We start from the raw sequence: 127,436 nt of genomic DNA, 5'->3' as shown, positions 1-127,436 counted from the left end.
GGAGAAAAGCAAAAAAAAAAAAAAAAAAAAAAAAAAAAAAAAAATTCGAAGTTTGCGTGCGTCGGCTAGTGACACTTCAACTAGGACTTCGTTCTCCATTTGATCACTTCTTTTGTCTCAATATTCCAACGATTTTATCCGCGTATATCAAAACCTTTTGCTACTCTTCATGCGTAACATTATGTGATCTAATTGAATAATCTTATAATGTATAATAATTTAATAAAGAAAAATAATACTCATTAAGACAAATGAAAGATGAAATGAAATGTAATAAAATGAAATGTGATGAAATGAAAAGAAAAGAAATGAAATGAAATTAATTTGAAAATAGTATGTTAGGTGCATAATATGACAAAAATAAGAATAAAATTGACGCATAAAAGTCACAGCATGTGATTCCATTTCCTCTAACAATATTTATTATATGAAATGAGCTACATTGATTTCGTATAAATATGACTGTATAAATAAAATGGTATGCTTTAATTGTATTTCATTGGAAATGACGTAAATGAAATGGAATGAAATGAAATTAACAGAAACCAAAACTTTTGATTATCACCTGGTTTTTTTTTTTCTGTGTCATGTACATTTCCATTCACATAATTCATGTCAACCGAACAGCTATAATGGCATATCGAAACTAAAAGGGTATACGACCCGGCCCTAAAATTTGCTTGCCTTAACAAAGGATTTAAAACCTATCAAAAACCAATATCGAAAGTTTTGACACGGTGGTTACAGCTCTTTTACGGAAAATGTTGCGTGGAAATCATAAATCGAATGTGAAATATAGGCTACATGAACGATAATGATACCCGACCAGTAAGGATTTTGATTTGTTTTTCTCCTTTTAGTTTGGACCCTGAACAACGCCCAAAAGCAAACAATTTAGGGGGACTTGAACATATACAGCTGAAATAAAGCAGATATGAGACTGAATGCATTCAAAGACCTCCAAAACAACACCGCAAACAATACAAAAAAGAGGGGAAAATAATTATAAAGCTCCATGAAGACAGACGAAATGAGAAGAAGCAACTAACAGTGAAATCACACTTTCAACTTCTATAATTTGTAAATATTTTCTTCAGTATTATTATATAGGTTTGGAAGCACCATTGTCTCTTTGATCAATCTGAAAATGGGGCGTGGAAGCTTCCACAACCCCCCCCCCCCCCATACACACACAAGCGTTCTGCCGTCCCTGCTAAAGACCGCAGATTGCTATCTGGAGGTCCTTCAAAATGCAGTTATGATCAATGTTTCCTGATAATCACACCAGCACATCCTTTTTTATGTCGTTCAATGTTTCTTTAAAAAAGAATTGCAAAAAAAAAAGAAGAAGAAAGAAACCCTTTCGCAGATGCACTGCTGTGGATTCGCATCTATTTTCCAAACAACCCTCTCCTTGCGGAGAATAATCCATTAGTCGATTACGTCGGATGAACACCATGATATTGTCATTGTGGTTCAAATCAAACGACCGCCAATGAAGTCATGTTTGGCACAAGAAAAGAAAAGAAACCTTGGGCAATACTTAATTGGGGTGAATAAATATTAAATCCAGGGCGGGACACAAATACGGTATCCTTGTGCTATAGCCTAATTCACAAAAACACAATTTTTGACAGTGAAAGCATTTTCGCACTTCCACATTTTGGGTCTCTAGTAGGGCCTATGTACTCAGTCATTTACTTTTAACAACCATTTTGTGCTTCTCTTTCCTATGTATCTAAGTAACTGTGGGAGTGGGTAGTGTGTGGAGTGTGACTTATGACTGATTTGCAGATGAGGATGATGGTGGTGATGATGATGATGATAAAAAGCATTTATATACTAGTAATAGCGCCATTTATCTGTAAAGAACATTCAAAGGCGCCTATTATTGCAGTGATATCCCTTCTATTTAGCTCATCGGAGCTCAGCTTATTAACATTTTTCGTCTGCATCGTATGCTACGCCCACAGATAACCGTATTCATTAAATTAAGTTCGAAGGGCTTACGGTCGGTCTGGCTTGAATTGATTCCGCTTTCAGGCGAGAAAACAACTGTAGAGCTCACCAAGCTGCCTGCATTTTAGCAAGTTTGTAGCAAATCATCTTGCGTCTTGTTACCGATAGGAATTCAATTGTTAGACCAGTGGCTGTAATTCGTGGTTTCAAGGGGAGGGTAGCGTTGTATTCTAGATGTGATTCTTGTACATTACTTTGCTTTAAATAAGGAAGACATTAGGTTCGATGTAAAAATGTCAGAAGTAAAAATGTCAGGGGTCAAAATGTCAGCGGCAAAAATTTCAGGGGTCAAAATGTCAGAGGTAAAAATTTCAGGGGTCAAAATGTCAGAGGTAAAAATGTCAGAGGTAATAATGTCGGAGGTAAAAATGTCAGGGGTTAAAATGTCAGTGGTAAGAATGTCGGAGGTAAAAATGTCAGGGGTTGAAATGTCACAGGTAAAATTGTCAGGGGTAAAAATATCAGAGGTAAAAATAACAGGGTTAAAAATGTCAGAGGCAAAAATGTTAGGGGTAAAACGGTCAGGGACAAGAATGTGAAAGGTAAAAAAAAAAAAAAAAAAGATATCAGAGCTAAGACTGTCAGGGGTTAAAATGTCAGAAGTGAAAATGTCAGACGTTAAATGTCAGGGGTAATAATGTCAGAACAAAAAAATGTCACTATCAAAAATGTCAGAGGCAAATACGTCAGAGGTAAATGAACTAGGCCCAATTGTATTCAGTGATTTATTGAAACTAAATTGCAAATTTTAATATTCAAGGAACATTGTACTTCTCTCTATATTCTGATGTTTTGTTTTAAAATGACACACACACACGTCCACGACATAAGGACATGCACAAAAACTACATATTTTTTTATTATACATACATGTTTATATCAGCTGGGTGTGTAGTTTGGAAAATCAATTCCTGTTGGAGGGAGGGATGGTGACACAATGTTGCATGCCCTACGTACAGTAGATAATCCTCCGTTGCTATGCCCACCATATCACACACCCACACCCACATACGTACACACTCACTTTATTTCAACCTCTACACAGGTATACAGTATGTAAAAACTATATTTGTATACTAGTATTAAACTCAGACTCACATGAACCATAAACACGCACAAACACACGCATGCACACACATTACATTACATGTATTCAGTATACTTGTTCCAACAACAACAACAACAACAACCAAAAAAAAAAAAAAATCGATTTTTTTTTTTTTTCACTTTTTCATCTGTGAAGATGGCTGGATAGCCCATATTCAGCTACACTAAGCTGGTCTTCCATGGGGTCCAGTTGGATGTGAGGTTACTCACTATAAGTATTCATGCTAAGCTCCCAATGATGACAGTGCACAATCAGTGAGTCTCAGAAAGGTCTTTAGGATATTAAATTTCTCTAAATGTTAATGAAAATGAGAGTGGAAACCTCCCGCTCACGTCCATGTGTTTGGTTCTAAAGTATATATATGGGGTTTTAACTGTTAAAAAAACTCAATCTGTCAAAGTCTAAAAAGGACACTTGTTAAATTTCCACCTGCCATGTTCAACTATATTTTCTCAAATTCAGTTTTCGTATTCACCATGCAAGGCCAGTTTCGAGAATAATATCAAAATATAATACAATCATGACAGTGTACACAGACATGGTACATTCTTGCAAACATTTCCTTACAAGGTTCCATATCACGTGGCGCAAAACAATGTTCAAGTAACACTCTATCACAGCCAGCTAGTTGACAGACCTTCGCATTATTGAAACAGGAGACAAAGAATAACAAAACTGCTCTTGCATAACAACAACTTAAAAACAACGATAGAATCTGGTACATGTATAGTTTGGCAGTGCTTTGTGTTGTAACGCAATTGACGTTGAACGGCAAAAGATGTAGGGCCTACTTTTTGGTAAGCTGTATGTTTATGTAATTTTCGAAATAAATCTACAAACACTATATATTCCAAAAAAATAAATCACGATTTCACTTTAGAAAATGATACCATCCTTTAACATTTCAATGAATTGTTGATTTCCTAGTGCATTTGACCTGTTACATTTCACTAGCATTCTTAGCTCTGACACTTTTTGCCTGTAACATTTCACCTCCGACAGTTTTACCTGGCACCAGAAATCATACTCCTCCATACCCCCGAGCCTCGACTGTTATCTGTGACTGTCGTTCAAACTGTCCTATATTCATCGACATGCCACACACAACAGACTTTTCAGACAGGAATAGCGCAGTATAAAGAAAAACTAAACTAAACTAAAAAGGTAATACGAAAACCAAGCCACTGTGACCCCTCAAAAATGCCTCTAACATGCTTGTGGAAAAAAAGAAGATATTTTCAATGTCAAATCTTTGATGTCGAATGCATTATTTATCCGTTTTGTGGTAATTGCACATCTGAAAGATCCTGTTTTAGACTATTGCCGGACCCTAATTATCCCTTTTATGATAATCATACTTCTATTAGATCCGGTTCTGCACTACTTCCCCACGTGGCTTTGCATATTATTGCAGCGACAGATGTGCTTTTTTAGGTCAATAATGCCCTATTAAAAATCCATCCGACTAGTCAATTTGATAAACCACGCTATTGACGAGTCATCACCTTCTTCCGCTGTTTAAGTACACTATCAGGCGTAGTATGATATAGTACATCGTACCTCCAAATTCACCATCAAAGTAGTTTACTGGAAGTGGTTGAAAGATGTTGCCGTATAATCTTCCTCAATTATCAGTGTGATTATCACGATTTTTCTTGTCGCGGATGGACTTTTTGCCAATCATGCAACTATAAGTAGGCCCTGTATCTGACGAATCATTATTTTGAACTTATTCCGCCATTAATAATGTAATAACGTTTTGTTTGACACTTTTATGGCAAAGAAATATTGTGAGGTGATGACATCATTAGCTTACTCATATGTGTATTCATAATTATAGACATTTTGAAATATTTCGTGCCCTCCCTAATTTCTGTCCGATTTTGATAAAATTGTCACTGTCACGCTGATGGTTATTGTAACCTTTCTTTCAAACTAATTTTCAACTGGTCAGGAATCCCCCTTTAATGACATCAACATCCTAGGTGTAACAAAAACCATTTCCCACTTTTGATCCTTAATAGTTCAAAAACTATATATTAGATAACACTGACATTAATATGAACAATAATTGAATAGTTTACAATTTTGTCGGAGGTTTGACCGAACTCTGGGACTTAAAGGGATTGTATATTTTGGTTGAGACTTAATTTCAGGTTTCTAACATTTTTTGGTGAGATAATGAGAAACCTCTTATGAAATATGAAAGAGCATGTAATTCTATGAGGAATTCAACATTTATTTGATGAAAATTAGTTTTGAAATGGCTAAGATATCCAAAAGAGAGCAATTCTAGTAAAGTGTGGGACCCACACTTTGTTACGATGGCTTTGCTTTACTTTGTTTTTGGATGTTTCAGTGATTCCAAACCCGATTTTCATCAAAAATCTTTGAATTCCTCTAAAAATGGTATGCTCTGTGCTATATCATAAGTATTTTCTTGGTATTCCGCAAAAAGTTAAAAGCCCAATTCTCATCTCCACCAATACTGTACCATCCCTTTAACTTAATTAATCATGGATTAACGAAACTGATTTATGCTCTCATATTCAAATCACCTCCAACTAAATTGTACACTATTCAGCTATTACTCATATCAATGACAGTGTTATCTGATGTATAGCTTTCGAACTATTAAGGATCAAAAGTGGGAAATGTTTTTGTAACACCTATTATAATATGTATATACTGTATAATTATACAACTGTATATTGAAACAAAGAGAGGGAAAACTGACTTTCTTTGCTCAAAGTTTTCACTATATATATATATATATATATATATATATATATATATATATATATATATATATATATATTGTAAAACAATGTATATATGTCCTGTAAGGATATCTTAAAAAAAAAAAAGTTGTGGTAAGAGCGCCATCTCTTGATGCTCTTTCGATTAGAAATATGAACTTTTTCTTTTAAATTCTGGTGCCTCTGTAAGATTAACCCTAAACCTGCCATTGCCAACGAGCAGCCAGCGGGTCATAGATAAAGTCTATTTATCTTCCTATTAAAATCACATTGTCCTGTTCTTAGGCTATAAAATCAATGTAGTATATCCCCTCAAGGCTATTCCATGTCTCTCGGATTTCATGTTTCTTTTGCTTTCTTTTGTGTTTTTGATTTCACAAGTAATGTGATGGTGTTCCAGTTGAACCACTTTGTCCCCCTATAAAACTAGTACACGACACATGTGAATACACGAGAGAATAAAATAATGGAATATTGATGACTAACGAAATGTAAGGTGTAATGAAGAAAGAACAGAAAGTTCTGTTGTTCATCATTAGCAGAATGCTATGTTCTACCGTTTTAGGTTAAAAAACAAGAAGAGGTCTAATCGCGCACATTGTCTTTCTCTGTCCTTCTAATCCACCCCCCCCCCCCCGTGCATGTCCTTAAGTTTAATGAACTCTTCCTGGGTAAAAAAAATTGAAAGGCACACTTCCATTCTTACCCGTCATAACACACATACACACAAATTTCCAGGACATTTTTTTATAGATATGATAATCTCATCCGCTCTTGTGAAATGACTTTGTTGCTGCACAGAGTCTCTCTCGGTCGGTGCCTCTACACCTTAAAGAGCTGATAGTATAATTATAATGTGAACATTGTGCTGACCTTCATGGTATTGTGTATTCGAATTTTTCTTTCTTTTCTTTTCATTTTCTCCTTGTTTTTGTGCACGTAGAAAGGTTATCAGTTACGAAGTTTCCCACTCATCACGTTGTTACCGCGCGATTCAACTTTGCCATCGGCTCATTTCCCTATTCAGCTTTAAGTCATAAACTGTCGGTGCCTCTCCATCTAAACATTGCTGCGCGTGACGAGAGAAAAAAAAAAAGAAGGTATTCACAATCATTTTATTGCCATATTTTTTCTTTGTGCAGCGTTACTTATGCCATCCTGTATGATCGTCGGAATGCCGCGTTCATCACCACAGAGATATCGGATAGAATATTAACCGTATAGCAGGACAAAGATGACGGAAGACGATGAAAGCAAGGTGCGGTTTGTCTCCCTGGATAAGATTGGAAGTACAAAAAAGACTGTACTCTTTAAATTCTTCCTTTCTTATTTTTCATCGTCTCAGGGTACGGGGTAGTTGAACCCCCGGGTACGCTGTTCGCTGAAACGTGTTAAAGTCAAAGATAATAATCCTTTTTTTTATTGATACTTGCAAGTAAATAAACGGAGCAACAAAATGAATACATTATTCGAAACTAATGCCCTATATAAAAACAAGAGATATTGATTTTCATTCGTGGATCCGTATTTGAACAGATTTTCCAGAAGGCCTATTTCCTCCAATGCCTTTTTGGGTTGCCTTCCACTCCTGTGGCGGCCTCCATTGTTCAATAACAAGTGTGGCCTCAAATTGGACAAACAAATTCCACATGTGGGCCGTCCTCATATCGCACGAATGACGGAAGTTGTTATTGACGAGTTTGTGCATGATCGCGCCTTAAAGAAGTGCATGGTTTGATTTTCGCTAAATCTGGTTTGAAGAACATTGCTTTTCTTTTGAAAAATCAAATGAATCATCTGGGAAGCAGAGCAAGGAACTTGCAGGGATGAAGTAGGGAAGAAGATTCTTATTGTCTTAGATGCAGGATTAACCTTGTTTTCAGTGGAGGGAGGGAGGGGGTGATTAATGTTTATAACCTGTTTGCAAATGTTTTCCTCATCGAATGTGACCACTATTTCCCCTGATTCCTTCGGCTTCTCTTTGATCGAGGATAGTTATAGACAAGAAGTCATGATCGAGGCTGCTCGGAGACAATGAAAAATTCAAACATTGCTCCGAGTCACGTAGCGCCTCATAAGCAAATTGATTATTGCAGTGACATATCGCAATGACATCAAAATAAATACAAGGTTTCATGTAATGTCATCATAATACCGAAAACTTTTAGAAGTTCTCGTTCTCCAATTCTCCTCCCCTTTCCTCTCTCTCTCTCTCTCTCTACCCCTCTCCCCCTGTCTCTCCCTCTCTCTCTCTCTCTCTCCCAATATCATTCTCTTCTCCGTCTTTGTTATCTTGCATCATCATTATGTTTGTCTCATATTTTCTGGATTTTTTGTTCTTTTCGATTCTCTGGAGGGATTTTATTTTTGTACCATCTATCTCTTCCTGCTTGCATCGCCCTTCTCTCATATGCTTTCACAGTTTCTGAATAGTATACCATGCATCAAAACTAAATAGTCTAAGCCTACCCCCTTTGCATGACCCCGTCCACCTGCAGGATGAGTAAGGAATTGATAGCTGGTAGAGACGCAGTTTACCAGTATTCTAGCCGAGGCAAACATTTCTGCTCTTCGTAAAGAAAATTTCAATGACATGAAAATAGAATAAAGAGAGACTTCTTCGAACTGTACAAAATGGATGCTTTTGCCTTTAATGCTTCAGTGCCAGGTATGCACTACCGTCAAAACACGTTAATGATGGTTGAGAATGAATATAACTATACTCGACAGCCAACTGCACTATTGTGTCATTTTCCCCCTTGTTTGGAGCACCTCAAATCGAAGACAGTGGTATTTGGGTCCCATAGAAAGAGTAAATGAAGACAGCACCTTCGACCCACGAGACTGAAGAAGACACGGGTTATTGGTCGCAAAGAAACGGTTGTTTTCGATGGGTGCAGCGAAACGTGAGCTGCACCCAAGTCGAGAAATCGAACGAAATCAAAGGATTATTAAAAGCGCTTCAACCTCATAAAATTTCAGCAGGTAATAATCGTGTCTAGAAAGGTCATGTAACCGTCAGTATATATTTGTATACTGCTCGCTTTCCTAGTATGTTGTGCTCTCTTTTTCACATAGACATCAGAAGTCACATCTTTCCGCTTATTAAAGGACAAGTTCACGTTCATTAACATAGGGATTGAGAGAATGTAACAATATTAGTAGAACACATCATTGAAAGTTTGAGGAAAATCGGACAATCCGTTCAAAAGTTATGAATTTTTGAAGTTTTTGTGCAGTCACCGCTGGATGAAAAGAGAATTTCACAAAATCTCATCTGTTGAAAAAAGTACACATTCCCTTGACTCGTTATTGACATATGTTATGGGTAATATTATTCCCATTGCCTTTAGAAAGAGGCAAGTCAAGTGCTCTTTTATTATGCGAAAAAAAGTGAAAATATGTTGAATTTTCTTTACATTTTCTTTATACTGTTGTACTCATATGAAATCATGAGCCTAAGTAGTCTCCTCATCCAGCGGTTCCAACACAAAAGTTTTAAGAATTCATAACTTTTGCATCGATTGTCCAATTTTCCTCAAACTTTCACTGATGTGTTCTGCTAACATTGCTGCATTCTCTCAATCCTTATGTTAATGAAGGTGAACTTGTCCTTTAAATTCTGACAAGAAATGTAGTCATTTTACGAAGCCAGACATGAGCCTATAAAATGTCATTTAGTCATTTTCGTGCCTGGAACGGCACATCACCTTCGTCTCTCAACGAAGGCAGAAATCATGAGAGTATAGCCTACTGGACGCCATGGAATATGCCGGCTAAAGCCACAACGTCCTTACAACCATTACAGTCAAAGTGCCCTATTTTGGCCAAGGTCTCAAAACCAGTATGGAATCAGCCCGGGGCCAACGTAACATTTTTTTTTTCTAACCAAAGCAACATAATTATAAATCTGGGGGAAAATAAATAAATGAGCCATTCTACAAGCCTTAGTTCAACAAAAAAGAAAGATATTCACTCTCATTTGGAGGATACACACCGACATCAGAAGGCATCAATAGATATTCTACTCTTCAAACATGTCGGTTACATTTCGTTATTCCGAAAGTTCGTTGTTGCGAAGGTTCGTTATTCCGAAAATGAAGTAGGATTCGTTATTCCGAAGATGATAAAAGGTTCGTAATTCCGAAGATTTGTAAGTAGGTTTTACGCACTTGTCCCCCTCCATTTTCGGATTAATAATATCAATGATTTTTCAAACATTAGCATTTTTTTGCAAACATTAGCATTTTTATGAAAATTAATTATACTTCCGTCGAGATATTTTCTTATTGCAAACGATTGACAAGTTGTCCTTCAAAGGCATAGATACATATCCAGTATATCAAGTAGTGTGGGTTCCAGTCATATACTCCAATATATAGGGCCTAGATGCCCATGATCATGACAATAAATTAATCAGACACTGAATGATAGATGTTTATTTACGCCGACGAAGGGTAATCTGTCAATCAGTCGTTTTGTCGTGAAGAACCTGGTTGCATTTCAGATAAAATGCCCCATAAAAAACCATGCTTCTATTATCAATCATTCCGGTTGAATTTGAAGCTAGAGGTGATTTTTGTTTTCAAGTACACGGGTATAAACATCATAATTATGATAAATCTGTACCGTTTCTTGCCATCAGCTCGTACACTTTTAACTGGTCGTCACAATGTTCATTACTCCCGTCGGTGTGTGTGTGTGATTTTTGTTTTACAATCATGAGTACAAGTATGATATATCACTCACATACACATACAATACAGTACAGGCACACACACACATGTTTGTATATAATATATGTATATATATATATATATATATATATATATATATATATATATATATATGTGTGTGTATGTGTGTGTGTGTGTGTGTGTGTGTGTGTTTGTATATAATGTATGTATACAACGACTTGCAGGCATCGACTCTCTGTGACATGTTACTTCGATAACAAAAATCGAATTCACTCAAAAACTGCTTTCCAAATAAGGTAATTTTCCGTTGGATAAAAAACGCATTGCATGGTCATACCTGGTATTCTTGTCAAACAAACAGTATGCACTTTCTAAAGGACAAGCGTACACAATTCTTCGAACAATGTCAGAAGTCGGGGTCATTTTGCGTGTTTAAACATGTCAACGCTTTTTTTTTTTTAATCATTCAAGTATCACCATAATATATACCGTGCGGAATATCTATGAAGCTTCTCCTTTTTGGCTCATAGATTACTGCGAATTCATCTCGACCATCGACTGCTACGCCAGGCCTTAGCACACGTGATGGTGAACTTTAATGATATAACATATAGCAACCTGTATACAACTGAGACTAAAACGCTTGGATAAATGTTGTGGTGATTTCATTTATTCCCATTTACATTTGATATAATATGACATTGGAAATGGCAATACTGATACTCATATTTGTTATAACAATTTTTCATAATTTTGCCATCAAAAGAGCAGTAACATCACTTGCAATAGTCACAAATTTTCATATTTAACATGAAAAAGACTCATACTTGTAGGTACACATTGCATGGTAACACCAGAATAAAAGCAAATCCTACAATTTGTCAATGAAAGCCGAAGTTTGTAAACATAATTGAAATGTACTATTTACACTGGGACATTTATAGGTATATTACCATAATAAGTTAGGCCCATAATGTATAAAGTCCGTTCTTTTACAAGCACTCATTTACTTCACCTCAAATAACGTAAATACATAGAAATGGATATCATTATACACTGCCACTGTTTACTACACGCGTATGTGTATATATATTAATCATTCACGTATAAGTGTTACACTTTTTTTTTCTGTAAGTGTGCACAAGTTTACAAGCACACGTATACGATCTTTCAGGAGACAATTCTAATTATAATCATGAAATTGGCAATAGTCTGATACGATTGCATACAAACACGCAAACTGACAAGTGTTTTAGCGGTATAAAATAAGGATATGTTATCCTACCATTAAGCCAGTGTGCGGTATATCTACAGAAGCCCCTGCTATAAGACGCAAGTTGAGCATAACAGCTTAAACTGATACTTCATTATATCATTCCCGTCTTGGAATGCATTAAAAGAGAGATAGATAGGGGGAGGGGGGAGGGAAAGAGAGAATATGGGAGAAACAACAGTGTAATTACAAGTAAAATGATTTCAATACGGACTCAGGCAAACGCACGGTGTGTATGTCGTTGGTCTGTCGACAGAGCATAGGTATACTTCTTTCCAGTGCATCAACCGTAGCCAATCACAATCACGAACACACGACTAAAAAGTTGTCGGTGTGTACATTACAGTACATTGTTCGTCGTTATAAGAACAAAGACCGATCTGTTAAAACCAGCAACAACGACAATCATTAAAGTTGCACAAACAAAACCAAAGAACAAGAAATTTGTACATACTTCAACTCACATTTACATACATGTATTGTATGCTTGTCAGCACACATTAAAACTATAGTATTATTTCAGAAAATATGAAATCGCCGTGGGATCACGTCATTACTTGGGATGGTTACACATTCACAAATGCAATTTTGCTCTGCAATACCATTTTATACATCACAAAAGGTTATAGAATGCAGCTATGAATCCCTTTAAGGAAAACTACTCCTTCAGCTAACTCCAGTGAAAAGAGTGGATTCCAATAATTAGAATTCTGGAAGACAAAAAAAAGAAAGAAAGAATGTAGACAATAATTGTACGATGTATAACGAAATATCCACAACCGTCGACATCAAATTCTTTGAAGTTCAGTAATTTCTGTATCTACCATTGATTTGAACAAATTATTCAAAGTTGAGTTTATTTGATTTTACTCAACTTAGCAAAGTCAAATTGAAGACAAGAGTACTATACAGCGATTAATGGATTGATATACTATAAGCAATCTTTCAATTCAATTAATGAATGTTCCCACATGGACGCCGATATCAAGCACAGTTCATGAACATAAGTGAACATCCAAGCACAGTCAAAAGGGACCGTTTGACGATATCACTACGATTCAATCTGTCATCACTTTAATGTCGTCATGGACTGGTCCATGTCGTCCGCAATTCCGAACGTGCATAACAGACCAAGAAATATGAAATATCCCACGGTTTGAATAAGACAATTGTACGTGGAACTTTATTAACTGCGTTAGATTCCAAAATTTGGTCAATACGGTTGCGAATAAACACATTTATTGTGATTTCAGAAATATATATTTTTCTTATTTTTCAAAAAAAGATGGCAGGCATAGTGCATAAATTTTAATTTGATTAAATAATTATTAGTCGCACGGAAGGGAAAACTGTCTTTTTATACATACAGTCAGCCTTTCGTGATAATTTCTTGTTTCTTCCGCAGAGATTGTTTTTGTTTGTTTGTTCATTTCCATCAGAAGATGGCTGGATAGCCCATATTCAGCTACGTTAAGCTGGTCTTCCATGGGGTCCAGTTGGATGTGAGGTGTGACCACTTCACCGGGTTAAGCACCCTGCTCTTTGCGATGAATGAATGAAGCGGGATCTTTTACGTGCATGAGTTGTTACTCTCTCATACACGGGACCTCCATTTTATGTCCTATCCGAGGGACAGACTGTTTTGCCTCTTGCTGAAGGGGACGGTATGATTACACACAACATTGCTCAGTCCAGACTCGGGTTCGAACCCGGGCCCTTAGGATCGTGAGGCAGACGCTCTACCGACTGAGCCAACTCACCGTCCTGGTGATTCAAGAGATTCAAGAGAATGGAGTCACAACTGTCTTACCTCCTTTGAACCCATGTTCGATGCCGCCACTCTAAGATATCTGAAACAATCATGTGCCAAACTCGATCTGCCTGCAGATAGGAAGATAATTGACTCGTGTCTCATTGCATAATCACTAGCCACTTTCTGAGGAAGATATGTTTTTGTGATGGAACTACTTTTTGCCATCCCTACTTATAAAAGATAGTTGATATACAAGACACAGGGATTACTGGAGTGGGCATGCCCGGGCACTAATCTGATATATCTATTGATAAAGAATTATACTTATAATATTATACTTATCATACTTATAATTATAAGGTTATTCCATATTAGTTTTATTTGTCGGAATTATACGGAAAAGTTATACAGTCAGCTTTCCGGGAGGGTACAGTTTCAAACACTTTCACGTGATACAGCTCTGATTTACACTTTTGCACATGTTCCTGGACGGGGTTGGCCTTTGTTCTATATGCCTTATCATTAAGTGAGATTTCATTTCATTTAATGAATAAAAAACCAAATTATGCCAACATTATGTCAACATTAAAATGAATCTTCAGATGTTATATATAAGCAAGACGGCGGCATCGAACATCAAAGGCACAAGTGCACCTGTGGAATTCTTTTGTACATCACTTATTATTATCATTATTATTATCACTTATTTGTTTATTTATTTGGCATTTCTACATAAAATACAAAAAAAAAAGATAAATGTTTGAAGAATAACAGCCAGTTGGAACTCCATCTCATAAACATCCTTGGTTCTTCCTACTGCCAATATTAGTATAAGGTTGTGGGGCGTTATTGAAAGGCATGCTATTCATGTGTGTTTGTGGGCTTTTTGTGTGTGGGTGTTGTCGTTGTTGCAACGTCCGCGTTGAGGGTGTTGCTTGCATCACACTTTTTGTTTGCAACTAGTAATGTGACATCAATACTAGCGCGTTGAGTATCGATCACCATACCATCGCAAAAAAAAAGAATAAATAAATGAATGAATAAAAACAGCCTCGCCACACGCGTATTGCCTGATTTGTCGAATCAAAATAATGTGATGCTCTCGCTTTATGTGAGCATACCAAACGCATTTATGCATTACAACAGTACAATTTACAAAGCAACATAAGTTTACATGTGTCCGTTCCCGTTTTGGCAAAACGGTAGCAAATTGGCTTATGCTAATCATACGAGATTGTCAATCTAGGCCATGAAGTGACCACACGGAAATCAGTTCTGACTGTTATTCACGGCTGTCAGTCCGTCAAGTGTTCAGGGTAATCAACCTCACTCTATACGGTCAGAAAAAGTGCTAACATAAACTTCGTCGCTTGAAAAGCTGCGCTGAGTGGGGAAAGAGCTTGGAATTGGGATTACAAATCCGAAGGCTTACTCATCTGTAGGGTACAAACCACTTCCGCTTCAAAGAGCTGGAGGGGTGTGGAGGCGTTAGGGGTAAGAAAAAAGGTGGGTCACGTTAATATAAGGACGCCACCAACCATGCGATCATTATCCGAAATGCCCCATGGAGCAGCCGTTGTTACGGCTAAATGTATGCACCGCCTCCGACACAGTCTAAATTCGTCACGGTATCTTAGCATTCTGATTTAACCCCGGAAGTCTGCCCAACGACTGCATGAAGAAGCTATCATTGTGACTACCATAAACTATGAATTTTTTTCTCTATAATCTTTCACCATCATAAGTAACAATGCTGACTTAAAGTAATTGACAACTGTGTGGAAGAATCCATGTGTTTAAGAAGCAGAGTCTGTACTTTCTGTTGTTGTTTTTTATTATCATTAACAATGTTGGATTTTAAATGGAAATGAGACCCAAATATATAATGGTGTATGGACTGAGAGAATGCAGACATAATTAGCAGAACTCATCAGTGAAATCGGAGAAAAATCGGAAGATGCGTTCAAAAGTTATGAGCTTTCATAGTTCGGTAAAGCCATCGCTGGATAAGACTATGACAATTCTAATGATGTCACACGCGGAGAATGATACATAGAAAATATAAAGGGAATGCTACACAGTTTCCTTCTTTTAGCATAAAGAAAAAAAAACCCACTTGCTTAGCTCTTTTAAAAGGCAGGGGGGGATGATATTACTCACAAATAATATGTGTTATAAAATATTAAGGTTTGGGGAATTTTATTTTCATTTTCTTTATATCTCTGTCTATGTGTGACATCACAAATAGTAGTTGTCTTCTTATCCAGCAATTACGGTACCTAAACTTAAAAAAAAAAATCATAAGTAATGTCGATTCACGATGAACTGAGCTTGTTTTACGTGACTTCTTAAGGAAACATTGAACGCTTATAAGCGAGCACGGGACCCTGCCACGGGATACAACCGAAGCAGTCAGGGCACTCAAAACCAGGGACATCGTGAACATAATCCGAAGAGTTTTATCGCAAAACGAGCAAACTCCATTCTTGTTACGTTGACAAATTGTGATTAAAGCTGCTGAAAAACAAAGAAAATAATAAGAAAATACAGAACATTCTTAATCAAAACTTCTAGAATACAATCTGTTATGTCACAAGTGGGGTATTACTGGAAAGGTTTAATTTTGCTCTATCTGATGATGGACTTATACATTGAAATGTTTAAAAATTATTGCGCTTAGCTCAATTTGCAATAAATCTTATCCACTTAAACTACATCTCTTAACTTTTGAACAGATCATCTGATTTTTCCTAAACGCTTACTGATGTGTTCTACTAATATTTTTGCATTCACGCAATCCATGAATTAATATTTGAAGTGTTGGCAGTGGAAGAAGACGACGTAAGTGTCTACACACCAATCTACATCTACAGATGCACAACTTATTTTCAAGGAAAAACAACAACAACAACCCAATAGAAACTGCTTCAAATAAGTGCGCACGAAACGAACAAAGTGTAAATTCCTGTAGAACGACTGTTAGCACCAAAGGCAATGTTTACATAGTGAATTAGACCATATGGAACAAGAGAAAAATTCGAGATTACTCATCATTCTAATGACAGCTGATGAGTATCATCAATGTACATAAGAAGCAGAATGGACCCCGTCGGGTTATTTCTGCGTCACAATAGACGGTGTCTGCATTCTCCGCGGTGTAATGAACAAAGAGCAGGACCGCTCGTCTGCGCCATGTTTGCCAGAAAAAAAATATATATATAATTTTATATATACCGTGTGAACATCATACAACTGCGCCCATACCAACATAGTGGAAGACATGCATTAGCGAGTACGGTATGTCGTCGCGTTTGAGTAAATGGCTCATACACACGTAATACACAATAAGACTTAAAACTCCTCTTTATCGAAGTACTGTTATTTGGCGTTCATAAGATACTTGCATTCGGTATATGATAGCTACGGTGTGAGTTCTCTTCAACTGTCCATTAAAGTACTTTCGACGTCTTCGCCAAATGTAGTCATCGTTACGACATCATCTCGAACAAGTTCCAGGCGTCTAGTCCGCTCTCATATACTGTAGCTGTCGACATCTTAACTGCAGTAGACGTCCATGGTATTCCAAGTGGCAGACCTGAGCGGGTCCAGGAACGTATTAAACAAACGCCGTCTGACACATTGCGTCACTTTCACGACAACGGCACAGGAAACGTCAAATCCTGTGTGTCGGTCCACATAATACACACCATCCCAGTCATACGACAATAATTATATGAAAGATAAAAACACCTACAATAACATCACGCACCCTTTCAAGTAAAAATAGATACACTTTAGGGTTGCGTTCTGCGCATGCTCCCTCATTTCTCGCTATCGGGAATGGTATGAATGTCTTTCTTTTTTTTTTAACTCAAGAACAATCCCTCTCATAATATATTGCGCTATGTGTGTCACACGGGTGCGTAGGTGGACATTATCAAGCATTCTCTATGCGCAGCCATAGTCCAGGCATGGAGATACTTAGCTCCATGGTCCTAAAAGCGCTCCATCGTAGTTACCGGATTCGGATCATCTCTCCGAGTCGTCACTTAGGTCGATTATTCGCGGGTCTGTCGTGACGGTGACCCCATTCGACGCCAGGGACAATTCTTCGGCCGTCCCGTAGTTCCCCGGACCATCTGGATCTGCCGTCGGTACCGGCTCCTTCCCACCGACGCCCTTAGCCCTCATCTTGCAATAGCGAACGACCAGTATGACAAGTACCTGATAGGAGTGTTAAGAAGGGAGAAAAAGAATATTGACCATTAGCATAATATTGAAAGTGATAATAGAACAGCGATATACGCGCAGGGGGGGGGGGGCGTGAAGCTTAAAGAAATACAAACCTGTTATTTGAGTAAAAAAATAAATTATAGCAAGACATTGGATGCTGTTATCAACAAAAAGACTTGTGAAAAGAAAAATAGAATGAGCGCACTGCCAAGAATAGTACATTGACGTATGTCAATCGTTTTCACGTTCTCAGGCGATATCCAAATCAGAGATACAGTGACACCAATTGGAGCGAATATGATGAAAGTTGTAACAGCAGCTGAAACAGCTGTAATAGACTGATGTTGAAGACAATGGTTTCAGAAATACATGCATTATAAGGGATTAGAAGTGTTGATAGGACAGTGATGGAATCATGGCTGTAAAAGTTGGGACATTTGAATCTGCAAAAAATAACACGTGCAAAGCCTTTTTTTTTTTTCAGTGGACCAATCTTTTCCATACTTTCTTTTCGGTCAACCTTGCAAAGTATTTTTCATGTACCGTCGGTACATATTATTGTTCTTTTCTCGTAATGTGTTTGTACATTGTCACTCTTTGTTGAAAATGAAATAAACGAAACGAAGTATGTATTGCTGTCAATTCTTGGTTATAAAAATGTTTATTATATTTCAGTATATACTTTACACACATCTACACATACTTCTACACACTGCATTATGTATTTCTGGGATGGGAAAATATAATTGAATTGAATTTTGAAAAAAAAAAAAATCCGTCTAGACTCTGCCAAAGACCCTCTCACTGTATACAGCATAATTGCAAGCAAAACGAGCAGAGCATTGTCAAGCGAGTTGGAGTCTTGCCACCGGCGAGAGCCAAGTTCCCGCGAGCTGAGGCGACCGGCTCGCTTCGCTCGAGATTTTCGGCGCAAAGATATGTCGGAGCATATGATAGTCAATTGCAATTGATCTGACGCGTGCCAAAATCTATGGACAATATATAAGAACATTGTGGCAACAAAGACAAAAAGACAGTTAACTAATGTAAAGATAAAAAAGAGAAAACTTATGAAAGGGGAGAAGGCCGAATATAAGAGCGTAAAGGGAACCTTAAACTATAAGCTTTATCCTATAAACACACATTGAAGGGGTAGTCTTGATGTCATATGATACATTATGCTAAAGTTTTGAACCATTAAAGAAGAAATCCAACCCAAAAATGAATAAACTTCAAAAGAAAGAGAAAATATTGCCTACAGAATGATACAAGAAATGAAAAAAAATCGGATAAGAAATAAGGAAGATATGACATTTTTGAAATTTCACATTTTCCGGAAACATTTCTTGACCAGTCTTTATGAATATTCAAATGATGTCATACCCTTACAATCTGTATGTTGCATATTAAATTCTGATCTTTTTTATTTTTTTTTATAGCTAATGCAAGTAAAGGCATGTTTCCATACCACGATATAATTGAGTTAACATTTGTTGTTGTTGTTTTTTTTTTGGGTGGTTTTAAGAGAAGTTTTATATTTATACAGCTGAAATATGAGATTTTTTTATCATTTCTATATATGAAATAAATAAGAAATTGTAAGAGCATGTCATTGTCAACTTGCTGATTTGAATATTCACAAGAACTGGTTAATCTCCGAAAAAAAAAGTGAGATTTCAAAATCTCGTATCTTTCTCTTTTCTTATCCGATTTTTGTCATTTTTTGTATCATTCTGTAGGAAATATTTGAAGAGTTTGTTTGCAAAAACCGATAAGTCCATATTTGCCAAATGGAGATACGGGTTCTTTTGAAGTTTATGGGGCGGATTCCTCTTCACATGTAAATAAATTATTTTGTTTGTGGAAGGGGAGGGGTTTATCTTTGCTGTAAAATACCGCGTTCGTTGTAGCCTACTGTCAGGAATAGTGGCTTAGGTCTATCAGGGAGGGCCACCTCCCTGGGTCTATATTCCACACCGCCAGACGTACTCTAGACTATAGTGGCTCGTATATGTACGGTGGAGAAAGAGGGCGCAACGGGTATAGTGGGTGGCATTTCGCAGGCGCCACTGTCTTTATCTCACAGCTGTGTGAAAACCATCGTGTTGACGTACCAAAGGTATAATATATACCTAAATTAATGGGGGGGGGGGGGGAGGAAGGGATTTATCGAATGAAAAAAAAAAATCTATACCAGCCAGCTCAGAATTTTGCGAATCCCTCTATAAAATACACCTCGGGGATTTTGAAGTTGGACACATAAGATTTAGGGGACCACATTTGCTTTGGCGTGTTAATAGTTTCGGAATACACGAAGCTTTTTGCCAAGGCCCTGTCGGTGTAAGGTGGTGAGCGAATGGGGGCGAACGAAGCGAGCTCAGCTGAGTTGGAGGGCTTGCGCTCGGCTGGGCTCGCTTCGCTCGCCCGTAATAGCCATCATATAGCGAGAGAGCCTTGACAAAAGGCTAGAATGCAAACGACATTTATGAGTGTGAAACAGTAGTTTTTGCTTGTTTGTTTGTTTGTCTTTTTGGGGGAAGTTAGGGCATCTCACGGGAATCGAAGCGAACCCCCATCCTTTGCAAATTTTTGGACTGGATTGATATTAGTTGGTTTAAGTATTGGTCTATAGATGTAAAACAAAAATTAAATCTTTCGTACATTTTATTAAAAATTCAACAACCAAAAAACAAATCCAAGTTGTAGTATTCTATGGCGTGCGTGTGGGACCTCTTTCACTCCTAGCCTCTTTGCTGGTCTAGCTTCGAATACGATGCACGGCGTGGAATACAAATCTACGCCACTGGACCTTTATTAGGCCTACTAAAAAAAAAAAAAAAAAAAAAATACATTCGTTCGTTCAGTGTCCTGTATTTTGAGGAAAATATTTTTTCTGATGTTGGTTTTTTTCACTGTCTCTCTCATTATGGTGGTAATGCGATGCTACTGGCTACATGAATGGTCAACTACAGAATCCGAAGACGATACAAAATTGCTTCATAAGGTGCAATCACAGCGATCTAATCTGCAAGAGATAAAAGTTTTTCCTTTATTCCGACAATACACACGCGCATACACACACATTCATGCACACAACTTCATACGCCCGCATTACTTTCCGCAGAAGCTTCGTATACTATGCTGCCCTACTTTGGCAAAAGGAAGCAAGTGACATACCATCCGAATTTGAGTTATTGATGTTTTCATAATTCACATAATGAGCTCTTCTTCCAGGCCAAATTTTATGCAGAAACACTCATCCTACTAAGAGATATGTTAGATAAGACATCATGATAGTCCAATGACTTCAGTGTAAATGACAGACACATTTTGCTCTTTTACGAGAAATGTCACTTTTGTCACTTGCTTCCTTTTGCCAAAGTAGGGCAGTATGAACTGCACCTCCAATAGCACTTTTCTCGCAGTCGGCGTCTTTTCTTTAATACAGAATTATCCTGCTACGCTCTACCCAGGGAGGTGGAACCATTCTAATTTATACTATATAAGTGTACACTGAAGTGAGTTCATTTGGCCGTACTTTATTACACGCATCACACTTTTTTTTTTCTCATGCAGCTTACACAAACAGTATTGTTTCGCAAGCCCTCTGACATGCATTCATGACATTGTGCGTGTTAAATCTAGAAAACTTCACAACACAACAATGATGTCATTTGCACATTACATTCTTTGTTCAACTCGTACACCCAGCACCTTATGTTGTGGTCATTGAACTTATCTGCTTTCAACAAAATCGCTTTAAGCGTGTGGAATTACTGATGAATAGAATAGAATAGAATTGAATTGAATGATAAGGAAAAATAAATGTTCGCATATTTTCTTTCTTTTCATTAATACTCTGCATGACTTTACAATGAATATAGAAAATACAAACCAAGAAAGCAAATAGATGTCTTGAGAATTTTCAGGGCGTAATGTAATGATCTCTTAGGTGGTGGTGCTCGCCAGCGCTCTTACAATTTTTGTATCGCACTGCCTGAGGCAGGAATTCGTATTACCAGAGCATGAAAGGCAATTTTAGCCTGTAGGCTACCAGCCGTAATTTAAGCAATTCAATGACAAAATGAATGTATAACGAGAAGTTCTCCGAATATTCATGGCTGCGTTACTTTCTCTACTTAGCTTTAAGCTGTATGGATCACCTCTAATAATCATGGAAATAAACATTTTTTTTTTCGGGCATACCATGCTCGGAAGAATCTCTCACATGGGGTTTAGCATTCTGGACTATACGATTAAAGGGATGGTATTTACAGCTTCAGTTGAGATGGGGCTTCAGGTTTCCAAAGTTCTTAGCTGAAAATTTTTGAGATAATGCAGAAACATCTTATGAAATATGAAAGAGCATATAATTCTAAGAGGAATTCAAAGTTTATTTGGTAAAAATTGGATTTGAAATGGCTGAGATATCCAAAATAAAGTCATCCTAACACAGGTAAACGGTGGGACCCACCTTTTACTGAGGTCACTTTGTTTTATTTTGTTTTTTGGATATCTCAGCCATTTCGAAACCTATTTTGATGGAATGAACTTTGAATTCCTCTTAAAATTGTATGCTGTGTAACATTTAATAAAGCGGTTTCTAAATATCTCACAAAAAGTTAAAAGCTGAATTCCCACCTCAACCAATACTATACCGACCCTTTAACTTAATCCTCCTCAAAATGCCTCCTTTCCAAATTGGGCTTTGGAAGAAAGAGATGTAAAGACCCTAGAGGTGATAAAGAGTTCGCCTCGGGGAAAAAGATCTGACATCTGATAACATTCATGCTGCAAGTAAATTCATTTGAGAATAATGGCGTTTATGACGTATCTTTCTCGTGTAATGAACAATCTATTTATGAAAATTATTTTGTTGTAATATCCAATGTACCAAAATATTTCCATTGCGTACAATGAAACCCATCAATCAAACATTCACACACTCAGTCAATCAATCATTCTAGATATTCCCTTTGTTGCACTGTTTACAACAACCATAATGTACTAATACAAACTATTTTTCCCGGCCTTTCAAAGACGCATCTCTTCAATACAACTTAATTGCGTCTACTAACAAACAGAATAAACCACTATAGTGCATGGTCCTTATATTGTTTATTTCATTTCTTACATATTCAGAGATCGAAAACATGAGGTGTTTTGAAGGCTCGCTCTTATCTCCTTTTCACACGGTTCTTTTTCGTGTATGTATGTGTGATTAAATGTGGGAGGCAATGATAACATTGCGATAACACATATACAGCGTTATTTGGTACCTGGGAGTCAACATGTGTCTAAACAGATCGTCATTTGACACGCGTTATTACATTATTGATTATCGATACGAAAATGTCCCGGCTGATTGTCCTGCAATAGAAAACGCCCTTGGAATTTTTCTAACCTTTTTATTATTTTTTTTTTTTTGTAGACCACCTGGCGTTTTTAATTCTCTCTCCTTTTCTTGTCAAATTGTTTGTCTTTCAGTCTGTTTTGTCTACCTCCCTCTGTCTGTCTGCTCAAGTCTGACTTTCTCTCATCTCTCTCCTGAATGTCCACCGCAGGACTTGCTGTACAGCGACAGGACTGCGTATAGTAGTAGTTATCATGGTTCCATGAATATGATTCTACAGTTATGGGAAGGTGGGAAGGGTTGGAAGGGTGTGGGTTAGCCATAAGAATTTAGTGACCAGTGGTAACATTGAGAGATCTGGGACAGCTGGTGAGACGACGAAAATGACAAAGTTTCCGCGGCTCCGCGTTCTTTCCCATCGCAGCATTAATATCCCAAAAGCATGAGCACTATTCCTCGCGAGTGCCCTTGTAGAGGTACTAGACGAGCCCATATAGTACTTCCTTGGTGAATCTAGAGCAGGCCCTACTAGTAGTACGCTGATCCCTTTAAAGAGGAAATCCAGTCCATTTAATGTAAGTTAGTCTTATAAAAAAAGAGTAAAATCTTACGAGTTCAACTGTAATAATTTGACTGAAATCAGATTAAAAATAAGGAAGTTATGACATTTTGAAGTTTTGCTGAATTTCTGTAAAACAGTTCTTGTACAGTGGATGTGAATATGCAAATGAGTGAGCTAACCGTGTCATACCCTCACATTTTTCCCTGATTGTGTACACACACACACACAAAAAAAGAAATGATGAAAATTCAATTTTTCTGTCATCGAAGTCTGAAACATGATTCCTGGTTGAATAACTTCAGAATAGTGATCAGTTAGATATGCAAGGATTTGAGCCTCTGGCATAATTGCGTTTGAATGGAAAACTGGAAATTTCATAATTTTATGTGCAAACTATAAGGTAAGTTGTGAGGGAATGACATGCTCATTTTATCATTTGCATATTCATATTGACTGTTCAAGAACTGTTTCCCCCCATAATAGCAAAACTTCCAAATGTCATAACTTCCTTATTTTTTTCATCCGATTTCGATTAAAATTATACCGTTGAACTCGTAATATTTTATACTCTTTCTTATCAGACTAACTTATATTTGGACTGGATTTCCCCTCTAATTGAACACGTGGGCCACTCAGTTCCCTAAGTAGGAGGTTAACCCCGGCGCCAGCAGATGCCCGTGGAGGTACAGCTCCATGAGATATACCCAACTGAACGCATCGCACGGTGCAAAGGGGACAAAGTAAGTGTATAGCTCATGTCTTAAGAACGACTGCATACAACGAGGCAGCTGATAGGGCTCGAACCCATGACATGACGAGTCCAGTCCAAATCAGTCTCTGCTACATCACAGTGTTTCCACCCATGTAGGCCCTAATCAGTCAGACCAGCGCAGAGCGGACGTTGCCCGACCGGCGGACGGCAAACGGAAAGGCTCAAAGAGGGAGGCATTTCTCGCGGAAAGGTCTGCAGACAAGGGCATTGACAGGAAATTCCACCGGGAAGAAAAAGTTGCAAAGGAGCGTGGGTAGGTAATTCAGTACGAGAAATTGCTATCGCCCTCCTCTTTCTCTGTATGTCTCTATGTATGTATGTATGTATGTATGTATGTATGTATGTATGTGCGTGAATGTGTGTATATATGTATGTAGGCTTATACATATATATATATATATATATATATATATATATATATATATATATATATATATATATAGATAGATATACATATTCATCGTATACAAACAGTGAAACAGTATGAAACAAAATTATTATCTATCAGAAAGTCATCGCTGGGTATGAACAGATAGACAGACAGAGATTTAACTTGCAAAAAAAGCACGTGGAGCTTTTACAGAAAAGAGAACATTACTACTTTGTACTTCATTTGTATCACTGCTACTACTACAGGGTATTTTCCATTATGGGAAAATACGGAATCCTACTTTTGAGTTGTAATAATAGCTTTCTGCAAACCAAGTGCGCTGGAAACAGACTGGTGTGGCATGTTTGACGTGCTCTTCCCTTCTAGATGGGAAAATCATTGATGTTCGGTAATTCGGCCTGTCAAAATAAGCACATTGTAGTCTAATGTCTGGTTTTCCCCGTATGTACCATAATAAGCCAGGTCGTACTTAGCTCATGTGCACATTTATACGATTGACCTTCTTTTTTTTATGCACCTCACTCGTCAACGCATGGATACCTAATGTCCTTGCCCAACGTAACGATATGGAACTCGTGTTCAAACAAAGAATAAACCTGCGTATACCACGTGACTAGAATGGCCCGTCAGTTTATACTTGGGGCAGCACCCATTGTTTTGTGTATTTTACAGACTTCTTCTATTGATAGGCCTATTACTAAATACCAGGAAGATCATGGCGCTGGCGAGCACCATAAATACGGATTATATAAATAATCATAACACCACGGATAGGTATCTCAGTCAAGTTAAAAACCCACTGGCATGCGCCTGTTATCTGGACTTTACTTTTTCTTTTCTGCTCATGCGCAAAGTGGAATTGCGAACTGGCTTATTATGGGCAGTACCTTACAATTCCTGTCTCTCAATAGACGTTAAGTTTGAGAAAGGCTCTCCATCACCGAGGATGGCTTCTGACAGACCTCAAGTATCATGACTTTGAGTTAGTTATCAATGATTACATTCCAACAGTAACTCATTACAGCAACTCACTCTACAAAAAACCTAACGTTACATGCACTCAAAATGTACCTACTTGTACCTATTTGTAGTTCTACACTCCTCAATCCTTATCTATACATGTAGTCAAAAACAGACCAAGCGCATTTAATTAGTCCTACGTGATTGATTGACCAATTACATTCATTGAATTTAAATGAACAAGATAGAAATGATATCACATCCGTCACCCAATGTGAGTGAAATTCCTCGGAATGTACCGTTTGCCGTTGGATCGTCACGGGGGTATAATAGAGGTTGCACCCCCCATCCTCAAACTTACACAAAATCATCGCAAACAAAACGCACACATTCCCACAGACAAAGAAAGCAAACCACAATGACAGCAACATACCATTTTATTGTGATTCAAAATTCTCTCCCCCCCCCCCCCCCAATTCTCTCTCCCATCGGAGGATGAATTGACACGTGACGCTGTCGATGTCAATAGTGAGCATATTTTTTTCTCTCTCTCTCCCGGACAAGTGTCCTCCGCACTATTGTGATTTTGATACGGCTATTACTTCGCTGACCCTCTTCTCTTTAGAAAAAGGTTTTACCAGCTGTAGCCCTCTGGTTACCACACAATTCTCTATTATCTGGATAATTACAGCGTGGTGGATGACGACCAATCAGACCACATACCTTTCACATCAGAAAAGCACTTCCGAGTATTTACTCGTGGTCGGGCTGGAACTATTACTATTAGAGTATTACCAGGGAGATCTTCCACCTCCCTGGTATTACTATGGCAGCTTCATGTCTTTTGACAATCAACCGTGTTGATCATTGAACAGGAATTCCAGTCCATTTATAAGTCAGACTGATACGAAATAGTCAAGTCTAAGGAGTATAACAGTGGACATTTAATCAAAATCGGATAAAAATCAAGGAAGTTATGACATTGTGAAGTTTTGCTAATTTGTGCAGAACAGTTCTCGTAAAGTTAATATGAATAACGTGAAAGAGCTGATGATGTCATAACCTCACACTTTTCCAATGATCGTGTACAAGAAAATGATGAAAATTCTATGTTTCTGTTATTAAAGTGTAAAACATGATGTTATTCCTGGTTGAATAAATTCAGAACAATGATCAGTTATAGACAAATCAGGATGGCAAGCTGTGAGGAGATGACGTCATCACTTCTCTATTTTCATATATAGGGCCTATTCATATTGACTGTCCAAGAACTATTTCCTGAAAAATCAGCGAAACTTCAAAATGTCACATGGACTTTTTTTAATCCAATTTCGATCTAATTTTCATTGCTGTGCTTAGAAAAGTTTACTCCTTCGTTCAGCCTAATTTTTATCTGCACTAGGATTATATTTACGCTGGCTGGTACTGGTGAAACATTCCTCAGCCCACGGCATCTTTGGACCACAACTTCTGAAATGTCATTGGCACTGTAAGCAGACAAATCACCGGTGGCATAGTATAATAACAGAGCTTAAACTAGGATTGCCCCATGGATATGCCCCCCCCCCCCACACACACTTACAAAGGAATTTATCGAAATATTTTTTTTTCAAAAGTAGGCCCTCTTGAAATATTCCAAAGTTCAGTCTCTATAGTATAACAATGATAAGATTAGACACTGTTGCTTTTCATTCCACATTTTGACTCCAGTGTACTTAGATTTTTCTCACTACCACTCATTATAAGCTCTTTAGCTTCACCCCTCCGTATACTAGATCAGTTAAGTTGGTATCGATCATTAATTTGTGTGGTAATAAATAACGAAGGTGAAATACTATGTGAAACATGAACAGAGCGAAGTCGTACGATGATCTATCCATACATACCAACATGACAAGGGATCATCAGCAAGATTGAACGTAATAATAATCATTTGTGCCTTTTTCTATAGGGTTGTCACCCGCAAAGAACAGAATCATCGTGAGCGTAAGAAATCAGTGTCGCGCCATTCAATGGTCGCCATGGCTACGCGCCACAAAACTCCCCTGGCAGAAAAGGACAGACGGCCACTGTGCACATTCTGCTGGAAGAGGAATATGCCTGGTGAACTGGAAGAGACTGGGATCTATAGAATGTCGGAACGTTAATGGGCCTGCATTCAAAATAGAGTCTTCCGTAATTTCAAAGAGGGTCCAAAGTAACCTCCTCAGATTCTCATCGGAGTACAGAGGAAGATATATACATCTACCTGTGCAATAAACATTGGCCTCAATAAGAGTAGGAACGATAACCCAAATAACTGTATTTTAAACTTATACCCTTTCCAGCTCGTCGCAGTGCTCAATAGCGTTTTGCAACATATATACTTGACCTATTCTAGTCTTGGGAATCTGGGCGCACCCATAGTTCACTTACTCCACTCGTTGTTAAGTATTCACGCCATACAGGCCGGCACTTTCCGGCCTAAGCAAGCTAAATCAAACCACACAATAACATTGAACTTCCTTTTGACGGATGTCCATTCTTTCTACGCCCGTGGAAGGAGGAGACCATGTGGATATAGGGCCTTGCACCCGGGACATGTAGGTGTCTTGGCAGGGCTTGAAGCCTGAACCTTGTTACTGAAGGAATAATGCCCAATCCAGCACAGCGCAAGAACGTACGCTAGACGTTAGGCCCTATACACCATAGCCTTTTGTCAAGGCCCTCTCGCAGTATACGGGCGAGCGAAGCGAGCCCGGTCGAGCGCGTATGCAAACCTCAAATACGCCTACAAAGTTCATTGACCCTATCTGCCAAAAGATTTTTTTTTTTTTTTAAATCCTTCAAATATCCATAAAAATTATCGGATCATTCCCAAAATTTAATTGTCTGGTCCTTGTGTCATTATCAGTTCTTCTTACAAGTTTCATTCAAATCCGTTCACAATTTTTGAGTTATTTTGGAAACAGACAAACCAACGCCGATGATCACTTAATCTCCTCCTTCCTTGACGGAGGTAATACGCGCGAAATAGGCGTACCTGTACCTTGGACATGCGCGTATTGAACGCGCCTTTGTTATTGGACGTCCCATGGCGTACGAAATCTGTCAATCGTATTTGCGCAGAAGAAATTTGCACAAACCGTGGTTTAAATTTAAACCACCTTTGTTAATTAGGGCCAATAAAGGGCTTTTTACACTTGTGTTTCTTAACCCCGGACTTTCTCTGACCCAGGACTATCGTTAGTCCCGTACCAATTTTTTCAGCTTTTTACACTCGCCAATTAGTCCCGTACTATCTCTTGTCCGGGGCTAAGGAGAAAACTGACCTTTTTACACTCGTCTTTCTTAGCCCCGGACTTTCCAAACCACATGAATATTCATAATTACGCTGTGTACTGTACACGTACACGCACGCACCGGCAGCACTTGATTACCTCGTTTCTGATTGGTCAGTGAGGGTCGCACTTCGTCTCCGTCGCTTAGCCCAGGATTATTTTTTCGTTCTGTTTACACTCACTTGCTTGGCACCGCAATTGCGGTGCTAGCACCGCAATTGCGGTGCTAACCCCTGCTATTTTGCAGGGCCAGATAGTACCGTACTATCGGTGGGGCTAGCCCACTTTGGCAAAAACGAGTGTAAACAGAAAGTGGGCTAAGGATAGTCCCGTACTATCGGTGGGGCTAAGGCCCCCCCTTAGCCCCACCGATAGTCCGGGGCTAAGCAAAAATTTACAAGTGTAAAAAGCCCTTTAAGTTTTGAAACTTTCACAGTGAGAATGCTGAATTAAAAATACGCAAACTTGATTGCGACCAAAATTTCGATTTTTTTTTTCTTGTTTTGTTTTCGATGAGAACGGGCACTATAAAAGTTCCTATCCTCTCTCATCTGCCGCATCAAGGGGAATGTAATTCAAGTCAGTTTGGTCATTTTTCCCTCCTCCAATGAAGAATCAGAAGTCTCTCATAAAAGGGTCACAGCTTTGAATTACGAGGGCATCTCTGCGAGGAGTAGCGACACACCGCTTAGCATTACAGCCTTAAAGGTCACGCTTACCCAAGTATAAAAATGTGTGGATTGAGTGAATGCAACTTTTGTCAGGAGAACGCAGTTTGAGGAAAATCGGACAATCCGTTCAAAAGTTATGAAATGTCAATGTTTCAGTGCCACCATCGCTGGATGAAATGACTACAGCAGTTTGTCACATCACTGCAGGACAACGTTAATTAAGATAGGAGAAATGATATAAGAAATAAAAAGAATTCCGCAAAATGTCATTCTTTTATGAAAGTGGGTCCTACATATTGCATTGCCTCGACTTGATACTGACAGATTTTAAGGACAATATTGCTCCCTCTGCTTTCTGAAAGAGGTAAGTCAACTGCTCTTTCATTTTTGCTAGAAATATGAAAATATGTTGAATTCTGTGAAGATTTTCTTTATGTCGTTGTGCTCGATGATGTCACACACAGTGATGTTGGAGTCTTCTCACCTAGCGATGGCTGGACTGAATCTTAAAAACAAACAAACAAACAAAAAACTTTTAAACGGATTGTCAGATATCCTCAAACTTTTACTGATGTGTTTTACCAGTATTGCTGCATTCACTCAATCCACTGAAATATCTGGGTGAATTCGCCCTTTAACAACGATCGTAAGATCGATGTCGAGTGGAACTAGTTGACTTTGACCTCTACTCAGCTTGACTGTTTAGATTGTTGTTGTTCTTTGGTCTTTATTTTCTCAGACACAACCTCTCCCAAAGTCACGATGAAGACCCGACTGTCTCGTTGATATATTTTTCCTCCGTCTGATCTTCCATAATCCGTTGTCTAGGCAACTGTGTCACAATGTTTCTGGTATAAACTGGGGCCCCACTTGAAACGCAGTCCTTCGAGACCATATAAAAACTATACAAAACCTACTACACATCAAAAGTATTTGAAAAATCAACAACGTGGCTACTGAACTATCAATAGGAAACATAATTACATCACAGCGAACATGACGTAATTCTCCCAAATACAATTTCATTTTTTTTTTAATCCACATGGTTTTGATATTAATTCTAATCACCATTTTCAAAGTGTTATTTCCAAAATATAACAAAATCTCTCCTCACGGTTAGGTTTGTTGGAAACAACAGTAACAGCCCCAGGGAGGGAAACAAAGTATACATTCATCGGGGATACTAGACCCAACAAACACATAACGTTTTCAGAACGTTTCCTCAACGTTTTATTTTTGATTTTGTTTTTTACTTTTCGTACGTCTTTGTCTAAGATGGATGTTTTCTCATACGTACATATAACGTCAAAGTTTGGACTTTACTTTTACCGCAAACCACAGGTTGTTGTTCTCTTTTTGTTTGAAAACGTTTCCATAACGTCAATGGACGTTACAAAATGAAATTCCCTTTACAAAACGCTATAGTAACCGTTATCAGACGTTACAAAATTAAACGTCCGATGCCTAACGTATCTCCTGAATATTCGTGCATACTCATGAATATTCAAGTAAGAAAATATAAGATTTGAAAACTAGTAGATAGGTGCCTATAGATAAAAGACGTGAAATCTAAAGTATTTATGGTGGGGTTCAAGCATTTTGACTGCGTTAAAATTGTACTTAAGATATCGTTCAGTTATTAACAATTTCAAATTGTGTTATGATGAGGTATTTTCATATCTTAATAGGCCTAAGGTATGTGTGATTCAATTTTAGTAACCATGTCTCCACGCATTACAACACTTCTGCCAGTATTATAAAGAATGTGATACAGATGCATCAGCTAACGGTAAAGGGCTGACCCTATGTCAGAGATAGGAGGTCAGCACCCTCCACCCCCTAGCAGTCTATTTTCTCTGTTCTGTATTCACCCTTTCCGCTATATACTCTCTATCATCCCTTCTCTTCCACGATGTCCCTGCCTACTAGGCTAATAATAATCTAACACCATAGGCCTATAGGACAACTAGAGGCACCTGCCCCCGGGAAAGGCCGAGACTTCACCGGCGTCGGCGGGCAGGTCCTCAACCCGCCCGCCGACGGGACTGGTGTAATCCTGCATTTCGGTGCAGGAGTAGGCAGGCGACATCTTTTCCTAAAACCTATTCCCCTTTTCTCTTTCTGTAAATATCTCGTTTGTGAATAGAAGTAGAATAGAATAGAATTAGAAGTAGTGTAGGTTTTATAATTGAATTTAAGAGAATATCTAAATAAACATATATTTTGGAGCAAATTGCCCACCCGGCAGAGAGCTTGACAAATCCAAAAGAACAACAACAACAACATACATAACGTAAGACGTAAGATCACACATAGCGATCAACAGCTATGCTGATGGCAATCGATATCAATCCGCCAATGTTATTGATTGGTGAGATTGCAAAAGAGAAAACAGAAAAAAAAAGACTGTCTTGACGAGAATCTAATGAACAAAGGCCGTTCCCTGTCGTAATAGCACTACCGAGTGCACGTCTCATATAACTGAATCTATTTAGTATTGACTACGTATCTCCTAACCACAGAAACTAATCTGTTTGTAACAGGTAATACTGTACTTGATTGCATTATGTTATATGATATGATATAAAATGATATGATATGACTTCATATGATGTGATATGATATGATATGATATATGATATGGTATGCTATGATATGATAGATATGATATGATATGATATGATATGATTCGATCTGATATGATATGATATAATAATGATGATATCACTTTCATGATTACATGTTAGGAAGTATGCAGGCGGGCATCTTTAAAGGGATTGTACAGATTCGGTAGAGACCTAACTTCAGATTTCTAATATTTTTTGGTGAGATAGTGAGAAACTTTTTTATGAAATATGAAAGAGCATGTTATTCTAAGAGAAATTCAGCATTTATTTGATGAAAATTGGTTCTGAAATGGCTGGTTACGATCGCCTTGTTTTACTTTGTTATAGGGTGCCTCAGCCATTCCAAAACCGATTTTCATCAATTTAACTTTGAATTCCTCCTAGAATGGTATCCTCTGTACTATTTAATAAGTGGTTTCCTGGTATCTCGAAAAAGTAAAAAGCCAAATTCTCATCTCCACCAATACAAAACTATCCTTTTAACTTGTTCTGGCTATAATCGATCTTCAAAAGTTTCCCTTCGCTGCTCCCTTTGTCTTCTGTTCAAAAACGTTACAGTCCTATTCTTTCCCATCATATTACCTGGCGTACAAATGCGACATGTATTTGGCAACACATTGCATACAATACGGAGGGGGGGGGGGGAGGGGAGGGGAAAGACTCATATCCATGTACACGCACATGGAGACGGTAACACACATTTCCATACATACACACACACACACACACACACACACACACACACACACGCACATACACACACATATCGATACATATTTCATAATATTATTTGCACATAGAAACACTGACAGACATTAAAATAAAGGACAATGTACCTTCGTCACATATTTCAATAAAAAGATAGTGGCAAGCATAAACACGCTTAGAGCGACATTAGCTCATCAAAAAAATAGCATCTGCTGTTAAACTTTGGCCCGACCCTTGCTACAAAAAATGAACAATGTTTAGCATTTTGTGATGGTTTGTCATGTTACACGCAATGTTCAGCGATCCGCGACAACACTCCAACAGCTGCCATGCAGGCGTGCATTCATTTGTTCATATTGTACAATCACATGCCGAGGACACGCACACAAGCTGAAACAGACACAACGTAGTATAACACCTGGGGCAACATTTTTACATACGGTACTTTTAAACAATGTAACGAATGTGTATGTGTATATCTTTATGGATGGGAAAGGTGGAATTAGAAGGAATATTGTAAGTCCGGTTTGTCAAGATTATAGGAGTTGGGTTAGCATGATAAATTGTGAATTGTTTGTTTAGGCGCAACGGATAATTTGGCTGAAACATTACGAAATAGAAATATGAGTTACAAAATGATCTTTGATCACCGCTTTACTATATCAGTATGAGGTAGATTTATTTTCATATATGTGTATATATGGATATTTTGCAAGTGTGGGAAGAAATTAGTGGGTGTAGGAACATACATGGGGAATTTGTAAACCTTGCTATATTTTACAATATAGGTCCCTATATGTTAAACATATATTATAGGGGGGTTAAGGGGAATGAAAGGAGGAATGTTATGGTGAGGTGTATATAAAGGGCAGATTTCATTAATTAATGAGAAAGAAAGATATGGGGGATGGGAAGTTTTGGATTTTTATGTAAAAGATTTAATTTAATTTTTTGCGCACTTATAGGCTCGAATTCACGAAGGTGGTACAAATGAAACCATGGTTTAAACCATGGACAAAAACCATGGGGCGCCAAGTGTCGCACGGAATATTTCGTTACGAAATTGGTCATTTCGTCGACAAAATGACCGTTTCGTTAACGAAATTATCAAGTTCGTGGACAAAATGTTCATTTAGTTACAAAATGTTGTCATTTCGTTACAAAATAATCATTTCATGGACGAAATGACCGATTTCGTAACGAAATATTCCATGAGACACTTGGCGCTCCATGGTTTTTGTCCATGGTTTAAACCATGGTTTCATTTGTACCACCTTCGTGAATTCGGGCCATTGAGTGGCAATTATGCTTTGTATATTTGAAAATTGGTACATCTGTTTACATGAACACTCAAGAAGAAATACTTAAATGCACTGCTTGACGGGAGATATTATGTTGTCAGTATAATTATATACATGTATATATATTCTTTCTTGGGTAAATATGAATATTTTCTAAATGTGTTTATTTGAACATTCAAGTAGAATGTTTCATGTACACTCGTTGTCATGAGATATTCTTTTTCGTTACATTTCGTTACATTCATTATTATTATGTTCATGCACAAAAACAAAAATTTGGAAAAAAAATCCACTCTGTCACGTTTCACTACATCCATTATGCGAGAATTGAGGGTGAAAAAAAAAAGATTCCTTTGAGGAGTTAGGTGCTTAGTCAGCAAGCACGGCCCACAAACTCCTTTAAGGCACTTCATTGTGCCACACGACCCCACACCTTCATGACAAAGACACAATCGCTGCAAGAGGGTTAGAGGAGATCAGAAACCTCCCCAAGCCCCCAAACATCATCCCATGTCAATAAGAAGATGTCATTGGTATTTTCACACAAGGGTCCTGAGATGATCTTCGCAAGCATGCTGTCAGAAGCTATCCTGGATTACAGGCCTACTCGTTAACACCATGGTTTTTTATCAGTCTTGGCTGATTTTTGACAAAGGGGCCGAAGACACTTTTCAGCGAATTCATTCAATGCACCCCCGCAGTACCACTCGTTGAGGGTGGCGTCGCAACACTACCTCGATATCCCCAAAGGAGGGTATAAGCGCACAAGAAGGCCTATAGATCTGCTTGACTGAATGTTACACAATGAATCATGAATTCAGCTGGGTTGAGCTTTTTTTTCCTCTTAATTTGGCATTTTCTCCTTTCTTTCGGACAAGATCACTCCCGCATTGTCTGCGTGGCGTCAACTACCACTCAGGAATGTCGGAGGATGGGGCGGGGGGGGGGGGCGGTCCTCCATCTAGCCTATTCATAATGTTATGTACAAGTGGAGGTCTATATCGTATGGAAGTAACAGAGGTTCATATCATGGATTACACGGGGTAATCATGGCTCGCCTTGGAGAACAGTAAAAAAAAAAAAAAAAAACACGATCGTCTGATCATAGCTCATCTCCATAGCTCATCTCATAGTCAGGAGATGAGCTATGATCAGACGATCGTTTTTTTTTTTTTTGTTTTTTTTTCTTAGGAGGAATGTGATTGTAGGACCTACAATCACACTCCTCCTATTCATGGAACAATGGACGTTTTAACATACCACATTTGGGCTTAGAGGGCAATACATAGCTTGAGCCCCCATTTCCCTGCAACAATAGTAACTACATGTATACGATTTCAGATTGCCCTATTCCTCAATATTGACTTCGGACTTCCGTTGCCAATTGCAGCAAGTCAAATATCACTTTAAGGGTCATGTTTACCATGATTTAAAAAATCTTCAAGATACATGTATCACATTTGATGCATATGTGTAGGTCAGTTGTATCACCAACATCATACCATATAAGAATTTTGCAATAAAACCTAAAATATAAGGAGATATCACTATTTTTTTCTCAGTAAACCGCAACTGTAAACGGTTTAATCTGGAAATATTTTTATCATAAGCGTTGTTCACATTTTGTACATATAACAAAACTTGACATTGATTATACTAATTCAAACTTTTACATTGGTTGTTTCTATCCCCAACTCACATTTTAGAACTATTTTGAAGCACTAAAGCTTAGTTTTTATTTCATCTGCAGACGGTAAATAATGCCTTTAACAAGATTTGCCCAATCCATAGAAAGACGAGTAAATTTTACGCAAACTTTATATTTTCTGCGAATCCTGTCTGTCGGACGAAAATGCTCGCTTTTTTATTGGTTTGTTTCTGTGCATGGTACTTCTGTGGAACGAATGGCAGGAGCAATTCTTAGCTATGTCCTGGCGTCTGCAGCGATGTGACAACCTTGTCGCAACCACTGGAGAGTTTTGAAGGGATGGATAGTGTTGGTTGAGGTGAGAATTCAGCTTTTACCTTTTTGCGAGATACTAAGAAACCATTTTATGGAGTGTTAAAGAGCATACGATTCTAAGTGGACTTCTAAGTTTATATGACGAAAATCGGTTTTGAAATGGCAGAGATATCTAAAAACAGTAAAACGATCAAGCAATCCTAGTAAAAGGTAGGTCCCATCTTTTATTAGGATTGCTTTGTTTTGGATATCTCAGCCACTTCAAAACCAATTTTCTAGTTAGAATCATAATATGCTCTTTCACTTTAATTAAGAAGCTTATTATCTAAAAAAAAAAAAATCATCATCGAAAAACGTTGGAAATCGAAGCCTCATCTCAATTGAAACTGTACCCATCCCGTTTAATACTAGAATGCACTGACCAACGGGAATGTGTGTTTGGGCGAATGGCTGTGTGTGTGTGTGGGGGGGGGGGGGGGGCACGGGGGGGGGGCACGGGGGGGGTAGGAAATTGGAACTTGCTTCACAGCACTCCCATAGAGATGGTCAAAGGATTAAAGGTGTAACAGGAAATAGGGCATGCAGTCAATCGATACTACACTGGGATATTTAAGCGTTTGTCACCTTGTATTAAACGTGGTGAAATATCTCGATACCGATTTAGTATTCAATGCCTTGCTGCAAACCATTTGCCGTGTACTCTTCTCGTCACTTTATAAGCAGAATCCTTGAAGTGAATAACAAACACCTTCTATTAAACGTGGTGAAATATCTCAATACCGTAAGTATTCAATGCCTTGCTGCTGCAAACTACGTATTTGCCGTGTACTCTTCTCGTCACTTTATAAGCAGAATCCTTGAAGTGAATAACAAACAAACATCAAAATGGCCATTTGGCTTGGTATCCAATTAATGACTGTCAGTAGACCATGGAAAGGGGAAGAATTTTAAATCCATCCTTTCAATACGTCACCTACGTTTTCGCAATATAGCTGGATGGGTCTGCAGTAATCCACTAATGGCCATACGCACATTACAAATACACGATATTGATAATGTTCATAAATTTGAAAAAAAAAAGGTCAAATTAAACGAATTCAACTAACTTGACTTGAAGACCGCAGTGACCTTCAGATGATAGTTTGCTCATTACGTATATTCATTTTCGTAATGGAGATCCAATGAACATTATACAGTGAACCGCGACAGGGAATTGACAGTTTATAATTATAAGGGGAAGACTCAGGAGAGCTATGTCAACACAAACGCACATCTATTTCATTCATTTCAAGCTGAGGTGGCATATTGATGTCGATATCTCATACAATCAGCACTAGTTATAGTCACGTGGTCTCTAGCAGGCCCGGGCTAGTCGTTTGGTTGATCAAAATTCGCTTACGCTGCGGACTACCTGTTTGCGTGCACAATGCAATACTATAACGGAAATGGAACATCAGACATACTGACGACATATATATCGAAATGACAGCGCCGTCAAAGGAAATATCTGTTGCACTTCACGCTGGACTCCACACATCATCTTCCGGAATGTACTCATAACCGATTTGGCACCAAGGGGTGAGGGGTTTGTTCACCTTACCCATCTACTCCACTATAGAGTGCTCTTCCTCACGGATGCCGCGGGCGCCAGCCGGGGTTTAAATTCCTACCCATCCATTTAACCCATTGGTGACGGGAAGCGAGTGTACTCTGTATGAAGGCTTAAAGGACCGCCGTCTCAATGGGACAACTGCTTAAAGAAAGGGTTAAAAGCAACACACTACCCTCAGGTTGACTCTGGTATAAGCAAACCACAGTCAGATCTAAGTTATTGAAAAAGTTGCAGAATTATTCATTTCCACATGTTTTCGTAAAATAGTATTAGAATGCTGGGGTGAGGACATCACCACCTAACAAGTTTCAGACTTAATCCCTCGCATAATAGTTACACTTTTATTTTGGACTGACTATTCAAGGCCAGAAAACTGCCGCAAAACACAAATGTTAACAAACTATGTGCATTTCTTTTGTTTGTTTGTTTGTTTGTTTGTTTGTTTATTCAGGTTTGTTTTGCATTTTCCACTCGAAAAATCATAGACACAATGAAAGACCACTGAAATGCCACACAGATGTCCCTTGCGACTGAAAATGTGGCGATGATTTGCCGATGGCGACGATTAAGGGGCAGGTGGGGTAATAATTGAATTCTTGACAAACAAGAGACCCGCGGGTCTAGCGCTCACCTGAGTATCGCAAGTTCACCTTTCACGCAGTCACTAATCTAAATTATTCACAGCTCTACTAAAATTTGGCCAGGCATTCTCAAGCAGAAGATGAAAATGTACAATAAGGGCCCACATTTTTTAAGATTCCTTAATTTGGCCCCCTGGGGCCCTCTGGGCGGGGCATGGTGCCCATTTTGATAAATTGAGATCCTGCCCCCCTAGGGATGCTACCTGCCAAGTTTGACGAAAATCCATCATAAGGTTTTCAGGAAGAAGATGAAAATGTACAATTCAGGCCCCCATTTGGACCTTCCCAACCCCCCCCCCCCCCCGCCCCCAAGAGGGGCACCCCTGGATTTGCTATGAACAAACTTGAAACTACAGTCATTAATGTACTCACTCATAGTATTATCTTAGCTCTATAACTTCTGATTCTAGAGACGATTTTTAAAGATTCCTTCATTTCGGGGGGTTTGGGCCCCCCTTGGGGCCCCCTGGGTGGGACATGGTGCCCATTTTAACAAATTGAGATCCTAACCCCCTAGGGATGCTACCTGCCAAGTTTGGTGAAAATGGGTCATGGGGTTCTCAAGAAGAAGATGAAAATGTACAATTTAGGCCCCATTAGGACCCCTCCCCACCTCCCTCCCCAGGGTCCCGAGGGGGGCACCCCTGATTCTGCCATGAACAAACTTGAAACTACAGTCATCAATGTACTAACTCATAGTATTAACTCAGCTCTATCACTTCTGGTTCTAGAGAAGAAGATTTTAAAGATTCCTTAATTTTTTTTTTTTTGGGGGGGGGGGGGTTTGAGTCCCCCTGGGGGCCCCCTGGGGGCCCCCTGGGTGGAGCATGGTGCCCATTTTAACAAGTTGAGTTTCTAACCCCATAGGGATGCTACCTGCCAAGTTTGATGAAAATTGGTCTTGGGGTTTTCAAGAAGAAGATGAAAAAGTAAAAAGTTTACGCACGACGGACGACGCACGACGGACGCCGGACGGAGGACGATCGCAATAGCTCACTTGAGCCTTTGGCTCAGGTGAGCTAAAATAGGCCTACTCATATTTCTTAATGTTTAATGTTGTCTCTGTGGGCTTTCGCCCTTGGTGTATGCATCAAAATTTTTTGGCTTCTTCTCTCTCTCTCTCTCTCTCTCTTCCTCTTTTCCCTGTTTTTTGTTCCCTTTTTCACACTTTTGCTTTCTTTTATTTTCTCTATTCCCCACTTCCCCAGTTTCCCGCACTCTTTGTAGATGTAAGTTTTCACCCCGTTTTCCCCCCTTTCCCTCAGAGGTACCCACATGTTACAAGCTTAGTCTTTTGAGTGGCTACCTCCACTTTGTTTTTTCTCAGAGTGTATATAGAGTGTATGTATCTTTATTGTACTGATCATGTAGACATCAACATGTTGTTAATCCTGTCTGGTTATGTATATTTTTCAACGATTTGCATGTTAAATTCATAATATTGTTTCTTGTACATTCTGTTGAAAAAAGAAAGTGAAAATAAAGTTTGAATTTAAATTTGAATGTTCAAAACAATGGGAGAACTGCCAGCTGCTGATGAACGCTCTCATCTCGGTTTTTATTTTGAACACGCGTTTGTGACGTTATTGTGTATTTATTTGTCTAATTTGTAAAGTATTTCTAGTCCTGCTTGAAACTTTTGTCTGGAAAATAAAATGTGGGTCATCATTTCTCCTTTTAATACGGATCCAGAGATTAACAAAATGAAATTGTAAATTTTGTGCCCTTGGCCCTCGCGTCTGTTTACCGCCAAATCGTCAGCAGCTCCTTTTCTCTCTACTGTACACATTTCTTTCTTCTTTTTTTTTTTCTATTTCGCAGTGCAAAGATTCAAAAGATCTGTTTCTGTTCATTTTTTCACATATTTCGCAGCACAAAGGACCTTACGAATAACGGAGGATAACGGAAGCCAGTCTCAGAAAAAAATTCTTTTACTTCACCACCACGTCATGTGGGGGCGGGTGTGACGCCACGATATGCTACAGTCCCACCATCGAATGCTTTTCACGCGCGATACATTGTTTTCTACTTCCTCGTTCGCTGGTGTCTAGTGCAAACTGGCTTGCAGTTTGTCTGAAACGTTGTGTCGCTAAATGTGTTTGAGAAAGCACATTCGTTTTGCTTCATGGTTTACCGTTCTCTGCAGAAGTGTTCTTGAGAATGTGAAATGCGTCCTCTTTCTCTTAACACACACACACACACACACACACGCACACACACACACACACACACACACAAACAAACACACACACACACACACACACACACACACACACACACACACATAAAAACGAGTATGTATGAAGAGCTTGCTTCCAAAAGGCGCTAAATCCATTAAAAATGATGGATTTTGGCTTTTGGATTTTGGATTTTGCCTTTTGGAAGCAAGCTCTTCATATACATATAGATAGATAGATAGATAGATAGACAGATAGATAGATAATATCAAAGACGAGTAGGCCTAAGTGTCAGATCAGCCAATGATTGTCCATCAAGTAGAAGTCGTCCCGACTGAAAATTGCAAAATGGCGCCTCGCTCAATGTTATTCCGATGTCGCGACCGAAGTTCTTTGTGGTGGAATCGTCAACCCTGTATTTCCGCGTTAACTTGGCTCCGCATATTGTTACGTGACCGTTACTCGTATGCATTACCTCTTTTATAATAAAAGGCACTGCATTCCTAGTGATTTTCTACTCCAATCTATTGTCAAATAGAAATTATCATGTCAATACCTTGAGTGGGTCTGTTTGTTTGTTTGTTTTGCTGGCACGCCATTCTTTTAATTTTCCAACAAGTGACTTTAACCGCAACCAGCGGTCTGATCTTCAATTCTTCTTGTCGCTGGTAGAATGGTTGTTCGTCTTTATGTCTGTTTCGCCAACGTTATGCTGCGTTTATCGCACCTGTTTGTATCTAAAAACAACTAGCTCTCTGTTCTTTTTTTTTTAAAGCCTTAAAGGCATTTTCCCTTTTTTTTTAATTGCTACTTACCACGACCACGGCGATAGTCAGAAGAAGTGGCCAGACTGTCCGGTGTATTGGGGTCTGGCGCTGGGCCTCGTTTTGAATATCTGTTGGTACAAGAGAAGACAATGGAGAAAGGAATAAGAAGGGTATGAGAAGTGGAGAATTAGTTATCTGGAGCAGACAAACATTGTGTAATATTACCGTTTGACTATACTCGTAAAGTCAACAAAGAAGCTGATATGGTGGTCCAGACAGACATGTGACCGGAAATAGATACTATAAAAGCCAGTAGTAAATTCAGGCCGTCTTTTACGGATTACCTTACAAAGCAACAATGTAACAGTCACAAGGGAGAATAAAGTTCGTTTTACTTAAGTTAAAATGCACTCATACATGCATTCCTTCGACCTGTTAATGCCCAAATCTATTTTTTTTTTTTCACACAGCGTTGGAAAAATCACGCTTAGCTTCAAAGATAAATTTGGCAATTAGAGTCTTCTCTGCTCTTCCCTCTAGAAAATGTTAATTTGCAATGTCAAAATTCGCATGCACGCATGACGACGATGTTTGGTGCGCCAGGTTATAGGAGGTCTATGGCGTATACCCTTACCCTCCTACCAAGGTTATTGCATTTACGAAAACGAACTTTGAAAATAGTTGCGTTCCATGTTCATTGTCACACAGCGTAAATAGATGGGGAAAAAAAGCAATGCCAATCAATTAAATAATGGAAATACATTGCTTTAGACGTAAATATCTCCAGTCGTGCGTTTCATTAATCGGGTGTATTGTTTCCATTATACACTTTCTCAGCGATTATTCAGCAGCTTAAAGAAAAAGCCTGCATGGTTGTGTACGAGCTCAAGACAATTATGAATAGAAAGGCTATATAACGGTTCGAGTATATTTTCTAGTAGCAATATTGTACTAAGTTTATCTATAAATAAATGTTTTGTCTTACTGGAAACAAAATGAATGTAATGAAAATCAAATATAATCATAATAGTGACCGTTCTAATCATATTGTATGAAAATAGGAAAAGAAAAATAGCGAAAGAAACTGGAGACTTTGGCCATAATATGTTTTGTCATCGATTTCCCTTGCCATGGACGCTTTGATATTTCTCTGTTCATGTCGAACTGAATTCATGTTTTCAACCCTGTTTGAATCCATGGGACGATTTGTCTGTACGTCACGTAGTCTATAGTAGTAAAGGCTGACTTTTGCGTGATACTGTTTGTTCGTTTGTTCAGTTTACTTTCGTACTCAATATATATATATATATATATATATATATATATATATATATATATGAAGAGCTTTCAACTAAGAGGTGCTAAATCCATTGAAAAACGATGGATTTTAGCGCCTATTCATATATATTCATTATTACTATAATTCCGTACCAACTGACAAAGATTGAATCGTTCACACATGTTTGCAGCAGTGTTATGTTAAGTGAGGTCCACACATGGCTTGAGGTTTGGGATAAGTGACATTGAATTGAACATGTGGCATTCGCTTCTGATACCCATGAACTCTGGGCCACTAGCCTTGAACATGCGATTATGCTGAAGAGGCTACTTTGGACAGGTGACCAACAGACCTTGTAGGCGATTCATGGCTGTATCGACAGTGATGACGATACTATCGACGAAAATATAACAACAAATTAGCGAAGCGTGCGAAAACGTGTATTAACTTGAGGGTGAATTGGCGTCAACAAGAATGCTTTGTAAGATGCACGAGTGTGTGTTGTCAATAATAAAAAAAAAAAAACCTTCACAATAACTCTTCACATCCAATTTTTTCTTGCAATCTTAGTTTCTGGATTAAACAGACATCTACATGTCGCTACAACGCGACTACGATGGCAAAACATCGTGTACGTCAATAGACATCGAATAGCGAACGCGCGCTGACATTGTGTAAGTGTAAGTGTAAGTGTAAGTGTATTTCGCGTTAGTTTCATTCCTTGGACTAGATATAAACCGAATGGACCTGACTTCAAAGTTTTGACGAGCGATTTCAAAGCAAATGCTGGAGACCACCACCATTAACATTAATAAGGTAAAAAAAGTAAGTGAGGATATCGAGGGATGTGTGAAACTTTTTGTTGATAAATTAAAAGAAACCTAAGGTGTATAAATCTTGGATTGTGGTTTCCTACTTGGAGATTCTTCCCTTTTGCCCAGGATGTAGTCTGTCAAGAATTTTTCCTATGAATCCCACCAAAGTTGCATGCGAAAGTTTCTTATGAGGATTGTAAAATAAGTTTAATGCGACTTTCTTGCTTGTCCACTCAGCAAAGAGGGAGTTGTTAACAGCAGAGGTCATACATCGATTATACTGGTTCTAATTTTTACATTGGTTGTTTCTATCCCTAAATCATATTTTAGAACTATTTTAAAAGACCAATACTGGGTTTTTGTTTCAACTGCAAATGGTAAATTATGCCTTTAATGTGACGTGGGATACAACCCGATGCGTTCACCAATGCAGAACTCTTGTGGCAACTGCGTTTCGTTCTCATTGTAGTCCCTACATATCCTACATTCTATTCAAGGGTTTTCCCCCGTCGATCATTATATGACACAATGACCATGGCAGAAATGTTTCTATAACATTGACTGATCTGTTAAAGTGTGTGGGTGCGTGGTAGGGTTCAGAAAATTTTGAATGCGTAGCAAAAACGGTCGGGCAGAACTGTACCGTATAGGCCGGTCAATATTACAAATTATTACCTATACGAGGTAGTTTTGCGAGGCAATTACAGTTGGTATTTTGCAGGGTTGGGAGTTCAGCAGGCGACATTAGAGCATATCACGAGCATCCGGGGGTTTTACATATACAGTGGACTCCTGTTATAATGAAATCCTCGGGACCGGTAGTTTTCTTTCGTTAGATCGGAATGTTGTTATAACTGAACAAATAAATAATAGAAATACATATAGTGGATGACATTGCAGCTCAAATTTTTACTTCGTTATAACCAGAATTGTGTTATTACCGTGGTCGTTATAATAGGAGTGCACTGTAAAACAGGGAGGTGGGAAGAGAAAGAGTGGAATCTCTCTCCCCACCTCCCTGCTTAAACATTCCGATCGACCACAAGAAGAAAACATTCCAGGACGTCCAGGGTGTCAGTTACACGCACCGCAGAAGAACGCTGATAAATCAACTCATACAAGGTCGACCACTTACAGCAGCACTAGGCGTCAAACAATGACTAGTCCATTTGTGCTCATTAATTGCACAGTGACCATTAGTTTTACAACTCTCCAACTTTAAACAGAGAAGTAAAAATAAACTGTAAGAGCGTTCAGATGTTTGAAGTTTGCCTGTTACAACTACATATATGTATCTTTGAAGTTGGAGCTGAATGATATATATACATTGATGAACAATTTTGCAATAACATGTTGATGGTCTACTACAGGTAGTCAAATGTGGCTTGATCTGTATCATACTGTATAGCCGTATTCACATAATTCTTAATTTACCTAGGGGATAGGTAATAATTATGATATTGACTGGCCTTTCTTTCGGGAGGTACCAGATAAATATTGCCCGCACTGAAAACATATTGCCCTCGTCTTCGACTCGGGCAATATGCTTTCAGTTTGGGCAATATTTTCTGGTACCTCCCTCAGGGCCAGTCAATATTATATAAATATATCACAAAATGATTGAAGTTGACATTAGGGTCCCGTATAGATAAGACCAGATTTGATAAGAACAATTAAAAAAAAATAGTTCATGTGATGCAGTTGTCAAAAAGGATTTGCATTAATCGCCAAGACATGGGGTTTCATGGAGGTTGATTGTTTGTTCCGCGAGAAGATTATTGCAGAATTTTGGTAAGCATTTTAATTGTTACACACGGACGAGCCTTGGGCCGAGGATACTTCAACTCGTCCCTACTGCCCCGGCTGGCTGCCCGACAAACTCCTACAAATTGCTAAGAATGCCTGGAAGGACGGCAGTGATGTCTATCTTTATACGATCGTTTAAAGATGGTTCTAAGGTGGCTAAAGAACAGCACTAGGCCTGATAATGATACCAGATCACATGCCGTTCGACGCCAGACACATCCAGGGGACAATCTAAGTAGCCATCCCAACAGCAATTATGCCACCCAACAAGAAAGTTGGGTCCCATCCACCTTTTATTAGGATCACTTTGTTTTACTTTGTCTTTAGATATCTCGGCACGTTTCAAAACCGATTTTCTTCAAATAATCTTTGAATTCCTCCTAGAATTGTATGCTCCTTCATATTCGTCAGAGTTTTCTTTCTGTTATCTCGCAAAATGTTGAAATATGAATCCCCATCTCAACCAAAGTTATACCATTCCCTTTATATTCCACATAAAGATGTTCTTCAATTGTGCGAGGGAGATCCAGGGGAGTCATCCTACGAGCCCGACACCCACGAGTCATACAGCCCATGAGCTCGACACTAGGTAAATAAGGCCATTGAGTCCGACAGTAGGCAAATACGGCCAATGATTCCGACAGTAGGCAAGCAAGGCCAACGAGTCCGACATGAGGTTAAAAAAAGACCCGTAAGTCCAACACCAGTAAAACAAGGCCCATGAGTTCGATGCTATACAAAAAAAAAGGTCATGGGTGAGTTTGAACTGGAACATCAAGCTCATGTTTGTAGTATCGTTATTTACCTGATCTAACACTCTTTGTGGCCTTCAGCGCCTGGAAGCTGCCTAAAAAGGGGCGCTGATCGGTTTTCAAACAAAGGAGGTATGCAATTTGTGCAACCACGGCATGAGATCTGAGCTGAGATTTGGCATGCTTTTCTTTTCCTGGTTCTGAATATTGTCTCAAGAGGACAATAGTGAAGGCCTTGAGATGAAGTCGAATGCCAATGCGTGCCCAACACACCTTTATCATCACAATCATGTGTTTTGTGATATAGCCCATATATTATACAAGTTGTTCTCGATTTACATACCGACTCCGCAGAATCTCATCCATAGAGGTATCTCATCCATAGAGGATTGTTTGAAGAGAAAAGGTCTGGCATATCAACCCCCCCCCCCCCCCCATCTCAATTGAAGAGTCCCGGGGGCTTGACTGACGTTCTACTGAGGGCTAACATAACTTTGACCTTGATTAAGCCTGCCTCTAGGGTATGTCATTAACTCCATTGTCACTTCCTATTCAGGGGCCGCCACCAATCACAAACAGTGTTTCCACGAACTTTGCTCTTTCGCCTGATTCTCTTCTGAGAATAATACGAATAGTAATAATAATAAGATCTTAAAAAATAAGATCTTAAAGCGCATAATACCATGGGATAGTCCCAATGCGTGCACACATGGAAACAAAATCGTCCATACATTTCTACATTCACACATGATTAACATTTATCTAGAAGATGGGTTTTCAACCGATCTTATGTGTATATGAAAATAAACTGCACGGATGTGGATTAATTTTAATCAATGATTGCTCTTCAGTCACTAACGTCTATCTACAATATGAATCGCGTATACTCCTGGTAGATGCTCGACAGTTTCAGTGTTTTGGGCCTTTAGGAGCTACTCCGTGAAACCGGCATGATGACCTCTTGAGTTCCATATACCCCTACAGGTGATTACTGTCAGGTTTAAGAGCTGGTAATGACAGGGTTTGTAGGTCCATGTTTTGACTGACGGAAACGTTTAACTTTATTGCCGTCCTTTGTATTCATGTTCCATCAGGTTTTCCCGTATATAGGGAGGCATATTTAATCAATCACGGAAGCGATAACATCCATGACATGGCAGAGACAGAGGCTGACGTTAAAAAAGCATTCTACTGAGCTCTAAAACTTGTTAGCGAGAAAGGATGTTTGCTTTTTTTTTACCCTCTGATGGCGCGATTCTTTCAAAGGACGCTCTGCAAGTCAAGTATATACGTTATCTTTTTCGGCAAGTCAAGACTAAGCAATGTAATGGAGCACAGGTTATGTCAAAGGATGAAGATCTAAAGAAAGGAAAACGATTGCCGGCTACATTTAACTCATTTAAAAAAAAAAAAGTTAACATGGGTTTGCTGCCACACTGCGCATTCCACGCTCGAAGGGATGTGGTATAAAACATGGTAAATAACCAACCCCGTGTTAATTGACTTAGTGCGCTAGTCCAGAGCGTTGCCTTTGCCAATTATAATGAAGGAAATGAATTATCCCTTTTTGCTGGCCTTTCCATGAACTATCATTACTGGGAACGCTCCAGACATGTCCTAGTCCGCCAAAAGAGCGTGAAACCAGAAAACATTGCCTCCCATGTTTGTGAAGCCATGCATGTTAAAGCGGCCGGCTGCTCGAAGATGGTCTGCTACTAACAATGAAGGCAGTGAATCAAGTCACGTCACGGAACAGGCATGTGGCAGATTAAAGGTACTGTTTACCATTGGGAGCAGTGATTAACAAAAAAAAAATGTTTGAGATATCACTTTTGATGCATATGTGTAGGTCAGTTGTATCACAAAACATCCTACAATATAAAAATTTCACAATAAGGTCTTAGATATAAGACGATATCACTATTTTTCTCAATAAACCATAACTATAGACGGTTAAGTCTAAAAACATTTTTATCATAACAATTGTTCACATCTTTTATATTTAACAATACTCGACATGGGCTTTCCTGATTCAAATTTTTACAATGGTTGTTTCTATCCCTAACTCACATATTTGAAGTACATGTATTTTAAAGCACGTAAGCAAAGTTTTTATTTCATTTGCAAATGGTAAATAATGCCTTTTAAAGGAAACCATTCCCAAAGAGCAATGTGGATTGAGTGAAAGCAGCAACATTTTAGTAGAACACATCAGTGAAAGTTTGAGGAAAACGGACAATAGATGCGAAAGTTATGAATTTTTGAAATTTTATTGTTGTAATGACTGGATAAAGAGACTGCTGGAGTTTATGACGTCATATGTGGACAACAATATAAAGAAAAAAATCCACAAAAAAATCATTTTTCATGAAAATTACACATTACATAAGCTTGTTACTGACATATATGTTGAGGGGAATATCATTCCCGCTGATTTCTGAAAGAGGTTAGTCAAGAGATATTTCATTAAGCAAGAAAAGAGAAAGTATGTTGAACTTCCTTTATATTTTCTTCGTATTGTTGTCCACACATGATGTCATAACCTGATGTAATAGTCTCCTTATCCAGTCATTACAATATCAAAACTTTGTAAATTCATAACTTTTGCATTGATTGTCGGATTTTCCTCAAACTTTCACTGATGTGTTCTGATAATGTCGTTGCATTCATTTAATCCCTATTGCTCTTTGGGTTTTTGTTTCCTTTAAGCATGCTAAGCAAAGTTCGGCGACGATATTTTAAGTCCTTAAAGGGATAGTACAGTATTGGTGGAGATGAGAAATGGGTCTTTACCTTTTTGCGAAATACCAAGAAAACACTTACGAAATAGTACAGAGCATGCCATTTTAAGAGGCATTCAAAGTTTATTTGATGAAAATCGGGTTTGGAATGACTGAAACATCCAAAAACAAAGTAAAACAAAGCAATCATAATAAAGCGTGGGTCCCACACTTATTAGAATGGCTCTGTTTTGGATATCTCAGCCATTTCAAAACCAATTTCCATCAAATAAACATTGAATTCCTCATGGAATTACATGCTCTTTCATGTTTCATTAGAGGTTTCTCATTATCTCACCAAAAATGTAAGAAACCTGAAATTAGGACTCAACCAAAACTAAACGACCTTTTAATGTCAGCCAAATGTTCTTGCGTAAAACAATGATATATTAAGGTCAATGGTCGAGTCTGCCTGTCTCTGCTCAGTAATGTCATGTGCGTCGAACAGTTTTCTCGGCTTTGCACGGTACTCTTGACTTTTAGTTGGGATCGTGTTAGAGCCCATCGTAAGCGTAAGGGTAAGTGCGGCATAATTGTAATTTCAAGGAAGTTTGTGTGTGTGTGCGTGTGTGTGTTAAACAACGTACAAGTATTAGTGCAAACGCCACGTTACGAAGATGGTTACTTCAAGATGTCCATTACGTCTCATTAGGCCATTCACTGTTATTCAAAAGTGTGACAATATTGGGTTAATCATCTTTTTATATATCTCCAAAATGGCACTAAGTCCCGTTATTGTCCCTCAAAGATAGGAACATCCCAGCAGAAAATCATGATGATACATGCGGTATGATGAAGTACTTTAGATTGCTTATGGTTCGTGTTTTTTCCACAATGCTTGTCTGTGCGATCCTCATACCTCTTTCTCTCTCTCTCTCTCTCTCTCTCTCTCTTTCTCTCTCTCTTTCTGGCAGTCTGCACATAGGGTCAACATGAGATCGGACATCCGGTATTCAAGCCGTGAAGCCATTTTTTAAAGAGCTAATTCGACGTGAATCCCATGTATATATTACAACCTGCTCGACTGGCCGGATAATAATGGCATTACCCCATCCGATTTCCTCTCCTTTATCCTGTATTGTCCATTTCACTGCGTTCTCACGGAACCATTGAAGTCAAGGGCGTTGGAGACGTGCCATTGGCTTTGAACCTTTTTTGTTCATCGCATAACGCGAGGGTCCTGCATCGATTGAGCTATTTCCTCTTCGTCAATTTAATCCACCATTTTCCCCCTCCCCTGAGGGGTGACTTCCTGCAGTTAAACCACGGATATTTCTTGTACCTTTTTCTTCCCTCTTTTTTGTTTAGTCACATACAGCCATGTTGAATGGCACCACGCGGTTTGCTGAAGTTGAAGAATTTATTGTGGCCGCTTGGATGACAGGCGAATAAAACGTAAAAGAAAAATGATATTATATATAATATGTCAAACTTTTAACTTTTTGCCAAATCGCACCAAGTGTATCTTTTATATACACGTACTCAAAGGATTTGAAAGGCAGTCAGGGAGGCCGGGTTCCACCTGAATGCTGTAAGCCCTTCTGAATGAAAGAGTGATGTAGATATGATTAAAAACACAACACAGGAGGAGTATAGGCTCACCTCTGAATAGGTTGTGCTGACTGCCTTATTTTGCAGAGACATATTATTCCCCCTTGGAGTGTGCCTGTCATCAATCTAAACTCCGTCGTCGTGTATGTGAATTAAACTTGTCTCCTTGATATTTCTATCTGCAAACCGAGATTGGCAATCTCGCATTTGTTCTCATTTTGATGGAATCGAGTAATGATTTGACATAACGACCTCCAGTTGTGTATGAAATCAAGCCATGCGGGAAAGAAATTCTCATTGCAAAACAAAACTTTTAGGTTTTTGACCAAAATGTTGGCCAGATATTTCTTCAAGTGATGTGTTTCCAACGGCTTGTGACCACAGACCAAGCACAGACCAGTAAGACTAACAAGTTTGAGTCAAATGAACAGAAAAACCTTGCAACTGACACAATCCCAGTCATCTTTAATGCTATCTTAATCTACGACAGATACATACTCGCCAGATATGTCTCGAAAGCCGATCGACTTAACAAAAGGCGCTCTTTTATTTGTTCCTGAATGACGGCCTATCATAACAACAACAAAAAAATTAAAAAAAATCTGATTTTCATGTGTGAAAGGTAAATATTTGACTTTTAGGGGATCGACTGCATGAGGAAAAAAAAAAACCCAGAAAAAACGCCTACACTGCGACCAAGAGTAAATGTGTCAAAATCAGATGACACCCAGTCTAAATTTGCGACTTGCGTTGATTTCCAGATAAACAATGGAGCCACGACTTTTACGAGGAAAACAGAACGAAAACAAACGAGAAAACAAGCAAACACACAAACAAATAAACGAACAAACCTATATAACCTCAACAAATTCGTCTTTGTTAGTTTGGCTCTTCTAAAAATGACAAGTTAGCCCTGACAGACGTGCAGTGGTCTCCGAGGAGATATTGCCCCCGTTTAGCAAGAGCCTTGGGGAAGAAAGAGATGAACGTATGTGTATTAAACTGCATGTGCGAGTATCAAAAGCACTCGCAGTTGATGATAAAAAATGAAAAACATCAACAAAAAACACCATTAATCCGCTTTCAATCACTCTGGATTCATCGGACTTCTGTCATCGTCGCAAAGTAACGTCACATTACACCATGACCCGACAATCCATGGAAAAATCGACAAGTTTGCGCCAGTCAAACAAGACGAATCTCTGACATTAAAGGGGATGGCTAGTACCTGATCAGTGGGAATCAGTGGGAATGCTGGGGGATGATTGTTCCAATCCTTGTGGATTCATTTAAGAGTACATTATATATCTATTGTTGTGTGAAAATGATTTACTTCAGAATGGTCTTATATTGAAGTAATGTGCATTTCAATGTTTCCAGGTTAGCATGCATGTACAGTGTAGGGGCGATCGTTAACGGGGCTGTTAACGATTGCCCCGTCACTGTACAGGCATGCTGCACATTACTTGAATATCAGACCATTCTGAAGCAAATAATTTTCACACAACAATAGACATATAATGTACTCTTTAATGGCACCGACAATAAAGCAAGACGACTCTCCTAACAGCCTATTATGTCTATATCGATGCTTTAACAACAACAACAACAACAACACTAAATCTGTCGAATGCGACACGGATTTTATGGCAATGTCCTTTGAAAATTGGGGCAGTCTTATAATCAATCACCTACACTCCGAGCCGCCGATGTCGCTTAGAAGTGACAATTGTTACATGAAAAGAAAATCTGAAACAGAATATTCACAAAAATAAACAAGATTGATATATGTACGGAAATTGTAATTTTGTGATTATTCAAAGTTGTATCGTTTTTGTTTGTTTTTTTTTTTCAATGTCAATTTCATGATTGCCAACAGCAGTGGGTCAGAAAAAAACCCAACCAAGCCTAAACGTCGCAATGAATCAAATAGAAAACACAATGCTCAACCAAAAAAGAACAAAGGGAGAAGATTAAATTTATGAACATGTGAAGGCAGCGAACGATGAGCTCCCCCCCCCCCACTACACACACACACCCTCACCCCCACCCCCCCCCCCCACCCCCAAGGATGTGAAGAATGTTTCAGCCACGGATTGCTTTCTGCACCGAATCAACTCTTTTTTTTTTCCATTGGATCCCACTTCTAGTCAATGCCATTTAATTTCATGCTCTGTTTTCTACATTTATAGCTTACTGGTTTCTCATCCCCTGGTATCCATATTTGGTCAGATCTACCCCGTCTGCCCTGTTTTCAGCATCAGTCGAAATTGTCCCATCATTAACATGTTCTGTTTTCTACATTTAGTCCATGAAAGCCCATCCTTCGATTTCTGCATGCGGTTTATATGATATCCCACCCTCCTATACCAAGCGTTTATTACACTATCATGCACTTCTCTGCTTTACGGTAAATTTTCGTATCCACCTTTTCGCCCTGGCTCATGTTCTAATTTCAACAATTTAGAATTCTCATCCTCTGTTTTTATACGTGAGGTAGATATTTTTATATCCTCCATGCTTTTAACATCGGTTGAAACTACTCCCACCCCTTTTCACACATTCTGTATAGACCTAGAAGTACACTTTTAAGTTCTATCGAATGAAGACATCAAAGAATAAAACGATGCCATATAATATTATAATAATGATAATGATATAGGGTAGCCTCTTCAGTGTTGCCACTGCTCTATTAAACAGAGGGCCCTTCCATTATCATTGCCCTAGCGTTGCCAGGTACCCATTTATACACCTGGGTTGAGAGTGACATGGTGGGTAAAAACATCTTGTCCAAGGACGTACATGTAAGCTCTGGGCGGGATTCGAACTCCGGTCCTCCGATCGGGAGTCGAGAATCTTATCCACTATGCCACAGCGCCCCCACTATTTTCATAAAATATGAAAAAGGGACACCATAGCATGAAGCTGTGGCATACGATGAAACTAGTTTATCCCTGAGACCCTCGATCGCTTTTCAGAGCCGGATAATGAACTATCATGATCGCGTCTCACACCCCAACTCCACCGCTCTGGCCGTGCATATGGCGCTGTCACTCGACGTCTTGGTGATGCGCAGCCTACTTCTCCACAGGACCCCCTGTGAGAGACGTAATTACGCGACTGTATTATCTCGTGCCACTGAACAGGTTCGTATTGAAGAGAAAGCTCGTCTCTATTCACGTTTCTGTAAAGCGTTCTTGCACTGTGCTAAGAGTTGTTGTGTATTGTAAAAGGAGTCTCAAGCCATGCCGATAGCTATATACGAACCGGTAACGTACTTCAGAAACTCACAGCGTTTTGACATGCGAGACTGCAGAATCGAGCAAAACTTAACTGGAAAAGACTAAAACACCGCCACTGGCAAAGATTGAGCTTTTAACTTTTTGCGAGATATCTAAACATATAAAATGCTACCGAGCGTACCTTTTCCAAGAGGAATTCAAAGTTTATTCAATGAAAAACGGTTTTGAAATGGCTGAGATAACCAGAAACAAAGTAAAACAAAGCGACCCTAATGAAAGGTGGGTCCCACCTTTCATCAGTATCGCTTTTTTTAATATCTCAGCCATTTTAAAACCAATTTTCAACAAATTAACGTTGAATTCCTCTTAGAATTACATGCTCTTTCATATTATCATAAGAGATTTCTCATTATGTCACCAATTAAACGTTAGAAACTTGAAACAAAGTATAATATCAACCAAAACTATATCATCCCTTTAAGGAGAAACGTGACTCGGGTTTGCCGGATGACAAACGAGCGAACAAACAAATCATTTTGCACGTTTAAGGACGTTCACGAACAAGTCTCCTTTGCCACTCTGAAAGGACTACTTCTAGCCAGAAGTGCTCACACGGAAAGTAAAGCTGCATGAATTGAACTTCTGGTATGGGTTTCAGGGACCCCATTGGGGTCATCAAGTCAAAGCAACCCCGAGTTCTCAAGGTCCAGTTGTTGAGGTAAATTTTTCACAAGGAGGGGAAGCGCTTTAAAAACAAAAACAAAAATAACAACAACAACAAAAACAAAGATAGAAAAATCACAGGTTAGCTATAGGTATGCAATTAATTTGAACTTGCACTTTTTGTGATATTTGTGAATTTTGTGTGGCTGACCAGTCCTTCATTGATCAGTGGTAACGAATAAAAACGAGGACAGAGAGTCGTGGTCACCACTATCAAGGCTGCCAAATTCACAGACGACAGTCATCTACAAAAGTCATCCGCACGTGACTGGGAACCAGAAGCATAAACAATTAAGGCAAGATACATATTAGTATAAAATTCGACAGCAGATAATCATATACAATGTATATGGATGATTAAAGTTCTCTGAGGACGCTTGCATAACATCATTACTCAGCCCACAGCACGCAAGGGTGTTTAGTGGTCCCGCCTCACATCCAACTGGACCCCATGGAAGGCCAGCTTAGCATAGCTGATGGGCTATCCAGCCATCTTCTCAGATGGAAAATGGACGAACAAACAAACAAACAAACAGGCCAATTTGACTGTGTGCGCCCTGAACAGACCAATTCGGTTCGGGTACTGTTTTTTAATGGTAATTTCTGAAACTGGGGCTTCCAAGTATGCCCAACAAAAGATAATTTATGCACTGACATGCACTTATGCACTGTTTTTGATCTTCTTTGGAAACACCCCCCCCCCCCCGTTTATATCCGCCATAAGTTACAGTTCTCTGAAGTCAGATTAATCTATACCCAAGTTTATTACGTGCTCCTTCCATCCGTCACTCGGTTTAAAACAGCATGCAGATATAACTTATTTTTGTCTGCATATTGCGTGCGCTATACATCATGCTTTGTGGTCATTTTATTTTTAATTGTTGGACATTAAAACGCGAATGTTCTCCCCAAATAAAAACAAAACAAATGGTGTGCTATCAAGACATTATGTTCATCCCATCGGTACATCACAAAAATGCATCACTGAATGCAGGTTTGCCATGTAACAGATTGCGAAGGTAGGGCCATAATAGTGCAGTCATAAGAGTGCCTTCCAATGGATTGGCTGCATCGGCATCATGTTATTTTTACAATCCCTACTAAAACGACGCATTATTATAATCATTCCTTGTAAGAGATAGTGATAGCTCTGGCAATTGATTCTCATGCACTTCCATCTCACAAGGGTTGGTTATATGCAAATATTTCGTTGCACTGTGAACATTAAACCATTGGGTACCACGGTCTTCGGGACATGAAAGAGAAGGGGGTGATGGCGGGACCAAACGTCATCCCCATGGCAACGGGCACGGATGAGGGAAGGACCACTAGTCGTGCATGTGTGTTTATACTCACGTGGTGAAACTTTGCCGACAGGATTGCTGGTAGTGTATCTTTTCGGCGTCTTCTGTTGCTCTGCTTCTGTTGTCGTTTCTGCTGTCGTTGTTGGAGTCATAGTTGTTGTCGACTTGGAAGTCGTAGTGGGCACTGTAGTGGTAAAGGGGATATGGGAACAGATATCGATATTTGGGAGGTTGAAGTGCGTTATAGCAGATATCTATGGAGTCCACACGTTGTCTTACTTGAAGATGCCCTGTAGAAATAATACGCAACAACAACAAGCTACAAAATCGCACACTTCGAATTCTAAAGAGTCAGGGTTAACGAGACCACAGTCAATTTTGAAAGATGGTATGATATGTCTACATGACTAAACAGCATTGTTTTAGCAGATCTTTTTGTTTTCTTTCCATCCAACTCAATTTGTCATTTATTTCCATCAGACAAAACTTGAAACAAAATCCAAAGCATACATTGCACAATTATTCTTTTATCATTTTGCAAGAAATGGGACCTCAATGCACTGCCAGATACGTACGATTAAACTCGGTCTGTTTACTCTGTAGGTCCATGGTTTACTGAAGGTTATTCCAGTTCTGGAAATGACAAGCCTCAACGGGTGAAATGGTCCTCATAAAATTTTTGGTATGGCGACGTGACTGACATAAAAAACACGGTTTGTTTGCCCATGACTTTTATCATTGCGGTGAGGAAGCGACTTGTTGCAACTCACCGAGGCGCCTCGTTTAAAATAAAATGTGACTTTATGGATACTCCTGTACCCTAGGATCTGAAAAGTTTGAAGAGATCGCCATCTCACTGGAATTAGTCCGAAACGAAGGCGCAGTATAAGCAATTGCATGGCAACCAGTGTTGGTTCTAATCCTTATAACATGCAGCGGGTACTGCGTAAGTATTCAAAGTCCAACTGAAGTCATGAAGTTCTTCCGTCGAGATGTTTTCATTGCAATTAATTGACAAATTTTCCTACATCGACGTAAATAAGCACCGATTTCAACCAACAACCAGCAACCAACACTTGCTGTCGGACCGAAGCTCGGTGGTCTAGTGGAGATGACGCCTGTCCAGAGATCAGGAGGTCGTAGGTTCGAATCCTGCTCGAGTGTGTATGTACGCCCATGGTGTTTTATCATGGCTACTACTAAAAAAAAACCACTGATCAATTCGGTGCTTATTTACGTCGATGTAGGGCAATTTGATAATCAGTTGCAAAGAAAACATCTCGACGGAAGAATGTCATGAATTTGAATAATTACGCAGTACCCGCTGCATGCTATAAGGATTAGAACCAACACGTGCTGTCGGGCGGAAGCTCGGCGGTCTAGTGGAGATGACGCCTTTCCGGAGATCAGGAGGTCGTAGGTTCGAATCCTGCTCGAGTATGTACGCCCATGATTTTTCATCATGGCTACTACTAAAAAACACTGATCCATTCAGTGCGTATTTACGTCGAAGTAGGGCAATTTGTCAATCAGTTGCAATCAGTTGAATTTGAAGAATGATGACGTTGATAAAAGTAGTTCAGAAGGAGGAAAGAAAAAAAAAAAAAACAAGAGTGACACCAGAACAGCAAATCGTAACAGAGCTATAAGACGGAAGAGGAAAACAGAGACAATAGGAAAAGAAATGAGATTACTCGAAGATGTAGGGGGAGAGGGAAATTCTTTTACCCACTCCAGAACAACAGAAGGTAACCTTCTTCTGACCGCACCCATCTCATCACAAAGCGTCCTTCCAATAGGAGCAAAATTTTTTTCAAGAGTTGACCCGGCGCGCACTCTAAATGGCTTAAGCAAACATGGTTCATATAGCGGTAATCCGTTTTCATTTCTTAAGGTGACAACTCATTTTTTTTTTTTTTTTTGTGGAACTGTATACGGTTGATTAACATTGCATATGCGAACTATACAGCAGCTTGCTTCGAGTCGTGATGTAAAATTCCAACCTTGACGGGTAAAGCAATGATCACGTTTTCCCCACTTCCTATTCAAACAGGATCTCACTGATGACTGTTCGCATTTTTGTTTGTTTCTTTCATAGCTTTGGGAGGAATAAAATCCATGGTAAACTCATGCGGGTATGCGGCGCATCGATGTGTCACCTTCAGCTAGTTCTAATGTACTTTGTGCAGAGGATCTGCGTGTATGTTTCGTTCAAACGGAAAGTGTTCTACTATTAAACACTGATGAGAATATCGGCTGTATCCTATTACGCCCAAAAATAAACAACCTTAACACTTTCAGCTTCACTAATGGACAAAACTATGCAGGATATAGGCCTATAATGTAAAAATTAAGGTCAAACATTAAAGGGGATGGCTAGTAACTGATCAGTGAGAATCAGAGCGAATGCTGGGGGATGATTGTTCCAATCCTTGTGGGATTCATTTAAGATTACATTATATATCTATTGTTGTGTGAAAACTGTTTGCTTCAGAATGGTCTCACATTCAAGTAATGTGCAGTTTACTGTTAACGGCCAGTTAACGATCGCCCCGTCACTGTACAGGCATGCTAACCTGGAAACATTAAGCTGCACATTATTTGAATATGAGACCATTCTGAAGCAAATAATTTTCACACAACAATAGATATATAATGTACTCTTAACTGAATCCAACAAGGATAGGAACAATCATCCCCCAGCATTCCCACTGATTCCCACTGATCAGTTATTACCCATCCCCTTTAAGCAGTAGTATTTATTTTATTTATTTATTTTTTTTTTTTTTGTCATGGACATTTCGATCACAGGACTAGAGGAAAGTGTAGGGTACTCACGCGTTGTTGTCACGGCGACTGTCGTGTGCGTTTCAGGAGTTGTAGTGACCGGAAGCACGAGTAGAGTTTTCTTGATGTGAGGTCCACACTCTCCATCGGAGAGATCCGGCCAGCAGCAGCCGTAGACACCGCCTTCTTCCACGGTCAACTCCAGGATCGTCAGGGTGCAGTTGACGGAGCCGCTCCACGGGTACGGACCCCCTCGCACGTGACTGGTGTCTGATGCGGCCAAGATCGCAGAGTTCCGGGTAAACTCGACCCGGCCGCAGACGCTGCTTATGTCCGTCGTCGCATAGGTGAAGACCTGGCAGTCCAGGGTTATGTTGGAGCCTTCCATGACAGTCCATGCTCCCTTATTTCCGATCTCGGTGCCTGAAGTCGAGATGAAAAAGAAAAATCCAACATCGTCACTTACCGACAATATAGGGTGCAATGGACAGGGCCCTACACCTGTACTATGTTCAACATTTAGTATATCGCACAGAAGACGAAAAAAAAAAAAAAAGAGATTATGCACACAGTTAAATACGTTATTATTTCGGTATACATTTAGCCAAATTAAGTCAAGGACGAAATTCAAAATTTAATCAGTGAAATAATTTAGCTAATCTAAGAGTTGCGATACGTTGTAAAAAAATTGCAGAAAAGGAGACATTTTCTTACTCTGTTTACCGAATGAAGTACATTTACTTGGAAGGGCAATAGAAGGGCAGATGAATTAGCCGTATAAAAAGTCCAGGTATGTAGTTCAGAGTAAGGGACCTCAGGGAAACATTAGAAATGTAGCTTCAAAAGGTCGAATGAGAGGAGATTGGGATTGAATTGGAGAATTATTGAGCAAAATATGATTTGATCATGTTTTTTTTTTTTCGCATTTCCAAACCAGTATAGCCTATAATAATAATAAATAATAATATGAACACTTGTAATGCGCCGGTATCCATCATGAAAATTCTGTGTTACTCTTCATTTCCGGTATCTCCTCCCTGAAGCGTTTTGTAACTTAAACAAAAGCACGAAAAATGTATCCGGCATGCAACAATAACATGTTGCAAAACAGTTGAATTCGTATGCGAAAGGAAATCAATCTACCTGTAGCACCTATAGGACAATAAATGAGAGGAAAACGACTTCATTTCATGTCATTTCATCGAATAAGTCCCGGAATAGGTTCGGCGAATATGGTACTACGTCCTGAAAACACATGAAGCTTCAAAATTACGTTATGTATTTCTTAATACATGTCTGCATTTTTAGTGAAAGATTTTGACCGTTATCTATTTCTCGTCAGCTTCGTAAAGCGGCAATTCGCATCAAATAACTTCAGATAATCAAGTTGTTATCTTCATAACACTTCTGAACAGTAATGATGGACCGGAAGTGGTGTGAAGTAAGGCTTCCATGCAGAAAAGGCGTCTAGATAGCATGAAGGGGTTGCTATACCCTATATTATATACCCTGGGAAGATTTTATTACCTTTCAAATACAAACTCAACTGTTTTGCATGCAACAGGGCAGCATGGCCCTTGTGTGACCTGCCCTAGCGTGATTGAATGATGTAAATCAAGGCTCCCGAGTCCCATGTTGAAAAGAAAAGTACATGATAGGGTGGGTTTGGCTTTGTGAATGTGTTGAATGTAATGAAAACCACGTGATGTAAGAGGGTTATTTTCTAGTCACTATGACGGCTTTTTTTTTTTTTTTTTTGATATTCTCCCATATCGTTCAAACTAACTTATCGTGCTTTCTATCTGCCCGTTAGATGATTTTATTTATTTTTTTTTTTACCCCGGAATCCCTGACCAGTTAAGGTTGCTACAGGTAGATTAATTTCCTTTCGCATACGAATTCAACTGTTTTGCAACATGACTGTTATTGTTGAATGCCGAATACATTTTTCGTGCTTTTGTTTAAGTTACAAAACGCTTCAGGGAGGTGATACCGGAAATAAAGAGTTATAGAACACATAATTTTCGTAACTCCTTGGTTATACAACATGAGCTTTCCCAGGTAAATAAACATTAGGCCTACCTGACAAAAACCTCAATCGAATAGAATTTGGCAGTTTTGCAACATATTATTGTTGAATGCCGGATACATTTTTCGTGCTTTTGTTTAAGTTACAAAACGCTTCAGGGAGGAGATACCGGAAATAAAGAGTTATAGAACACATAATTTTGATAACTCCTTCGTTATACAACATGAGCTTTCCCAGCTAAATAAACATTTGGCCTACCTGACAAAAACCTCAATCAAATAGAATCTGGCATTTTCCTTTTTTTTTTTGTCTGTCTGTCTGTTTCTGTCTATGTTTGTTTGTCTTTCTGTCTCACAGTCTGTCTTTCTCTCTTCTTGCTCGACGCTAAGGTTGGCTTTCTTCTCTTTTTTTCTTTTTTTTTTTGGAGGGGGGGGGGTAAAAAACTGAAAGCGGTATGTTGGCTTTGAATTATAAAACAATGTTTCCTTTGTGATTACATCACAAGTGCATCAGTTAAAATTAGTCGCTCGTGGTGTGGTAGAAACCCCTGACGAGCAGCACAGCGTCATGTACGTTAGTCCCCACGGCGGAGTACATATACCCGGGGCGTGTTTAACCTCATACTTATCGTGTCGACGTTGTATGACTTCTGAGAGAACGAAAACCATTACAAAAACGAGTTGGGACTTAATCGGGTTTTTTTATTTATCATTATTCTGCATCATTCACGGTACATGAGCCACATTATGCGTCAGATTAGTACTACACGGCTGAACTTCACGGGTGAACGACGACTACACGGTGTGGAGTCCTGGAACCAATTTGCCCTTTCGGTGGGGATCAGTCCTATTCGTGATGTGCCCGGTACGAAAGGACAACCATGCTAGACAATAAATTCACAGTTTTCAAATATCCACGAGTACGGGACCTTGAAAGCAGTATTGTCTAGTTTATGTGATTCCAACTTAACAATGAGGCGACGTCAGCACGCATTTTATCGCATCTCGATCCTCTATGCCATACAGTACATTAAATTCCCACGTGAGACATTCTTGCAACAGAAATGAGAGCTGAAATTTGACGAAGAGTTTGATCGGAAATGGGCTAAGAGACGTTTTTATTCTTTTTTAAATAAGTCCATCAGAGAGAGAGAGAGAGAGAGAGCAAAATGAAACCTTACATAAGGAGTATTCTTGAAGTTATGATTTTAAAAATCCTATATATTCTCATTATTTTCCTTTTATTTTTTTTCTGCAGCTTTATTCACAAACGTCTTTACCTATTAAAGGGATGGCATCATATTGGTTGAAGTTGAAGTTGAAGCCCCCTTTTTTTTTTGCGAGATACTAAGAAACCACCTTATGAAATAAAGAGTATACAATTCTGAGAGGAATTCAAAGTTTATTTGATGAAAATCGGTTTTGAAATATCTGAGATATCCAAAAACAAAGTCAAACTAGGTGATCCTAATAAAAGATGAATCCCACCTTTTATGAGGATCGCTCTGTTTTGGATATCTCAGCTGTTCCAAAGCAAATTTTTATCATATTATAAACTTTGAATTTCTCTATGAATTGTGTGCACTTTCATATTTCCTGAGAGGTTTCTCATTAAAGGACAAGTTCACCTTTATATAAATGTGGATTGAGTGAAGGTAACAATGTTAGTAGAACACATCAGTGAAAGTTTGGGGAAAATCCGACAATCGGTTCAAAAGTTATGAATTTTTAAAATATCTGTGCAATTAATGCTGGGGGAGAAGACTACTACAGTGTATGATGTCACATGCGTACAACGATATAAGGAAACTAAAAAGAGAATTTCACAAAACTTGACTTTTTGAATAAAGTGCACATTTCCTTGACTTGTTACTGACTTATGTTAGGAGTAATATTATTCCCCCCTGACTTTTGAAAGACAGAAGTCGAGTGTTCTTTTATTTATGTGAGAAAAGTGAGAATATCTTGAATTTTCTTTATACTTTCTTTATAAAGTTGTACTCCTATGACATCACAAGCTATAGTAGTCTTCTCATCCAGCCGTGACTGAACAGAAACTTCACAAATTCATAACTTTTGAACGGATTGTCCGATTTTCCTCAAACTCTCATTCTACTAATATTGCTGCATTCACTCAACCCACATGTCTATGAAGGTGAACTTGTCCTTTAACTCACAAAAACAGAAGTTGGAAACCTAAAGCCCCATCTCAAAAATTGGTGTCAACCAAAACTATATTCATTATCCCTTTAAACATGAATGGAGTTCACTTTTTGCGGTCAAACTCTTCAAATGTTTTTGAAAAAAAAATATCTTCGGACATTATTTCCTGAATTGGCTCTTGACTTCCCCCCAAAAAAGGGCGCGAGTTAGGATCCTGCAAAGTGCTCGCGTCCTTGGACGACACGCTTTTACCCACGGATGTCTCTCTCTCTCTCTCTCTCTCTCTCTCAACTTACGAATGTACACAAACATGGATATTGGACAATACTGGTGAAATAACAACGGCAAAAGGCTTCCCGGGGTAAATTAAACCATTATTGTCATTACGTTATTCTATAGACTGACGGACCATGCAGGGTGGGGGACGGGGTGGATGATGTAAAATGTTGGCAGGAAATTCATAACCGGTTCTGTGAGGTGAATAGCTCGGTTTGAAAATATCTCTGGAAAAAAAAACAAAAAAAAAAAAAAAACCCGACTTCACGCATAAACACTTTATTCTGTAACTGGGATACTACTTCGCAACCACTTGATCGCAAAATACGAGGTATGAGACGGTGTAAAAATTTAGGTAAATCCACTCAACGCTGAGGGGATGAAGTATAACTCATTCGAGTACTCGGAATTTCCTCATTATTCCGTGCGAACGGGCACGGGCATCTGAAGCAGTATAAAGCATTTGTGCAACATATGGCAACAAACCAACCAATTGGGAGCGTGTTAAAGGGATAGTATAGTTATGGTTAGGTGGGGTTTCAGGTTTCCAACTTTTAATGTGAGATAATGAGACACCTCTTGATTATATGAAAAACCATAAAAGTATTCTAAGAGATATTCAACACATTCAAAATTTGTCTGGTGAAAATTGGTTTTGAAATGGCTGAGAAAGCCCAAAACAATGAGGTCCTAGTAAAAGGTGGGACCCAACTTGTTTTACTTTCTTTTTTCATATCTCAGCCATTTAAAATCGCTTTTCATCAAATAATAAACATATATTCTTCATAGAATTATATGTTCTTTAATATTTAATAAATAGTTTGTAATTAACTAGCAGAATGTTAAAATCCGTGAACCCCAATATCAACCAAAACTATGCCATCCCTTTAAAGGAGAATTCTGGACAAGTTAAAAGCCCGACTGAAAAGAAAGAGTCAAGTTTTATAAGCACATAGGTGAATATTCGATCAAAATCGGATTGAAATCAGGGAAGTTACTAATTTGTTAAGTTTCGCCAAATTTTGCTGAACAGTTTTCGAACAGTTGTAATTCAAATGACTGAGCTGATTATATTATTATCTCACAATTTTCCATTAGTGGCGTACAACAAAAAATTACGAAAATTCATCTTTTCTGCTACAGAAGTATAAAACTGTTGTTACTCCTGGTTGAATACCTACAAAATAATGATCAGTCAAACATATTTAGGATTTGAGAGTTCTATGGGGCATAAATGTGTTTGAAAAAAAAAATTAAAACTGGAAATTTCAAGATTTTTTTTCACGAACTATATGGCAAGTTGTGAGATGACGACTTCGACTAAATTCATTTACATATTAATATTGACTGTTTAAGAACTGTTTCGTAAAAATAAGCAACTTCACAATTTCACGCCTTCCTTACGTTTTATTCGATTGATATTAAAAAAAAAAATACGATTGTTGGGTCTGCTTATAAAATGTAAGTCACTCTTCCTTTACAAACTAACCTTTACCCGTCATAAATTCCCCTTTATAGTCTCAAGTCCTAAAATTTCTGACTGATCACTATTTTGAACTTATTCAGCCAGGAACAACATTATAATGTTTTACACTTTTTAAGCAGAACTGAACTTCGCCTTTTGTTTTCACAATCTATGGGAAACTGCGAGGTGATAACATCATCTGTTCACTCATACGGATATTCATGTCAACTGTTCGAGAACTGGTGTGCAAGAATTAGCAAATCCTTGAAATTTGATATCTTCCTTACCGTCAATCCGATTTGTATGAAGTTTTGCACTATTGTGCTTGCTATATTTTACTCTTTCTTTTTGAACCAACTTTAAACTGGTGCGGAATTCCCTTTTAATTGGTTTCTGCCGACACCTCAGTGCCGGATTACAAATATAATGATAGTATTAGCTCACAACACTTTTTTTCTCTGTTTGTAACTATACGGTAGCCTCAATATTGTTCGTTCTGCTTTTCCCTGAGGCCCTTCCAGTAATCCACAATCAAAACTACAATCAACAATAATTACCATCTTTGAGTTCATATTCACAATGATAACTATTAACGATGACACAATAATAATAATCATCATTACCCCAGCAGTAATTACTGGTCTATACATAAGAGGTATCGTGGGAAAAGCATATTTGTATATAAGGAAGTGTGATATGTATACTGCTTGAGCGAGCGCAGGATGTCAAGTCGTGGCGATGAATCGAGCATACGCATGGATAGCCTTTTGACAAGGCCTCGTGGCTGAAGATTGAGACTAACTCGCCACACCAAGCACTGCGAGAAACGGGAGCACCGCTCGGTCTCGCGTTCACCCGTTCTCTCGCAGTTAGTCTCTTTTTCAGCCACAAGGTCTTGCCAAAAGGCTAACGCATGGACGATTTGACTGCCGCATTGACTTATCGAGACCTTTGAGTTATACTAGACCTTTTTTTTTTTTTTTTTGTCGTTCAGCGAAGAAAGATTCCGATTGTATCAATACCCATTGTGTACATACTGATAACATGGTACACGTTCATGTATATATGACATTGAATTCCACATTACAAAAACGAAAGTTTATTCCAATGTAGACAAACCCATTTTTTTTTTTTTTTGTCATTATGATCCAGTTCCCAGCTTATATCAATAGGAGGCCATTAACTACCGAGGTCATAGTGTACTTCATCTCAGATGTTGCGGCTTTCCCACAGATGAGGTTATTGAGCGAAGACTTTGCCTAACCCTTTGCGTGTCACATTAATTTCATATGCATAATTATATTGTGTGTGAAAGTTGCGCAAGTTTGACTCATTTTTTTTTTCTTGGCACAAATAGGGTTAATGATCTGCAGAAGTATGGCGACCATCATTCCACTGGCCTTTATTTCACATCATTACACCATTAGTGTTGGTAGGCACACCGCTGTTCGTTGTTGTTGTTGTTGTTGTTGTTGTGTGTGTGTGTGTGTGTAAACGAGCAGACAACAAACAGTTGTAGTAACGACTTACATTGACAAGCGACATGTGGCGGGAATGACAATGGGAGATTTTTCTCTCTTGTTGCCTCTTTGTCCAATATAGACAATGTTCATCAAAGCACTGTGATGGGTGTATGCAATCGATCAACTCAAGGATTCTTGGTTCAAAGGAGATTGCTAGTAACTGATCAGTGGGAATCAGTGGGAATGCTGGGGGTGATTGTTCCAATCCTGGTGGGATTCATTTAAGAGTGCATTATGTATCGATTGTTGTGTGAAAATTATTTGCTTTAGAATGGTCTCATATTCAAGTAATGTGCAGTTTAATGTTTCCAGGTTAGCATGCTTGTACAGTGACGGGGCAATTAAACTGCACATTACTTGAATATGAGACCATTCTGAAGCAAATAATTTTCACACAACAATCAATACATAATGTACTCTTAAATGAATCCCACAAGGATTGGAACAATCATCCCCCAGCATTCCCACTCCCACTGATCAGTTAGTAGCCATCCCCTTTAAAAGACGATGTGAACGAGCAGAGGGCATGCAAAGGGCAACTTCTTTTATGCGATATTATCAATTTGGTTAACTGGTAATGTAAGTGTAATCCACGGTGAGGGTTTAGGGTTGACGATTCAGCCAGACTGTCATATTCGCCGCAAGTGCCCGTCATGCGGCACGGTGTGAAGGGGGAGCGCGCGGCTTGCGTGTTGCGGTTCTCTCCGACGAGTTCCTCAGCAAATCACGCAAAGGATATGCTCGTTTACATTCAAAATGAAATCCGTGGAAGTAGCCTTTAAATAGTTTACGTATGCGAATCTTAATAAGCTACGTCCACATAGCGGCGAAATTACAGCAATGCACTGTTGACGCACCTGCACGTCAAGTGTAATTTACTTACAAATTACTTTAAGTACGTATGGTAGGTTTTTTCATTATTGACTCTTGTACAATTATCATTTTGAAGCTCTTTTTTTACTCATTTGTAAAACCTAATAAATACGTATATGTAGGTTTCATGTACTAGGTGTTACAAAAAACATTTCCCACTGTTAATCCTTAATAGTTCCAATATACATCAGATAACACTGTCATTGATATGAGTAATAGCTAAATAGTGTAGCATTTAGTTGAAGGTAATTTGAATATGAGAGCATAAATCAGTTTCGTTAAATCCAAGATCAATTTTAAAGTTAAGTTCCAAATTTGGGTAAATTTGAACTTTACATAAGATGCAAAGATGTGTATGTGAGTGTGTGCTTACAATGACCCTGAACAATAGATATGAATACCACGAATACCACCTTTTCAATGCTCTGCTGACTAGGCTTCTGGACTCTTGCTCCAAAGCACATGAATGCTTTATTAATAATTCATGATGGATTGCCCTGGGCACTGCTAATCTGAATTCACGGTATATATACAGGGTAAAATGCATGCACATGAAAAAATAAGCACATGTTTTCATGTGCTTGCAAACACTACATTTCAGGATGAATAAAGACTAGCTGTCATAGTGGAATTTTTCATGAATATGTAATAGAGCATTCCAACCCTGGCCATTGCTCACGACCATTGTCAGGGTGTTAACCACACACTCCCATAAAATTTTGTACAGGGGGTTGAAAACAGAGCAAAATCTGAAACCGAACTTAGAAATAAATCTTGAGTTTAATGAATCTGATTTATGCTATCATTTTTAGATTACCTCCAGCGAAATTGTACACTATTCAGCTATTGCTCATAGGAATGTCAGTGTTATCTGATAGTTTTTCAACTATATATCAAGGATCAAAAGTGGAAAATATTTTTTGTAACACCTAGAGTATAATGTATACATTTTGCATTATGTATACATGTACCCTCTCGTGATAGTCATCACAGCGATATAGCTCTTTCGTTTTCTTTTTTGTTTTTGTTTTTAGCGATGACTATTTATTACGCTGGATTTTTTTTTTTTCAATGAACTCAATTTTTCATGTTTCATTTTCTTCAGGTGTCTGTGTTTTTCAGAGATTTTGGACCAATTTCAATTCTTCGTTTATTAAACATATCACTTCGCAAACAATTCATCAAAGCCAATGAAAGATGAAATGAAACATTCCATTTCGCGCCCTCAACAAAACATTAATTCTTAGTACATGTACTATTCTAGGCATACTTAATAATCGCTCTATTAAAATTCAGGCAGTCATTCGTAAAAAAAAAATGAATGAAATACAAGATTGATGGTTATAAAATAAATTTTCATCAATTTGTTATATTATTTCCTGGGAATGATATCACAAAATGCACGATTAAGCACCGCTGTTGGTGTATTGATTGTCCCATTACCTATATACATGTCGGAGTAGTTCTCTTGTCAAGAACTGATGTACATTCATCAGACAATCACTTTGAAAACTAGCCAGTCATCTGATCTTATAGGGCACGACCGCTCTGATGAACTGTACCAGGCGACGCAGGGGTGCGCCATGATCTCTCACACACCAACCCCAAAGGCATCTCAGTTTTATCACTTTCCTGGAGGATCTTCATCACTTCCGTGGCGGCTGCTTCTCTTGCCACGCAGATCATTCCCTTTTGTCTTTGAAGAGAAATCCTACAGAATGCCCGCAAAGTGCCCGCAGATATATAATGCGTCATTCCTCTGAAAATCTTACCAGGTTGACCGGTCTTCACATCCAAATATCACATGGCGGCTGTAGAAAGCTGTTTCTTTTCTTGTTGACGTTGTTGTCGCAGAAAAAAAAACAACAACAACAAATCGTCGTTTACTCGTTTGTGTATGTGTGTGTGCTTTAAGGTTGTGTAATCATGAATATGAAGCAGGTGTCACCTAGCGTGCCTGAAAATACGTCCCCACACCTGAAGCCACGTGATCTGCAAGCGACACTGAGGCCAAAGGAGCCTGTCTTGGCAGTCGGTCACACAATACATACAGTCATGAATTGTAGAATGTGATTGCTATGCCTGTCAAAAATCATCAAGCGCAAAACAGAAAAATAAAAGCAGTCAGACATAGTGACACATTATAAAGAAAATTTATCTCGCGGCACGCTAGGTGCTGCCCGTCTTTCGTGTGAAGCATTCGTTACTCAGACGCCAGCTGGTCCAGTCTCACATGTTGGAGGGATTGTCAAGATCACCTGTTGCTTCGAACTTGCACAATGATTGTAGGTGCGTTACACCATGACTCACGAAGAATGGAACAAACCCAAAAACCGATCGCGTGAGAAATGATGTCCTCAAGAGGGCACCCGACCCTTAATGAGCCGATCCGATCAAAGAAGGTCATTAGGAGCTGGTGACAAGCAAGAGGGTATTCGAACAGACTGACCGTCACCAGCGTGTGTGGTCGGTCATCGATAGTGAATAAGTTCCTGGCCTACAACACATTTTTTAAGAAAGTCGACGCTGTTCTCCGCGCAAGATCCACACTTATTTCCTGTTAACCCTCACATTACCATAGTGATAAGTTTGTACACAATACAATGGTCATTTTGATAAGGTTGTCCTACGAGGTTCAACTACCGCCGAAGAAATCAAATGGTCAGTACGAACACATGGTCTCTTGTCAGATTCGATGACGTTCCAATAAAGCCCATAGGGTTATCTGCACACCCGAAGCCTGTCAAATATCACGATCCGTGTAAGCCCGATCTTCGTTTTTACATTCTCCAGAATCTACAGTTCCTACATTTCTACGTTACCCGAAATGTTGCACGCCTTCGGATGCCAGAACTCGTCCAAGCATGGTCTCTTCCCACCTCCCTGGTCTACCTTACCAAGGGCCCATCGCACATCCTTTGTGTGTGAAGTGGCGTCAAGTCCTCCAGTCATGGGCTCTGATTTCGAGGTTCGTAGCGAGCCCCGAGGCGTGGTGTGGTGATTAAAATACAGAACCTGAATTCAAGTCATGCACTATACGTTCACCCTTGCATTGTTGTATTCATGGTAGACGAAACAAAACAAAAATCAAGATTTGTGTTAACACACACATATATATATAATATATATATATATATATATATATATATATATATATATATGTGTGTGTGTGTGTGTGTGTGTGTGTGTGTGTGTGTGTGTGTGTGTGTGTGTGTGTACCAGGCCCATGGTCCTATTCTGGACACATGGCAGATAATGACGCACTTACAAATGCCAACAGTGAACAAGTTACAATAGTTATAGTTATTACCAACGACATCCTTTGTTGATTTAGCTGTGTTTAAGTTCCCGGCAATACTGGGGTGACGATATAATGGCAGGCTTTTCTGTGGAAGGAGTGCTTATACCCTATAGGTAAATCGTTGATGCTCGTTATTACGAATGTTAATATTTCAGAACTAGCAAAATTTGTACACCTGGGGGCTCCTTAATCTATCATATAAATTAGGGTTCGTTCATCCGAATTTATGTTACATCAATCTTCATAATAATACCTCTTCTTACGAACTACTTTTTTTCTCTCTTTCTTTCCATTTTCAAATAATCGAATCTTTGGAATACTAGACCGTAGGAATAACAAGCCCTCGGAACAACGAACTTTTGAAATAACAATCCTTCTAAATAAAGAGCTATTACCTTATTTTCGATTCTTTTGAGAAAGAAAAATAGTGGAGTCGAAATAATAAACCTGCTTAGCTCTGTCAGTTGAAGTTAGCACACTTAGAAAGAGGGGTCTTTAAAGTATTAAAACCACTTGGTCAAAAGTAAAAGTGCAATCACTCCCCTCCTCTCTCCCTCTCTCTCTGGTACAGACGCCGAAAAGTGCCCTTAATACCTGATAGACTGTATACTTGTGCTTGCAACAATCGTCTGAGCATGGTCTCCATGGTAAGAGTAAACCTGATCTTTACTATTTACCCATGCGCACAATACCCTTATATACGCATAGAACTTGTTTCACTGACAAGGGGCACCATTTTTCAGCATGTCACGGGAATTTGGACTCATGGTGAAAAAAGAAAAAAATCGTGAAAACTCCACTCCATATCAGAGTTGACACAAATCCAACACAACAACGAAATTCATACCAAGAGCAAACAAAACAGAAGCAAGTTCTAGAATTTTTACGTACCATACAATGTCTTTGCAACGCGTCGATGTCGGTCGAGAACCCGTAATGAAATCGCGTGACTTGATAGTACAATGGCCATAAAATCCTCCCGTGTACTTGTTGTATTTTACACATCAATCTCTACAACTTTGCATATAACGTGGATTATAAAACTGAAATGATTCTCCTTGCATCAAGTTTGTCGAGACTTGTACTGATTTAGTATGAATAAATTTGTAATAGGGAGCACTTTAAAGTTTCACATAATAACCCTCCATGTACAAACCAATAACACAGTCTTTCGATGATGACATAATTGCCTCGCCTTACGTCTGTCTTTACTGGTAACAGTGAAATGCATTTTAAAAGGTGTGGGACTCTCACTATAACATGGTATTTGTCAAAAAAGGAGAATAATATATAAAATAATAATACGCTCAAACATATGCGTCATGACATCATGAAAAAGGAGCTGCTACTTCGTTTTGGATTTCAGTAAAGGAGTTAAAGCGCTGAATTCATTTGACGATTTTTTTTCTTTCTCACACTCTTACTGGAAGAACATTGAGAGCAAACAGTGATAAGTTCCCTCACGAAGAGCCCCCTTCTCCAAGTTCTCAGCCGTTGAACGCTGCAATCAAGAAGTGACTGCTTTTAGCACCCAAAGTATCACAAAATTCCTGGGTCCCGTTTTATGAAGCTGTTCGTAAAGTTACGCACGACTTTACGAGCGACTTACATATGGCAAGCCAACTGGGTTTCGTAATCATTGTTAATATCAATAGCTTAAGTTGAAATTTGCAGAGTACAATGATTATTCTTACATTTTAACACACGTTTTTGGTTGAAAGTGTATTTTTACCCCACTGTTATGATGAAATATTGATATTATACAGTCGTACTTTGTTAAAATGTAAGGGAAAAAAATGGGCACACATATCAGCACTTCATATTCCAGTCGTTCGTAAAGTCATGCTTAACTTTACGAACAGCTTTATGAAACAATGCTCTGGTTCCCTAAATAACTGACGCAAGGATTGCACTGATATTTCTGTCATAGCAGCGACAATTAGAAAATTTAAATAAAATGTACTTTTTAAGCAATGGCTCCACAGATTGCAGGCAGGTCACAAGTGAGTTCTCCCTTATGATAGTAAGTCAAAATCCAACTTCTTCTGAATGGGTATGCATACTCTAGGGGCAGCATATCCGTGCGAATGAAGGTAGTTGGATTAAAAGAAGAAAAAGAGTGCTGCAGACATGTACAAATTCATACGGAAATCGTTTGGGAAAGTTACGGCACTTTCTATCTCAGTGACTCACTTTAACATGGCATCCTTTTTGGAACCGCAAAACGTCGGCGGTGTAGGGTGACACCTATAATGACACCGCATGCCTAAAACCCCGGGTATGATTGTCCTCGTAAAATGTCACATCCACTTTATCAGAATCTTTGCAAAAATCTGGCCATTCTGCCTTGAACGTTGTTTGAGATTAAAAGACGGCGTTTGGGCACATCCTTCAGGAGGGACAGAAATTCAGTTAAAGGATAAATTGCACTTTACGGGATATTTCCAACTTCCTGCAAGGAGTAAGTTTTCACAGCTTCACAAGCCAAGACGACTAGCTTGAGGTGATCGTAGTTATAAGATCTGTTACCATTGATCACATTACGAGGCGTTAGGATCTACTTCTACTCAGCGATAGCCTGCTTGTCCTGTATAGGATTAATAATATAGAAATTACTGTCTTCGGGCTTTCGCTTTTATACGTACAATGTTATGAATTCGCTTTGCATTCTTTTAAAGCACACAGTCATAGAGAAATCTTCAATGTGGCAATCTAGACATCAATCAATAGGTCAGAAGACATAAAAAACAATGGATTGTTTTCATATCATTTTAGCCATGCTAAAAGTAGTAAACGCTCACGAAAGACAGTTACTTTCTATAGCCTGATAACGCCCAATCCGTCACTCAGGAAAGTCGCCCGTTTCGTATGACCTCACACACTGGATTTGCGAACTCTGCTTTTTGAATTCATGTAGGTCATACGTGTCAACGGAGGTTCTACCTGATTAATGGTATAAGCTAGAGGAGGAACGCAGAGCAGACAACACCGGAGTTCAGTAAAAGACGCCAATGGTAACATTATTGCCACTAGAGTAGTGACAAAGATCGCTAATTATTCAGCTGCCTTTAAAAATCGAAATCAGCTTCGTTGTAGAAAAGTATTGTTTATGTTCGAAATAAAAAAAGGGGAGATAACTTGATTTAAGTGATGTGAAAGGGACTGAAATGAACCTTGTGACAAAGAGACAATTTCCTTGTCAGCTTGTCGGACTTTCTACACCGTAGGCAGCTGAAGCAAAAAAGAACAAGAAAAACAAAAGGTATGCCCTCAAGGTCGGGTTGATTCTTCAGAAGTCGGCCATGTTTTTCTTGTGTTGTCACATAGGATAAGGAACGAATGTGTCGAGACCTTAGCACAGACATTTCCTGAGATACACTGTCTACTAAAAATAGATGGGGACCGATAAGGAAGCTTTTCTTATTCAACGAGCATGGAGATATTAAAACCGTGGAGCACGTTACTAGTAAGTGGAAAACTTCGTGATCCCCAAAGCTGAAGTAGCCAACTGATTTATTCATCATCCTTGGTATACAGCAGTGCTATGCCAGACCATCCCTGCATTATTGCACGTACATTCAGAGTATTCGATTTTGCGTGTCTTTGTATCGCGAACGAATGTAATGCGAAAAAGAGCAACAGTCGAGGGAAAAAAAAAACACCCTACAAACAGATTTGACAGTTGCACATATATAGTGTCTTCACACCCACATAATTTCTACTGCTCATTTTTTTTTAAGTTCTGTCTGTGTCAGAACATGTCTGATACGGCAAAAAAAAAAAAAAAAGAAAGAAAAGGGTAATTGCATTAACAGGTGTCATCATTGTATTACACAAGCGTCATGCCGCGGATCGTGCAGAGAAAAAAAAAAACCTACAAATAATTGCAAGGCCTTTATGTATACAGATGTAAAGGCGTAATATGACAATATCTTTCTTTTGTACCTATAGCTGGTATCGACAAACATCTTTAAATAAACCCTTTACCAATCCGTGACTACTTTCGAGGGGCGCCTCTGTTAACTGCGAAACCAATTGTTTCCTATCTAGGTCAGGCACAATGAGGAGTGTTATGGAACGTGTATGTATGATGAGATACACTCTTCTTGACGGGTGTAAAGTGTATTTCTTCTGTTAACATACAAAAGAAAGGCCACTCGACCCCCAGTCTCTGGATACCAAAGGGGAACATTAGAATCGACAATACACTTAGATACAAAACATGAGGGTAGACATAACTATGATAAAGAATAAGAGGATGAAGGGGAAAATTCCGGGGGAATTTGTCCGTCCATCAGACAAACATGACGGGTCTTTTATAATAGCAGGCGTTGAGTCTTGGAGTTGCCATGTATACTGCACAGAGATACATGTATAGAAAGATTCCCATGTGATGACAACACAACGAGAAAATAATATAAGCTGTTATATACATATAGAATATACGTATATACATACATATATAGTCAAAACTGCCACCCAAGGGAGACGGAAAAACTGGCCGCTATGATTAAAATCACGCGGCAGTTTTTACAAACAGGCACTTAAATATGAATTTTCGGGAGGGGGTGTGTTTTTAGTGGCAGTATACGTCAGGTGGCCGCTATACACAGGTGGCTGCCAAGGCAGGTTTGACTGTATGTGTATACAGAAATCCAGTCCATTGTTCACTTTCGCTTGCATCTTTGTTGAATTTCATGAACAAGCAGATAAGATGATACGATTTCCGTTTTTCTCGACATGGGTGGTATAACATGCGAAGGATAATTTCCACCAGACGGAGAATGCGAAACAATTTCATGTGTCAAGTGCCTATCTTTAGCAGGGTCGTGGAGAAACTGTCTTCTCCGAGAAGTGCTATCTATTGACATTTCCGTGTACGCCACGAACAATAAGCTGTTTACACGTTACCGACAAGTATCAGCCACGTGTCTGAGAGAAGATTTAAGAAAACGCATGCAAGGATTGTTGATGGATGAACTTGTTTCCATGAAGAGTATTCTATTAATCAAATTAGCTGCTGAAATGCCGAAGAGGCAAAACAACACACAGGACAGTGCTCTCTGTCTCCTTTCAGGCTCAAATTGCCTTCTGACCCTGAATTTCGTTTATTGATTGTGATGTATATCGAAGATAATGAATGAAATAATTTATTCCTGATGATAATAATAACAATGTCTTATTTATCCAGGGTAGCCTCTTCAGTGTTGCCACGGCTCTACCACAGGGCCCTGTCTTAAACATTATCAACCTAGCGTTGCCAGGTACCCATTTATAAATACACCTGGGTCGAGAGGGCCATTGTGGGTGAAAAACATCTTATCCAAAGACGGAAGCACTAGGCAGGGATCGAATCCGTGTCGGCCGATTTGGGAGCGCTCCCACAGATCACCTGGATCAAGTCCTGGAGCACCTTTCATCTGGAATTCGCGACATTCTGAGGGCAGATGGCCACCAGGTTCAAGTCGGAGTGTGATCTACACAGTTACTGACGCCAGTCTTCTCATCATGGCTCAAATCCAGCCAGACAATCCACAGTGGCGTCGGACAATCAAATGACTGACAGTGACAACAGTGAACTGGATCGTATATTGTTTTGAAGAATCACAGACTGTCATGGTCGCCCTCGCAAAAGCGATCCAAGAGGCTATATTCCTGAAGACTTGATTCAAAGAATGTATACGAAATTCCTACCTGTAGATATTGAAAGCAAGGAATGAGAAATCAATGCTCACATCCCCAATGAGGAAACCACAACCCTGACATGAGACGCTCGATGAGGTTGATGATGAGCTCGACGACCAAGAGCAGTATATTTGGCGATTCTGCCTTAAAATCCACAGAAGGGGCAAATGGAAGTATCACCAACGAAGGCGATGACGTCGAAACAACCGTCATTGCAGCCAGCGTCTCGCCCATGCAACGCCATCAACGTGGACCATCCATCACTGTGTTGAAATCACTGATCTCATTTGGAGAACAAGATCAGTGGTGTAAGAAATGAGCTGCTTAGCGGACGTCTGCGCTCTGAGAGTGCTTCTCTAGTTTCGAATGTGAAGAAATCTAAAAGCCATGTTGATGGGATCGCAACGGAGATTCTTTACGTAATACTCGTATAAGTCTTCAGAGGTTAGCATTTCCCAGGTGTTTAAGGCAGTGAAGTCACATAATGAAATTCAAAGTAGGTAAAAATTCCAGGCAGTCCCAGTTGGCTATAAATACCCGTGTCAGTGAGCAGTAAGCATCTTTTTCAAGTGTGACGGCAGTGAATTATACCAGGGAGGTGAGACACCTCCCTGATTATACATCTCAAACTCCACTGAATTTTGATGCCTTTTTCCTTACCCTAGAACGTTTTCAGTCCTCCACATTAGTTCAACAATTCTCTCTGCTGAGTTAGAAAGATACATGTAAATTGTGATAGTGTGTGTATACCTGTATATTGGTATCTCAGTTAAGAACAATGTCATAATACGAGTCAGATAAGACACAAGACCATAAATCACGTTACGTTGTGCATTGGAAAATGGCGACACATTATTCGGCCACTCGTTTAGGAGATTCGGTCCACCAAACCGATGAATTTAAACTCTAATATCAACCCAAAATGCAATGAACTTGCCTCTAATTATTGCTGCAATATTACTATGCCGAGTATGAACTGGTTAATGTCTAATTCTTCCTTCAAATGTACATGAATATTAAGGAACATGATTAGGATTATGTCTTGATTGGAAAATCGGTACAAGAGGTCCATTGTATTTGATTAATTTGTCTGTGCGCTATCATGCTTAATCCTGCTCCAGTTAAAGCACGCAAGGTATCAAAATGATATCATACTCAAAACCTATGCCTTGCACCTGATACTAGTAGGTTCTCAAGCAAACTTCGCTCGAGTTCTTCTCTTGTTTGCGACAATGTTTGTCACCATCGATAGACATTCTCTATGCATGAGGAGTCATGACCAAAGTTTCAACCTTGTTGTGAAAACTGTCCATCATCCTTCTTGTCCTCTTGCCCTCACTCATGCCACTAGACTGACTTCTGTACGGAACTTTGAACATGCTAACCTCTGAAGACTTATACGAGTATCACGTAATAGAATTCCTAAATTATACAAGTAATAAGAAGTATAATTAGAATTCTATTAGTAATAATGAAGTATAAGTCGAAGAGGTTCCCACCCAGCATCTCATTTGATCGATACTCTTCAGTTCTGAACCCTCCCTTTACAACACTGTACAGAAGTCAAAACTGGTGGGCCCTTGTACTGTATGCTGATGTTCTGCTTAATTGCTTGACTTGAGATGTCCATACGTATAAGAATGCTCCGTGCCTTTGGAACAGCAATGATTGTGCTTTATTTATTGCTTGTCTGTATGATGAGAAGGACCAGTGAGCTAATTGTCTGCATTGCACCCAATACTGCATGGTGTTGCTGGTCTGTCTATTTAAAGCCGTATTCTCTTTGAAAAGATGCTTACTGCTCACTGACACGGGTATTTATAGCCAACTGGGACTGCCTGGAATTTTTTACCTACTTTGAATTTCATTATGTGACTTCACTGCCTTAAACACCTGGGAAATGCTAACCTCTTCGACTTATACTTCATTATTACTAATAGAATTCTAATTATACTTCTTATTACTTGTATAATTTAGGAATTATCCCGTCTTCGCAGCGTATACTCAAGTACTTTTCTCCATTCAAATCGGCGAGCCGCAGTTTGTCTCAGAATGTACAGTAAAATACCTTGGCGTCATTCTTGATACAGCCATTTGTCCTAAGCTCACTGAACAGCTTACATGTGTTAAGACGGCCACCGATCCATTAATTTGATTACAGCGACCACACTATTATGGTACAGCCTCGTTTTGATTATTGCTATACAATTTAGATCGCTTCAAATTCTATCACTGCAAATTCTATCTGGGTTGTTCAAAGCAGGGTAGAGTGCCCTAACATTATTTTTTTTTTTTTTAACAAGAAAATGGCATGCAAAGTCGAAAATTACTGTACGAAACCGACTTTTGTCAACATTACTCTCATCATTATTCAAAACTCTAGGGCTCTGTTTTATGAAAAGTTATGATTGACAATAGATAGTTGATTTTGATTGTAAGTCTATGGCAGCCTGTGTGGTAAGGACATTTATAATCGATTTTTATCTTTTGATAAAACGGGGCCCAGGTCAATCAAGGTAAATTGAGACCTGAGCAGAACAAATTTAGTCATTCATTGATATAATTATTTGTATTCTTCTCGCATAAAATTAGATGTAACCTGATCTTTATGCGATATTGCTATTTTTTTTTTTTTTTTTTTTTTGCTGCTGCTGCTGCTTCTGTGAATACGCCCTCTTTTGATCTGACGTCAACCTCCAGTGTTCTTTTATTGTGCCAATATGTTTTTTTCTCATGTCGCGAAGATATCATGAATTATTTTGCATCGTTGAATAATGTGTTGTTTATGCGGTAACGGACTCAATGAAAACAGCTCTGGGACAGAGGGGCTGATAATGTTTCTTAAACTGTATTGAAAGTATTGATGAATTGAAAATATTCCTAAACAAGTTGTCGCCAATTATCAACACGGCACATTCTCGCCTCCCCCACCCCTCCCCTCCAACCAAAAAAGTATAGCGAGGGGGGATTTTAGCGAGTTGCCTTCTATTCTTGCTTGCTTTCTCGTCATGAATGAAGTGTCCGAGCGTCTCCTCATGCTAAAGAAACGACGATTGGACTAGTATGAAGAAAACGTCATGCCCCAGGCAAGTATCCACGAAGCGTTAGGATTGTATGTGCGTCGTGGTCATAAAACACAGGTAATAGGCCAACGTTCAGGTGCATTCTGCAACTCACAAGACAAGTGTAGACCAAGCCACCGCAGTGACTGACCTATCGCTGCACTTTTTGGTGACATTTTCTTTATTATGTTTTACGTAGCTCTTTTTTTTGGGGGGGGGGGGGGGTGGCGTAAGCACCATGAAAATGCGTTTGTGTATCTCTTGTACGTGTTGAAGTGAGTTAAGAAATACTGTTTCTAACTTCAGGGCTAATAAAATGCCCACTAACTACGTGCTACTTCCACACTTAGTAGAATGCAAGTTTTGATCCTCAAAAGCAATATTTACGCAAGAAAAGAAATTCCTTTTCATGGGTATGAATGATTAATGTGTGAATGCCTACCAGGTATGGAAAAAACAAATAAGCAGTTCGTGACGCTGACATTGTTTTCGTGACATCATGGACGCTTATCAAGCAGGATCCGAGGTGATAAAGTGCAATAGAACATATGATTCTCAGACCGCAGCGTCGTAATAAACTTGACATTATCCTGCCAGACTCATTACTGAAGCTAGGATCAACCTTATTACCATCTCAACCTGCGATGGGACGTCCCTGGGCCCAACCACATTTTATTGCCGTTTTTTTTCCCTCTCTCTCTCTCTCCTTCTTAGGAATAAAGATCCTCGGAACTTTATTCCTAGGGACCGATATGTTTTTTTGTTTTGTTTTGTTTTGTTTTGTTTTGTTTTGTTTTTTTTTTTTGTTTTTTTTTTTACAATAACAGAAACTGTCCCTGCCATGGTGGTAGCGGTTATAATGGGTAAGGATCATTGTCCCCCCAGTTAGGGGCTCTTTTCAAAACAGTGCGGCGGGGCTATGGACAACGGAAGTGACCAGATTGTGATTTTAAATAACAAACCCTTGAGATGTATAGCGCATATCACAACATTCTATTCATAATGCAAAAGCAACATCAACCTGATTTTTTTTTTTTTTTTTTACAGGCGTTGGTATCACGCCGTGGGAGCAAGGTGTACAATCGTCACAGTAGGAGCAAATTTGTATGTTATTGATTCAAAGAGAGGAAGAAGGAGGGAGAAAAAAAAAGGCATACATAAACACATACAGACAGACAGACAGACAGAGAGGGAGACAAAGAGAGAGAGAGGGAGATATAATATTTCTTTTCTTCGAAGTTCGTCTTAAGTTGCTCGAAAGGAAACATAGCATATTCGATTATTTGTCCTTTATTCTTTGATATTCATCTATTCAAATGTGATGATGATAACTTACGGGCCTATTTATATCAACGGTAGAAAGTGAACTTCAGGCGCTGCAAAATATGCCAGAACTCATTGAAAGACTCTGAGAATATTCACAAACTCATGGAGAAATCCCGTTAATGAGCTAATAAGGTCAAAATTGTTTTAAAAAAGTAATTACCCTTGAATATGATACCATATCGATTTCACTAACGCGGAAATTAATCATGAAATAATAAAATCTGCTTTCAATCACTTTCACAAGATATATTCGTACTCCTCTGATCTGCACTTCAGTGCACATTATTTCTGGACGGGATCGATGTCTGTTATATATGTTTTAATATTTGGGGAAATTTCATTTCATTTAATCAATAAACAGGAATTAAATGAAACCAAAACCAAAAGAGAAACGTGAAAACACACACACACACACACACAAGCATCGAAAGATATGGTACAAACGAATAGCGGTCGCATGAAATTCTAGTTAGACTTGGACTGCCAATTACTGAGATCTACTTCAATATCATCCGAATTTAAAATGTTCCTTTTCGAACAAAAGAACAATAATTTTCTTTACATGATAAAAAAAAAGTAATATAGTTTTCCTCATCGTAAAACAGTCATATCGGTACCGGGGAAAATAGTTACTATATTAAGAAAAATGACAATATTAAATGGTATATATATATAGAGAGAGAGTATCAGTAAATGCGATTCCAGCTTCAGTTATGAGGCTTGCGCGGGCTTATTTCAAGTTTATTAGGACTCTTTGGTCTGTGAAATATATAGATGTTCACACCTTTGGGTCTTATTTAATGAGTCTAACGTATTGAAGCATTGTCAGTACCACGTAACTATTTTTTTTTTTGAACTGGTGGAAATTCACTCATCAATCATAATGTGCATTATACCTGTGCCAAGTAATTCATTTCTTCCTTCAGGAAATATCACGCTTTGAGAATCAGAACTCACATTGCGCTAAGGCTGGAAGTTTAGCATGTAGTTGATGAACCATAGACATAGAACACCATCTCTGATCTCACATCAACACATACATGAGATGCAAAAACATACTTTACGATGCTCCTTTTATGCCCCTCTCTACTGCCCCACCCCCCCCCCCCAAAAAAAAAAACCCACAACAACAACAATAACAATGACACAAAACAAAGATACAAATAGACACACAATAAAACACAGTTAATATCGGGGTATCCGTCAAGAAAGTGTTACAAAAGTGCAACGACATGTCAGTATACGTGATGTGTCTTGATCTATTAATGGATAGCAGAATTCACCCTGATCAACACCGACAGTCAAACCTGCCTTAGCGGTCCCCTGTCTAGTGGCAACGGCAATTTAAAAATCAACTGTGAGAAAAGCCATGTTAAAGACCCTACAATCCTATGGAATTGTAAACCTGCGGTTAAGAGCTCTCTCACCGAGATGCCTGCGCGTTTTTGTTGAAATTTGCTTTTGTCAAACTTACCAGTACCAACTGGGCGCGTGATTTTGTAAAGTTTCGTTGCAGTTTGAATGGACACTTATCAAGAAATTTCGCGAAATTTCCCAGTGAAAAGGCCCTATAATAGCGTCTTTACTATAGCAAAAGGGGACGAAAAGCCTTAAGTTGAAGCTCGCTAGGGCATTTTATTCATGACAAGAAAGCGAGAAAAGAAGGCGACTAGCTAAGACTCCTTATGTGCACTGGAGGAGAAGGCAAGATGGCAGGAAGACGGGAATGGCGAGATGTCGATATTCTCCTCGGTATCTCATTTTTAGGAGGACAAGGAAGAGAATGACATAAGAGGGTAAAACCGTGTCCTTGGAAGGTCATCCTTCATTTCAATATACAGGATCAGGAAATGATTTTTTTTTGAACTTCTTCCTGATAACCTAAAATTCCTACGTATATCTATTTTTTTTTTTTTTTTTGGCTTTAGCTGAAGCAATAACTACTATTTCATCCAACCTAAAAGAAAAAAAGTTCAACAAACCTAACAATAAAAGTTAGACAGATCACTGGAACATCGCAACGAGAACGAAATTACAAATGCTATAATTTCCGTTATTTTCACGAAACAGTGACGTCGGAAACCATTCTAGATTAACATGATATAAGGCGATGCTATTCAAATGTAGTGGTGATCAGTTTGTTCATTGAATTTGCTGTTTGTACATGTATTTGACTCACTGTAAACATAACGTGATGCAGCTTCACGACAAAGCGTTAATCACCGTGACTGATACGGTCACGGAAGAGTTCTGCCTCAGAATGTAGACCTATATAGGTACGGACCATGCAGGACTAAACCCGAGTCCTGCCATCGCCGTTTCGGTCTGTTGTCATTAAAATCCCCAAGAAGCCGGAGCGATTGGGTTATGGCACACGTTATTGAGTCAAGCGTCGAACAAAAGGCATGCCCTCGACCTTTCATTGCCCTGTCGCCAGTTCTCCTTGAACCGCACCCACTCTCATTAATGTTTGATCCTCGTGGAATCTTGCCGTTGTCCCTCGAGAACAAAGACCGCACTACCAATCACACTCGCACGCACCCGAACACGCCACCACACATAGCGATCAATAATATCCTCCTAATGGAGAACTGCATGTTGTCATTATTCAGCAAACCTTGGCACAGTCAGAATATCCTGCTACGAGGGCTAATCCTCTAATTTCCACTTTCGAAAGAAAAATTGATTAAAAATTAAGTTAATGCATCCGTTAAGGCACAGCTGCAACTGACAGCGTTCATGATCAGAGGTGAAAATCAAGGATTGTGCTTTTTCACATTGTGGAATTCCAGTGCTCAGTGTTTAAAGGTCCAGTTTACCTTTGGGAGCAGTGATTTAAAAACTTTTGAAGATATCACATTTGATGCATATGTGTAGGCCTGTTGTATCACAAAACATCCTACCATACAATTTCTTTTTTTCTTCTTCTTTTTTTTTTTTGCAATAAAGCCTAACATATAAGGAGGCATCAGTATTTTTCTTAATAAACCATAACTGTAGACGGTTTAGTCTGGAAACATTTTCATTATAATTGTTGTTCACATTTTGCGCATTTAACAATACTTAACATCAATGATATGGATTCAGATTTTTACAGTGATTGTTTCTAACCCTAACTCACATTTTAGAACTTTTCTAAAGCACCAATACTGGGTTTTTGTTTCATCTGCAAAAGGTAAATTATGCCTTGGCTTTAAAGACCACGTCACAAAGGTGCCATACCACTTCACGTCGGACGTCGACCCTGACTGGGCCATGCATGGTGACACACCAGGTACGGGTAATTTTCGCTTGATATTTCCTTCTTTCTTACGTCATCGCCATCACTGTCACTTTATCTATCCACCCCCCCCCCCCCACACCATCCCCACTCTATTGCCAGCCCCATATACGCTGTTGGATATACTTTCAAACGTGAACAATGGAGCTATATATATATATATATATATATATATATATATATATATATATATATATATATTATTATATATATATACGAAAGGTCAACTCCATGCATGGGCCTTGCCGCAGAAAAATCGTATGTTTGACAGTTTATATGTACCTCGGGAAAAATATATCATAAATGGTAATTATGTAATTTGCTGAGCAAAACGCTCCAGGATCGGAATCAACCTCATATACCACTTTGAGGAGAATAAATTATATTCAAAATACATCACGCAACTTTTGAATGCACGCCTGTGCTACATACATACATACGGGGGGAGGGTGGTGGTTAGGAGGCTTAACCCCCTCCCTTCTCGCTCTCGAATTATTGTTTTGTTTTCTTTGTTTTGTTTGTTTTGTCTTGTCTAATGTTAATTAGTTTGTTTGCTTGTTTATTCGTTTACCCCCCCCCCCGAGTTCTTCCTTTTGTTGTTGTTGTGTGTGTGTGTTTTTTTTTGTGTTTTTTTTTGTGTTTTTTTTTTTTTTTTACTTGAGAAGCGGCATTAAGAAAATGTGAAAAATGTCTTTTTCTTCTTTTTTTGTCATGACCCAAACTTAACATCCCCTTCCCCCCCCCCCCCCAGCAAAAAGGCACCTCCCTAATCCGCCCCTGCACACACCAAAAGCACAGACACATACACACGCGCATGCACAAATTGCACGTTGTCTGATACCGAGCACGAAGTACCGAGTTCGCATTTCGCGACCTCGACTGTTCATCATGCTTGAGCGACTATGACGTATTGTCTGCCTGTTAATTCGATATAAATTATACTCTTGCGTTTTTGCACGTGGACCAGAAAATTGCAATATTATGAACATAATTTCTCGAAAGGTAGTTACGATGTCACTCATCGTCCATGATAACGAAAGTTCGTTTCTTTCAGTCTACTATAAGAAATTCCCATTTTGGTCTCTTTCACATGACGAAAGAAACTTTTTTTTCCCTCACTGGGATATTTATTATTCTCTTTCATCTGTATACGTAATACATCATATTTCAAATAACATCATACTTTTTCGAATTCAATACAATATAATAATTATTATACATCAAGAAAAAGGGTGTGTAAAGAGACACCATTTTTTCTGAAACACTTGCAACTTATGATTACTTCTTGCAATAAATTTCTCTTTATCATAATATTCCCTTATACTATATTTACATAAATCAAAACGAGGTATTATTTTTCTTATTTTACAAACATAAATTTCATATCTCACAAGCATGGTAATACAATTCAATGCCGAATTGTTAATACCCCCAAAACCAAATAATTCATCAAGAAACTTGATGAATTTTACTTCAGCGTCTTAGTCAACACTCAAGGATATTAGAAGGTCCCCATATAATATAGGTTTTCCCGGCCAATTTCGCACTTTTGTCAGTCCATTTGATAAAAGGTTCATTCAATTTAGCGAAAATCCTCGTCACTGCACATTCTGTCATTCAAAATTGCAACTTGTTCATTCAATTTAGCATTTCGATCAATGAAATTCGCACATGTGCCTTTCGAATTCGTAAAACGGGCATTCAAATTGGCACGTGCTCTTCAGTCATTCAAATTCGCCAGCACTAGCGGAAAATGGTATTTCAGTCATTCAAATTCGCCAGCACTAGCGGAAAATGGTATTTCAGTCATTCAATTTCGCGTATGGGCAGTCAAATTCCAAACATGTTCATTCAAATTGGCGTAATGTTATTTCTATTTTGAAAAGGTGAGAACTGTGATTTATTTGTATTTAAATGTGAATTTTTGCTTCATCCATGCACACACTGTTATGTATATAGCAAAGGTATCTTTGACCATAAATAATTCAAGTTTGTTGTTCTGTAACGCCCCTCTTCTTTTATACACGTCATCAGAACTATACATGCACCAGTACCATAGATTCACTTCACTTTCTTATGTCCAGTCATGGTAGTACGAGTCAGATACAGGCGTATCTCTAAAGAAGACATTGAAAGAATCATAGAAGCATTTGAGGGTAATAACCTTTACAAACTGATGGCTAGAGCTGATCCAAGAACTTTATTCTTAATGATGATTAACGCAATATTGCACCCACCAAATGAAAATAATGAAACATGCAGATGAAAGAAATAACCACGATGTAAATTGAAACCTCCCAATTAACGTCCAAACAAGCTTAAGATTAATGTATCTGTGAATGAAATAATGTTATCGAACATTATAAACACATACACATATTTTAACAGTACTGTTGCAAAGGTGATATCAGAATAAAGAATGAATACGAAATATGAAATCTTAAGATGCTTGCAAACAATACCTATGATGAATGAAAATGGGAAAAAAGGAATAAAAGCATCAACGTGTCTGCTAAATTGACTGCAGTAAATGCGAAATTGGATGCCCAAGAATGAATTCGAATGACCGAGCGCAGCGTATACGTGATCACGTGACTATATCATGCTGAATTGAATGAACGATTTGCGAAATGGTGCTTGTCTTACGAATTTGAACTGAAAAAGTGCTGATTCGAATGATGTTAAAGGTAATTTGAATGCTCCAAAATGAATTTGAATGAAAAGATTATAAAATTGAAATACCGAACATGCCATCTAGGCTAAATTGTGCTAAATTGAATGCACAAATTAGGAATTAGACTGAAAAAAGTGCGAAATTGGCCGGGAGAACCTATAACATGTCATTTTGGTTTACTCTAGAACAACGCTTCTAAACATTTTACAACCCAAGGGCCGCTTTGGCTCGTGCACTGTTTTTGGAGGCCCAGTTAGATCGAATACCATTTTTTATATATATATATATATATATATATAGATTTCATTTTTGGCCGACATCGCGAGAGCTTCGCGGCCCGCCAGTGGGGCCGCGGACCATCGGTTGAGAAGCACTGCCCTATAGAATACCACTGTCGATACTCTCTGGGTGAATGTCTGACTATGCCCCTATTGAATTGCACTGAACAGTTACTCAGGTTTCGCTTATTTCAGAATATAAAGAAAATGGATATAATTGTGTCTCTTTGTAGAAAGTTCTGCCCAAGACGACAGGTGGCAATAGAAAAGAATGCAGCAATTGGATGAGGACGGCGTGGCACAGTAGGATTCGAAATACGACCTCCCCAAACAGATCGATAGACGCTGTTGAATAGCGCCGTTTTAACCAACTGAATGGCACTGGTGTGGTAATAGTTCGTTCTAAACGCCAGCCGTATAACCCATTCTTCTCTCTATCATCGATTTTGTCGTACTGAATGGTAGACAAAATTGCAATCTGAATGGTTTGGTCAAATGCTTTTATTTTCGGGTTCGTTTCGTAGAACATTCATGGCGGAGTCTGGACAATGTGGCGTTAACTCGACATTCCAGGCATTGACCACTCACGTCCACCACCATGTGACGGTGTTACGTAACCACAGCCATTTTCAAATGCCACTAGATACACGTCCGATCAAAGAAGATTGGAAATGTCCCTTGGTTCTAACAGCTGCCTTTACATCTTCATCCCTTGAAGTTGCAAAGGTACTTGATTGGCCTGATACTTGACACAAACCTACTTGACTACAGTACAGACCTTATTGCAGAAGTGTTCTGCCATCTTTGTCGTATTCATTGTATGACTTTGGAGGAGAGATTCTCTTGGAAGAAATAAAGCCCGGTGGATTATGAATTTGCATTCCTTTTCTCTTATGTCGAGCGTCCGAGAATATCATCAATGTAACACTGACATTATGCGCCATCGAACAACACCACTAAAACAAAGTGTTACATGAGTAAAATCAATGTTTCATGAGCTAGCTTACCACACAATCAATCGATCAGGCACAGTGGTTAGAAACTGTATCACCCTAAAGGCATAGAGACATAAGATACTTCGGAAGATTGCGATAGAGTGCCCATATTGTCCCTGTCACACTTTGCCGGATAAGGCAAACGCATGGGAACTGAAGGTCGATTTTTGGCATCCGTTGATATCCGCTAAAATGCGTTTCATGTCCTTTTTATCCTTTGGATGGACATTTGTCTTCCGGTGATGTTCGTCAGAGTGGCCACAAAAAAAAAAAAAAAAAAAAAAAAAAACTTTGTGAATGCACAAAGTTTTTCCTCGCCAAAAACGGATAGCGCGATCCGACCCTTGTTCTATAGTTGCACGTTTTCTCCTGTATCTGTACTGGACTTTGTCGTTTTCCTCGCGTTTCGATCCGCTAGGCCTCCTGTAAAGTCCGTTGCTGCAGAATGCCAACATGGCCCTCCAAATGTATATTACCGCCTGGAGGAGGAAACGCAAGCAACAGAGAAGGCAAATGCGGTCTAAGAAGTGGCAAATGGGTCCTGAGAGACACAGGCAATTTGGTTTGTATGACCAATTGTCATAGACACAAAGGCGAAACCAATTCGAACTACATTGCTTTTAGTCTCCCCGAATTCACCATGCAAATGATGTGTTTCAGGTGAAAAGGTGAGAAGCACATCAAAAAGAAGCAAAATGCATCATAATGTCTGAAGGTCGGAAAGACCATCATCTTCTTGGCTTGGGGGAACTTCTCACCCCTCTTTGACAGGACAACAAGTCTATCGGACAAGTAAGATTTTCAGTCAGTTTACTATCATGGCTGTTGTAAGATGAACAAAATTCACGGAAGCATGCATAATTATCATCACCTATAGTATAATACACTAGTTGTAGGTTTTACGAGCAAAAAGGGCCACCTTGATCAGATTCACTATCGTGGGGCAATGAAGTATACTAGTATTCGATATGACTGGGCATCGGCTGAGATAAATTATTGGATATTCACAGATTAAAAGCTATGAGTGGACTTTGAGTTGAAAATGAGACAATGAGTAGAAGCCATCAAAATCAAAACCCATGACGTCAAGGTTCGAACAGCATTAGGAAATCTAAATGAGCCATCTCCACTGTCATGTGACTGTGATGCATTTGATTTGATGTATCAAAGAAACTGTTCGAGAGAAAATGGAGACTGTTTCAAACCTTGAGTCCAAACTTGAAAAATGTCTTGCTGACATTGATATTTGTGACGTAACATTGGGCATGAATGAAATTGATTTTGTGTAAAGTGAGAGACTTTTGAGTAAATCTGCATGTAAGTGATATTTAGGACCAAAGTGAAGAAAGTGGTGTCAAAGGTCTAGCAACAAGTAGCCAATATATTGAGACGAAGGCTAAGTCTTGGCCTTCGATCCCTTGGCATAATGATGAGACTGGGAGCTGATATGAGATGTGAAGTGAAGTATACAGGTATACAGAACTGGCCGAGTGGTGGACGCTCCAAGATGATGTAATAAATGTAAAGCCCGATAGCCGTCACGTCAATGGATCTCTGACGTTCGATGTACCTCTCATGCGTCACCTATTTGTTCCTCGTGCGTTTTGTCCTGTGGGCAAGCAGTTCATATTCGTTTCTCATTCGTTTGCGCACGTTTCACTCTCCTGTACACAATTGCCCCAGGTGCGTTGTTTCTTCGTTTGGTTCGGCCCCTATACCGTGCACGTACGCTCTTTTAAAACGGAAACTTTGCACTTCGTGAGGTAACAGAATGTAGTGCATATGTTGCGGAGGGTTCATAGCGAGCTAGTTTTCCCTCTACAGAAATATACTCAGTAAAGACAATAATGACACATATCATTTTTGGTTCTGTTTTGTTTTATCATATTTGTTGCTGCGGTCGTTGTTCTTTCATTAACGTAGTGTTAGGGAAAGCCAACTGAAGAGAGAGAGAGAGAGAGTCCCGTCAATATCTTGAGTTGCGACGCTGCGACAATAATTCACAATAGCTGACCCCATGGGCATTACACCTGACATCAACTGACCCCCGTGATCTAGAAATTGAGTAAACCGTGAAGCCAGGGTCAAAGCAAGGAGGTACTAGGCTCGCCTAGTACCTCCTTGGTCAAAGGAATACCATGTCCCGTGCCATGCACAGTTCTGTCCCCTTCCCCTCCCCCCCCCCCCAAAAAAAAAGTCTGCAAGTGTCAGCTGACGGAACGAGAATGAGTAAGGCAGTATTCATATTTATGGCTTAACGATATAGTTCGGGTAAGGAGAGGGTGAACAGCCACACGAAGCAAGGGACAAGGTCATCAAAATGTGAACAACGATCATTACTGGTTCCTAATCTAAATGAATCTTGCGATTCATCGCTTTTGCTCGAAGAGCAGTCGACAAAACCATGAAACTAGTAGCTCCATGACAAAACAATCCAGGAAGCAATGATCGGGGCTGGCTTCCAGCAAATCTGTTCTCCGCGAGATTATGATAACGACGACAATTGAAGACATGGAAAGAGAGAAATCGGATATGCCAATGTTAGATTAAATGCACTTCCCACGATTACGTTGTCGCACACTTTCGATATGTTGTACTTATAATATAGAATTTGAATCCTTGCCGATCTAAAAATAATTGCTAATTTCGTCTCATACGGCTCGCATTATGTGGTCGTTTTCGAGTTTACCTTCGTTTGAATAGTCCAGCTGTTAAAAATATGAGCTATTCACGTCAAATATTTCTCATTGTTGATTTTATCAATTGAACATCATGAAGTGAACACAAATGCAGATCTGTCGTTTTAGATACAAATTTTACAGAAGTATTTTACTCAGCACTTCCATGAACTGTATTCATGTGGCGAGAAACTCTTAAAGGTATTCACAATCTACTATCAACAATGTCAAACATTCTCTACATTTACCATCATCTTCAATAGGCGTTTTCACATCAGCCCGATGTTTCGAAACAGCGCGCTATTTTCTGACTTGGGAAATTAACCCGATCACGAAATAGCGCGCTATTTGATAATGAGAATACAAATTGGCGCGCTAATAGATCGAGAAAATTTCTTGAGTCCAACTCGGGAAATTTCCGAAATAGCAGGATAATTAATCCGAACTAGCGCGCTATTTGATAATGTTCGGGCTGATGTGAATAGGAAATGAAATAGCGCGCTAATTTGCGATTGGCGAAAAATATCTCGAGCTTGGATTTTTATCGGGCTGATGTGAAAACGCCTAATGAGGACGAAGATTTGGCTGTTGGTTGAAAATCTATGACACCTGCCCTGTAATCATAAATCATACCCCCTGAATGAAAAATTACAGATTCTCACTGGTCTTACAGCCGCGAAAATATTCCTCTCCTTTCTCATAATTTTCTCTTATTTTGTATATTTGTTGAAGATGCAAGCAGGTCGTCAAATTCCTCAGTGTATTTGGAGAGATCATATTATAATGATGTAATTAAGGGTTATCTCGTTAACATAGCAGAGGCGCTCTTAAACCATCTGAACAAATCCTTGCGGTTGGTTATGGTGATTGTGAAATTCTGATGTTCCCTCCTGGATTGAATGCTCGGATGTTTCTGGATTGCGGTCAGGCCGTAACACTATAAACAGTGGCAGCAATGAGGAAGGAAGGTTTTTAACTGTGGTGTCAGTGACAGCGTGGGAGAGTAACGGTCAATTATGGACCGGGCATAGATACGCCCAGCAAGTTGTCGCTGTTCTGTTTTTGCTTGTAATCACAGTTCACGGCCTTACCTTCACTCAACTACGCCCCACCAAACTAGCTGGCAATGCAGCTTTCTCCTCTACTGCTTCCACCAGGATGTGGAAGAATAAATGTATTGTATTATTATTATTATCATTATTATCATTATTATTATAAGCTCCCTCCTCTTTTGAGATCATCACCAACACCGATTTTTAATTTGAAGACCTTCTTATTCTGACATCTGATCTCAATATTTGCACTGGACTTGTACTGTCACCAGGGAGGTGGATTCCACCTCCCTGCTGTCACTGCCTGGAGATAATTTGTACATATTTTATCTCCTATGGCGACCAGGGATGACATCTCATAACGCTTTGTATCCAGCGGAAAAGGCGCTCTGAAAGTATCAACTATAATTACTATTATTACTATTATTACGATCATAATTATGATTATTATTATTATTATTATTATTATTATTATTATTATTATTATTATTATTATCATTAATATTATCATCATTATCATTTATGTTTTAGCTCCATCATATTCGGGATAAAATATAACCAGTACACAGACGTGCTTTTTCTGTTTGTTCCAAGAATTACAGTAGATTCCTTGGTGCATGTCCTTTGATAACGATTGAGTGGTTCGCGGAAGACGATTAACGGCCTTGGTGAATGTTTGGACGGACTAACATACGGAAGATCACGTAGAAGCCATTAAATCCGCAATGCGATGCGACCAGGCGAATCGATAGCAGATTGTGTACAGGGAGGTGGAAAGAGTACCTACCTGTGTATGTATACATTGCGAGACCAGGGAGGTGGAAGAAGAGACCTCCACCTCCCTGGTGAGCAAGACGGCTGTCATTAGCGGATCACACTGGTGAAAGCTCGGAAGACTAGCATGACCTATGTCCATTTTTGACATACGCACATCACAAACTGGTTATGTTCGCTCGTACGTGCGTAGAGTACAGGGTTATGACAGGGAGGTGGGTTAGGAGAGGCAACTGTAGAGAGCTGATGGGAGGGTGGGAGGGGGGCTTGTTGGTCGATATATAAATTAAAGGCATTATTTACCATTTGTAGATAAAACAAAAACCCAGATTTATGCAGCTGTCATTTGTATGACGCACCTCTTGACCCCCGGGATAGGTGCGTCAAAGTACCAATGTGCGTCATACCTTTTAGGTACCATGACGTACCCTCCGTCACAAAAAGTGACCCACCTCTATGAGACATTGACGCATTAACCAGTCAAAATGGTGACGCACCTCTTCGTGAAAATGACTGACCCTTGACGCACATGTTATTCGCAGTACGTGCCAGACTGGAATGCTGCAGAGCTCTGTGTGCGCTCACGCAATTCGCTGCCTGCGAACTGTGTACACCGAACGGAACTTCGCCCGCGTGAATCCCTATCGCCTACGGACCCTGCTGGATGTTTACTTCGATCGCCGTGGTACTGTATCCCCATGTTGTGGGCGGCTGGGGAGCGTTAGTATAGTAGCTTAGCTGCACACTGTAGCCAGCTGCCATTACACTCCAGTACCCTGTTTCGATTCGAATCGGGGTAGAAGCGTTCCGTTGTGCAATGTCTGCTTCTTTTTCTCTTCTTCTTCATCCGCTTGTCCCTTGCCTCCCAAGTATGAAATGATTTTTAGGGTGTTGTGTGTGTTTTTTGTAACGTTATTGCATCATTTTTCTGCAAGGAAGAGGTGAGTTTCTGTTCGTGTATTGATGTGCACTGCAGTATGTGCAGGTGAAAAGCGTTCGAACTGTCTTTCCCGAGTATCGTGGAAGCTCGATGTATTTCTCGGCCTATCAAAGGAGATCTCATACAACAGAATACTTATAACAAACTATTTTCCGGTCAAAATGAATTGATTTCCTTTGTTTTGTATCGTTTATTGACTTGATCCTAAGGATCTTGTCGCAATACCGAGTTTCCAATGTGTATTTATTTTCACCTTATTTTCGCGTAGCTTTCGGTGCTGTAAACTGTTGCTAGGGCCTAAGCCTTACCGTTCTCCACTGTCGTTTCTCACACATCGTTTGGTACGATTTCTTCCATTTTATATCACTTTATCCGTTCCCTTTATACTTTGAAGTATTTGACGTAATTCTTTCAAGTGTCTCGCACTGCTATTTTCGTAACGGCGATTTCTCCGCTTTGCTGCAATACTTTTTCGAATCCAAGCGACGAAGTTTGATACCAGCCGCTGTAGTGTGCCGTGTGTTGTCTTTTCTAAATATTTGTGTTGTTGGGAGGTGTTGATACTTTGTATGTGTTATTTATTTTTCTTAATGTTGATAGGAAAAGGCTAAAATGGTCTGAGTGATGTCTGATGGCGATGATGATAACTATGCTGGTGTAAAAAGACGGCTTACTGTGAATGCTGAGCGTACGTGCCGTTCGTTCCATTTTACTTTCCCTCTTCTTCTTTCCCCCTTACTCTTCTTTCCCTTTCCAAGAATGATAAAAAAAAAAGAAATTACATACACCTCACAACAAAATAGAACCACGTGCTACCAACCTTCGTAAAGTTAAATCTAAATGTTCAATATCAGCAAAGAATAAGGGGAAAGCACGAACGACAATAAATTAGAGCGAAGAGATTGTTTTACATGCAGTCTCTTCGGCTCGAAGAAACTTGACACCCCACCCCTCTCCCCTTGTGGAAATTTCCACAAAAGCAGGTGCCACACCCAGGTGCGTGCCAGACGGAAGAATGCGCGCACTGGAATAAACAGCGTGTAAATATCATGGAAATATCGATCGAAGAACCAGCTCATTAGTTGAATTCAAGGAATCATTGCAAAGATATCGTGATTCTATAGCCTTTCTTTTGGCGCATAGTAGGAAACATCAAACAGTCGAATATAATGTACTTGATCGAATATCTTATGTTCCCTGAACAATAAAAAAAAAGATCGATTAATCAGTCAATTAAAAATGCAACTGAGCCAGAAATACTTAAAAGGTCTCGTATGCCCAGAGAAATTCACTACGAGTAGGTTCAATGAGATGCAGTCATCACCTGGTTAGGCAACAAAATCATGACAATTAATTTCAGTTCACGCTCATGATAACTGCTTATTACTTATCAAAGTTTTGGCTATCAACATTCGTTCGTAGTTGTTTTTTGTTTGTTTTGTATGTTTTTCCTCGTGAAAGACGTAATGATTTCTTCGTATCGAACGTAGACTGCATGTTTACCGTTTATCCAAACAGTAGGCGCCTAGGCGTACTTTCTGAATATATTCCGAAATTTCTATCAACATTTTAAATATATTACAAGACTCCCAAATACCAGTTGAAAAAAATTAAGAAATCGAATTTTTTAGATATGAACAACAACAACAACAACAAAAAAAAAAAATGCGTAGGAAAAAACCACTTCAACCTCGAATGACTTCGAATTTCTCTAAACCGTTCCTTAGTTCATGGACATCCCATAGAAACGCGTGTTTTGATATACACGTTGCTATGGCAAACTATCTAGTTTCGCGAAACTACGGCCTGGCCACAGTAATTTTTTCCGTAACCTCCCGCCTCCCCTTCCCCGATTCGAAAACAGCTTGATTGAAGCCCCTGCCTATTTAAACACGAACCTTATTAAACCCAAGTTAGGTACATGGTTTATATGGCTAGTGTTTAAATAGAATTTACTATTTTAAGTTAATGCAGGTTTTAATAGACTCTCAGTAATGTTAGTTCCATAATCGTTTGTATGTGTTTTGGGGCCTGGCCTCTGCCATGCCTCGCCTTCTGTATACGTATGTACGCGTGTACTGTATGTATACATGTACCACATGGTCGACATGACGCACGTGGTTTTGCTGCAGGTTCCACGGTCGACGGTCGCTGGATGCTACACTACAGTGAATACGATTGAAGGATAGCGAGCTTCGCGATGCCGCGGGCTGTATGTGATGATTTTAATCACAAATCGTGTTTGGTAGTGTGGTTTTGGAGCAAATTTGTACTCAAACTTTCTGAAAAGACCTTTAGTCTGACATCAGATAGAAAAAGAAGACATACGAGAATGAAGTGAGTATCAGTATGTTATAATAAAACTGATTGAAAATTGTGTCATTTTCGCGTTTCCAGGAGCCGGTGAATTCGGCCGACTCGCGATCGCGAGTTTGTTTTATTCTGTTACGGAGGGATACCATGCCCCATGCAAGAAGCCTCGCAAAATTACATGACGGTCCCATTAACGAACCTTTTGACACACTCTGGTTAAATGACCGACTATGACGCACATAATGGGTCAGTATTGTGACGGACATTTTGCTCCCGTGACGGCACCACGCGTCATCAAATTGGTGGTACTTGACGCGACCATGACGCACATTTCCCGGGGGTCAAGAGGTGCGTCATACAAATGACAGCTGCATTACTTCTTCAAAATAGTTTTAAAATGTGAGTTACGGATAGAAACAACCAATGTAAAAATATGAATCAGTATGATTAATGTTAAGTATTGTTAAATATACAAAATATGTACAGTAGCAAGAATAAAAATGTTTCACGACTAAACCGTCAACAGTTATGGTTTAGTTAGAAAAATAGTAATATCTCCTTTTTTAGGCTTTACTACGGAATTTTTACATGATAATATGTTTTGTGATACAACTGACCTAAACATATGCATCAAGTGTGATATTTTGAACATTTTTTTTTTTTAAATCATTGCTCCCAATGGTAAACAGTACCTTTAATTCAATTACACTCCGTTTCGCTGTATATATTTTTTTCTTACTTTGTTATCAATTTGTGAATGTAATGTCAGGTGTTTGATGTTAAGTTTTTATACTTAGTTTTACACAGTAGTACACATAAAGGGTATGATTACTTGTGTAAAAAATATATTACCATTATGCTACTGTTGTACAGCGTTAACACCTTATGATATTGATTTTGTATCATTTGAATAGTATGGATAAAGATTACTGGGGAAAATGTGTGTGCGCGTGTGTATGTGTGTTTGTGTGTGTGTGTGTGTGTGTGTGTGTGTGTGTGTGTGTGTGTGTGTGTGTGTGTCGGCTCCACGGTGTTGCATTTTATCTTTAAAGGACAAGTTCACCTTCATAGACATGTGGGTTGAGTGAATGCAGCAATATTAGTAGAACACATCAGTGAGAGTTTGAGGAAAATCCGACAATCCGTTCAAAAGTTGTGAATTTTTAAAGTTTCTGCTCAGTCATGGCTGGATGAGAAGACTACTATAGCTTGTGATGTCACATGAGTACAACAGTATAAAGAAAGTATAAAGAAAATTCACCTTATTTTCACTTTTCTCGCATAACAAAAGAACACTCGACTGCTCTCTTTCAGAGGGCAAGGGGAATAATATTATCCTTAACATACATCAGTAACAAGTCCAAGATGTAATGTGCACTTTATTCAAAAAGTAAAATTTTGTGAAATTCTCTTTTTATTTTCACTATATCGTTGTACGCATGTGACATCACACACTGTAGTAGTCTTCTCATCCAGCAGTAATTGCGCAGATACTTTAAAAAAAATCATAACTTTTGAACGGATTGTCGGATTTTCCTCAAACTTTCACTGATGTGTTCTACTAATATTGTTGCATTCACTCAATCCACATGTACATCAAGGTGAACTTGTCCTTTAACGCGATAAATAGTGATTACTCACGCGTTCAACCTGATGTAACCATCTTTCGTACAGGAGTCTGAAAAGTTCGAATTAAATTGTACCAGGGAGGTGGAAGTCCACCTCCCTGATTGTACCAAGTCGGAATGAAGTAGGTTGAAAAACTATTCAATCTACACTGTTCATTCAGGCTTGCTTCTGTGGCAAATCATCCATTAGTGATGTGCAGCCCATAGAGAGAGAGAGAGCGAGAGAAAAAAAAAATAAAGTCTGTTGTTGATTCAACCTTTGAAATACTTTAGCGATTATTGTAGATTTCGGAGAGAGATAAGATTGTCAACCGGTTCATCATTCCTCTGACTGCGTGTTCGTCTATGCAAACAATTTGTCATGAGAACGCTGACTGCAAGTGTAAAGTCCTTCAAATACATACAATTACACATACATACATACACGTATACACACACGCACACACACACACACACACACACACACAGTATATGCATATGTGTGTGTATGTGTGACGGAAGAAAAACTTGCAGTATAGACGTTGCCAAGCCCCCTTCACGTTATACATACGTGTGTGTATATATACTTTTTGTTTGAAAATGAAATTTGTAGAATTCTCTTTTTATTTTTCCATATTCCGTTGTCCTATGCTGTGATAATGAATCGCTGTAGTATATACTTCTTATCAAGTAAAGACGGTACCCTAAACTTTGAGGGGAAAAAAAATCATAACTTTTTACATGGATTGTCTGACTTTCCTCAAACTCCTCTGATGAGGTGTCAGTTTTTAATTATTTTCATTTTCAGTAACATGCTATAAATTAAAACCACCCTATATTTCACTCTATATTTGGGGCATTGCTTATAAATCTACCCACTTTTGATTAAATGAGCTTATCATTGCATGAAAATGGATTGTTGAGGGTTTTTTTTTCTGTCGACCTTAAAGAGGAAATCCACCACAAAAATAAATAAACTTCAAAAGAATGAGAAAAATGTTTCCTGCAGAACGATACAAAAATGACAAAAATTCGACAAAAAATAAGGAAGATATGACATTTTGAAATTTTACATTTTTTCGGAAAACATTTCTTGACCAGTCCTTATTAATATTCAGGTCAGAAAGCTGACGATATCATGCGTTCACAATTTCTTATTCATTTCATTCACAGAAATGACAAAAATCTCATATTTCAGCTGTATAGATATAAAACTTGTCTAAAGACCACCCAAAGTAAAAAAAATAAAAAATACTAAGTCTGATATATCTATTGGCATGGTGAAAACATGTTTTTACTTGTATTAGTTCTGTTAAACATGACAATTTTTCCGAATTTCATTTATAACATACATGAAAAATTGTGAGGATATGACATCATCAACTCGCTCATTTGAATATTCATAAGGACTGGTAAAGACATGTTTTCTCCAAAAAAAAAGTGAAATTTAAAAAAAAAATGTCCTATCTCCCGTATTTCTTATACGAATTTTGGCATTCTTATATCATTCTGTAGGGAATATATTTCTCTTTCTTTTGGAGTTTAATTTTTTTTTTTTTTTTTTTTTTTTGGGGGGGGGGTGGATTTCCTCTTTAGAGCGTGAGTCTTATTTCCTGCTCCTTCCCCGTCTCTCCTTATGCTTCCTTGGAATAAACAGGGAGGTGAGAGGACTCACCTCCCTGGAATAAACAAATCCTCATACAGGGAAGTGGCGTCAGGGAGTATTGAGGGACGCCATCGGTGCACGAGAGGCTTTTCTGGAGGTTGCATGCACCAGCACCAGGGAGGTGAGACTGTACCTCCCTGCATGCACTCAGCAGCGGACACGCACGTGTAGCAAGTGGAATGCACCTGTGTGTGTGTCTCCTCTCTCTCTCTCACTCACATTGAAGCGGGAATAATGACGGGATAAAGCGGATTACTTCCCACATCAAAAAACAGAAAAAGGAAAAAAAAAAGGTCCCGAAGCATGGGGGCTTTATTGATACAGGCGCTGTGCGAATGATCTCCATCGCCGTCGTACAATTTTTATGGAACATCATCGGATTAAAGAGAGAATTGAGACGGTAAGGCGTATATACACTATTATGTGATTTGATTGTAAAGACACGTGATAAAACGCGTGCACAGGTGTGGAGATTAGACAAGAAGAAAAAGAAAAACAGGGATAATGCCAACTCAATGACAAAATGCTCGTCCCCAATTTTGGATAGGTATGCACGGATGGCATGGTCCTTGGGTAAGGTGAGGTAATTGCTCGTCGAACATGATTGATACCATGCTGAATAATTTGGAGTTTTATATAAAAAAAAAAAGAAATTAAACAATCACGACAGAATCTTGATCGTTGATACACAAATGACCCCAGCTCATCAAACACATACAGACAGACAGGCACACACCCCCCCCCCAAAAAAAAAAAAACAACAACAACAACAACAAACATAACAAAATTAAACAGGAATCTAGCCAAATGAATCAGCCTTGACATTTTATGGTGTTTTGTTGTTGTTGTTGTGTTGTTGTTTTATAATTCTCTTTCGATTGTTTAAACATGAAGTGCTAAATGGACTCAGTTCTTTTGCTTCCCTTTCCTTAGTCAGATGTTAGTTGTTGTAATTTTTTTTTTATAATAGCATCACAGTCTCGTTAGAATGATACTAATTTAGTGGATTTGCATAATGAAGTATACTGATGATAGTGGGAAAAATCACTCTGGGTGATGATATAATCTCAGCAATTTTTCCGTATCTCAAACTACAAACTTCCAATTGTAGTCAAATCGCTGTAGGTTTCAATGCAGAACACATCTTATTCGTCTGGGCCTGGACCTCGACCTTTCTATTCTAATCGACTGATTGACTGAAAAACACACATACGAACACACACACGCACGCACACATACACACATACGGTGGACAAATGTTAAAGTATTGGCGGAAATGAGAATTGGGCTTTTAACGTTTTGCAAGATACCAAGAAACCACTTATTAAATAGTACAGGGCATGCAATTTTAAAAAGAATTCAAAGTTTATTTGATGAAAATCGGTCTTCGAATGGCTGAGACAGAAAAAAAACGAAAGCAAAAACAAAACGATCGTAATAAAAGGCCGGTCCCACCTTTTATTATGATTGCTCTCATTTGGATATCTCAGCCATTTCAAAACCAATTTTCATCAAATAAACGTTGAATTCCTCTTGGAATTACATACTGCTGCATATTTCATAAGAAATTTCTTATTATCTCACCTAAAAATGTCAGAAACCTGAAGTTAGGTCTCAACCAAAACTATACGATCCCTTTAAATGCCCCTTGACATCCAATTCTAGTCAAGTATCCATTCGAACATCTATTTCATTTTCGCAAAGGAATATACTTTTTAATAGTGGGTACCTCTTATATTTCGCTGAACATGTTTTAAATTTACTTTTCACAGTTATGGCAAGCAGGTTTGTTTTAAACGAATAATGATTGGCAATTGATCTCCTGTATGGGCATCTCTCTCGGATACCTTGTTATTTTGTGCTCAGTTAAAAAAAAAATGAGATACATTTTTTTATTGCATTGAATTGAATGAACTGCATTGAATTGAAATTCAGGTCAAAATTTTATAAAATCATTTTGCGGTAATGCTGGGCGATGTGATGAGAGCGCTACAACTTTAAATAAATACTAATCCTTTTCAAAGAGAAAAAGAAAACAGAGAACTTTCACATTGGGACAGTCAATTAAACACTGCAGTGCTAGTTGCTTCAAATCTATTATATTATTGGGATACATGTGCACTCTGAATTCCAACTTTGTTCAAGTACATTAGGGATGCATTTGAAAATATATCGAACTATTCATACGGTCAGCCCAGGGTGTTCCACCTCCCTGGTCAGCCGGAAAGATAACATATTCGTAAAGCGCAGCGGGAGGGGGTAACCCGGTAACCCGGTTGCGGATTGGAGGTCACTAGGTCGCTTCAAATTCTGACTCCTAATTGGCCGATTACTGAACACAATTGTACTTCAATGAGGTTAGAAGTATGACATAAGTTCGCAGTAACAACATACCACACAAATACCAAAAACTAGTAACTCCGACGACAATGTTTTAACAGCAGTTTAAATGTCTTGTTACAACGGGTGTTATGTTAATTAAACAAAACAAAAAAAAAAAAAATTCGCAAGATGGACTGCTTCGTTATACGCATTAAATAACTGCAACCTCCTATGGCAATTTTATGAAAACGGTCACGAAGATTTACCGAATTTGAATTAATTTTACACTGCACCACACAGTTTCAACAGCTTTAAAAATGACTGACGAAAATTCTCCCTTAAATTCACATCATGTCTCTTCCGTCCTGCCGAAAAGAACAAACTAAACGGTCTGTTGGGTCAATTAAAGAAGACCCGGAAGTTGTTCTGGTAATGTAATTACTGAAATCAGGTGTTTACTAGATTTGGCTTCACACTGTGATTCTCTTCAAGGCAAAACGTAAAAAAAAAATGACGTATCTCCGAGATGATAATTATACATGTATGAAATGCCAACCATCGATGAACGTAGACGAGCTTTATCACGTATCAGCTGAAGATAACCATGGGCTAGGTCCATGAGATAACTAACCGCCGCGCGTCGCCACACACAGGACGCACCGAGACCGCCAGCGTCGTACGCATTGCACGCAAACCCAGAACTAAACCAACGTCATTCCACCGGAATCTCCATACTCGCTCTTCCGCATGAAATGCCACCCTCATTACACGAACCTGTGTACCCATCACTTCCCGCGTCGCTGGGGTTCTCAAAGCATTTCTCCGTGAGAGGCCACCCAATATTTCTATAAGGTAGGCAAGGTCGTCGGCTGAAAATCAGAAGCGATCGACACTTGACCTCACAGGTTTTCACACCAGCCTAACACAACTTAAAGCCATCGGTTCAAGCCATTACCTAGATATAATAGTATTGAAGTTTCAACTTAAAGGAATGATTTGACATTTGCAGTTGAAACAAAAATTCAGCTTTAGTGATTCAAAATAGTTCTAGAATGTGAGTTGGGGATAGAAACAACCAATGTAAAAATTTCAATCGGTATGATTAATGTTAAGTATTAGCAAAATGTGAACAATAGCTATACATGTAATAAAATGTTTCTAGACTAAACTGTCTACAAATTTGGTCTATTGAGAAAAATAGTGATATCTCCTTTTATTTTAGGCTTTATTACAAAATTTTTACATGTTAGGATGTTCCGGGATACAACTGACCTACACATATGCATTAAACGTGATATCTCAAACATTTTTGAAATCACTGCTCAAAATGGTAAATAACACCTTGTTGGCTCAGTCGGTAGCGCGTCTGCCTCACGGTCCTAAGGGCCCGGGTTCGAACCCGAGTCTGGACTGAGCAGGGAGGTAGAAGCAGGGAGGTGGAAGAATCCACCTCCCTGGTAGAAGCGAGAACTGATTCACTCATCGCAAAGAGCAGGGTGTTTAACCCGGTGAAGTGGTCCCACCTCACATCCAACTGGACCACATGGAAGACCAGCTTAAAGGGGATGGCCAGTAGCTGATTAGTGGGAATCAGTGGGAATGCTGGGGGATGATTGTTCTTGTGGGATTCATTTAAGAGTACATTATATATCTATTGTTGTGTGAAAATTATTTGCTTCAGAACAGTCTCATATTCAAGTAATGTGCAGTTTAATGCCCCGTCACTGTACAGGCATGCTAGCCTGGAACCATTAAACTGCAAATTACTTGAATATGAGACCATTCTTAAGCAAATTATGTTCACACAGCAATAGATACATAATGTACTCTTACATGAATCCCACAAGAATTGGAACAATCATCCCCCAGCATTCCCACTGATTCCCACTGATCAGTTACTGCACCATCCAGCCATCTTCTCAGATGGAAATGAACAAACAAACAAACCCTTAAGTGTATTTGTATACCGTATATACTTTTTTTCTTCTTTGAAGCGTAGATGTATTTCTTGGATTCATTGATTTTGACTTATTGCCATTATGGTAATAGCGTTCGTAGAATAACTGAAGTAAATGATGGATGTTATTTTGATTTTGTGTAGTGTAAGATTTTTAATGTTGATAAAAATAATTAGTGCGTTAATTTCGGATATACCGAGTGTGTTTTCTTCTGGACCCCTCGGTAGAACAGCTCCATCATGAGGGCAGAGCTGAGTAGGGCCATCCAGCCGCAGTTTCATGTGCTTTTGTGATAATTTCTTTGTATTATTCAATAAGAGGTGAAATACATATTTCATTTTGCGGAAATGAAATCAGTCAATCGACCGCATCTACTAAATTGTTTCTTTTTTTTTCTTGGCATTTCCTATATGAGATTTGAATAGCATTTCGTCTTCCAAGAAATCAGGAAGCTGAACACAACTGACTTCTTTTGCCTATGTCAAATCAGAACCGGTAGAACGATTCATTGTTTTGCATCTAACCAATATCATCTTTGTGGATATGATTATTGCCATGAACATCTTAACTACTATCATGATCAGAATAGATATCAACATCAATATCCTCGTCACTATCATCGTCATAATTGTCTGTTATCATCTCAGACACTTCACCGTCTCCAAAGTTCTCACGATTAAAGAAAAAAATATTGAAATATCGTTTAAGGAAATTATAAATTATCCTAGGTAACAGGAAATTCATGCATGACCCGCTCCAGAATTTTTGGAATAATCTCCCTCCGTTTGTACGGCAGACAGGCAGCTACATTTAATAAAATTAAGAACAGGGTTAAAACCCATCTTCTAAATAATGATACGTAGTTTGAATCATATTTGTTGTGATTGTTTAATATTTTGTAATGCGCTGTGGATTATGTTAAAGTAGGTGAGCAATATAAGTGCACTTAATTCATCATCATTATTTTGTTTATTAGCACTTAGCATCATTTTTGCATGTGATCTCGAGACATCAAACAAACAGCGAAATCGTTTCTGCGTGACACTGACGATAAAGGAAAGTAATAAAGTCCTAATAACTTTTAACGACAATGTTAAAACAGAACTATCATGATTCATTATCACTTTGTCGGTATATGACTATAATGGATCAAAAACCTACAAGAAAACCTACAAAAATACATACACGAAACGATGAAAAAAAAAAAGGTGTCGTTTTACCACGTCCCCCTAACGGCGGCACAGGGCAGGAAGCTGGGCGATGTTTCTGTTTATCTGGCCCGCAAATGACACTTGTCAGTGCTCACTTTACCAGAATTACGCGTCCTCTACAGCAAGTTAAAACGCACGTGTTTTTCCGATTAGCGAGTGAATCACTACATCACGGCATAATCCGGCACATACAAGGCCATTAACACAAAAGCGTACATGTTTAGGACGCCGAAGAATCCAAACTATCAGTCTGTCACTCTCTCGTAAAGTGAATTAAATGTCAGTTACTACACATTCGTCTACCTTTATGACGATTTGTACTTTCCCACGGAAAACAAAACTAGAGAGAAAACTCATCTTGGTACCCCCTACGAGAGAGAAATGTAATGTAAAATCATTTTTTTCTCCTGTCCGAAAAGAATGCCCAATTTAATTTCCACTATAACCATCATATTTATTATCATCTGGGTCAACTCTCTTGGCCTCCTTTTAGAACAAAAAAACAAAAACAAAAAAAACAAAAAAAAAAACAAGGCAAGAATACAATATTCGTCTGCTTGTTGTACAGGCAAAAGACGAAATGGCATGATTTATGTAACACAGAGCTAGACCACTTCTCTGTATTTTCAAGGTTGTGGGTCAGATCATGAAGCCTTCAGGCGAACTTCTCCCATCCGGGGCCCATCTTCGCTACTCGTGCCGTCAAACGGTTGTACATGTCTTCGCCTTACATACGGAGCCAGTGGAATACGCGTCGACTATGTTGACGTGATTAGGAAAGTTTGTTTTTTTCCGTCAGGCGACGAGTTTTAGAAATACGACTTACAGCGTAAAAAAAAATATATCTACCGCAAAAGTTGAGCAAGAACAGAACAGAGATGAATAAAAAAAAGAGTACATGGTTCGCAAAGACACAGCGAAAATTTACACTAACTTGACCAGCAAGCGGATCGACTTACCCAAACTTTCGGCAGAGAGAACTGGGTATATAACCGCGACTGTGGCGAGAAATACCCTCACAGATGAAGCGCAGAAGTAATCCATGCTGTCAGACAAGGTTCTCAAACTTGGGTCAGCGAAGTAAAGATCACTTCTGTCAGATAATCAAATATAACTTATCGAGGGAGGATCCGAAAAATTATAGATACACTCCAATAGACTGTTTCCGAAGGGTTTTTTATGTCCCCTTCTTGAAGGAAGAAGGGAGAGTCAAGCGAATGGAAATGTGAGAAGGTTTCTCAAAAGACTTAAAACCCACTACAGTGTGAGCGGTGGAGAGAGAAAAATTGACTACCACTCGACGACTCCCAGCCCCCCGCCGAAAACCGGTGTAGCGTAAAGTCCATGTAACACTTCTTGACGCTTATCCTTCTCTGCGCCGTTCCAATCACAGTATCTGTGTGCTCCCTTCCGAGACGTATTCTCCAAACAGCAGGAAGCCGAGATAATCCTCAGAATGTCAGTGATGCACTCCTTTCTCTTCTCCAGGAAGCTCGAAGGTATCACTTCAGGCTTGTCGCTGGCACTCTCTGACAGCTGTTACACTTTTCAACGATGTCTAAGCAGCAACAAAGTATATAACGAGTCTGCCTGTCCGGTGGCACTGCACTGACTGGTAGTAGGGCAAATCACACAGTGCTAAATATCTTGCCCTCCAGTGATGGATGGCGACCCCGTGTATGTTCCGCGGGGGTTAGATGGAGCAATGGATGATTCTTCAGACGTCGGCAAAACTTCGGCGCACCGCGGCTCTTGGATTGCCGACTCTTACCGTCGGCTCTTCTGGAGTGCGTGCGAGTGAACCAAGCACGGCGTCAATGCTGAAATAGAAACTTTTTTTTTTCGACCTCGCATTAAAGTTTCTGAACTCCTGGGCGCATGGATTTGATTGGACGAAGCACGGCTGCTGTTGTTGTTGGTGGTGGTGGTTTTTTTTTTTTTTTTCGTTTTCTTTCTCGCTGTTGTTGTTGTTGTCTGCGTGTGCTCCCTATATATTTCCCTTCTGTAATCCTGTTTCCACTAGACGCTAAGAAACGTACGCACGCTTGAGTTTCACAGCGAGGTTGTTCTGGCCTCGGCGGTAGAAACCATCTGCAGTGATCCGTGCGCGAGGTGCCGAACCTTATTATTAGTCCAACAAATAGTCTACACCCGGATTTATCGCAGACTTTGATCAAACTCTCGCTTGGGTGATAACCATTCGTACTGATTTTTTTTTTCTTAGTTTTCTTTTTTTTTTAAATCTACCTTTCTTCGCATTTCTGTTTCCTTTCGATTCTTTTCCTCCGCGTCCAACCAAACTTGCTTCATAAGGTGCCCTCGATGATGTATTTATACCGGAATCCCTACAACTCCTTTGCCCTTTCCTTCTTTAGTTCATGGTTCGACTCGATACGATACTTCGATACATTGCTTTTCAATCAAAAGTACTTCTTTATAAGATAATGTCTCGGTCAAAACATCAAAATTTCAATCCAGTTATAACACTTTGCTCCGATCTAAATAGGACATTCTTACAGCACACTTCTCTTTCTGTCACTCAAGAGAGGCGGAGGGTGAAGACGCTTTGACCGTTGTAAAACCATGGAGCTGTGGCTCCATGATAAAACAAAGGGAAAGATTTCCATGAGCAGACGAAACGGAACTTCGGAGACAGTCCTCCTATATATTATGTTTGGATAAATTATGAGCCGCTTCTTCCATGAAGTGTGGACATTTCCGTTTTTTCATACACCAGCCGTCTAAAGCAAATCCAAGAGTAGGGAGGCGTGTTTTATTACACGGCGCACATGACTTTCTCAAAAGCGTGCGATTGGATACAGTAAATGGTCATGCGAGCAGAGTCCGCTTATGTGTGTCGACTGACGCTCAAGTACCGATGCCTGCGCACAGGCGATGGGGGAACTCGTTGGTAGGCATGGTAGGTGGCGCTCTACACAATACCGCAGACTGCTTTTCTGCGGCGTGTAGTGATCCACGATGATGAATCGCAGCCAGTAACATGTATTACCGCGACACTCCCACATAGAAATGAAGAAGAAAAAGAAGGAATGATAATTTCTCGGAGAGAGTGAGAGGGTGGGGGGGGGGGGGTCGATAAAACAATTCAAATCCATTTTAAGCCTATTAATCTTGACCAACGTATCGTCGTATCAAATATCATGTTGATATCATTCAAAATTTTACAGTTCAAAATCCGTTCTGAGATCACGTTAAGATATGCAGAAACGTTATTCACTGAAATTGATAACCCAATTTCTAAAAATGTTATTATAGGTTTGATTTATCGACCCCCTGATCTGAATTGTGAATTATTTTGTGATGAATTGGATTTATATCTCCATAAGATAGGTAATGAAAGTAAACATGTTTTTATTTTTGGTGATTTCAACATCAACTTTTCCCCCACATCCGATAACAATAATTCCCTTAATTTTATGCATTTAATGTATTCATATGGTTTTATGTCGATAATCAATAAACCCATCAGGATAAATCCGCACTCATCAACTCAGATTGATAATATATTTTCGAATGTGTATAATAATACAATTACGGGGGGTATATTATGTTCTGAAGTTTCTGATCATTTACCAATATTCTCAATTTGTGAATGTAAATTGGGTCGTAACAAATTACGTGATAAAATATGGTATTATAAAGAGTCAAAACGTAATGTGGAATTGTTGAAACAGAATTTATTTTTAGAGGAATGGACAGATATTTATAGTATTAATAATGTTAATTTGGCATATAAAATGTTTTAATGATAAATTGTATTATTATGAAAATAATACTCCTTTATGTAGAATAAAAAGTAACCGAAGTAAACCAAGAAATCCTTGGATTACAAAAGGTATTTTGAAATCCATAAACACTCGTAATTTTTTTGTATAAGTTACATATTCGTAACCCAACTGAATTTAATTTGAATACGTATAAAGTTTATCGAAACAAATTGACAAAATTGATTCGTTTATCCCGCAGATTATATTTTTCTGATAGAATGAAAAAGGTTTCTTCGAATACTAATGCAACATGGAAAATCATTAAAGAGGTCCTAGGTAAAAAGCCTGATTCTCCGCCAACGGATGATATCACATTAAACGGCATCAAAATAAATGATCCCAATATGTATGCTAACTCATTTAACTCATTTTTCGTTAACATCGGTCCGGAACTTGCTACTAAAATTAGCAATACTTCTGCTCATTTTACAGATTATCTTTTTGACCAAAATCAAGAGTCTATTTATTTTAATCCAACGAGTCCCAGTGAAATCGTTAGTATCACTAAATCTTTAAATTGTTCTAAATCTTGTGGTTTTGATAAAATAAGTATGGTGTTATTGAAAGAAATAATTTATCCACTCGCAGAACCGTTAAGCCATATATTTAATCTTTCTTTATCACAAGGTATTTTTCCTGATCTGCTGAAAATAGCGAAAGTTAATCCTGTCCATAAAAAAGATGATCCTCATGAAATTAGTAATTATCCTCCCATTTCTTTGTTGCCTTGTATATCCAAAATTTTAGAAAAAATTGTTTATAATAGACTTCTTAAATTTATTAATAAGTATGATTTACTTATTCCCAATCAATATGGTTTCAGAAAAAAATTATTCAACTGATTTAGCATTAATACAAATTTATGATAAAATTACGAGTGCTTTTGCAAACAAAGAACATGTTGTAGGTATATTTTGTGATTTGAGTAAGGCATTCGACACTCTTGACCATTCTATTTTACTCTCCAAACTTAGTCATTATGGTATTCGAGGACAAGCACTTTTATGGCTTAAAGATTATCTAACTAATAGAAGACAATATGTTACTTTTAATGGTTGTGAATCTGACCCCCTTTTAATTAAATGTGGTGTTCCTCAAGGCTCAATTCTGGGCCCACTATTATTCCTTCTTTATGTCAATGATATCATTAATACATCCTCTCTTCTCTCTTTTGTTCTATTTGCTGATGATACCAATATATTTTATTCTCATACAGATCTTAAGATTTTAAATGATACTTTAAATATTGAAATTAGTAAAGTATCAAATTGGTTTAAGTCTAATAAACTATCTTTGAATATAAAAAAGACTCATTTCATTTATTTCAAACTTCATTCTCATAATGAAGATACGCTGATACATATTAACATTGATGATATTCCATTAGAAAAGAAAACGAATTCAAAATTTCTGGGAGTGTATATAGATGAAAGTTTGACTTGGAATGAACATTTGCATTATGTTACAACGTGTATTTCTAGAAATATAGGGATAATTTCCAAGCTGAAGTTCTTTCTTCCTCGTTCAACTTTATTTCTATTATTTTCCTTAATTCTCCCATATATAAGTTATTGCAATGTTGTATGGGGTACTTGCGGCTCTACCAAAATAGATTCTATATTCAAATTACAAAAAAAAAAGAAGTTATACGTATTTGTACAGGATTGCATTTTCTGGCTCATACTGATTATTTATTTCATGAGCTTAAAACATTGAAGGTTTCTGATTTGAATATTATTCAAATAACAGTAATTATGTTTAAATATATACATGATCAACTTCCATCATCGTTTAATAACATGTTTAGGTTTAATACTTCTGTCCATTCGTACCCTACTCGTATATGTAGAAATTTCCACCTTTTGAATCCCAAATTATTAGTGACACATAAATCTATAAGACATTCGGGTCCGGACATTTGGAATAATCTCCCGGATAATATAAAGTCCTGTTCAAGTATTTATTCTTTGAAAGCCTCACTAAAACGATATTTGATACAATTATATTCTCCAAACCAATTAAGTTAACAAATATTTATAGTAAATGATTGTCATCTTATTGTCAATCTCTATTTTCTTCCTTCAACTGCATCTTGCACTCTCACCTGCAACTGCACTGCACTCACCTGATCACCTTCCTCCAAGAGAGTTATGTCGTTGGATAGTCATTTTATGAGGCCTCCATCCATTTCAAGCTTAATCGCTTATGATGGTGGTCTCCTGCATTCATTGATCTCTGTTGTTTACTAAAAAAAATACTGTATATCTTATTTTATGTTTCGGTGTATCTACATTGCTCAATGCAATCACATATGTGTATCTATTTACTGTTAACGATTTATTTCACTGCACCTGTTATTCTTTGTTCTTTGTACTTTTTGAAGTTTGTATTCAAATTGCATCTGATTGAATGCAGAAATAAAAGCAAGCAAACAAACAAACAAACAAACATAATTCTCCACCAGAAAAGCATATTCATATCCATTTGGCCTTTTTTTGAAAATTAATATCATTAAATCATTATATTATGATGATTTAATATTAACAGTACAGTTGTAATACCGTTTTAGATTATTTCCCCGTCCCCTATTTACCTTTGGTCCTTGATGATATACAATTCCAATTTCACTGATCTAGAAACACCACGAGCAGGGGAAAAAAAACCAACAAAACAAAACAAACGGGAAAGAATCTAGTGCCAGTCATCAGAAAAAGGCAGTTTTGACATTATTATCAACTTAGATACAATCAAATGTACATATGATTTTTTTTTTTAATGAGCGCAATAGGTCCATTTCAAACATCATAACAAAGTACCTCTAGAAACTACGAATTTCCACATTTGAAAGCTTTCTTGAACTTGAAATTCTTACAGGAAGTATGATGTGTGTGTGGTGTGTGTCCTCCCGAAGTGCAACTTAAACAGTTTTTTGATTTTATCTATTTCACGGCTGATATCAAACTTTTAAGGAGTTTGAACAAGTAGTCATGTTTCCTGATTGTTGGGGGAAATATGGGTATTTCTCTTTTTTAAAGGCATTTTTGTCTCCGACTTTATCAGGGTAACGTGGAGTCCCTCATCTCGATGTGACGAAACTCCACTAGCTTCATGGCAGGCGAAAAAATGTAGGCCTAATGACGAGCTTCTTTTTTCTCACTGTTGTCACTATCATTTAGCTGTGTCTACGTGTGACGAATGACTGTTTTCCGGATTCAAAATTGAACGTGAGGAAGTTAATCCTTACATTCACAAGTTTTCATTTTCGATTTTTCCCCCCGAAATCTTGGACTTGTTGTAATGGCATCTGTCAGCCTTACTTCCACTCCCTTCTGGTATCGAATTATAAGTAATTATAGAAAACCGGATTAACAGGGAAAAACCATATCATGTGGTTTGCATCAATATTGACTGTTCAACACGCGCTTTGTCGCAGATGAGACGTAGTTGTCGGAGTTGTTGATGCTCGATTCCTCTTCTGTCTCGGATAACAACGACGATGGATGGCACCGGGAATCATCTTCGTCCGCCATGATGATGATGATGATGATGATGATGATGATGATGATGATGATAATGATAATGATAATGATAATGCTGTAAATAATACCATAAATGTACTTGTACAAATGTATTTGTACTAATAATACAAATGAACAAATTTTCTAATAATTGTTAGAATTACTAATAATAATGATAAACAAGGATTATGATGATGATAATAAAATGTGATGATTATAGGGATAATAATAATGATTACTGTTTCTTATTAAGTGATTTAATAGCAAGCTGATCAGAGAGCTGTTGCAAGAAAAACAGTTAACATACAATACCGATGTTAACTATGACGGGAAAATTTTGTCTTTGAGTTTCTTTTTGAAAGTATCACATAGACGGCGTTGTTGTGGTAGAGTGTTCCAGATATCTGATCCAGCCTATGAGATTGTGCATTCGAGGACTCATACTCACAGTGCTCAATGAATTACGGTATCCCACCTTGAACAGTTAAACAGAAGGGGCTCATAAATTTTGGGACACCTCACAAAGCCTTCGTCTGCTTCCTTTATGACAGAAACTGCTTTCAAAAGCATCAAACGCGAGATGTCTTGATAAACTGATACTTCCTAATGATAATCAATTCCGTACTTTATGTGTTTATTTTTCAGTTTTGTCTCACTGGTTCACAGGATGAATCATTCAAAGCCGCTGTGACAGAGATTATATTCCAAAATAAACCTGAATTTGAAGTTCTCATAAAGTATGTTCATCATCTTAACCTGTCTGTGAATGTCCATGCTATTCTGAAGGTCGTGACCTCGAGCAAATTCTTGTTGACGAAGATCCGGACATGACAACTCATGTTAGCAGAGTGCGCCTCAAAGGCAGCCGAGGATCTACGCAAGATTGGAAAAGATTAAACACTTTCCGATGGAGCAACCACAGAAGAGTCAGTGCCTTCTGTTGTCTTCAACGCTGAAAGTGCTAAAAAGGACAAAACTGAAATAAGTCGGCTTAAGGAAGAGGTTTCTAGGGTTCCTGGGGTTCCTGGGGCTTTCGGCTTCCCTGAGAGCCCACACACTTTCATCAGCTGCAGAACTTGTCACACGCGAGAGGAAATAAGAACACATTACTCCAATCCTGCGTAATCCCAATGCACTGGCTATCGCGACGAAAACTGGTACTTGATATCCAGTTAACCCCCTGGCTTTCAAGACGGTTCACGTACCCATGCGTGGAGTTAACCCATTGTGTGCTTCGACACAGGAACCCCTATAACCTTGTACACACAGTCCAAAGTCAAAGGCACCGAAAAGGTTTAGTAAAGTGGTAAAAGCGGTTTCGTATGAGCAATGGCTTAAGCTCTTTACATACAATCGTAAACGTGTTCGTGCATTATTAGTCAGAGCTACTATGACGCATGGTGGACATAAAAGGAGAAAATCAGATTTTCCCTTGAATGTCGTCATGGCGACGTTCCTCAACACCTTGCTCATTGGTCTCATGGAACCTGACATACACTGGTAATTAAATTAAGCGAGTCCATATGCACTTTAATCCATTCGCTCAGGCGACAATTGCCTCGACCTAAATAAGAATCAACGTCCTTTCGTAATCGGTAAAGCATCTAAGACATGCTTGCGTCAAATATTTATATACTGCACGCTGATGTAAACATTCATTTCAATTTCTTGTAAATATATGGAAATATCCAACAGTTTAGAACGACAATATCGTATTTTTCTCTTTAAATATAGTTTATTTCTTAACGCACTCTTAGTTATCTTCCGATTAACGACCCATATTTCATTTTCGGAAAAACAAATCCCTTACCATTTTCGCACAAATGACTCTTTAGAATGTCAAAACCGAGCATGTTTTCGAAGAATTGTACTTTCGGAGTGCAAAAATTATCAAAATCGGATAAGAAATAAGGAAGTTATGAAATTCTGAAATTTCACAATTTTTCAGAAAACACTTCTTGATCATTCGTCATGAATAGTGAAATCAGCAAGCGGATGATGTCATATCATCACATTGTCTTAGTCATTTCATATACAGAAATGACCAAAAAAAAAAAATATCATATTTCAGCTATATAAATACAGAACTTGTATTAAAACCACCCCAAATAAATAAGAACAAATGTTAACTGTGATATATTTTGATATGGGATTATGCTTTTACTACATTTTGTAGATAAAAATATACTTTCTTCCGAATTTCATTTATAACATACATGAAAAATTGTGAGGGCATGACATCAACAACTCGTTCATTTGAATATTCATAAGGACTGGTCAAGAAATATTTTCCGAAAAAGTCAGATTTCAAAATATCACATCTTCTTTATTTCTTATCTGATTTTTGCCACTTTTGCAACTTTCTGTATAGGGATTTTTTTCTCATTCTTTCAAAGTTTATTTATATTTGGGATGGATTTCCTGTTTAAGGGATTTAAAATAGTTGATGAGTGGGTCTTTTAGTTAGGTTGATGAGTGGTGCTTAGGAAAATGTGTGATAGCGATTGACTTTGGTTGTTTGATAGAAAGAGTTAAACGTTGCTGAAATGTAAACGAGGGGACCTTTACATAACCTTCTTCTATGAGATGTCACATTTTCTTTTCAGTAATGATAGATGCCGCAATGTTGTCACCCGAATTTTTTTCTTTTACTTCATATTCATCATTGCCATCATGATCATAACCCCCCTATCCGACATGCTTTGGGCCTTGTGGGAAAAGCGCACTATAAATAATAGTAATAATAGTAATAATAATAATAATAATAATAATAATAATAATAATAATAATAATAATAATAATAATAATGTTCAATCGTGATAACATTCGTTATGAGTATGAAATAAAGGTGCACGACCTTGACCTTGGCCCTACGGAGGTCATACATTGTTCTCGATCATGTGACTGTTTTACCCAAATTGATGACGCGTTTGGGCCCCGGCTGTGTCGTGCAGTATTCTGTCAACACTTTGCTCCACCCGCTGGACAGAAGAGAAAGCATTCCTGAGCAAAACTTTCCGATGAAAGACGACACAACCAGGATGGTTCCTGAAGATTTGGATCGCTCTTCGGGGAAGGATCATGTTCCTTTAACATCCGTACTACTCAGAGACAAATGTGCGAACTTGTTGTTGTCGTTGTGTCTGTATTTGCTCGTTTCTTTATCTACTTCTTTCTGCCTCACAAGGAAGCAAACGATTTTTTTTTTTTTTTTTTACGTATCAACTGAGGTATTGAAATTATTAGTAAATTGTACTATCGGTATCACTCAGTACGCAGTATCTACGGGATTTTTTTTTTCATTGCTGTCATCCAGCATGTATTGTCCATCCAGTACTCGAAGTTACACAGCGGTTGTATTCACAGCAGAAGCTGTGGTAATGCAGATCAAAGAGGTTCAAAAGATGGAGTCACAACAGTCTTTTTTCCCACTTGAATACATGCCAGATGCTAAATAAAAAAAAAAAAAGACAACAAAACAAAATGTGCCGTACTGGATCTGACGGTTGATTCATGTTTCATTGCGTAATGGTCAGCCACTCTCTAAGCAAGATATGTCTTTATGATGGGTAATATACCTAACGTTATGTTTGTCCAAAATGAATCTTCGGATCGCTCAGAAGGATGACGGCATTATAAAAGGCAATAGAATGCGCCGTCACTATAGTATGATGCGTCTTAATCCTTTATATAGGACTACAAGACAAATTTCAACAAGTGTTCATTTTTGAAGGTAAACAAGAACGTCTCAGGAACGTCTGTTCAGTGCATGGTGTGAGCATGTGTTGTATCTCTATGGTGTGAGCATGGAGTTACAACAGACTCTTGGTGTGCGTTCATGATACTAATGCTAGAGGACAATTAATTTTAGAGGACGTAGGCACACACAGTGTAATGCTTTCTCTCCAACAGAAAGTTTGATTCCATGTAGCATATTACTCTTAGAAAATACAAGTCCGGCACTGGAATCCACAGCTGCAACTGACAGCGTTCATGATCAGAGGTGAAAATCAAGGATTGTGCTTTTTCACATTGTGGAATTCCAGTGCTCAGTGTTTAAAGGTCCAGTTTACCTTTGGGAGCAGTGATTTAAAAATGTTTAAGATATCACATTTGATGCACATGTGTAGGTCTGTTGTGTCACAAAACATCCTACCATATATATATTTTTTTTTTTTGCAATAAAGCCTAAAATATATGGAGATATTAGTATTTTCTCAGTAAACCGTAACTGTAGAAGGTTTAATCTGGAAGCATTCTTATTATAACTATTGTTCACATTTTGTGTATTTAACAATACTTAACATCGATTATACGGATTCAAATTTTTACAGTGGTTGTTTCTTTCCCTAACTCACATTTTAGAACTATTTTGAAGCACTAATGCTGGGTTTTTACTTCATCTGCAAATGGTAAACAATGCCTTTAAGCTCGGGAGTTATGCCAGGAAACTTTGCTATAGTTTAGTATTTTAATCAGTTGAGAACATTCTCTATTCTCTGTAACGCTTCGAGACACATTGAACAACAAACAACTTCACAAAGTATTGCTTTAACATAAAGACGAAACATGATAATGGGCTGTTCAATGAAGGTTGTTACTGTGACAAAGAATTCTGTATGCCAATTATGAAGCTCAACTACGAGAACATGTATTTACAGCAACCATCGGCGTTTCAGACCGTAAACCATGCACCAACCTCTTGCATGGTTCTATGACATTTGCTCCTGCGACGGTTGCTCCCATGAAATATCTGCACGCCAAGGCAAACATACACTCTGCCCACAAACATAACCCTAACCCTAATATACTAATCCTCACACCAAAATAAACCTAAGCCCTATCACAACAATAACCCTTAACTCTAAAGTCCTCGGAGAAAATAAGACCAGAGTAATTGTGGCAGAAGCAAATGTCGTGTCATCATCTTACACTTGTCACCGAATCAACTAAATTGTCTCGGCGAGTATGCGCAGAGCAAAACTGTTTGCCCTCTGTCTGTCTGTGATTTTATTTACAAAGGTAGAAAAAAAAAACCAACAACACAGGAATTTCGTTTCGTCTCATTGAGACAGTAAAAGACACTAAACACATCAAATACACAAAATATCGGAAGACGTGCAAATACGCGTTTTTATAGTAGAGAGTCAGCCTGGAACTTGATCCAATTTTAGACCCTCCAGTCATCGTTTGGGGGAAACCCCGAACATGAGACAAACCAGCCGTATTTGATTTGTGGAAGAAAGGGGTCGGTCGACCCGATATGAAATTGAGAAAATGCTAAGGAGAAATGGATCACAGCTGACATAATAATGTGACTGATTGCTATGTGGGTCCATGAATTCTGCTTAAGTTACTCTTTCGCCCACACAGGTCTTGGACGAAATCCTGGATGGCATCCAAGTTCACGATGTCACAAGGGACCCCTCAATAAGAATACGAGGATCCTGGATATCGCGTTACATTCCAAGGAAGCATTAGTAGACCCAGACGTCACGACCTTTACCCGTTCAAGGAATTTTTCTCCACTCCCAGCCCCCACCCCCTTATTCGACCCTTCCGGAGTTTGGTTTCATTCGTGCTCACGTTTACGATCGATTTATAGTGATTCCACTTTGGCCTCAACATTCAAAAGAAGAAAAATGAGGTCAATGGGTGAGGGTATAATGTAATCAATTTGATCAAACCCCATTTTTTTCTTAGTTCTGATCATGACACCCTCCTTTAATGTTCTAATGTTAAGAGACGCAGTTGAAAATCTTTTTTGAGAACTCCCAACTGTGCAAATGAGTTCTTCATCTTCCGTACGATTCCTCTGTAAAGAATTCAAATCCGTTGCATTTTGATAGAGATGCGAAATCTGGATTCTTTAGATTCCAAAATTATACGAAAATATTCACGTAAGAGTAGATTTACTTGTTGTATTGTGTTCTTGCAATACGAAGTATATGATAATTCACAACAATCATGGGTAGATCATGATTTTCAACGGTTCGCTAATGTGAGTGTTCGGGTTCGGATATGACGCAGCGTATTGAAAACAATATGCACTTGGTTTACCTGCAGCCATTTAAACTTCACAGATTCTTGATATTGAAACACCATTCACCTATAGGATTATACGGGCGACCACTACCAAATGACCGGGGGGGGGGGGGGGGGGAGGTTGATGCTCGAGAAAATGTACAAAGTAAACAGACGAAGAGAAAGGGTTCAGGATGGGGTGTATAGTAGCGAAAGGGAAGCGAAAACGAAGTGCATAAGCTGGTGTCGGCTACTTTACGCAAAGCGCAAGTTCAAACTATCGAAACTCGAACCGACCCCTTTTCCCCAAACAATTTGTTCTATCCTGCCGTACTGCTGGTACATTGCATTTGTAGGAATTTTATCGAATACATAATAATGGCTCCATGAGAGGTCAGTGGCCTCTCTGGCGGATTTGCCGCAGCCTGAATTTCACCTCCAACCCATCCGTAACCACACATTCGATTTGCACTTAAATACAGCAACCGGGAAAGCAGCCATCCGTTTCAACAGCCAGCACAGAGGTATTTTTTCTTCTAAAGCTAAAGACCCTAAGTTCATGAACTCGAAAAATCATCGATGGAAACCAAAACTCAAGAAGTTCTTAACACTGACAAAGCATTCGCAAAAACAGCTACAATCACCTTGGGTAAATACTCAGAGCTTTTGTGGCAGAAGGGTATCTCGTAAAGAAAAGCGAACGTCATTCCTTGAAAACCTGCAAAGCCATCAATATGTGCCATTTTTAGAGAGACACCATCTATTAATTAACGGTATGATCTGATGATGTACTTCCTCGGCAATCGCGTGAGAAATTGGACGATGCCCATTTCACAATTTACTAAACTGTTATGGCTATTAATCTGCTCTTGTCATTCGAAATATGTCAGCATCGTGAAAGTCCAGAAACTTTGCGCTCGAAGACTAAAATAGAATTCTTTTTTTTTTCCAATAGTGTGAAAGAAATCCCTTCCGCCATCTATTGATTGAGTGATTTAAGAATAAGAATGGCGTGAAACAAAAGAACTGAAACTTGGTCATTTGGCTTTCAACGATGTTCAATAATGATCAAGGATAAATCGATAACCGGCAAGAGTCGTACGGATGGGAAAGAATGCGAGGAATCATGCACCTCGCCCTGCGAGAGAAGTTACAAATTTGACATTGAAAAAAAAAAAGGTCCATGAGTCACAGCAAATGAGTTCGACACTAGCCAAAAGGCCCAAGAGTCCGACAGTAGGCAAACAAGGCCCATGAATCCGACACAAGGCAAACAAGGCCCACAAGAGCGACACTGCGTATACGTTACCCCTATGATGTAATAAGTTTCCTACTCGTGGACCTTAATAGCCTATAGTGTCGGACTCATGGGCCTCTTTTGCCTTCTTGGTGTGGTGTCGGACTCGTAGGCATTGTTTGCCCAGTGTCGGAATCATGGACCTTATTTGCCTAGTGCCGAGCTCGTGGGCTGTATTACTTGTGGGCAGTATGACTCGTGGGTGCCTTACTCGTGAAGTGCACTCATGTTATAAACCCTCGTCAGAAGTCCTTTCGGTCAAGCATATAAACGTGAGTAATGTGATCACGGATCACGGAGCCATGAAATCAGGCGTTCGGAGAGGTTGTCCAGCTACATTCCCCTGAAATAGTCTCAGGTTAGGTATTTGCTGATGACAGAATTATAATCGACTTACTCTTGCAAATTATTATCTGCATCCGATCACTTCTTGTGACTTTAATATGTCATAATAAAACACCACTAAAAGTAGGCCCTACTAGCAATCCAGGCCCGACGACATCATAACTAGTGATAGATCTGCAGAATATAATACAGGTCTGATGGATGGTCTGTGATACATTATCCTCTTCGTCTCTACAACCCATCCTCTCTGAAATATTGAAGCCACACGACACGGATGGCCTCCTGTCTTCCTGGCTTATGGACCTATTCGGTTTAAAACACTGTAACATAATAATATGGGAGGCTTACAAAGTAAGAAGAAAATATGATTCATTAGATTATGCAATCAGTCAGGTGCATTGCTATGTTAGTGTATCAATCAACTACTATTAGACATACTGAAGCCTACCCCTCCCCTCCCCATTATGAAATAGACAATACCATAAAAAAAAAACAGTGCTCAAACCGAAGAGGTTACTGTATAAGGTTATATTCCACACTGCGAATGCACCCCTAGAGTAAGACGCGCAAGGTGGGACATAAGACAACAAGCATGAGAGGGGTGGGGGGAACCACACTACGACAAGGTATGAAAACAATGGGAGAAATGCTCCAGCCACAGCGAATCATTACGCATCGTTGGTGTGCTCGTGGCTTACACACACACACACACAGGCACAAACTCACACACAGGCACAAACTCACACACAGACGCACACACACACACACACACACACACACAAATATGTATATGATCATATGGAAGCGGTGTTGTTTTTCGTGATTTTTATTCGTAATAATACGAAGCAACTGTTAATTAGTTATATCTGTTTATACTGAATACTGATAAACATGAGCATTCTCCAGATATAGAAGTCGAGAATTTGTTTGGTTTTTTTTGTGTGTGTGTTTGTTTGTCTGTTTGTCTGTCTGTGTTCTTTGCAATGTTATTGTGGGTCTTTTTTAAGAGGTACACTTATTGCAGTTGGTTTTTGAAGTTGAAGGTTCCATGCAGGAAGCGATAGGCTGCCACCATAAACTCGAGAGAAATACTACAATGTATTCTCAGCCATATAGAGAGAACATAACTTCACGTACATTGTTTATCATTTAATATATGAAGATGATGTTTTTACACACAAGTCTTTCTTAGTTAGCATCTGCGTCGACAATCATCGTATCATGATGTGAAGAACGTTGGCATAAGGACTCCGCAGCGTACGCCAACAGAGTGAAACGACCTATTCAGATTCTTCCTCACACCTTCCCGCATACTTTGGCGATGAAGCTAGCACAGGTATTAGTGTCATGGTGCGACATCGCATGTATTGTATCCCTGGTGGGTGTCCACGAGTTTATTGCAAGATACATCTCTTTGATTACCCAAACTGAAAGAAAACCTGCTAGGAGGGGCCTCCACATAATTCTTGATCCCGAGCCCTTTTATGCACGCGTACACAAACACACAAACATTTAAAGACAAAAAGGAAAAAAAAAAATCTCTTTTGAAAATAGTCAGATGAGAGAGGGGAAGGGGAGCGGTGGAGGTGAAATAGAAGCCATACCGAAGTTTTCATTCATTCATTTTTTATTAAGTTAAAACCTTTAACATGTTATTGGGAGTATTAAGAGACTTTAATAAAGCAGCACATCAGAATTGTGGTAAAGCCCTTTGGACCCTTTTGCCCATACCATCACAGCTGTCTGGTCATGTGACAATGACGTCACTTACAACAATCCATTCATTTCTGCAGCTCCTAAATCACCAAAATCAAGTTTACTGCAACGATTTGCCTCAGGGCATGCCTATGTTAAGGCAAGGAGGTGAGACGAAATGTATATAGAAGTGGACGATTTGACACTTTTTATACTCTGCAGGGGTGATAGTATTGGCAACATTACTACAGGATCGCCAGGTATACGTCTACCCCTGTTTACCCCTGGGTCAAGAGGGACATTTTTTGGTATAAAACTTCTTGCCCAAGAACGTAGCTACTTGATAGAACTCGACATCAGCATCTTGCAGTGCCCTCTATACTTTTGCAAAAAGAGACTATCTTACGGTCATTATTATGATCAATTATAACCATGTTACATATACTAAATCTTTGCTGAAATGATTCACTTTTTTTTTTTCATGGGGAATTGGGCCTATGGGGGAAATGAGAATGTCAACTCCTGTTACATGAAAACATTTCAGTGGGCCTGTTTGTATTCCTTAGTTTATCAATGTTTATAGCTCCACTATATTTGACGCAATGGTGGCATGTAGAATCGTGGACAGGTAAGTGATGCGTTGCTAATAGTTGGTAATATGACTACTACCAGGAAACGCTGCCTATGACAAAGCGGAAGATTATTGAAATATTCATGAGTAGCTATCCAAACACACACACACACACACACAAAGCAGTGGAGGATTGCTGATGTGCTCAAGTAAGTCTATGAAACGTACAACACAGAGAATCATAACATTTTAAACAAGCAAACAGAATACCGGAACTGCATATCCACCTGTTTATCATCATCATACAGTTCAGACAAAGTTCGAGGTATTGTTTGGTAGGGTGTGTGTTTGTGCGTGTGTGTGTGTGCGTGTGTGTGTGTGTGCATGTGTGTGTGTGCGTGTGTGTGTGTGTGTGTGTGTGTGTGTGTGTGTGTGTGTGTGTGTGTGTGTGTGTGTGTGTGTGTGTGGTAGTACCGCAATCCCCTCTCTCTCGTTCCTCGGCCCAAGAGAGATGAAATTATCATTATACGATGAGTGAATTAAGTGCGCAATATTGTGATGATAGGGAATTGTACATTGCTCGTCACGACTGAAGCTAGCACAATGCTCTATCAATCGATCGCAGACAATAAGCAGTCAACGCACAAGGCCTCCACCCGAAACATACTCTGTACCTATCTTACTATGACTTACTTTAATATAACAATGCAGAGCCGCGTCAAAATTTGCTGGAGTCTGAATTATCCATTGCCGTAGAAACATCTTCCATAAATGTGACGAGTGGCAAACCCAGCGCTCATCTTTGGGGGCGCCGTGGCAATGCCTGTGATGTAGAAAAGAGGACTGTGACTAGGAGCATCATCAGAGCCCACATCAGAGTACTGGTCTTCGACAGTGAGCATAAAAGTGGGATTTTTTTTTTTTTTTTTTTTTTTTACCTTGGGAGAGACGATTTCCCCAAAACAGGAAGAGGTCATTGCTGTTTTATGTCTAGATTATATCGCCTTATATTCCTACGTCATTCTATCAGTCTATAGACCATCAGTATTTCACCACTAAACCTCGTATGTTTCACTGAATTGATACGTGTGACTTACAATACGTCGTTACATTCCTCCTTACTATGTGTAAACACCCTGTTGCGACAAAGATTGTCGCCCCGTCAAAGATTGTCGCCCCCTGAAACAGGCAACAATTTTTGACGGAGTTGGCGTCTGTCGCCCCGTCTTACAGTCGGACGATCGTCACCCCTAATGGTGCGTTATTTCGTATGGGGTGACAATTCATGTCGCAACAATTTTTTTTTTTTTTTTTGCCATCATAAATTGTCGCCATCGAGGTCAAAAATTGGGAACTGCACAAGCATCAAAAATTGTCGCCAGACGACAATTTGTGACGGGGCGACAAATTTTATTTATGTCAAAAGTTGTCGCCCCGAGCCGGGGGCGACAATCTTTGTCGCAACACACCACTTTCTCTTTGGTCTCTTTTTTTTTCCCCTCTAGAAATATTTAGGAACACAAAAAAAGACACGCCGACAGATTCATATGACTGAGTTATAATTTTTCTTAAAAGCCCGACATTACCTCTGCCGCCTCCACCCTCCCCCCCCCCAAAAAAAAAAGAAAGATCTAATATCACAAAACTATACGAGAAGATTACAATAGTATGCGTTGTCAAGTATTATTGTCATAAAATCGTACCCACACATAACCATTATCTGGACAGAGAGATAAAACAACTGTAAAATACTGTGTATAAATGACTCGCTTTTGTTTTGTTTTGTTTTATTTTGTTTTGTTTTCTTTTGTTTTGTCTTGTTTTGTTTTCTTTTGTTTTGGGTTTGTTTGTTGTTGTTGTTGTTTTGTGTGTTTTTTTTTTTTTTTTGGGGGGGGGGGTTACTATATGGATCCATTCTTTTAAACTGGTGTTTCTAATCAAAACACATCCATGCACCCACTCACGTAACCAAACAACTGAATGAAAGAAAAAGAACAATGTTAGATCTAGGATTAGGTTTTTTTTTTTGATGAAATAATGTTCAACTTTTTTCAGATTCATGTAAAAACAGACAAAATTTAATGTTGTGTTCAAGAGAATAGGCATCGCGACCTCATTTTATTCAAATTGGTGCCTTTAAACGGTACAGTCTCCCTAGCAAAATAGGTACAACTCAAATTGTTGCTATTTCGTTTGACAATGACTTTGCATATTACACTTAACTTAGACATTATCGATTAATCACCTTTTCACAAATATTTGCATTCAAATCATTATAACGTGTTTATTCTGCAGTTCTCTCGAAATGGTGAAAATAAAAATGAATCAAACTGAATTTAAATGTTTAGCGTAGTAGAAAGTCAAAGTGAACCTGGAAAATTGTATATGGGGGCAGGAAAGCACCAACATGATGAAATTCAAGTAAATAGCCATATTTATTGCGAAATTCTGAGATTGTTCTGATTCTGAATGAAATCGAATTCTCCGTGGAAAGTTAGGGAGACTTTCAAGTGAAGCGATGTCTACAGTAATCGAAAGGTATACTTTTTGAAAGATATCTCTGTTCACGTTTTGTGACATTGAAAGCAAGGAAAATTGTCCAATGAATAACTTGATTTTGCGTGTGTGTGTGTCTGTGTGTCTTTGTCTGTGTGTGTGTGTGTGTGTGTGTGTGTGTGTGAGCGTGTGTGCGTGTGTGTGATCAATTCGGTGTGTAGTTGACTATTTCTTGAACTCGTTCAAATTGTCTTTCATTAGTCGGTCCATTACACTCGCAGGTCCCTTTACAAAATAATCCAAACTGCCCATGTGATGTTCCGACTACAAGCACCTCTGCATTTTTTTTTTTCTCCTTGTAATCAGTAAAATTCTTGGCAACCTTGATGCTCTAGATAAACTCGGTGTTTACAAAGGCACTACGTGCTGTCGACAGAGTGGTTAAAGAGCAATTCGGTAAAACCTTGAACCGTTCTTGTCCTTGTCATAGTCCTTTTTTATTTTCTGATTATTTCGCCTGACATCAGGATATCAAAATTTTATACATGGAGTCCTTGACGGATCTTGAGATGCCCCTCACCTTCTAGAGTAATTCACCAATTTTACAAGCGATGCTTTTCTTGTGAATTCCTCTTTTCCATGTAAAGTTATGAATTAAGATTGTATTGCTGACGTGTTTATTTATCCAAACCAGAGTTGATTTCATTATGATAATTGTATTCACGTTTTGTTGAAAATTACGTGATTGAAAGTTCCTTTTGATATTATGTACTCATGTAAGCGTTATATATATTAGTTTGTATTACTTTGTATGGAAAAAATCATTTTGAATTTGAATTGAATTGAAGTTAGTTTTGATTAAAAATCACATCAAACAAACAAACAAACAAACAGACAGAACGTTTCATCAACTTCGGAACTATAAGATTAGAGAAATTATGGAATCATGATGTTTCACATGTTGGCACCATATAGAGATATCAGTAGCAACCATATACATGAATTATGCAAATTAGATTAGAGTCATATCAAAATTTGTTAATCTCCCATTAATTTGCACACATATCTCCACTACCTTTCCGTGCAATCTTTGTGCAAAAACAAACGACTGATCATATGCTAACCATACCTTCAACTAAAATACATAATATACGACTGTATGTAGGGATGTAATTTTGGTATTCATTGAAAACACATGAGACTTGAAGAGTCCATAAGTTATTCAAACTTTTGATTTAACTGTCATGTTGATGAAACAACTGCTATTCTGTTAGTCCGATTTAACTGTAAAATCAACTTAAACATGAATGTAAGTGCACTTTAGAGCTTTGTATTTCTGGCCCTTAGGTCATTACAGACGAGAATAGAGGAGAGAAAGAGAGAAAGAGGGAATAAAGTGAAAAAGGTCAGACAGAGGGTCACAAGACCAAGGTCTATCATATTCTGACGTTCTGTACGTGCTGCTGTTGACGTATATAAAACATTTTCAAGCATATTTTGAGTATTACGACCGTAAAAGGGGGCATATGTTATGTAGTATCGTGACAAGTATATCCTGTACAGTTGTTTTCTTATATTTTGTAACGTAAAAGACGCAACGCCTTAAAGATCCTGTTTACCTTTGGGAGCAGTGGTTTAAAGAATGTTCAAGATATCACTTAAAGGCACAATTTACCATTTGCAGATGAAACAAAAACCCAGCATTAGTACTGTAAAATTGTTCTGAAATGTGAGTAAGGGATAGAAACAACCACTGTAAAAATCTGAATCCCTATAATCGATGTTAAGCATTGTTAAATACACAAAATGTGAACAATAGTTAAAATAAAAATGTTTCCAGACTAAACCGTCTACAGTTATGGTTTATTGAGAGAAATACTGATATCTCCTTATATTTTAGGCTTTATTGCGAAAATGTTATATGGTAGGGTGTTTTGTGATACACCAGACCTACACATATGCATCAAATGTGATATCTTGAAAACTTTTTAAGTCACTGCTCCCAAAGGTAAACAGGACCTTGAACGCATACGTGTAAATCAGTTGTATCACAAAACATCTATACCATATAAAATTTATTTGCAATAAAACCTACAAAATAAGGAAATATCACCAATTTTCTTATTAAACCATAACTGAAGACGGTTTAGTCTGGAAACACTTTTGTTATAACTGTTGTTCACATTTTGTATATTTAACAATACTTAACATCGAATAAACTGGTTCAAATTTTTACAATGGTTGTTTCTATCACTAACTCACATTCTAGAGCTATTTTGAAGCACTAATGCTGGGTTTTTGTTTCAACTGCAAATGGTAAGTTATGCATTGTGCAGTAACTGTACAATGATTACAAAGAGACCTTTTTGCTTTCTTAGGAAGGTCGCAAGTCCCCTTTAATACCAAACAAGTATAATTTAAAATCGATCGAATCGGGGAGGTGAGACGCCACCTCCCTGATCGAATGAACCAACTTTCAACAGGCTCAATCAGACACGAGGTTCATCCGAAGGTTAGATCTGTAGGACCATAATACGCCTTAATCACTGACCACAAATATGTGGGTGTGTGCGTTCGTGCGCGCACGTGTGTGTATTATTTTTTTTTAAAAAAGTATGTGTGTGTGTGTGTGTGTGTGTGTGTGTGTGTTTGCTCCCGAGTTTGCCTTTCTAATCTGGGCATTGACTATTATTTACATACCGGTCACTAGAAGAAGCAAGCCGACATGCTTTTGCATTTTGTATATAACCTTTCTTAGAACGAAGGCAAATGCAATCGATTTCTATGCAGTGTATTAAACCCAACTTTGTCTGAAGAAACAATAAGAATTCTTGAATTAGAAGGAGCTCATAAGCAGCATAATGGTTCTCCCGTCTCCCTTTTTAAACAAGAAGAAAGAAAAATCGAAACCGATCGGTAGTCCCTTGATAGCAATGGGACGAAATGACACAACGAGACTTACTGGTATAGCAGTCAAAATTTGAACCAAAATCTCTGACGGAATCAATTATCATAGTTACCATGTTATCTGTTAAGACACACTTCAGACCAGACGGACTCCCACATAATGACAATCTGTCATCTCAAAAACAATCTATTATGTCAAGTATTTTTCCTATATTCATCAAGTGTTTCAGCAAAGTAAAGACATGTAGATTTTAACGATTGCAGAGTACAAATGGCAAATTATGATAAACCTCACTGACGATTCACCTTGGATTAAATTCATCGAATGAATTACAACCATTGCTGTTGCACAGAGCAAGCTTAAATGACGAGGTGGCTCAGTCCATTTCCAACTAACACTGAAATACGTGGCCCAATAAAATCCTTTTTATAAGTGATCCGGAAGTCTAGCATATGAATTTGCCCAAATCTTGTGTGTGAAATATCTCTTGAAGAATCCCAGAAAGGCTTGATGATTTCTTTCAGAGTTTCACAACCTGTAATTATCCAAGTAACACAAATATTATGTATGATTACATATCCAAATAACAGGCAATGATAAACCTCCTGGGAGCAATAAGATCTTTAAGACCTCTTCTG

At 38.7% G+C, this 127,436-nt stretch overlaps 1 protein-coding gene and 1 non-coding gene across 2 annotated transcripts; one reads left to right on the top strand and one right to left on the bottom strand.

Moving 5' to 3' along the window:
* Window positions 1–17,610: 17,610 nt before the first annotated feature.
* On the bottom strand, window positions 17,611–105,200 carry LOC140229283 (uncharacterized). Its single transcript, XM_072309558.1, has 5 exons — window positions 105,116–105,200; window positions 58,758–59,129; window positions 55,972–56,103; window positions 41,716–41,795; window positions 17,611–17,833 (listed from the first exon to the last, which is right to left on the bottom strand). Exons 1-5 carry the CDS (start codon window positions 105,198–105,200, stop codon window positions 17,639–17,641), a joined length of 864 nt encoding a protein of 287 aa, XP_072165659.1. The 3' UTR covers window positions 17,611–17,638.
* On the top strand, window positions 57,011–57,083 carry Trnas-aga (transfer RNA serine (anticodon AGA)). The gene has a single exon. It is a non-coding gene; the product is annotated as a tRNA-Ser (tRNA).
* Window positions 105,201–127,436: the final 22,236 nt, after the last annotated feature.

The sequence above is a fragment of the Diadema setosum genome, chromosome 5 (assembly GCF_964275005.1).
Source record: "Diadema setosum chromosome 5, eeDiaSeto1, whole genome shotgun sequence".
Classification (NCBI taxonomy): Eukaryota; Metazoa; Echinodermata; class Echinoidea; order Diadematoida; family Diadematidae; genus Diadema; species Diadema setosum.
Note: the sequence above shows the minus strand (reverse complement) of the source record. Positions and strands in the feature narration are given on the sequence as shown.

What these genes read in the sequence shown, in the direction of transcription:
- LOC140229283 (XM_072309558.1), bottom strand. Translation starts at nt 105,200, where the DNA reads ATGGATTACTTCTGCGCTTCATCTGTGAGGGTATTTCTCGCCACAGTC. An exon ending in TCTCTCTGCCGAAAGTTTGG is followed by an intron (nt 59,130 to 105,115) that starts GTAAGTCGATCC and finishes TCTCGACTTCAG; the next exon opens with GCACCGAGATCGGAAATAAG. An exon ending in TGACTATCGCCGTGGTCGTG is followed by an intron (nt 17,834 to 41,715) that starts GTAAGTAGCAAT and finishes CACTCCTATCAG; the next exon opens with GTACTTGTCATACTGGTCGT.